Source organism: Melanostigma gelatinosum (assembly GCF_949748355.1).
Source record: "Melanostigma gelatinosum genome assembly, chromosome: 12".
Classification (NCBI taxonomy): domain Eukaryota; kingdom Metazoa; phylum Chordata; class Actinopteri; order Perciformes; family Zoarcidae; genus Melanostigma; species Melanostigma gelatinosum.
In genome coordinates, this window is record NC_136645.1 from 19,652,510 (window position 1) to 19,771,266 (window position 118,757).

Consider the following 118,757-nt stretch of genomic DNA (forward strand, 5'->3'; position numbering starts at 1 on the left):
TTGTTGTTTGCTATTATCAATTTTTCGTTATAATTGAGTCCAAAACACAATAACTCCAAGGAACTTGATAATGTAAATAAACTGACTCTCTGCTGTGACTCTGGCTTTGTCAGGTGTCCCTTCAAACACAGCTGCAAAGCAAAAATCCAAATAAAACACAATAAATAAACAACTTCTAACATGAGGTAAAACCCACTGTATGTGAATTTAAATGGTGTCGTAGAATTAACCGCTATCTTTAAGGCATACAGACATGAAGTCATTTTAAAACCACAAAAATTAAAAGAAATCCTGACTCTTACAAACAAGCTGTTGAATTAAAGGGGCACTCCACCAATTTAACATGTCAAAAATAAATGTACCAGTCAGACAGAGTAGTTTTCAGCTTGTGAAAACAGCTGTGTAATCTCATCTGTGGCTCTGTAGGAACTTTGTAAAGTCTGAGAAATTTGCTCAAGTGACTTTAAATGGGCATCTGTGTCGTTGCTTGTGGCGAGTGCAGCTTTGAATGGAAAGCCTGTGTTACGAAATGGTGAAGGTTCAAAAGACGTTGGTGTTTATCAGGCAGGGACGATAGACACTATTGAGTTGCATCGTGGGAAATGTGGGAGCCTGCGTTTCGGGGTTTTTAACCCATATTAGATAGCTGGACCTCTGCTGCATTAACTTTGATCACTCTTTTTTTTCAATCCGCCTCTAACTTTGTGCAGTTCTAGCTCGCTGGTGTGCTCTTTTAAGCTTGGTTTTCCTATAAAACACATCTCTGCCTCAGTCACACGCTCGGTGGTGAGGCCAAATAAATCTGGCCTACGTGAGGCATTTTGTTTGTGCGGCGCATAAAAAAACAAAGTCTTGCCATTGGAAAACCCATGTTTGTCACCTTGGCAGGACATCATCAGCCTGCGTCAGGCTTTTGATGTCACCAGTGACATCATCACTGCAAGACAAGACGCGGGGGAACATGGCTGACCGACGGGGTGAGTGTTGTGATTGGCATAACTGGGCAGGGAATATAATGACTCAGCTGTTTTATAGAACACACCCAGATCTGTAAAACATGCCACATTAGCCCAGTGTTAAAAACCTCACCAGTTTAGAGTGTAACTTGAAATTCTGTGTGCATAGATATACACTAGCTCTATTTCCTAGTGTGTGCAATACTTAACCTACTTAAATCTGACTAAACACTACTAAGTGGGGCACAAAATCAGTCCAAACTCCTCTCAAAGATGTTAGTTCTTGAGTTCTGGCAATTCTACCCTCTAAACAATTGAGTTTCAGCTCGTCATTTTCCACTGATTACACTCCAAGAGCTGTTACCTCAGCCCGTCAGACAGAGCAAAGTCAGCATATGAACTAACTGGAAGGGAATTACAATTGCTCAGACACAATTGCGCCATTGGCGAATGTTTGGAGGATCCCAGGGGGCAGCAAACCACACACATCGCAACAGGCCCACGCACAAACACACACTCGTCTTGTTTGTGCCTCCATGCAGAACCAGACACGGTGCCTTGCAAGCCCTTAATCAAACACAAGTAGACCCCTCCCTCTCATGAGCACTGACCTGGCGATGAACCATTCATTATCTGCTACTCAATGCAAATGGTAGGTTGAGGAGCGCTGCCTTGACAGATATACATGCTCTCACCCCATTGGTCAATGGTAAATAGTTTAGATAAATATCTGCTTCAAATGCAGGAAATAAAATAGTAAGTTCAACACAGGGAGGCAGATGTCTTCAACACATGAATTAGATTTCTGTTCCCTGTTAGGCGAAGCTGGGGTTTGGTGAGGGGAAAGCGCTCTCTGCAGGATTAAGCCGTGGGTATATCGGTCACTTGGCAGCTTTGTTCAACTTTAAGTCACCCTCTAACCCCCCCCCCCCCCCCCCCACCCTCTGACCCCTCCTCTTCTCTCTGGGTTGGTGGGGTCTTATCTCCAGTGGATGTGGGCTCCTCTGGCTTCACACAAAGCCTTGTGTTGACATTCCAGAGGACCGAGCCTTGTGCAAACACACCAGGCCCCACCAGATGGCTCGGCGAGGGAGGACAGGGCTACGACCAAGGACGCAGAGGAGGACTAGGAAGGACAGGAAGAAACAGCAGGATCAGAATGAAAATCGCTTTCACCGCCAAAAATGTCAGGCTACCCTGAGCAGTCCATAAGTCTGTCCCGCTGCCAGACGTCCCTCAATCCTCTGACAAACGTTTCTTGAGCAAAAAGGCTGATATCCGTCCGTCACATTCGGGCCTATACATACGGTCCTGAACAAATAGTGTTCCTCTGGTGTCCTCCGGCTACTGCCCCGTCTCCCTAAAGTGAGTCAAAGCTGATATTTAAGGGTCACTGGGTTAATCTTGAGGGCATTAGGGAAACCATGGAGTAGAAACCCCTCCAAATGAAAAAGTCATTTAGAGCTTAGACTGAGCGTGGTGGGTCATGTTTATAAGAGGAGGGTCACCGCTCCATGAGTCCTTGGGGCATTTGTGTGGCGGGCAAAACAACATCAGATTGCATTCACGTTGCAGTAAATGAGTGACAGCAAACCTGCGCTGCAACATTCGTTTTTATTTTGGCACATAAAGCTTATGCAAAACTACGCAAGGACATGTGTAATCATACGTTTAATGATGCGATTGTAATCGATGAGAGAGCTGTGTGGCATTTAAAGAAGATTCGCGGATTCTGCGATCTGGTGTAATCAACTTTATAGGGTCATTTAAATGTTCATGATCTAAATTCATACGATAGATATGCTGTTTTGCTGCAGCATGAACACCACAAATGAAGGCTGTTAGTTGCCTCCACATGGTGACTGACTGAGGTCACAGGTAACCCGTCTATTTATTTACCTCGACGTCATTATCAATATGTAAACAGACCTGATAATGTGTCTCTGGAAAGAGCTAGCTTTGCTCTAAGTTAGATCCCTTGCGTCACATTGCTGATGTCAGATAAAGTCTATTTGTCTCACATCAACGCAGTGGCAGCTCAGAGGGCATTTTGTCAAGATGGAACAAACTAATCCTCTATTTGGTGTCCCAGGAGTTTACCCTCCCTGCTCCCTGCCTGCCTGTGTGTGTGCCACCAGCCGACAGCACAATAGACAAGCGTTCTGATAGAAGTGTGCAAAAGCCAGTGTGGATATCCGGCTGCCTTTCTCTCCGCTCCCCCCTTTAATGAGGGTGTATGGTGCTGTGGTTTTATCCTGCCACTCTTTCTTTCCAATCCTTTAGGGCTGTAGCTGCTTTCTGCCCCCCCCCCTTACTCTATGGAAAAAACAGGAATGTTTTCTGACTGACTTTTCCCTCCAATCCCTTTTTCTAGTTCCGGAGACATGAGGGGACACGTCTGTTGGAAGAGGACTTAGTGGTGTGTGTGTGTGTGTGTTTGTTTATTCAGAACAAGTTCAAACATGGAAATAGAAGGGATCAAGATTTATGTTAAAGGTTTCTTCTTTTTTTTAACTTAATACTCACCTTGCCAAGAACTGTTGTTGCACTCATTCCTACTGGCTTTAGTGTATATTCTACCAGCATAAATGTTTGACTTCCAGATTTGTTACAATCTTTTGAACCATTATTTCACAGCATGTTGTCATCTTCAGTTTATTTATTGTCGACTGGTCTGTCGGTTTGTCCACCACTTTGGTCCAGACTTCAATATCTCAAACTATTGGATAGATTGTACAAACATTCATGGTGCCCAGAGCATGATCCCTGCTTACTATGGGGATTCCTTGACTTTTTATCCAGCGCCACCAGGATGGGAAACGTCTTACTTATCTCTCTCTCAATATCTACCCAACAGACTGCCACAACACTCATGGTTCCCAGAGGATGTATTCGAATCGTTTTGGTGATCCCTCGACTTTCTATCTCGACAGTTGTGGTTGTGACTCAGATGTCATCACATCTGCTGGACGGATTGCCAAGAAATTCCATGGCGTAGCTTGTTTATAGCCTAACGTTAACTTTTGACTCATGCTGATTGTATGATACATCAAAAATCATAAAAGTTCTGTTTGTTTGAGGAGATTATCTTGCTGAGTATTATAAACATGTTTGCCACAAAGCATATTTTCGCAGTGCAATGCTCACTACCAAATACGTCATACGTGCAGCACTCGATCGGGCGACTCCGTCTTTGTCGTATTCTGAAAACATTCTTGCTGCGTGGTTGATAAGCAACCACCCTTACGACATACGTCCACATTCACGGCTGCCACTATCAATCGCCTTTGCGCATCGATCAACTTTGATTGGCTTACATCACATCAGATAAATCAACTACCCTCTATGTTGAATTGATTCGGTTCTGATAAGAGAAAAAAGGGAAATCAATCAGCTAATCAGAGCACCTATTGGTCCAACAGAGACTCTTTGTCTGATCAGAGTCAGGCAGATCGGGACACAGAGACGCACTATCATGACAATGACGAGTTCTCTGTTCATTAACAAAATTGCTTTGGCCAGTGGCATGAATTCAGTATCTAACCTGATCGCATTTATTCTGCGTTTGTGCTGAGCTAGTTTAGCATGAAGCCTTGGCCTATCAGGAAAACTAGTATGTGAGTGTTTTATAAGTGAAAATACACATTTAATCGTAAACTAGTCTGAGATACAGAAAAAGGCTTCGTGAGCCCCTCCAGGTTTTAAGTATCAAAGCATACAAGAAAAATACTTTCTGAGAAACAGCACGTACTTGGTAATGACAGCGAAACCATCTCTGCCCATATCAGATGCAAAGAAAAATCAATTGAGCTCAGAGGAATGTGCACTTGAAGCTTCCAGCTTGGACAAATAAAACAAATGCAGCTTTATCTTTCTATTATCTCTGCCATTCACTGCAAAAATGCACAACTCTAAACAGCCAACAGAGTCAGAGATTAGGACAATATATATTTTCCATCTTTTATTTTGCAAATGTGGCATGAACACTTGCAAAATAACATCTTAAAGTTGGTCCAGTAGAAAAAGACAAAAAAACACTTGAATGATTTAATACTTTGTTTTTCAGCTTTCAATTCTGTCAAGTCATTTTGGAGTCTATGTTTTGTCTAAGCGAGGGAGCTGATTGCTAGTAGGCATTTCCAAAATCCTTTTCTGTCAATCATGTATAAATATCCAGGAATCAATCTCCTTTCCTAAAGCCAAGCTTAGAACGAGTAAAATGACTGGATAGAAATGGCATCAACATCTACATAAGAAAGGGATTAGCTGACTATAAAATGTACAGTTGTTTTAAATTTAACTTAATATTCACATTCATATATATATAAAACTTACAAAACCTGGATCTTTCAAACCCACTAAAAATAGCTTTTTTTCTGTTACTGCTGAAAGATCGTTTTAAATTACCATAAATGTAATGGATTATTCATGTATTATCAGCATCATTAATGTGTCATCATTTCTGCCATGTTGTTTTTGTTCTTGTTTTTCCTCCAGACTTTTTTTTTGATTCATATAAATCAATAAATTAACATGCTACCTCAGTCCCTGAAAGCCAATACTCAACTGTGTTACTGAGTGAGAGTAAAACCGGTGTTCGTGTACATTAAAGTGTGTTTTCATGTCTGTGTGTGTGAGTTTGTGTGTGAAGAGAAATAAAGGACCTATAACCTGTTAGAATACCTGCCTCAGACTCTAAATAAGGTGGAGAGGGTCGGGGTTATTTCGGAGTCCATACAAAAAAATAATTCATTGTAAATATATAATATATATTTATACATTTTGAATATATTTACAAATATACCCAGCACTATACATTATACTGTGTATCTTTTTCTCTCCAGAATAATTGGGAAGGTTTTATCAAGAGAACTGAAAAAGAAATGCATCAATATTACAAAATAAACAGGAGAGCAGTTTCTATATGTGCTCTCCTTCTATTCCTCTGTTTTGTTAGTTGAAGCTCAGTCCTTTTCCTATTCGTCATCCTCTTCTAGTCCCTTCCTTTTTTTTTTTTTTTTTTTGAGTTCACATCGGTCCATACATTCCTCCAGGAGCAAATAACAGTCTTGGAATGCCAGCCGCTGGAATGGGATCACCCAATGAGTACCGTCGTCGATTGTAACAACAACAAAAAAGAAATCGAACACGTGAACCAAACTCAAACGTCTGTGTGTTTTTATGAGAGTTGAAGCAGGAGGAGGGCCCTGAAAGAACGTCAATTCATTCAGTCAGTAAAAAAAAAAGAAACGGCTTCTGTAGGGTCCCTGTCCTCTCCTTTAAGACCTCGTGTGAGCACGTAGTGTGTGTATAGTGTGTGTGCATGGCAGTATGAGTGTGTGACAGCAACGCTGCCACCAGCCCAGTCCCATCTGGGTCCATTAGTCCACCGGGAGCCAGAAGGGTCATGGGGGGGGATTTGGAAAAGGGGGTCTGTGCTACGTGTGTTTTGGGACGTCGAGGGGTAAGACTCGGGTAGGTCAAGCTGGGGTAGAGAGGGGTGGGTGGGGGGCTCATGTTGTCACGTTGCCGTTGATGTGCTGGTACTTGGCGAGGCAGGGCTCTTCCGGTAAGGGGTCGTGGGAAAACACAGAGTCGTCACCGGAGGAGCAGGAGCTGCGAGTGTCAGGGAAGCTGGGGGAATACTGCTCTGCTGGGGCGCACAGGTCCAGATACTCCTGTAGACACAGACACAGGAAGAGGGGAGGGTTGGGTGAGATAATTTACACTCAGACACAAGCTCATATGTTACAAACGGGAAAGACGCTGCTGAGGCAAGAGGAGAGGCAAAAGACCTACAGCAAAAACCAGAGAACATAAATATAGTGTTGAAAGACCAGGGACTTTCCAGAGGAGAAGGGTGAGAGAGTATCACCTTCACCGTGATATTTATCTGAACCATGCCAAATCACCATGGAAGGGTTTATGAAACAGAGCAGAAAAAATGATCTTAAACTGGATACTGTATGAAAATATTTGCATGAATAACAGGCAGTAAATTGAATGCTGGAGCGTGAGGATAGCAGGGTCGGCCGAGTTGGGGTTGTGGTCCACGACAGAGTGCTTTGATGTTGAGGGGGAAAAGAGGATACGTTTAGACCGGGTAACTGGCGCTCCAGCCTTTACGGCATCAGTTCAGTCCAAACAAATCTGACATATGAAACATCCAACATAAACAGAAAAAACCAGGAAGCTGGCAGAACACAATGCCCCCCCCCCCCCCCCAAAAAAAATGAAGATAGAAAGAAGAAAACCCCAAGAAATCCTGTTATTCATTTTTGATTCGACCCAGTGTTGTGAGGTTGTTTCATGTCTTTTTTCCCTCCCGCTTGTCTTTCATGGCTGTTATTGGGGCTAGTTGTGAGGAGGAAGAGTTCTTGAGGTTTTGTAGAAAATGAGAGCTGGCTTCCATTTTCCCAGCTCAACACGAGAAGTCTCACATTACTAAAGACCGCCACATCTGCCAGCGGTTTGGGGCAGAGGGAAAGGAGGGGGGGGGGAGAAAGCGGCGCTTTATTACATTTCAAAAGTTCAAACTCAAACTTTGGCTTTTTTTTGGCATAAATTCATGAAGTTTCAGCTCCAAGAGCAGACGAGTCTTGACAGCTTTCCATCGACGAGCACTCTTCAGGTCTGCACTCGGATATCACATGAGACATGAGGGAAGGGGGATGGAAAGAAACGCAGACCATTGTAAGGAGCGAGGCATGAATGTGATGATTGGGCAACTTCACTGGGCCGTAGCGGCCATGTTGGGCCTGGATCAAATCATCCGGCCATTTTTTTCCGGTCACCATGAAGGTCAGCGTTGTGGCTGCTAATGCTCCTAAGGCTTACAGCAACATTGTGCGGAACCCTGCATGCACTGGCACGAGCATGATTTAGTTTGGACTGAGAAACGTGTTATTGTGTGTCGGAATGTATCATGTTATTCAGTTTCATTGTTATGAAAGACCACACTCTGACTTGCCAGGAAAAGATAAGGTTTGTGTAGCATGATTTCTGACCACCCTGAATCCAGGAACGTTGTGGAATAAGAACGTGTGTGTGTGTGTGTGTGTGTGTGTGTGTGTGTAGAGCAACGAGAGAGCTGCACTCACCTCGTTGGTGTTGAGGGAAAGGATGCGATCCAGATCCTCCACTAGCTGCTTGAAGGTGGGTCTGTGCGATGAGATGGCATGCCAGCAGTCTTTCATCATCATGTACCTGAGAGAGAAAAAACAAATAGAACCTGTTCACTCAACGAGCAGAGTGGGAGAACAGAGTCATTCAGGGAAGTGTTGCAGGCATCACATCGCCTGTCCAAGCTGTGCCACCTCTTATCTACCTCGTATTCAAGTTTCAACATTTGCTGGCTGAATGATTCACGCCTCTGGACTCTGGTGTCCATGTCAAAGAATAATAAAATAAATAAATCAAAACATCAAGTGTCCTCTGAAACATTGATGCCATCAATAACAGTGACTGCTGATGGCCTGCTGCTGATCACGAACATGCCTCGCAGTGTTTTGGGTTTTCTAAATACTATAATGTGTGTGTGTGTGTGTGTGTGTCTTGCACTGCCATTGTGTCTGTACTTTGTTCTCCATCAACTCTCTCAGTGTGGCACCGTGGCAGAGCTGTGCCATTGTCCACTGACCGCTGAGGCCTAATTGTGAATGAGGACACTGATAGCAGCCAGTCACAGCTGTGCAGAGGCCCGACAGAGTGGACACAGAGCCCCGGAGTCATGGATCTGATGGAGACTGGGGTGGCATTCGGGTCTGGCTGTAAGAGCTAGTGTGCGTTTGGGTGACAATGTGGTCAGCGTGGATGTACATTTGGGAGGAACGACTCTTACAGCTCGTTGGTGCAGTTGCCAGGCTTGTCCATGCGATGTCCCTCTTTCAGCAACTTGAAGAGCTCTTCAACAGGGATGCCAGGGTAGGGGGAGCCCCCGAGGGTGAAGATCTCCCACATCAGCACCCCAAATGACCAGCTGATAAGACAGCAAAACACAGATATACATTAGGAATATAATATGACAACGAAACAGTGAATGGTGTCATAGAGCTCCCTGCCACTTGAAATAACATTAGGCCGTATGAGTCACTTTCATTTGACCCACAGATCATTTACATCGAGTCACTTGGCCAAAGATTGGAAGCAAACTTCAACAGTGTGACCGCAGTGGTGTCAATGCCTTCTTTCTGCCGTCCGGTGGCTTGTGGCGCGAACCCGCTCCCAGTGCCACTCTGGCGCTGATCTCAATGATGGCTTTTGTGCCCGGCTGGCCAGTCACACAGGCTGCCATTGTCCGGTCACACCACACAAAAACAAACAGTGGACCACCCACGGCCGACAGAACAGGAGGGAGATGGCCAGTGACTCTTAACCATTAACTACTTCCTCGTCCTTGGTGTCCTGGTCGTTAAATATCGGCGAGTCTCTGTCGCGCTACATGTATATATTAGACGTGTATATTAGTGTGGATCCGCAGCGTCTCAGATGAATCATTCTTGCGCTGACAGCATGCTTGATTCATGTCCACACAAAGGCCGTATTATCATAGTTGCTTACAAATGCTAATCTGCGCGTTACGCATTCGGTTAGTGGTCCAACCAGGCCAAGCGGGCATGGACAGGCAGGCGTTTATCAGCTCCTCCATCTGTTTACACAACCAGCCCTGGGTTTGTTCTCTCCTCTATCACTGCGTTGTATCTCTCCACTTGTTGACACACTCATCCCTCCTTTCTGTGCTACTTTGTAACCGTCTGTCAAAGCTTGTCAAGCATGTTGCTCCGTGCAGTCGGCAACCAACCGACCTTGACTCGCCAAATAAACACGCAAACCAACGTGCTCCGGGTCACTTTAACTGACCCGGCATCTAGCCTTACCAGAGAGCACTTGTGTATTCCAGCCGACTAGATGCATAAACTACCTATCAGTGTAGAAGTGACTCTGTATTCCGGAGGCGGATTCAAATTTCATTACATTCACATCTCAAGCACTTAGGTTGTACGTTCTCGATATCGAAAGAAAGCAACATGAATACAAATGTCAGAAAACCTGTCGATACATGACGTAAATGCATCAGTGGATCTGATCCTAATATTAAAAGATGCAAGGCTCCGAAACGTGGCATCGGAGCTCGAGCCATTAACAAATGCATTTGCTTGTCCACGACTCTTTCCCTTTTCCTAAGCCAGCCAGAGCTGAGTCCCCTGAGCCCATTTGTCAAAACAGCAAGCGGTAGCTTTCATTGGAATTCATGTATTCATTTAATCTGATGTCATGTATGGATCGCCCGCGCTTCTGGTGACGTTTGAGTGCGTCCCCACCGCCCCTTCCACCTCCCCAACGTCTCTCGTCCTCTGCCTTCATGCGCTATGTGAAAAAGCCAATCACTAAAAGTGAGTGACGAAACGTAATTAGCAGCGAACTGACAGAAAGGACCACAGTAGGCAGTTCATGTCTGCCCACCCCCCACTCGGCCCCCTGTACTCCCCCAGGTTATTGATTGATGCTGCCATGGAACATGAAGGGCATGGTGTGTATGTGTGCACACACAAACATGGACAGTAGCAAGCTCCTCGATCCAAGTGCTAAACTGGATGAGCGCAATGTTCAGCGTGCTACTGCTGTATGACTCATAGACACACACACACACACACAACATCTTCTTTCCCAGGGGTCAGCATGCAAGGCATTTATCGAATTGCCACATACGCTTTCTGCCGCCGGTGTCTGCCGCAGAAACTTCAAACAACGCTGTCAGGACACATAAGACTCAAACACCAAAAAGAGAGGGACGCTCTCCCTTTGTACTGTTTTTAGAACGAGTGCTCTTGACTTAAAAAAAGAGAGAGAGAGACATGGACGGGTCAGCAATTCACATACCGGATGAATGAAAATAAGAACGGCAGGGCAAAAGGAGGGGGGGGGGGGGGGGTATTTTGATCATGGAACGGCTCCAAAACGATGAGCCACATGTTCAAAGTGTTGAGCAGAATGAGTAGAGGAGAGCGAAGAGGGGATGGCAGGGGGTTAAAGGAGGAGGGTGTCGGGAGGATGAGGCCCGCAGCATTGTTGCGTTTAGACATGTGCGGAGGCCCAACAGGAGGGGAGACCGCAGGAGCGAGGGGTGAGTCGGTGGGGGAGGAGGCACTGGTGGGCTCGGGGCTCCTTGCAGGGCCCTTTGAAGCCGGTCAGATTAGTAACACGGCATTGGCTACAAGTCGAGCGTGAAATCCTCACTTTTGCCACAGACCGGCCAGTGCTGGCCCCCTATAGGCAGCCCCCCCCCCCCCCCCCCCCCGCCTAACACTCACCAGTGCTGCACCAAAACACCTCACCCAACCCTCCGAGTCTGACTGCAGGCTTCAGCCAGACTCCATGAAGTCTTAAAAAACAGCAGTGAGAAGTGTGTTTCACTGTATGGGACGGTGTATTTGCATCACTGCTGTGTGTAAATGGATTCTCCATCATGTAATTGTGGCTGTGGGACACACAAACACACTGTACCTATATACTTACACGTCACTCTGGTGTGTGTAGACCCGGTCAAACAGCGCCTCTGGAGCCATCCATTTTACCGGTAGGCGACCCTGAGGAAACAAACGGATGTAAGGTCAAACTAAATCTACACACAACTCATCACACGGATTTCTTCATTTCTTGCTTGAAGTTTGACTTCATTTGCTGCTGGGAGATCTCATCGCTGCTGGAAAAGGCCGATACGTGAAAGCAGCCTTGGGAATGAGGCACTCGAGTGGCTGTCTGGGAGGAGGATTTCCCAGAGGAACGTTTACATTGTTAAAGCAATAGAGCTGATAAACAGGGTCATAGATAAAGGAGAGACTTTATCTGTGTGTGCCATTAAAACACTGGCTGGGACGCTAAGCGTTGCTGACAAGGCGACCTTGGTCAACAGCTGTTTGGTAGGCTAATGGCAAGAACAATCTCATCAGACACTCCGAATTACTAAACGGAGAGATAACACCGAAATAAGTCCTCCTATCTCCTAAAGACTAAGCTTACTACAGCAAAAATATGCAGGAAAAATGGTGAGAAACAAAAATATATATACAAAAAAAGACAAACTGAACAAATGTGTCACTACAATGACCGCTCTGTCTAGATTAGCTTCACGCAATCATCATTGTCGCTGCTGTCATTGTCCTAATCATCATTACCCTCGACATCATCGCATATTGTTGTTGTTGTTGTTGTTGTCAGCTAGTGCTCTGCATGCGATGAAAAGCCACCCATGCATACTAAATGAGGATGTGCAGGCAATGCTGCTCTGCGGTGGGAAAGAAAGACACCACTGGGCCACTATGGAAACGTCAATTATGTTTTAAGCCGCTCCCCTCTCGCTCTGTCTCTCTTTTTCTGTCTAATTGTATAAGTGTCTACGGAACTAAAGGAACTAAAGGAACAAGAGACTGAGGGATAAACAGGGCAGAGTCTCCAGAAGCACTACATTCACAGGCTTCCTGGGAACCTGCAGCTTCTGCCAAGACACCAGCCGAGGGGAAGAGTGGAATAGAAAGATGAGGGAATTCGAGAAAATAGAGAGACCAGAAGACTAATCTCACACTGCGACTCTCAAAACAACGCTGTTCTCCCTAAATGTGTGTATAGCGCAGGTCGAGGACTCACATTGGTCGTCTTTTTATAGTAGTCGATGTTATGGACGTCCCTGGCCAGGCCGAAGTCGGCGATCTTCATGAAGTTACTCTCTGTGACCAGGACGTTCCTGGCCGCCAGGTCTCTGTGTATACACTGGAATGGAGAGAGTGAGACATGAGTGGGGAGGGGGGGAAGGTCACAGAGTGGAAAAAGTGAGAGAAGAGAGGAATAAGACAGTTGGCTCATTCCATAAATGAATCAACTGTGAAACAGGTGTATACTTCATTTGGAACGGTGTTAAGATGTTTGTGGCGCATGCAATCGTCCAGAAATCTCCTGCACAGAGGGAGCACTTGACTGCAGGACGCCACAATGACTGCACCGACATGAGCCTGTCTGGATAAGTAAGGATTCCTCACATACTTGAGCGCATATATGGTCGAAGTTGTTTCTGTTCATCTGTGTGTGTGTGTGTGTGTGTGTGTGTGTGAGACAGTACGCTCTGTCACATTCCAACAGTGAGCGGGAGCGTGAGGGTGCGTTTGGCCAACATGGCCGTACCCCCATTGTGAGAAACCTCGCAGTTCTTCTACACAGAGGGGCTTTTGTGGTTGAATGAGAGACAATGCAGGGATTTGGGTAGGGGGGGTCAGAGAAGTGTTTTTAGGAGACAACATTCCCACAGTGGCAAGCAAAAACTTGCTGAATACGGCACATCAAATGCTCTGTGTGCTGGCACTGAGATCTGTCTGGGCAGCCAGCAGGGGACTGATGTGAGAACCAGATATTTTGTGTGTGTGTGTGTGTGTGTGTGTGTGTGTGTGTGTGTGTGTGTGTGTGTCCATCCTTACCTTCTGTGATGCTAGGTACTCCATGCCCCGTGCCACTTGATAAGTGCAGGAGACCAGATCTTTGAAAGTAAGCTGTTCATCGGAGACACGGGTGATGTCATAGGAGTACTCCATGCCGGGCGGCCGGCGGGCTCGGAGGTACTCCCTAAGGTTGCCTTTGGAGGCGTACTCCACTATCACATAGAGGGCACCTGCAACGGAGAAAAGACCCACATTACCTCTTGAGCATGAGTGATTCCTATAATTGAGAGACGGTGACGCTGGACCAAATTCAGAGAGAAGTTGTAATGGTTAATAGAGTACATAAAGAAGAGGCACCTCTTGTTTGAATGTTAAGACTTTAAATTTGATGCTGGATTCAAGGAAATTCTGAAAGGGAAACACCTTCCAAAGGGCCAAACGGTCCAACTCAGCATTTATATACATTTCAAAAACTCAAATTGAATCCACCGTCATTTTCTGCCGGGACTGAAAAGGCGCGCTTCGGTGTGAAAAGAGCAGGAGAGGAAGTAACAAATTCCACACGCACTCATTGTACTCACCACAAAGTTATTTGTTTTGTGAGTATTTTTGTTTTTAATCTGTAATTTTACTGATTAAAAAAGTTGTGTACCGTGTTACATTTCAAGTCGTGTCCTTTACAGAGCAAAGACAAAAGTCACATTAATAATTCCTGACAGTACACCACACGCTACATGGTGTGTAAAGAACGGTGCAGTCTCTCCTTTGCTGTGATACGCGCACACACACACTCACACACACACACCTTTAACTGACCTACTTTTTACTTTTACTGAGTACTCAAGTACTTTGAGTTCACGTTACTTTTACTTGAGTACAATATTCTACTCGTCTTTCCACCTCTGGAAAAGGGGCATTGTTGCAAGTGGATTGCATATTATTTCTCTTCATTTTTCATCGTGGCTCCACTGATCTTCATGAATAAGAAAAACAAAAGTTCTTACATTGCTCAGCATCATCCACTCTTCGCATCCAATCAACCTTCCCATGTGACATACTCAGACTTCTAGCCGCCGCTACCTTGTCCTTCACTACCTGTCTGATGTGGTCTGATCAAACATTTGTGTTTGAAGTTGTAAAAAAACTTAACAAGGCAGATGACTGAATACTATACTAACAAATGAGACAATATTCTAAGTGTACCCCCTTCTTCAGGCACTCTAAGATGTGTTATGCTGCGTCCCTACTCACCATCTTGTGTACAGGCCCCCAAAAGATTAATAATGTTCTTATGTTTGCCGATCATCTTCATCATTTCCATCTCTGACACCAGGTCAGACAGGTCTTTCTCCGTGGCGTCATCTAAGAACAGAAGAAGTAGGATGGACGGTTGTCAGGGAAAACCTCCGCAAAACAAACACAGCGTGGTCCTGTCTTCCCTTTAACCCTGGGACCCAGTATCTGGCCAGTGAGACAACACCTTGTTTTGTAGGTGCTTCTGATTAAGTGCGGCTGACAGACAATGTGGGCTTAAGTTACTGCAGCGAGGGAAGCTCCTCGCACAGACTACAGAGACATCCTTTCAGTGCCAGGAGGAGGGAGGAGGAGGAATTAAAGACGCTCAATCAGGATTCATTATCTGCTGCACAGGCTCCTTTTTCATGGGACTGACTGAGCCAGTACAGGTATCCAGACGGGCAGAATGGCATTGCCTGCATTCCTCTGGACCATTACCTTACCTGGAGTGGTCATACAGAGTACATTTCCATTGTCAAGCTAGGTCCAATAGTTCCCCCCCCTTCCCGCTGATTTCATTAATCATAGCAGTGCTGCTAGTGTGACTTGCCTCTTTGTGTGGGTGCTGACTGAGCTCCAGCCAGCTGCTGCTCTGGGGTCAGGTATGCGACCGCCCCTAACCCTCACCTACACAACCCGCCTCCCCCTAGCCGTCACTCAGCAACCACCAATAACGAATAATAATGACAGCCCCGGGCTCCGCCTCGCACCTTTGCTGAACCCTCGCTGGAGCATAAATCACCTTTAAAATGTACTCGGGTTGCCCACAAGACATAATGTGCGCAGTGTGCGTCTTATCCCTGTGGTCTGATTTGAAGCAAGACGTTTACCATGACAAGCTCACTGTGATTGTGCGGCGGCAGGAGAGCCGCTTACCTTTCAGCATCTTGACAGCGACTGTTACGGCCTCCTTGGGTTTGTCCTTGTCGATGCCCAGGGCCTCTGCCATTACAACTTGGCCGAAGCAACCTTCACCTAGGGGCTTGCCCAGGGTCAACCTGTAGCCAGCAGAAAGCAAACATGAAGGGGGGGGGGGGACAGACAGGATGCTGTTTAGCTGCTGAAACACAAACTGAAATTCATCGACTTGACCTGACTGCGGCATCGATTCCCTCCCTGTGCGGGAATAAACAGGTTAGATAGAGCTAGAGAGGTACTGAAACCAGGCACCAGGCCAGTTTCTCAACCTCACCCTGTGTTTTGTTTTTTACTAGATCGCTCTCTGTGTTTCAATCAGATTGTGCTTTATGAGTGCTTTATTGGCGTGGCGACTGCAGCCCGTGCCAGGGCAGTAGGTAGGAACTTGAAGGCAGACATGGCAATGATAATCACCTGATAAAGCAAGGGAGAGGCACTCATTTCTAAACGGCTTACCCTGCCTTGGCATGTTCCAATATACACTCTTTACAAGTCATTACACAGGGCGTAGCTTAGCGCTGACGCATTAGCCTGTGACGAATGGGATGCTGGCTTTGTGTTGCCATACTGGTGGGCCTGACTACAATACCAGATGGGAATGTACGCACTTTTTTCATTGGAATCGCTGGTGTGTTAAACTTGTGTGTCCAACTATGTGACAGTGATTAATATGGTGAGGAAATAATGCTCGCTCACACACACTCTTCCACAACTATCCATGAGAGCCTCAGCAACTATCTGAACCCAGAACTAGCAGTGTAACGTGGTGCTTTTTTCCGTTTGATTGACAGGTGTAGCCCCACCCCTAAGGCCCAGTGTCCTGGCTATGTAAACACTCACACCGCATGCCGCAAAGCCTAGAGGCTGAGGCCGGCGCCCTGCCGTAGTAACACAATCCCCTATCTGTCCACACACTCGCCACGCTCAATAGCATCCATTCTGTCCATCCAGCCACACATAATCAATGTTATTTTTTCCTCCATGAAAACCGCAAACGTTAGCATTCCCCTGCGTTCTGCAATCCCAACATGATCCCTCAGGCGCTGGGACGACAGGCGAGGAATAAAGACCCAAACAGAAAGGCACACAGAGATCTATTCAGCCTGGATGAAACATCCCGTTTGGTGGGCTCATCAATTAAAGTCAAAACTTTTCCCCAGAATGCCATTCTGCATGCACAAGAGAGTCTAGCTTTATGTCAGAATAATATTTTGCACTTATGAGTGATGGTAGAATTTAGAATCCAAGCAATTTTTTTACTGCTTTTTACAACCATTTCAACAAAAAAGCAGGCCTTCGTGTTTATGGTTTGGGATTTTCCCTTTTCTTTCAAAACCAGACGCTTCAACTGGGTATTAAACAACTCCAACCTTTGCTGTCCCGTTAAATCCACCCTCAAGCTGATCACCGGCCGCTGCAACTGTGACAAATCGAAACCTCAGTGGTGCTAATTCCTCTGGTATGAAGCCGAGCAAACGCTCGTAGCCACCAAACACGCTGATGATGCGAACCAGTAATTAGCGCCGTTCCTTTTCTTACCATCTTAGAAGCCTGTGTGCGGAGTACTATGTGCGAGTGAGAGTGTGACGCGGCGGCATTTGTAAAGATGAGGCATGGGGCACGGTGCCAAGTTCAGGTCATTTTATTACAGCACCAACAGATGAATCAGCAGCCTTTATCTGAGACACCATCATTCAGCTGCAAGTCGTTATTGCCTGCTGTCTATCGGTGTTAATGGCACTCTTCACCTAGAACAATGGTGATCTGACCATTCAGTAGCCCAGATACAATCAGACAGATGTGCTTCATGTACTGTAGTAACCGTGGTGTTATCAGCTACAGTAATGCGCCCTGTTAGCCAAAGATAGTTGAGTTGGCATTGAGGACAATGGCCAAGGGTGTAGAGCTGAACGTTGTCATGCATACTGTCAAAGAGGTACTGTATGCAGCCATGAATGCTGAGTGTGTAATTATGAATACCCCTTTTAGATAAAAGTGGTGTTGCACAGCAGATCTGCATTTTAAAGTATTTTTAATGCTTTATGCAGGAGCTGAATCAGATTTACATAATTACGTATTCAGCATTTTTGTAAAATGGGAAAACTTGCAATTAGGGCTCGGTCATAATTGCAACACATCAACCTTCATGAGCACAAAAAACATCAGAATCACAAAAGTCTGCCATACAGTTTCACTTTTTTTCTGATGCAAAATAAGTGGACAACACGGGACGAGGCAGCAAGCTATCGCGTGCGTGAGAAACGAGCGGCCCTCACCTGTCTCGGGAAAACTCCCAGCGCGGATCCTCGGGAAGGTCATACTCAGGGATCGGATCGTCGTGCGCCGAGCTCCGCCGCGTCGTGATGCGCACCAGCGGAGTACTGGAGTTCATGGAAGAGCTTGAGTCTGCCGACACCTAAAGGAGTAGAAAGATTGGCTGATCACCGGAGTCTGGGTTCATAGGTCAGATAAAGCTCCAAGGCATCACTAGAGGAGTCAGAGTTGATCTGCATGTCTGCAAGATTGACTATGGTGCTTTAATTAAAACTACAAGGTCTGTTGTTTAATAAGAATACATCTTGAATTTCCACGGTTAACGCTTTAACATTACAGTAGAATCTATCTCGAGGCCAGAGATTACATTTCAGTGATCATTAAGAAGAAGAGAGCAACAACAGTCATTTTGATGAATGTGTGTGGATCATTCATCCTCGCCGCTGTCCTCGGGGCTCGTCTCTCGTCTCTCCACCCTAAACTTACCTTGACACAGGAATCAGTCTCACCGCAGAATGTAATCCAATACTTTTTGTACCTTTTGGAACATACCTTTTGGTTTCCCTTGAGGGGAAAAGCATGGCTCACACAGAGAGAAAAACAAAAAACTCTGGCTGCAGTATCGGGCTGCAGTGCTAACTTGCTCAGAAATGCATGCCCTCTAAGTGAGGTGGATTGTTTAAAATCCCGCAGCAGTATATATTAATTGTGTACAAAAGTTTGTCGTCTGACATTGTATTTCTGCAATGTGTGTTTTTGTCCTCTAGGGGTGTTAAATGCCTTTAGAACTCTTTATCTACTTTCTGTTACCTGGCGGCGCAGAGGGATCTGCTTGCTCAGTTTGTGGACCGGTGGTTGGCCCCCAAAGTCGGGTTTCTTTGCGGTGTTCCTCATGCGGCAAATCACCACAATGCCCACCATGCAGGCGATGAGGAAGACGCCTGCGCAGTATATCGCGATCTCCACGTAGTCCGGGGAAAGGGGCCCTGGGGACTTCTCGAGTGCTGAGGGTAAAATAAAGGGTGAGCAGTGAGACGGAGGTCAGGGAAAGAAAGTTAAAGGACACACATGGGTATCAGGCAGGCAAACACAGAGACAAATGCTTTGGAGATGATTCATGCGTGAATGTAAGCACCATCGGCAGGCAAACGAATGATTTTGTTACATCCTTCTCTCGCTCTTCTTCCCACAGCAGCTCTCCTACTTTTTTGCTTTTGTTTTTAACCGAACAGACCTGTACAGGGCTGAACAGATTCTACATCATGACTCAGCCAGTACAACCAGGCCTGCATATGTCTGCATTCTGTGCTAATGTTGGAGCACACACCCACACGGACGACGGAACTATCCACGCTTTCACTTCAGATCGCAAACAAGGGACAGCGGTGTCCTACGTGTATGTGGCCTGAACTTCCTGTCAATGAAATGGGCTGAGTTTGTGTGTGTGTCATAGACATGTACTGCTCAATAATGCAAAACCCTCCCCACCACGAACAAGGCTCTTGTGCAGCTCAGCGAACCAAGCAGTCTTCAGGAGGTGACGCTACAAATATAGCAACCTTTGTATCTGCCCGACCAGAAACCCACAACGCAGATAGAAGCCACAGCCTCGAAGGCGCCATCAGTGCAGATAGAGCACATCAAGGGCAATAAAAATGACATATTGCTCCCAGAGGAAATCGCCTGAGATCATTACGCTGTATTGTTTACAGATGAAACAAAACTATTGTCTGCTTACGACATTAAGGGAGGGTTGATACCGGTTGTCTGTCGCGGGCTGCAGACAGTAAACTACTCTCATCGATCTCATTTGATGCCCGCCCGACTTTCGACTGGAACTTGAGCGGAGACATTTTGTTTCTGTTTCGTCTGGAGTGAACTTGTGCGGATGCTGACACTGAATTTCATGTATTTGATCCTTTAGTATGCATAATTACAGGCCAGACATACAGCAACGGACACAAATAGGATAAAACGAGTTGATAAATGAGAGCACACGAATGGACAAACATTCACATGCATGAGAGAGGTTCGGCCCTGATAATTGTGAAAGGCAAGCCAACTTGAAGCGAGTGTTGAGCTTTACCTTTCGATCTTTATTCCAAACAGGAATAAGGATCTTAAAAGAAGCCAATTATCAGAGCCAGGGAAGGGGTGGAGAACATTTTCAATCGTAATAAAAAATAAAAATGTTTTGTTTGACATGCATACTTGGAACAAAAATGTGGCACCGAAAGACTTTTCCCAAGGTGCAGGAGAGAGATGTAACAGAAGAAAAAAAAAAGAAGGCGGGCAACAAACCCTCCCCTCATTTTGGAGTCCGGAGACACTCGAGCTGCTCTGGGAGCTCCACTTCCGTCTCAGTTATAATAAGTCATCTGCAAACTACCCTGTTATCTGCTCTGAGCTTTCAACAGCTCCCCAATCCAGATAATATTATGGAATATATGCTCCCTGCTCTTACGTTACATTATCTCGGATGTTGACTGTGCTGGTTCACAGCAGTAATCTAATATTTGAGCCGTGTGCCTCGAGACTCCGGGGGGAGGACTTGCCTTCCACAGAGGTCATTGAAATGACATAATCCAACAGTTTCAGACAGACCCGAGAGAAAGAAAAGAGAGGACAGTAGACGAGTGTATATACCTGGAAGCACCGTCAACCAAGCAGTGTGAAAGGAGATCCCAATAGAATTACCCGCCAAGCACGTAAACTCCCCAGAATCTTCAAATGTTACATTGGGCAAGTGGAGAACTTCTATCTCCTTATCTGTGGTGTTAACACCTGCGGTCTGGTGAGGAGGAGAGGAGGAGGAAGTGGAAAGGGGGGAGGTGGAGAAGAAAAAAAATAGGGATGAAGATGAGAGCAAAGAGGGGGCGGGGGCAAGTCACAGAGAAAGAAGAAAAAAATGAGACCCAAAACACCAAGAGAGAAATAAACTGGATGGCGTCCTTCGTTGAGGTCCAATCTAGAGCAAAGGATGTTGGGAGTTTCCAAGGGTGAGAAGGAGGAGGCTTCATAAATACAGATAGAGCCCAGTATGCCACCAAAACATGAGAACCAATGAACTAATACACCAAAAAAAGAGGTTCCCGTCACCAACAGAACCTCCTAACAGAAGCCAGTCTAATCCACTCATTTGACTGGACACATGCACAAACAAACACAGAGAGCATGGAGAGCACTGCACTGCAACACCATCTTGACACAGCTTGCAAGAGAGAGAGAGAAAGAGAGAGAATGTAAGAGAAGGCAAAGTGAGATGCCAGCTGTGTCTAGGTATGCAGGTCCGACCAGTGCTTCCATGGCTAGTCTCAGCAGTGGAGGGAGCAGCTGAAACACAAGGGTCAAACATTAGGGGAGAGAAGGTCTGTGAGCCCCAGGACCACCAAGAGACCACCAGCAGGACCAGCACAGCACAGCGGGTCAGGGATGAACCCCAGGAAACCACACCGGGGACAGAGGGAGGGTAGTTTGGGGTCAGGTTTCGAGGGTTACCTGGGATGACAGTCAGCCAGCCCGACTGGCTGGCCTCGCCTATATAATTGGAGACTTTACAGATATACTCCCCAGCATCTTTCTCCGTCACGTTGGTGAGGGTGAGCATCTCCACGTCGGAGCTGTTAATGCCTGAACGCTGCAATCCACACGAACACACACACACACTTAGAGCTTGTGAAATCAGACAAATACGTAGAATGAATCAGACAGACGTGCAAACATCGTAACTATTTCAATATGCAGGAGAGAGGAGAGAGCAGGAATCACCACCAAGAGCCAGCATGGAAGAGACCTATCAGACCAGTAAGGGAGGAAATGTAATGTTCAGTTCTTTTATATTATACCTCCAACCGCGAACAGAGAACCAAGAAAAAAAAAGAAAGAAGGAAGTACTCTAATCAAGACAATGAAATCTAAAAGAGGAAGTGTAGAAAGGTACCTTTAACACTCGGACGTAAGGGTTTCCGTCGGGGGCTAAGCGACTGCCGTTCTGGCTGATGTGTTTCAGCCACTGGATGTGAGGTTGGGCGTCGCTGTAGACCTTGCAGACGAAGCGGGCGTCCTCCCCAACGTGAACAGTGACGTTGGCCGGGAGACCAGCCTGGAGAATGGGCCGGTGAGGGGACCGCTCTGTTGAGAGGGAGGGAAATATTACCGATAGGAGGCCGGTTACATTACGTAAACAGATATGCCGACCAACAGGGAGGTGTTTTAAAAAACTGTGCCGGCCTTGGAATGAGAAACACCTTCATAGCACCCCATTTCCAGCTATCTGCATTCTTTTACAAGCAAACATTTGGCCTGCGAATCCAAACAGAGCGAGACCTGTTGAACAATGCCCCCTTTCAAAACCCTACCTGGCCCTCGCAACCTAACTGAGGAGCCCCCCCCCACACACACACACACACACACACACATTGACAGCAACCACACGCACGCACATACACAGTAAATGACATCACTAAGCCTGGGGCGCTGCATTGCCTTTCCAAAACAAAGCCTCGAGGTAGGTGCAGTGAATCTTTGTGTGTGTATGAGGTCGGGGGTGGGTCAGGGGGGGTGGGGGATGGTAAGAGGGTGAGGCCGGGTTTAAGAAGGGCTAAAAAGGGAGAGTGAATTAGCGGGATGAGTGAGCGGCAGAAAAGGGATCAACAGATGGAGAGTGCAGCGACTAGGAGCCAGAGACTTCTTCCATATGTCGGCCTGTCCTCCTGCTCCATCTTCCTGAAATCTGTCAGATCAGATGATTCTCCCTCCCTCCCCATCTCCCTCCCCATCTCCCTCCCCATCTCCCTCCCCATCTCCCTCCTCCTTCCAGCACACTCCGAGGGTTCGCCTTGTTTATTGTCGCCAAATCTTTGTCAAGCCAACCAAACAGAATACTTTCAGGCATGGTATAGATTTACTAAAACAAGAGTAATGCAGGAAGATATGTGTTGAGATGAGACTTTCATTCTAACCGTCATTATAGCTGATCCACATGTTAGCTGGAGCATTTAGAGCTGCATGGCCCACACCTCAGACCAGATGGGTGTGTAGTGCGATAAAACAGGCCGCGTCATGAATATGGAGAAACCGCAAAACAATACGTTTGTGGAGGAATTCTCGGTTAAATGAGAAAAAGGGAATATTGTGTGCGTGTCGATGTGTGCGGTCAGAGAAGCTCCTTTCTGGCCCATCGACCTCACACAAAAAAACTACACTTAAGGAAGGAAAGACATGAAGGACGACGGGAACATAAATAGTAAAAGAAGGATTTGACTCGTGCAGGTTTTAGCTACTTGTATTTTACTTGCTACTTTGTACTTTAACTTTACCAGATTTCAGAGGATGTATATGCACTTTGCCGTTTTTAATGGTTTGTGGCCCCTTTAAACGTCTCAGATGGTTTCAATAACGTCAGTGCTCAAAGAGGTCAAGTCATCCAATTCTTCACCACAAAAGCAAATATTTTTATTGGAGAAAACTCCAAAAACTGAAAACAGATTCACGTGTCAGAACTTTGTTTTTTCTTCTGTCGCCCATTAATCATCTCACGACCCCTCAGATATGTTTTGTGAATCTTTGGACTGGCCGACCACGAGGTTGGGAACATTTAAACTAAAGTAGTTCACCGAATATTACGTTATTAAAACTATCTCAACCTCAAGCAGCTAGAGAATGCCCATATCCATTGATGTAATCGGTATGAACCGTAACATGATGTCATACAGAGCAATACATCAGTCACGGGATATTCTACTGCCGAATGAGTACTTTTACTTTGATGCCTGAAGCAAGTTTGTTGATTTAGAATGAGGGAATTGTAATGAACTTGAAATTGAATGAAAGAGAAGACCCTGCTGTGGAGCTTTCTCATGTTTTGCTGTGACCCATATGTAGTGACCCGTTTCAAAACTGAATCCATTTATCAATTAAATCATTAGTGGAGAAATTTGATGGCAGCGGCGGTGGGATAGAGGCCGAAAGAAGCGTAAGGAGACGAACCGGGGGCATTCCATGGTGTCCCCATGCGAGACCGCTGAACTCTGGGTAACCTGGCGGCTTGGCACACAGGGTCCTAAGGGTCAGGGAGGGGGAGAGGCACAGGAAGAGAGCGCAGCATGGCACAGGATGGCATGGGGCTACCAACAAAGTGCCGCATGGCCACTGGGTGCCACAGTTCTGATTGAAAGAGCCGACGTGTTCTTGACTCCTCGTTTGTGTCTACTCGTCATGTGTGTGTGCTCGCGGACGTCCCACTGCGGCCCTCTCTACAGAGGCCAGTTTGAACCGGTTCCTCGTGGTTTTAATAGCTGATCATGCAGGTCATTTGGGCAAAGAAAAAAGAGAGTGATAAGAACAGCCTTTTCTGTCTCTGTTTCCCCTCCAGAAATATGCGGTCTGAAGGAGAGCTTTAACAGCAGAGCAGGGGGCGCAGTTGGGGAGCATGTGTGTGCGTGTGCGGACCTTCATGTGTTTCTGTGCGTGTGCCTATAGGCCCTTTAAAACTTGACATACAACATAAACATCCTAAACGGATCCCTTTGTGTTTCCTGTTGCGATGTCTGGTAATGCAGGAGCTGAACTTGGTTCTAAGCTGTTGCCCTCGAAACCCTCAGGTAATCGATCTGCATCTGATATAATGAAAATAACACTACTTATTACCATGGAGACACTTATCAAAACAGAAGTGTGTCATTACAGTGGGTCTGCTCAAAACAGTGGTGACAGGGATATAATAATTCTACGTACATGTGGGCCCTAAATGCTCTTCTGTGAATCAAACTGCTGCAGCTCCATGTCTGTCAGAGTTATCTGTGCATTACTGAGCAGCCTGTAGAAGAACAACTGTGTCAGATAAACTTTGATTGTTTGTATTGGGATTTGAGTGAGGCCCAAGGAGAGCGGGCCCGCAACAAATTGACGGCAAAGTTGCTGTGCACTCTTACACATTGATCCATCTTTATCCCACTCCCCTTGTACCCGCTCCCTATCGATTCTGCAAACTGAGTGGAAAAACACCCTTTGATTTCTGCGCTCCAAAGGTCATAGCGAGGGGTCGACTGAGTTGGGTCTGAACTCGCTGTGACGCAGTAGTGCGGAGTCAGCACTCTGTGTCCTCACAGAGCAACGATCATCCGCAACCGGTTTAAGTCCCCATCGTACCTCAGCTGAACTGAAAGGGTCAGTTCATCCAAATCACACAAGCAGCAACGTGCCAGTTTGTTTTATTAGCCAAGACTGTGGTGCTCCAATCATGCAAAATTGCATATGAAAAACTGAACAATGTGTTTCTTTCTTCAGAGACAGTTTCCCTGTTACTCAAGATAATGCACAAGTCAGCAGTTTTTTGAAGAAAATATTTCTTTACTAAAAAGGAGTTACAGTTCATTTTTGTGTGTGTATGATTTGGGTGAACTGAACCTTTAAATCAACTGTCAGAAATAATGATTCACCCTGCCTGGAGTTAAGGTGGGTGACGGACAAAACAGCCACCACGTTGGTGCTTCAAACAGAGAACACCTCAGACATATAATATAATTGGACCATCAACACATAGTACCTTAATGAATGTCGGATTTGCCCAAATTAATTTAAGAATATATAATATGACCCAAATTATATAAATGAACGGAAACTACATGAAAACTGTTGACACATGCATCTTTAGATTCCACACACTTGGCAGCACTCCTTGACCTGCACCTGCATCAGAGTGCACCTGGGCCATCAAACAGCGCACACACTATCCTCACTGTGAGAAGTCTTTCCGCCTGCTTCCCCTTCCTCCACCCCCCCCACCCCACCCCACCCCACCCCCACCACCACCGCCTTCATTGGCCTCACAGGTCTGTGAGCCCGAGGGTGTGTTTTGCGCACGGTACTGACCCACTACATCCAGGGTGTAGGTGTGGTTGATAGCTCCGAACTCGTTCTCCACCAGACAGGTGTAGTTGCCCTTGTCCGACGGCACCACGCTCTCCATGATCAGGGTCCAGTGCTGGCTACGCACCTGGGAGTGAGAGGCAGGAGGTTTCTTGTTACACAGACACAGTCATTGATACGCACACCAATAAACACGCACATACAGAGAAATGAACAGACATAAAGAGCTGGCGCTAAATGAGAGAGATGAAATTAGAAAAAACGACAAGAGGGGATTTGGTTGGAAGAGTAAAAGACGAGAGCTGGAAAAACTATTTTGAGGTGGATGATTCCACCAGGTAAACTCCACCCTGAGCAGTTTCAAGCACAAACTGTGTTTGCAAAAAATAGTTTCACCCTAGTTTCACATAGTTTCACCATGGAATCCACAGGTCTGAGCTAACAACAGTGCTTCCGTCTGGATGCTGAAGAGAGACTGTGGCTGCTGCTTGTCCAGGCCTACATTTCGCACAATGGAGAGATTATGCCACAGGGCTGGAGCTCAGGTACAGCTCGAGAGAGCAACGAGCTGCCCGCAGTGTATCCGACAGCCTGACTGTATCATTTCCGTCACGTCGCGGCAGTTTTTTTGTCACGCTGTAATGAGTGTGCCGAGAGGGACGCGGCATTAGCAGCTACATCAACATAATCTGCTCCTAAACCTTCCTGGCAGGGAGATGTGTTTCCTCATAAGCCGTCAGTCATTAACCAGGAACCTCAGACCTGTTCAGCATCACTGGATCTCTCAGTGAGTCACTTTCATAACTCTCTAATTTAACTGTTATTCCACTCTATCGGTACGGCTCTAGCATGTGCAGTAAATGCTATTTATTTAGAGAGACAAAGGGAGGAATTTAGAAATAAAATAACTGAACTGCAATCCAAATCGACTCGGTCATCGGGGAGGAATTCTTCACCGTAAGACTAGTTGTAGCTTATTTCAGGCTCTTTTTTTTTATATGAAGAGGAAATAAAACACAACCACACTAGCTTTACTTTCCCATGACATACATTCAGCAGATATAAATCAACTCAGACTGTTTATTTGCCAAAACGAGACAAGAGCGAGAGAACATTTTACAAGGAACCACAGTAAAGAGAGTTGTATGTTTACTATACTGACATCACTCGTATAAAAGAAGCAGAGAATGCATTGAAGTTCATGTCTAGTTTTAATTTGAAGTCAGTTTGGTTTTCTTTATGTAGAATGTTTTAAACAGAGCAGCACACCAAGCTCCTTCAGTTTAAACTTCTACCAGCTCAGCAATGGTGTTTGTAAATCACATTTCACAACAAAAGCATCACATGCTCGAATCACATTCTAGTTTCCGGCCAAAGCCAGTGGGACCTGTTCTCCCTGATTGAGTTACCTCAGCATTCTCAACTCAGTTCAACCCTGACGCTGCCTACCGTCTCTATACGTTACTGTCTGGGGGCATTTAACCCTTAAGTCCCCGGCTTAAGTTTCTAATTGTTGGGGGTAAAAGAACCATTTTGAGTTACAGTGAGAGGCTCTGCAAAGTATCCTGGCGAGAGGAGGCGCACGGATGAGCAATTCCAATTTCACACCAGAAACCCTGCCCTGGTTTCCTATGTCTACTCTCCTCCCGCCTCTCCAGTGAAGGGTGGAAAAGGGGTGAAAGGACGGCCAGAGAGTGATTGGAAGAAGGAAGGCTCGACGTCCCTTGGAAATATATTCGCAAAACAGCTGGAGGTGTACTGTAGCACAGAAAGCAGTAAAAGGCCAGAGGAGGCAGCAAGTTGATGTTGGTGATAAAAAGTATGATGAATTACTGTTTATCCTACCTTATACCCGCCCATGCGGTCCTCTTGGCGGAAAGGCCTGCTGTTTTTAAGCCAGCGAAGCTTAGGCCGGGGGTTGCCTCCTGCAGCACAGCGGAACTTGACCGTGTTGGCAGCCGGCACCGCGTGCAGCTTCTTCTCCATCTTTGCTGACGAGGTCCAATACGGAGCGCCTACAACCAGAGAACAGTTGGTGTTCTGTCAGGGTGAGATCTCCTCATCATTAACAGTTTGGCTTCAGGGCCTCGGACTGGCTAAGGCAGATATACATGGAAGCGTGACTGCAGAGGAGCCAAACCTGAACTATTCCTAACACCCCCCTCCCCCGTCCCCTCCCCCCCAGCACTCCTTGGCAACACTGACTGATCCGCTGTCTGCATAACACAACCCAGAGCTCCACACTCACACTGTTACACAGAAACACACACGTTCCCTGTAGGCTCAGCGGGGTGTTGCAGAGGGGAGAATGTGCCTGGGCGTTGCCAAGAGGGCAACTAGACCATCACATTCGATTTCATCTCATTCCACTTACCCCCCCCCCCCCCCCCCCCCCACACTTCCTCCAATTACCACAGCTCCCCTGTTAATCTGCCTGTCACTTGGCTAGATATGGACGGCAGGGCCAGGCGATGCTTATCACCCTCGGAAAATCTTTACGTGCCATCAAGGGAGAAAGTGAATGTCACGTTTAACGAAGGATTTCACAGTTCTCAACGCACACTTTTGTCAAGATTTCATCAACGGCAAACTGTTGCCATTTCTCCTACTGTAAGCTGTCACCCTCCTTGTGTTTTGTCCATTCTCCGGCTCTGTCTTTCCTCCCAATTTCTGTCTCTCAGTCAGCTGGATTTTCTTCCGAGCCCCCCCCCCCCCCCCCCCCCCCGCCCTTTCCCCTCTGCACCTGGGAGTGTGATTGCCTCAGCAGATGGGGCTCAGAAGGGAAGAAAAACTCAAAGTCAAACAACAACCAAAACGGTCTTCCAATCACTTCCTCCCCGTACAGCAGGAGTACAAGCAACATCGGGAATACCCACAGATAAGACCAGTGCTGACTTGAGTATGACATCCCAGGGGAATATTCCCTCCACTCTCTTTCCCGCCTGTCCAATCTGCATACTATCAGACACCTCCCGCCGTTTTCTCTGGCACGCACAACCGGACAAGTCGCACATACTTGGATAGTAAAGTCAGTAAACAGTGCTCTTCCTTCCTGAGTGGACGCATAGTGTGAGTGCTCAAACTATAATTAGTCACCCCCCCCCTCTTCTTCCTTCTCACTCTCACTATCTGTGCTTCTCTTCCTGCATCTTCACCCCTCAGTCCCCCTTCCATTTCTCTTCATTCACTCTCCCTGTCATCACTCCGTCCGTTCAGACGGAGACAGATTAGGTGGGGACTGGCCATTCGCGAGGCTGTCTCTCCGAAACGACCTCTGACCCCAAACTGGCAGCCGGGTCGGAGGATGAGGTTGGGACATGAAAGGTGAGCGGTGCCATTTCCCATGCTCTCTTGTCCGGAGGGGCAGCGCTTCAAACGAGACGACCCCCAGACCCCTCTCCAGATGAAGCCAAACTCTCGTTGGCCCAACTGCTGTGGACTCCAGGAACCCCCGCCTCCCCCAAAGCCCCGTGCATCCGGATCCCCACTCGCGGCTGTTTATCCAAAGCCGGCCTGGGGTGAGCTGAGGTTATCGAACTCCTCGATGAGTCAAGATTTTGCTTCTCTCTAAGTTCCTCCGGAGAGCAAAACCCATCAGTGACCCAAAGTAGTATTTCAATGTTGATGTGTTCTCTCGTAAAGCGGTGGTATGCTCCTCTTTAGCGTGCAGCTATGCCAGCTGAACAAGGCAATTCAGGGCCACTGTTTGGGAAATGTTTTTTGAGAACACAGTTTCAAGAGTATTGGTCCTGTGAAAACCATGTATTTCCAAAATGGCAGCTTTTCAGGAGCAAAGAGAAACGGCCTCATTTAAAGCTTCATGTCAATGCATTTTTAACTCATCCAAATCGTTTTTAAAGAGGTTAAGAAGTTGGAGAATTTTCTACCCGGAAAAACAATAAAATCAATGAAATCAAGTATTGCTAAATCCTGATTGGTTTATAGAAATATGTGACTTTTTGTCCAATTGACTTTTGCCATGACCCATCGTCAGAAGCTGATTTGAGTAAATACAGTTTCAGGACTTTTAAAATGTTTTTGTCAAAACTTTTTTCATGCAACCGTACAACTTTTCTTTCTCGAAATTACGACTTCATCTTCATATTATATTTTCTCTTAAACATACAACCTTTTTCCGGTCGTAAAACTAAATAGTATGACTTCATTTTAGAAATCTCAAATTTGTTTTCCAACTTAAAGTCGGAGCAGCACACTGGAGGCCTCACATACTGTTTATTTATTCCTTTGAACAGACGGACTTTTTCACTTCAGTGCCCATAAACAGCATATAACAGGACATCAGTGAGGACTTCATATTCATTCATTCACAGTAAAACAACAACTCTTCTCTCTGCTCTGTGCACAAGTGCTTTGGCTTAACTTTAATCATGAGATAGATCTGTTCTTCAATGAAAGTCCTGCCGTGCAGCTTCAACTAAAGGGGAGGCCCAATGGCAAATGAGTGATGACGTGAACAACGATCAAAGTCGTCAAACGGACAGAGGCTCTGAAACAACAACAGCACTGAACGCAGAAAGCAAGGCTCCACGTGGCTTTTCAACGTCTCCGTGACATCAGTGCTACCCTGCTCCACCCCCACCCTCCCCCCTACGCACAGCTTCCCTCACAGATCCCTGTAGAGGCTCTGCCGTGTCTCCTCCAATAACACCACCCACTATCTGACCATGGACAAACACTTTTTGTGGTTCAATCTTCAATACAAAGTCAGATCAAAATGCTCTGTTTTGCAGTGGCCTGATGCCCAGCCCATTCTGAGTGCTCCGGGAAAAACAAAAAAGAAAGCCACAAATATAAAGCTCCCTCCCACGCCTACGCGCACCCTCCTCCCCCGCTCAAGTCCACGGCGCCTCGGCCAAGGTGCCACGCCGTGCTCAGAGAAGTTCTGGTACTGATCCAACAACACCCCCCCACTGCCTTGGTTTTGAGTTTTCAGAAGCACGCACGGCGAGAAAATGCAACCGTACTGCCAGAACAGCTTTCCTTTTGTTTTCAAACTGCTTATTACCACCAAAATGGCTGGAGCTTTTTTCCTCTCCCCCATTTTTTTCCCCCTCTCGCTGAGTCCCCCTCTCTCCCCCATATTTAATGGCTTTCAGGCAATTACAGTCGGCCCAAAAGTGGAGGAGGAGGTCACACGTTGAGACGCAATGCGTGTGGAGAATTTTAACAAGATGTGGAAGCCCTTGTCTTTACTTCAGTGAGTGTATGTGTATGTGAATGCATGCATGTGTGCACGTGACTGCATAACCGCATTACTACCCCCGATACTCACAAACGCATAGAACAACTTTCTCTTTCTCTCTCACACACACACACACACACACACACACACACACACACACACACACACACACACACACACACACACACACACACACACACACACACAGGCCCATCAGGTGGGTAACTGGCTCCAGATGGGTTGTCTTGTATAATGGATGAGCCCAGCTGACTGGCTCCATGAGGCCTGACTACCTGAGGGACGCTAGCTAAAGGAATGTCAGAAATCTCTGTATTCCCTGGAGACACACACACACACACTCACTCAATACGACTCCAACATCTCACACTTTAGGCTCCGAATGCTACGCTAAGATGGAGGGTTTAAGGTTTAAGGACGTGGGTTTTGCCATCGCTAACCCCTGTCTCCTCCTGATCACAAACATTTCTGTCATAATCGCAAAGTCTGACCTGTGCTAATAGACGCTGACAAAGCTAAGAAGGTTATTTCACTTTGGGATTTGGTCTTTGGAAGTGTTTGGCTCTCACAATCAGCATTCCAGACTTAAGTTTTGACGTGCTGTTAGGGACTGCTCATTATAGTTTAAGACCAGAACACGGCATCAAACACAGGAGGTGTGGAAGATTTAAGCTTTAGTTCAGGGGAAAAATGCAGAGTGTGTGTTGAGTTATTTTACCCTTTTTGTCAAGTCCAAAATGTGCATTTTTAGTGAGTCATCTCTACTGGTTTCATTGAAACCTTTTGAGGAGGGGTAGCGCATCATTAACGGATTCATCCCTCTTTTCGTTCCTCCCATACTCACTTATCTGCTCTCCGTCCGCCCCAGTGTCCTCCGATCGCTCAGTATCGTCCTCGTCATCCCCCGACGAGATGGCATCTGCACAGAGTAACCACGGTTACTGCCATCTGTTTTTCCGCATCCCGCCCGTACAGTATCGCATGCAGAAATGTTCATGCAGTCACTTTCTTGCGAATTTGTAAAAATAAATGCTAGATTCGGGCCCTTTTTTTGATACATCTCTTGTATGAGTTGGACACACACACACACACACACACACACATACACACACTGGAACCCAGAGTCGTTGAGGCAGAAGAAAATCCAGGGTATTCATGTCTGATCATATCTGCTCCATGGCCACTTCCTGGACTCAACCAAGCTCTGCAGTCCAACCCTAACTGTCCAAACTCCTTGTCCCATCCTGACCAGGCTCACCTGTGACATTCACTATGAAGCAGACCGTGTCTTTGCCCACGCTGGTGCAGGTGTACAGGCCTGAATCCTTGGCCATGGCATCACGGATCTGCAGCACCTCCTGCTCTATCACCGTGCGATTGTTGGTGCCCAGAGAGCTGCCGTCTTTGGTCCAGGTGATGGTCCCCGACGGCGGCAGAGGGCAGCTCAGCTTCAGCAACTCCCCCGGGTGCACTGAGCACACCGTGGGCTTAGAAATTTGGTATTTGTTCGAGGCTTCTGCAAAGCGAATGGGGAGGGAAGGGGGGGGAAGAAGGCAAAGAACAGATTGGAGAAGGAGAAGGGTGCACAAGAAGGTAGGAAACAGAGGTGGGAGAGGAAGAAACAAGCCATAGTGTAAGAAACAAAAACACCACATAACCCCCAATGGATGCACTGAAATCAACTTATGCAGGAGGAGCAATACAGAAAAGAGGACCAACACGTCATAACCACAAATCCCCAGTCAGTCATTTGAAATGGAGCCCTTAGAAAATACCACCATTCTGTTATCAAGTTAGCAGTGTGATTGCCGTTTATAGATTCAAAGCATGCATTTACGGCCACAGCAACATGTGTGGAGAAAAATACAATCAATGCTTTGAGAGCAGGTGAGAATTGGATATCACCACCACAGCCTTCTCTTTTAGCATAGATGCCAAGCAGCCAGTGTGTAAGTAGTAGCAGTACGGACAGATGTCTGCAGCCTAAACAAAAAGGTAATTCCAGCATGTCTGCCCATCAGAAAGGAAAGCAGCCAGAGAGATCTCTGCTGTTGTCAGGCAGGGGAAGGTAGAAGGAGGGGGTTGGGGGGGGGCTGCGTTCTCTTTTTATTTTGCGTTCCTTTGGTTTTGACTTCGCGCTTAAGCTTCGAAAATCTTGACCTGGCTGTAGCCTGACTCTTCTGTCTGACTCCTGTTTTCCATCTCCCTCTTCTTCGTTTCCTTCACAACACGGCCATGGAAGATCTACAACCGCTGCACAGGATCTGCCGGCCAAGGCAGAGAGCAAGAAACTCCTGTCGACTCCAAAGTACATAAAGCCTTCACTTCTGGGACAAAACCCAAGTCCGCCTGTGTGTGTATGTGTGTAAGCCATGTCCCCTCACTCGTACAACTACCGGTAGACGGAGAGAACGAGGTGAATGTCCAATACGTCAAAGGGACCTTCGGAGCGTCCGAAGCTGAGACTGCACTTTCACATCAGGACAGATTTTATACGTTAACGCTAAGCTGTGACTGAATGTTGAGCAGAAGGGGTGAAAACATGCCTAAAATGCAATTCCAGTCACCTTGAGGCTCTCGCAGACTTGAACACACGCACACACACACATTCATACACAAATGTGTCCAGCGAAAAAATGTCCCCAGACATAGATATCTTTGCAACCATCCTCAGTGAGAAAAAGAAGTTCTTTTTTTATTGCAGTACAAAAATGTCCCAAACTGTTGGTGTTTTTCTTCAGAGGGAACTGAAAGGGGCAAACAAGGGAGGGATTAAAAAGTGTTGTGTGGGGGGGGGGGGGAAAGCCTACGATGAAGGTATATGTAGTGTTTGACTAAAGGCTGATAGGTGTAATTAAAGAGGCGTGCCACTGCCTCTCCCAGCCTTTCCTGTACCTCAATACACCTTTTCAACAACATTCCAGCCCCTTCATGTGCCCAACGTGTGTGTTAAATGTAAAGTACACACACACACACACATACACACACTCCAGACTCGACAGGAAGGGAAAGTCATTCCGCCACAAGCCAGCGGTCGAGGCATGTGTGCAAGCCTCTAAACGTTCCCCCCTGGGCAAGTAGACACACACAGGTACAGTTCCTGTATTGTCTTCTTTTTCACCTCTTTCATCTCCTCCTCCACCCAGGCCAGTGTGTGGTCTGATAAGAGGTGGAGCTCCAGCGCTGATTGAGGGGAGCTGTCTCCGCTACCTTTTTTTTTACGACGCGGTTTTCCACACCGGGGTCCACTGCCTTCGCTGTGACATCACTACTAGCCTCAGCTTTTTACTTTGCTGTTTAATTTAGGATTTTTAGAGATTTAGATATGTCGTAACTACCAGGAAAACAAAGCATTGTGGGTATCTGCCGGGAAGATAGCAGGTATGGACAATTTCAATTGGGGCTGACGTAGCAACGCAACACACACACAGGCTGCACTGTCTGTCAGCACATTGAAGAGAAAGGGAGGGCACCGAGGTGTTTCATAGAAAGATGATACTTGTACAGACACATGGATGTGTGTGTGTGTGTGTGTAACACCACTAAGGAGAGGTCTGAGAGAGAAAGAGACAAGGAAGGAGGGCAAATAAGTAAAGAGGGTAGGAATCTCTCCAAATGGTGCTTCTGGTTAAAGAAAGCATGCACGTGTTAGTTCTGCCTTCATCATTTTCTTATCTCTGCTGTGTCCATCTGTCCCCCTCCATCAACTCCTCCTCCTCCTCCTCCTCCTGCTGCTGCTCCTTCACTTCACTCTTTCACCTTCTCTTCCGCTTTGCCCTCTCCTTCCCCTTTCCCACACGTCTCCACCACCCCCACCCCGGGCTCCCGCCCCGCTGACCCTGCTGACCTAACCCTGACCCTTCCCAAATCTGTTGACACATCCAGCATGCCCAATTGTTCATGGGAACCTGTGTCACGTAAACACACACACACACACACACACACACACACACACAGTGAATGCAGCAATAACCCAAAGGAACCTTTTCACACACTGAGAAAAAAACGATTAGCACCTTAATGAATGCATGTATCAGACACGTGCACGCCAGGAGATACAAGCCCAGATACACACACTCTCACTCACACACACACACACACACACACACACACACACACACTTTGCTCCACTTGAAGAGAGCTTACAAGGGTCCAGGGATGCATGCTGAGCTGAAGAGTTGAAACACTTCACTGCAGATTTTTCATCTCTGCAAAGTTTCATCCCCCTCTGCACCACAGGAGGGGTGTGTGTGTGTGTGTGTGTGTGTGTGTGTGTGTGTGTGTGTGTGTGTGTGTGTGTGTGTGTGTGTGTGTGCGAGTCTCTCACACACACCCACGCACTTTTGCTCGATCTCTATCAAGCAGCTTTCTCCTCTCCCCTCCCTCCATCATCACTATCATTTCGCCGCTCTTCTACTCAAGCACACCTCCATTTCAAAACCCATCTCTCTGTTTCTCTGACAGCTTACGAGGGTCGATCGGGTGCGATGGATTCAGGGTGTCCACTCCTCGCTATGTCCTCGCCCTCATTTGCACCGTCTCGGCTGACAGTAATTAGTGTCTGCGGCAAAACGCAGCAGGCAGTTCCCACCAATGTGTCCTTGATGTCTGCTCGCCCGTCTGTCAACCCGGTTGGCAGGGATGCTAGCAAGTGGCGAGGAAAGGGTTTACGACCGGTTTTTCTTTTTTACATACGTCATCTTATGAATGAATTCTGTAGAGAGGCTGCGGATCTGTTCTGCCATCTCCGCCCTGGTGTGTTCTGCACAGTGTGATGGGTGGATTTAAAGTAATGACTGCCATCTCGGAGGCACACACTCAGCATGCATGCAGACCAACAGGCACAGACTTCCAAATCACATTATCTCTGCTGCCTTTTCCTCTCCTCTTTCCTCTGTATCCTCCTCACATAGTCAAATCCCAGGACTTTTCTCCCCTTTTTTGTCTCTCCCTCTTTTCCAATGTCAGTGTCTTTTCACATTCAAATCCCTCCTCGGCTTTTTTTGATTGTGACAAAGGAGCAGCTCCGTGAACTGGCTCCTGCTGGCGTCCATGGCAACCGCCCCCTTTGCTTTCACCAACCCCTTCACCCCTCATCAAGGCATTCTCTGAACCCCACCCGACCCCTTCAACCCACTGGCTGCCCCATTATCTCCAAAGATCTTCTTAGGTTGAAGCTCTAGTGACCCTCAGATCAGAGCTTGCCTCTACTTTGCTCCGCCTTCTAGAGATTAATCTATTTTCACCATCGATGAATCTGTCAATGATTTCCCAGAGCTCAGGCTGACAGCTGTGACTGTCTTGTTTAGTTGAATCCAACAGTCCAAACCCCTGCGATATTCAGTTTGCAATGATTAAAAAGAGAAGAGAGAACGAGAGAAGCAGCAAATCCTCACATCGGAGAAGCCGGAACCAGAGGACCAGAAAAACATTTGGCATGTTTCACTATAACTTAAAACGTGACGGACATGATCGATCAATCATCAAAACAGTTGGACTAAATGAATCTCACTCATGAATCGACTAATTGTTTCAGCTCTAATACAAACATCTACATTATAAGAGGTGCTTTTCTTCAGAAAGGTGAGCATGCAGGAGGCTCAGTGCCGTGCATGAAAACAAATCAAAGGATGATTATTGTTTTGTTTTATTACCTCTGCCAAGGAGGTAATATGTTTGGTTTGTTTGTCTGTTTGTCAGCAGGACAACAGAAAACCTACTGGCCCGGTGGGTCAACGTGGGTCAAGGAAGAACCCATTTGATTTTGGAGAGGATTGGCCTTGGTACGGGTCTGCGCTCTCCTGACTTCCCTTCCAGTTATGATTGGTTTTCGTAATTGGTTTTCCTCCATCATCAGGCTGACTCAGATTCCCCTCTGCCAACCGGGGAAATACATCTCTGATCTGCTGCTACCGTATGAACTATCCCGACCCCTCAGGTCGTCTGGGACCGGTCTACTTTCTGTTCCCAGAGTCAGAACTAAACATGGAGAAGCAGCGTTCAGTTGTTCTGCTCCACATATCTGGAACAAAGTCCCAGAAAGCTGCAGGTCTGCTGAGACCCTCAGCTCATTTAAATCAAGATTGAAGACTTTTCTGTTTGCTGCTGCCTTTAATTGAACCACATTCAATTAATATATTAATCAATTTCCTGCATTTCTGCATTTTACTACTGCATTTTATTTCTTGCACTGTTTTTTTAATGTTTTAATGAATGTTCTTAATTGTTTTTAAATCTCCTTTTCTTTTGCCTTATGTTTTGATGCTTTTAATGTTTTTATGTGAAGCACTTTGAATTACCTTGTTGTTGAAATGTGCTATACAAATAAACTTGCCTTGCCTTGCCTTGCCTCCTGCTGTACTCCGGACAGTCCACTGAGACCTGAGGCCCAAGCTGGCACAGGTAGCAGCGCTTACCAGCCTCTTATCAGACAGGTGTGAGATCAGGTGAAATACAAGGTATTTTCAGGCAGATTAGCCAAGGCAAACAACACGCTCTCACAACCACCAACACACTCAAACATTCAAGATTAGCAGCGGCCAACGGCCGGCTATTAAAAGTCATTGTGTGAAGGCTGTGTTTTCAGCCCAACTGGTCACACCAGCGGCCGACACATTGTGTTTAATTAGAGTTCAGTTACATTGCCATCGCCACAGTCACACACAGACACAGACAGACACACAACCTGCCAGCTGACTCGTTGATACTTTTACCACCCCTCTCCTACTGTGTGGACAGCACAGTGTTACAGACTCAACTCATTCACATTCCCAACCTTCACATACGCCGACCAACAGTCTGGTGAAAACTATGATCTTAATTAGCCGTGTAGTATCATCATTGCTGTTATAGAAGGGCAATTGTTACTGTGTTTAACACAAGCTGACTACATATCGTATTAAATAAGGTACGGCATAGCAGTGGAAACTGGATTAAGAGTAGAAAACCATGAGGCGAATAAATACAGAAACGTGCCAAGAAAGCAATTTTGTTCCTGCTCTTCTAGAAATAAAACTTGTCGTTTGTTGACAAGCATCCCTCCTTTTCTCGCGTCCCTCTGAGCATGAAAGACTCGTCCTTGGAAACCTTTACTTCTTTAACCACGCGACTCTTTTGAAGCGCTTCCCTCCATGCCGATCAGAACACTTTCCGAGAACAGAGTTTGGCGGGGAGCGCGCGAAAGTACATCCAAGACCATGAGCTGACTTTTGTCAGCTGCACTCGCATTCAGCCTTCGTTCCGACGTATTCATTCCGCAGTTATATGCAAAATGTTGCCTGAACAGAGCAGAGAATACCGACGTTAGACGCACACACCTGCTGTGTTTGCCACCATTGTTGTTCAGCTCAGTCGGAGTCTTATAATCACAGAGAGAGCCTGGACAAGGTAAACACTATCGATACAGTAGTGGCTAAAGGGACAACAATAGGTCTGTTGTGGAGGCCTTAACCAGCGCGCTCGCTCTACTTCTAGTGTTACAGCAGCCACAGGTAAACAAACTAGCAGGGCCACCAGGGGTGCAGGCGTGGGCTCTATAGAGACACCATTGATATGCAATCTGATGAATCTACAGCAAGGGGGGGGGGGGATAAACATCAGTGAAGGAAAGGAGACCGCACACACACACACACACACACACAGCTGCGGTTAAATCTATGTTAGCTACGTGCAGCGGGGAAACTGACTCGGGATCAGATAAGCAGGCCAGGTTCTCTGTGCCCCGTTGATCCCTCATCATGTGACCCCCAGGTCTAGCCACTTAATCTCCAGTCACATGACTTCACCGCAGCTCAGTAATCGCTCCATCTAAAGGAGAAGTCAAATATGCACAAATCCTCTTCGACCTTTCCTGGAGGATTGTATAACTCTCTGGAAAACTCTCTCTGTCCTCTCTCGGTGGCCATGTAGCGTAGCGTCCAGGCCATGTGGGGCTCTGAACCCACCGGCTCGGAGCCAAACAGTCTGCGACAGAACAACAAAAGCATCAACAGGAGAGGAGAGCTCCGGCGGCCTCTCATCAAGGTAGGACAGGACGATACCGGACCTCTAGGGCAAAGGGCGAGAGGCGGTATAAGTGTATGTATGTGTGCTTAAAGAAGTGATGCTCTGTTGTTGGCCCAACTTACAATTAGCATGCTGATTAAAGCCCGGGAACAAAAGGCTTTGGAATGTGAGTTACCATCCATCACAACAACTCTAATTAGCTCTCTGACCAGACTGGAGACAAAAAATGGACAAGCCTCAAAGGAAAACCTTTTTTCTTTTTAAAGACCACATAAAAGCTCTCACGAAGGTTTCTCAAACGTTTTTGTTCTGTCCAAACAAAATATGACTTTCAAACATAAAAAACATGTACCTTTGCGGAAAATGGAGCGTACTGTGATTCAAAATAACAAAGCAAAGCCCTGAACTCTGTATCCTTATTTCTCCCTTTCCCTCCCTCTTTGTGCTTCTTTCCAGGGAAGCAGGGCATGAAAGAAATGCCAGCATAAACACCGTCCCGCCCTCCTTCACAGCTCTCCCCCGTACTCCCACGCGGGGTCACAAACCTGCCTGCAACACTCCAGTACACCCTGAACTACCACGGACATCGACTGGAGAAGTAAAACAAAAGAAGAGTGTGAATCACGCGCCTCACGGTGAGCAGAGACTCGTCATGCTGAGGTTAGTTGTATCACTTTGGTTTGTTTATTTTAATCCCCCCCACCCAAAAAAACATTTTTACATGATCTCCATTATTTCTAAGCTTAAACGGGTAAGGGCTCAGGAAAACTGTTTTCTCAGAAAGAAATTTGAAACACTGACTTGTAATTTGTTACTGTTCTATCTTTAAATGGATGAAGCATATAAAGCTAAATATCCATCATTTGGCTGAAAGCCAATCAGGGATTTTCATCCATTGACACTAAAGTGAGATAAGGAAAGGAATTATAAGGAAAGGGACGCAAAAGTTCATCAAAAGCTCTGAAGTCAGGTTTAAGGGAGGAAAACAAACTTGACAGACGTACACCTGCTCTCTACAAACAAACCAAACAAATGGCTTGCCCCCCCCCCCCCCCCCCCCCCCCCTGCTCCACCTCCCACACTCTTCGTTTCTGTCCCCTCTCGCCCCCCGCTGCTTACCTTCAGGTTCCAGAGTGGCCTCCTCCTCCTTGGTGGCGGTGAGGGGCGGCCGGGCCACGCTGACGGTCAGCAGGGACAGCAGGACAGCGGCCAGCAGCCAGGCCCACGAGGCCATCCCGTTAGTGGGGGCAAGCGCTCCCCATACTTTCCTTCTCCACCTCCCCCTGGACACTGATCCCATCTGAGGGGGTCCGCCCAACCATCAACTGCTGCCGGGTCGGCCTGTCGCTCAGTGGAATTCACCCAATCACCTGGGCTGAGAGGTGAACGAGAGAGCGAAACGGAGGGAAGGGAAGGTGGTGGCGGAACGATGATTGAAGAGGTAGACAGAAGGGTGAACAGAAGAAGGAGGGGGGGGGGAGAACATTTGTGAGAGTGGAATAATTCATTTTCAAAGAACTTGTTTCTCCACCATTTTTCCTCCTTATTTTTGACAAAGTGAGACGGACAAATGAAGCGAGAGAAAGCAAACAGACAGTGTTTCAAAATGCTGTCAAACAAGCCATTCATCAGACATACCGAAGCTGTGAGGCACCAGCCGTCAACACAACCTGCATCTGTATTTGCTTCTCATCTACAACTATATGCACTGAAATATGTATTAGAGAAACCCGTTTGACGTCTCCCTGAGACACACTGCTGCCCCACAGCTCAAAGATCAGACTTGGTCAACGTTCATTAAAATGAGATTTCACACAAATCGGATATTTCTTTCTCCTCTATTTTGATCATATTTATTTTTTCCATCAGACTAATAATGAAGTCAATTCTTAATTGATGAGGAATTATATCCTTTGGAAATAACCATGGAACAGGGGATAGCTGATCAGCCAATTTGGCATCAATTTCGGTTGGACATCGTTTATTCCCGTGCGCAACAGATGCGCCAAAACTGTTGCCCGCGCTGCTGTATCAATGTTAATTGTATTCGTAAGAGGCTCTTATTGCATTTGCGTGACTTGATTATGAAACCAGTAAGGCTTTAATTGAAATACAATAATGCAATATTGGATACACACACACCGATCTGTTGAGCCAGACATCTGCGGTACAACCGTGCTCGTGTGTCTCTGGAGGTTTGGTGAAGTCACGCTTCCCTGCGCTCCTTCTGCTCCAGCTGGACGTATCGATTGTTTGTTTTTTTACCCGCAGACACATGTAGTTTGGTTTTAAGAGGCCAACCTGAAAACGCGCAACCTGATTTCTCTTAAATTGTCCCCTTGAGGGACCACACGCGACACGGATGGTGCACGCGCACAATGATGTCGGGGTGAACCACGAATGTATCCCAACATCCTGACTTTATTAGAGACGTGCACCGGTTGCAATTTGCAATTAAGGTGAATAATTATGCATAGTTACAGCTTAGACGTATGAATTATTAATGCACTGTAAACATATCAGTGCAGCAATCGACCATTGAGCTTACAGCTGTATGAAAACTTCAGCAGGACGAATGGAAACCTCCATTCGATTTTTTGTTTTACATCATCGTGTGAGGAGCACATTAAAAAAAAATATATATATATATATATATATATATATATATATATATATATATATATATATATATATATATATATATATTATGCTGCAGCTTTCAAATATAATTAACCTTATAGACTTATAGACTAAGTGGGTAACGAGAAAAAACAGGAGGATACAAACAAATAACTAAAAAAACGTAAAACTAAAGAGAAAGGGTTTATAGAGTTAATAATGTGCTCCTCAGTGGAAGAAAAAAAACAACTTATTTTAGCATGTTGCTGACGACATGACATTTGGACACATGGGGGACTTTGCTCCATACATGGCCACAGCTTTTCATTTAAACCGGCCTTTGAATGACATTTCTTGGCACTGATTGAATTCCTATTGACATTCAAATCAGTTGGCTTTCTCTACAATGGGGGCTCATTTGGAGCTGCTCGGTGATTTAGGGCTCCGGCACCAAGCAGTGAAAAAACAACTGCGGTCACGGGATAATTGGCACCATAAATGCGATGCAGAAAATTAAGCAAAGTAATAAATAACCAGGACACTTGTTAATGGGCCCTGAAGTGATGATGCAAGGTGCTGTGTCTTTGCCGTCTCAAGTAAACAAGGGACGATTTCTCTGCATCCACTTGAATGAAGGATGGTAGACAATGACAGATAAAGAAAGCACATTATAGTGTTTTGTTGAATGTAAATTCATGGGAATCTAAAAAAAACGAACTTTATGGAGAACTTTGCACATTTTATAGAAAGGTCAACAACAACAAAAAGTATTGGTGAGAAAACTCTGTAAATTGAACTGCAAGAGGTAGAATCGTTCTTATTGTGTCATGCAGCCGTAAAGAAAGAAAATAGCTGGAAAGCGCAACGCATTTCTACAACCACGTAGCCCATTTGTCATGACAGCCGAAGCACTGACAGATGAGACTGCGAGGAAGCTTTGCGCGTAAACAGAAAACACTTACCAGGGAGGAATAAAATCGTGGAGATCTCTGTTTTGACATGCACAGATAAGGGTGGAGAGAGCATGAGCTGAATCCGGAGGGAGGAATGTCTCCAACTCCACAATGCACCAAAAAGAAAAAAAAAGAAAAATCTGCGAGGCGCTGCCTTTTTTTTAGTTTACTATTCCACAATCAACCGGCATCAACTCCGATCAGAAGACATATTCCAAACCCGACTGGCAGCGTTGTCCAATGCCATGCAAAGAAATCCGAGTTTACACGCGTTGGTTATCCTTCATAAACAGCTCGGAAAACCACACCGCTGTCCCCCCCGAAACTTTCCTCGCCGTCACCAAGTTGCTTCTAGGGCGCAAAACATTGCGAGTGTTCCCAAGCAGCGCACTTGTCAACTAAATAGAAACGTTTGCAGCTACTGCGGAGGTGTGACGGGCTTTAAAAAGGTACAGGAGGTTAGTTGTCCGGTGCAAAATGTCATAAAATCCATCAGTGTACGTTCCCCTGTTGTAAAGAGCGTCTCTCTCTCTCCGTCCGCCGACAGTCCTCGCACTGTTTCTCAGACGCTTTGTCAGGTTTACTCGGGTTTTTTCTCCTCCTTACGTCTCCACACACTGCCCTCCTCCTTTACTCCAGTGGGTGTCATCCCCCCTCCCTGAGCACCCCGTGTGTAATTCGAGCCGCTTCCTGGCCGCAGTGCCTTTGGGCCCTGCCTTCCTCCGCCCATCAAACTGCAGCGCTCAACATGCTGAAACTGGGTCCAAAGCGAGGGCCCCCGCTCCGCTCCGGAGCGTCAGACCGCAGTAACAGCGCCTCTCAGTGGCCGAGGCATGACATGTGCGGGAGGAGACGCACACAGACGCACAAAGCATCCACGCAGTAGCCTATATTTCAGTCTGTTTAGATGCTGCAGTGATGGAAGAAGTATCCAGATCCTTTCTTTTTTTTTAAGTTAAAGTAGCATTCAATGAAAAAATAACTTATTTCAAGAAAGTTTTATCAGCAAAATTAACTTTAAGATTTAGCTTAGGAGAGCATCAGCTTCTAAATTTGATTTGTAATGAAGCAAACCAGCCCAAAAAAGTAGTGAAAATAATATCAGTAATACAACAATATTAAGATATACAGAAAAGAACATTTTCAGTGTCATCACTTCACATAACAAGTACTATAATTGTTGTACTTTGTATAAACTAACATGTAATTAGTAACGATATCTGTCAGATAAATGTAGTGCAGTTAACAGTTACATTATTTCTCTCTGAAATGGAGTTCAAATGGCAATACTCAGGAAAAGTACAAATCGAGCAAAATTGATAGTACTTGAATAAAAACTATGACTGAGAAGCGGCAGGGTTGAGAGATGCCTGCCTCTCTTAGTTCAGGCCACTTCAACAAGCCCACCAATTAGTTTGCTATAGTGCCATCTACCACCCACTTCTGTTAGAAGAGCTGATGGTGAGTAAAATCTGTCTTTCTTATAGCAGCATATGCACATTGAAAAGCATCAGCAGCATATCTGTGTGAGGTGGAGGAAGGCCTTTCCATATGGGAGTATATACATTTTAATCAAGATTCATCTGCCAACAGTGGTGCAATGCAGTAATAGCCTACTGTGCTCAAGTAAAACATGTTTGAGGTCCTTTTACTTACCTTCAGTGTTTGATGCTACTTGGTCACAGGTCCTCTGCAGGTTAAGTTGACATAATACAGTATGTGATCGCAGCAAAGATGAGAGAGAGAAGAAGTAAAGTTGAAGAGAGAAGTGGAAGGATTTTTTGCGATGATATGGTGCATTGCTGCAGAATTAGGAGTAACCGAAGTCGGTAACCTCACAACAGATCTGTCCACAGCTACCCAGAGAGAGGCTGAAGGCTGGCCCCCTGCAGCTCGTCCCCCACTGCTTCAAGCTGTCTCCTGCATTGGTTCAGGCGTTCAAGTGCTCTGAAAGAGACGCAGGGGAGGATAGAAGACTAATCTCCACAGACTTTTTTTATTTATTTTTGCCTCACTGCTGAAGCCCTCTTTTTCTTTCTTTTTTCAAGCAAGGCAGGGAAAACTCTTCCATTCATTTTGAAAAGGGGCACGAACGAGGCTTTTTTCCTGAGGTAAAGGTTCGGCCTGTGAATGGAGAGTTCTTCGTCGGTTTTTCTCTCCTCTCCCATCTCTGCCTCCACCAGTAAAGCCATCAGATAACTGACAGGTTGGCCTGAAAGAAAGAGGGAGCGAGAGGTGAGGAAGGAGAGTTTGACTCATTTTTCAAGAGTGGCACAAAATACCCCCCACTGTTTCTCCCTCTCTGGGTGTCTCTTTCCTCCTATACTGCATGAGTCTATTTACAATCGCCCAATTTATTTTCCACTGCTTGGGCATCCCACGTTTGAAAGAAACCTCATCAAGCAGAGTCTCATGGGCCTTTGACTGAGAACTGGATGGACTCAATACCCTTGCGCTGTGGTATCCGTCAACCTGTCATTGTCCCCTCTTCATCGCCAATCTATTCTTCAGTCCTCTTTCTTCCTTAATCCCTCCTGCGCCAACAGCCGCACTGTTTGGAATTAGGAAGCAGAGTGGGAGAGAAAGAAAGTGACAAGGTAATAGCTCGCCATCAGCATCTGAGATGAACATATTGATTACTTGTCATTGTTGGTAGAACTCATCAGGAGAGCAGCGTATTGGAGAGGTTCTCCAATAACCGTGTGTTAATGGTGGGAATACCTCTCATTGCTGTGATGATTGGAGCTGTGAGTGATGTTTGTGGCTGAGCGAATCACCGGTCATTGAGCGTGCCTCCTGCTGCTATGTAAATCCAAGATGCTGCTGAAGAGAGCGCATCGACATCTCGCCGTCACCTCCCTTTTGTCCACGGACCGGCTAATTGGTTCACATTAAAGTCCCGCCAACATTTCAACATGTGTTTTGCTCATTGTTACTTCACTTGGATGTGTGCCGTTCACCGTGCAGAGTGATGTGTTAGCAGACTGACACTGACACACACAGAATGACACTCGTAGGACATTTTCACATCCATCTGCAGAGGAGGAAAAGTTTCTCTCAGTTCACCTTTTAAGACGCGTACGTGCAAAAGTGCTTTTGTGACGTCACGGCTAATTTGGAAGTCAGTCGTGCTCCGGTGTGCAACTTTAAACCAGTGTGATGTGGAAACACACAGACCTTCAGTGAAGTAGGAGATAACTTGCATCCAGCTGCAAAACCTTGCAAACTAAAAATATTTTCCTAATTATTGAACAGAATTTTTTGTGAACAAAAAAGACATTATTCAAAGGAGAGTATTTTCTTATGGCTGGATATTTAACCAGTCCTTACTTGTTAATCCTCATCACTTTATAGTGATCATATTTCACTTGGTGCCAGTAACTTCTACCTTTGCGGCCACACCAGCGGCATGGCTCTGTGGACGGACACTTTGGTCCAGACTGAGAGATTTTGTATCGACATTCATGGTGCCCAGAGGATGCATTTTAGTGACTTTGGTGATCCTCCTCACAGAGCCTCAAGCCTGGATGCAGAATCTTAGTCCTGTTTCTTATTCTGGTGTCATGAAGGTGTTTCAAATGGTTCTATTGCCGCTTCTTTTCTATTGAGGGACATGTCTCGGGCAAATCTATTTTAAGCAGCCGCAGTCATCCTGACACATCTTCCCAACAGTGCTCATCAGTGAACACATGCAATGGTTGGGGTGTACGCCTCTATTGGAGGCAATCAACCATTATACAGTTTTTACTGCAGTGGCACATAGACAATCCACCCCCATTACAGTGAGCTGAGCCAGAACGCAGAAGCCCCTCCCCGTGTCTTTCTGAATGCTATCGTAGGCTAACAGAGTTATTCACTGTTGAGAATCACGAGCACAAAACAGACTTGTTCTCCTCTCGAAGATCATTCATTTTCCTTCCTTGAGGGTGCTGCTGTGAATAATGAATGGCACAGTGATGTGTTATTGTAACTTCCCGATGCCAAATCCAAGTGAGACCCCTCCCTTTTCTCCCAATATATCACTGACACCATATAATTAAAACAACAAACGTGGGTGAGTCATATCCTGTGCAAAATATGAAACAAATGCGAAGAGCTGTGTGTGTGTGTTGGGGGAAGGGGGAGATTGGCGAGAGAAGACGTAAGTAGACGCACGCCTCGGGCTCTAATTTGAACCATATACTGTAGCTTCTCTGCAGCCATGTGGCGATGCAAGAGGACCCTGACAGAACGTGCGAGAGGAAAGTTTAGGTGTTCGGTTAGAGGGGGGGGGGGGGGGCAGGAATCAGCAGTAGCAGTATTAAAAATGTGTATGAAAATGTAACGTATTCTGAGGAAAACCTCTTATCCTTGTGATGTGGGCACTCTGGACATTCATTCCAACTAGGAGGCCAGCTCTTACTGCTCTGCCCCGACACGAGCCATCTCACACAACGGAGTCCCTCTGCTTTGAGCTCAAGAGGCATCACCTCATAAGTCAGCGGGTCGTTCTCCTCACCGGCATTGATATGCCGTATAATAACCTCTTCCAGAAAGCCAGGCCTCCGCCGTCCTCTCCTCCCCCCCAGCTGGTATCAGAGAGCAGGGATGGAGGGGGAGTGGAGGGTCAATCATCCAGATTCCTCACATGTTTCCACCTCAGTACTCCAGTACTAGCTAGGATGCCTGCAGATTGAGCTGGTGCAGTGGAGCTCAGCTGAAAGGGGAGCACAAAATGAAGAGGGAACGTTGATGCTTCCAGCTCTAAACTGGGAGTTTGGTACTTTCAACTCCCGCAAGCTGCAGTGGAAAACGGCAAAGAGCAGCACGAGAAGCAGAAACTTGGGGCGAGCTGCAAGTGCTGCTTTCCCACCCACCTGACTGTCACCATCACGCCTAATAAAAACAACACAGGACTTTTTCCAGGGAGAAACACAGAGAAATGCTGAGTAGAACTGACAGCGTTGTACCTCTATGTAACATGTATTACTGTCACTTCTTTACTCTCGGTCTATTATTGTCCCTCTCTTTATCTTTTCTCCATTTTTTCCACAGTTCAATCCTCACACAACAAGCATTATGCTCACACACACACACACACACATTACACGGCTCGTTTGGTTCAGAGAACAGGTCACTTCAGTCGTTCTGGGCATGACTCACAGTGTGCAAGTCAGGACTTCAGCCTGTGCTGACACTGTTGAAGTTTGGTTTGTTTTTCTCCCCGAGCTAACATTCCTTTAGGAGTTAACGACAAGAGGTCAATATTCCTCTTCAGTGAATGCACACATCGTGACTGTGAGTTGTGATTCACGTCATTGCAAAGCCAGAGATTCATTAGCTCAGTGACTCAGAGCTTAATGTTTCTGCCAGTAAAGAGCTTCGACCCGAGAAGATATTAAGTTCATCTTGTGTCCTCATGGAAAGTCTTTTGACTTAAAAATACAGATTTTTTTTTTATAATAGTGAACAAATTGGCACCTATTTTTTCCTGTCGTTAAATTGTTTTAGTGACAATAACCATGAAATGTCTTAAAATGAACCTTTTGCTGAGCAAACACTATGTCCTCACCTGAGAATAACGTAATGATGAATGCTCAAACCGAGCATAAGAGTGCCACAAAAAGAGAAAATACTCAAGTCAGTAAACTGCTTCAGTAAAATCCACTCTACAGAACATCTACTTAAAGTTCCCTAACATTAGGTTGTACTCCAAAGACAGTCACAAGAACTTGAGCTGATGTGGAATCAAACGTTTGGATCTTTAATACTCCGTGCGGGTTCCTCCTTGGATTAAAAATCACATTCTCAAAGCACTCAATTGTCTCTGCATATCCACGTCCGCACATCCAACTGTATGTTGGATGTGCACGTACATGCAAAAAAACCGTCACACTGAACTGTTACTGTAAATGTGTTTGTCCTGCTTCTCTGTTGTCCCAGGGAGTTAGACATTCGTGCTGACTGCAGTGATCCCTGCAGTTCCTCTACCCGGAGCTGCAGGAAGTCAGGTTGAACATTACATGGTGTACGGAGCCAAACTGTTTCCCAGAACAAGCAGCCGCTCTAGTGACAACTCACAGGATGTGTGCTTTGTGGTACCGATAATCTACTGCTCTTACCAGCAGCACTGTCAGCTGCTGTGAAGAGAGCTGATGCTATCTTTGAGGATGTCCTCATGGACTCTCTTTAAAGGCAGGTGGGGGTCTCTGAAGGACTTTCGCTGCATTTTGGAAGCAGGTGTTTTCGATTGAGAGTCTTTACGCCATTGGAAGATGAGCACAGCCTGTCATCTGGCGCTCGTCGTCGCAGGCGGTGATGAAGCGAGGACTAAAGAGGGCTGAGGAAAGAAACCGAAAGTATTTAGGGTCACTCTGGAGTGCCCACCTCAGAGAGAGTCATGCATTCCCAGCATACACATAGCTTTCATTGTGATTACAGATCGGGGGAGGCCCATGGAATAAATCACAAGGTCAGTGAATGGGCTGTCTGACCTTTAACCCCTGGGCAGAGAAAATACTCTGCTCTGTGTCCTGATGTCATCAGCAAGTCATTACTACCAAGGCTCTCAACACCTCTACCATCCCACCCTAAGTCACACTGCTCAGCTGCTATTGGACAAGCACCTAAATCACTCTGCAGGGCGGCAGTTATAGACTTGACCTTGGCCTGGCGCTGTTTTACATTCCCCGCTCCCACATTGAACTGTGTTTATTGTTTTTCTGTGTCTCCACTTACTGCTCTGGCCAGTGGCAAGGGCACAGGAAATAAATGATGGGTGCATCAAACTAAATTGCTCCGACATGTATTATTTGGTCATGTTAGTAATATCTAACGACTCCATTCAAGTTCCTAATTATTCTTGTGCTACTCTGTGCTATTATGGGTAACTGTTAATGCAGGAGATGTTTAGATGTGTGGCAGTGGGCATGTTTGCCCCATGTGTGGTTGACGGAGTTTGTTGAGGCATTGAGGCAAAGCATATGTTTTCTTAAGAGAAGATGAGGTGAGCTGAGGTTAACTATTTTGACCGTGAACGCCAATCTGAGGCCTAATTTGAGCTGAGCGGTCTCCTGAGGAGTCACCTCCTCACCAGGGCCCTGACCTTTGACCCCCTCAAGCTGCTCCTGCACTACATCCAGAGAGATAGACAGAGGAAGAGAGGGAAAGTGGCCGAGATATATGTCTTATTAAACATCTCTACACGCCACATCCTGACAAATAGCCCCTGTGCACACATAACAGCACCGCAACTCTCAAAAGGCAAGTTTAGAAAGTACAAACTTAGATTTCCACTCTTGTTTTTCTCTGTGTGCATTCGTGCATGCTGTTTCCCCAGGTGCTTACACAGTTTCCCGTACTCAGTAACAGGGGAGAGACTGTGAGCAAGCGGCTTCAGGTTGGAGCATGCCCTCCGCAGCACAGACTGACAGATTTACATTGTCGGCTGCCACATTGTTCTGCACTTGCAATTTCCAATGGTGTCCACGGTGTTGAATAGTGGCATCCCTTGAAAAACCCATCTCTCAGCATCTACCCATTTCTATTTCTCCAGCCCCTCTTGCCCACGGCAATGGCAGAAACCCTGAGCTGTGCAAAGCGGGGCAGATTAAAAACTCCCACCAGACCTATAAAATAACCAAGTACTTATGAAGGCACCTGGATAGACTCCTCTGCAGAACTGAATGCCCCTGAAGACAAAAGACCTATTCACTAATTCATTTATATAAAAGATTATACCGACACCAACCTTGGAGACTTGCCAGGGAAAAATCTTTAGAATCACAACCATGTAAACAGACGTGCATGCCTGAACATGTGTCGACTAATGTACACTTCTCTCGTTGGAAAACTGCACAGTACAAATAAATGAATCAGGCTGAATGCTACACTTCCTTTCAAAGCACTTAGCGGTTGGGTTGCCCCGTTAGTGCATATCCCATCAATCATGATCAGATCACTCCGGGAAAATGGGACGGGGCCAATGTACAGAACTGTTCCAACAGAGCAGGATTTCAGCAAAGAATGGTGGAATTGTAAATGTGGTTTGGATCGAAAAGTACAGAGAGCAGCAAAGAAACACATCTGTGAGTTGAGGTGTAATAAAATGTTTCTCAACATTTGATTTAGTTCAGTTTGTGCCACTTTCTAATGAGGTTTGCCTTATAAGGGGGTTTCCAAGCTGTAACTTGGCTTTATTAATGGCCAATAAATTCTTGGTTGCCAGATTGTAAAAAACAACAACAACAAAAAACTTCAAGCTCTTTGTCGTTTTATCTTTAAATAATCTGGGAGGCCGCTGTGATGGACAGGTTAACTGCAACTATAAAAGAATAAATAATGAACTCATATGTCAATCAGTTATCAGGTGTAGCTCACACAATGACGTTTTGGAAGAACCCTTGATGAATGACATTCTAACAAACTTTGAGTTCTGCAGTTGTATTGTTAATAAATTCAATTTCAGATGTTTTCCAGAAAGTAAGTGCTGAATACACCTTCACAGAGCTAGCTCTAAAAAACTAGTTGTGCCACCCACACCAGCCAAATAGATTTTACACAACTTGGAGCAACAAAAAATCCTTAATGGCTTATCATTGATCTTCAAATCATCATCACACTATTTGTGGATGTCATTATTACAACCTATATCGATTTAAAACTAAATTGAGGATTTAAAAAAAAAAACAATTTCTCTGGACATTTAAAATGCACTGGTTGGTTTTACCTGCTGCGTGTTTGAAGGTAAACCGTCATTATGAACAACCTGCAACAGAGTGGATGTATTCTTGTAACAGGATGACAGGCCTGCTGTGTGGGAAAACCTCCGCTTGTAATTACTGTAACAGTGAAAGTCAAGGAGACACACCTTGTAAACTGATCCCTGAGAATCCTGATGTTCACACTGAACGCCACTCCCCTGTCTCGTCCCCCGGCTGCTCAGCTAAGCCCGTGCTAAAGCTGCCCGAGGAAGCTCCCCCACTCCAAACACCCATCTCAACCTTGCCTGCGCTACCCAGCACGAGCTGTCACTCCTTTAGTATGTCACCGTAATTCACAGTGACAACAAACAACTGGCCATGCTGCACACAACCCATGATCCCTCACAGAAAACTAAGGGGGGGGGGGGTTGGAAGAAGAGAGAGGGGGCAGACGGGGACATTTAAGAGGGGACAAAGAGAAGAGAAAGAGGGCAAAGGGTAGAAAGATTGGAAGAAGGGGGCCAAAGGGGAGGGGGAGCTGTTGTCATGCATACAAACCATTATCTGTCATATATGTTCAAAACCATTTCAATATTTCCTTCCACATTATGACATCCTGTCACGTTGCTGCAGCTGGAAAAAAAACACAAATAATATTTTCCTGTATGGCTGTAGTTTGTCCAAAGGGCCACATGAGGCTGACAATGGATATGGTCCTGTCAGAGGGGCTGATAGGTTGAGGAATAGTACGCTGGTGACCTCTGACCATAGAGCATAGTAAAAAAGACAGAGGTGGGGTGGGGGAGGGCAGTTTAAGTTTCACACCCCTTCTCAAATGCAGCTCTTAGTTCAAGGTTTTGTACAAGTGTGAGGAGCATTTTCTTTTCCTGAGAGACCTTAAGTACTTAAAAAGTAGACAAAAAAGCCAAGGAGGGAAATAGGAGCAAAGGGAAGAATACCATTAAGTAGAGAAGTAGGAATGAAATGGAAATAGGAGGGAGGAGGGAAGGCTGGGAGCAAAGGGGGAGAGAAAGAGAAAAAGGAACATGACCCAAGGATCAGCCTGAGATGAGGCGTAAATCAAAGATGCCGTGAAAACACGGCATCTTTGGGCTCTCTGTTTTTCTCTCCAATTGTGGAGCCAAATTGTTCCCTAGCAGAGCGCAGCCGGTCCTGAGGCTTGATGTGCTAATGGTGGTCATCAGTTGTTGTTTATGCAGCATTACTCCGACGTGCCAAATCGATCACTGTGTAAACATTAGTCAAGGAAAAAAAAGAAGAAATTCACTCACACAAGGCACGAAAAACAGGACGACTTCTCAACCACGCTGGGGTAAAACAGTGGGGGGAGAGAATCTCAACCTTTGGATGAAGATTAAATGTAAGACTCTTCAGTGTTTTGCTATCACATGTTTTTGGACATTTTATGCACCATCAGTCTGTGCGGTGGTGGCATGGGTGCCATGTGTATTCCATTGAACGTCCTCTGTGTTCCACCATCACGGCCCCCGGCCAGTCTAGACGAGCAACTTGTTTACTCCACTGCAGCAGCAGATGAATTGATTTCATCTCTTCGGCCTCACGCTAGAAGATGGAGCCACCATCTGGGCGTCAGGCTGCTTGGCTGCTGAGTGAACCGCCGGCCTATGGTGTGGGGGTCTGTCGCGGGGCGTAGGGGCCATGTGTCCCCACCGAGGGGGGCACAGGGGTCCTGGTGGGCCTTGTGGCCTGTGACCATGATGCCTGTCCCCCTGACCCAGAGCACCACCCCTCACCCCAAACAAGACGCACGCATCCAAACACACACATGCACAATACCGGGTCAATGGCCACTTGCTCAATCCATTAACACTCTGTTAGCTTTTATATGAGCTTGCAATGTTATGAAAAGCACATGTCCAAAGGTTGCAATACAATGGGAAAGCTGGCGACCAGATTCACATTCGGGGTCTGGTAAAAGTTAATAATACCAAAACACTGTTCAGGACAACAGGACAAAATTAGGAAGTCTCCCTATGCTCATTGATTGACAGCCTTAGTTGGAGATTCTCAGCTTTTAGGATCCTAAAAAAATCGCTCCATATATAGGTCCCAACTTCAAACACAGAAACACATAACCACTGGTGTCTCAAGCTGGATGGGATGAAGAATTGGCCTCATTTCCTATTGCAAGCTATGAGGCTCCACCAAAGAAAGCCCCAAAACACACTACAGACCTCCCACCCCAAACACACACACACACACACACACACACATACACACACACACACACAAGGCACAATGCAGCCATTAAGACATATAGAAAAGAAGATGCAGCTACAGTTGCAATAGGACATCATACTGTAATATTTAATAACAATAATATAGCTGTGTCTTTTTGTGTTTAACTCAGACTGTGCGATGCAACGCGGCACCAATAATTTGTAAATCGAGGAAAAAAGGGAGTCCGACACGAGAAAGGGTTAAGGAGTATCTTCAGTTAACAAGGAAAGCTCAAAACCTTTCCACTTCAAATTCAGTCATCGTGCTTACAGCTTGCTGCACCGCTCCAAGACATATATGAAGCACACAACGTGCACATAACTCCAAGGCAAGGCAAGTTTATTTGTATAGCACATTTCAACAACAAGGTAATTCAAAGTGCTTCACATGAAACCATTAAAAGCATCAAAACATAAGGCAAAAGAAAAGGAGATTTAAAAACAATTAAAAAACAGTGTAAGAAATAAAATGCAGTAGTAAAATGCAGAAATGCAGGAAATTGATTAATATATTAATTGAACGTGGTTCAATTAAAGGCAGCAGCAAACAGAAAGTGAATACACATTAAGTACATGCACACAGAGTTGTAATTAGGCTTTGAGAGTACAAGAGCGGGGTGCGGGCCCATCTGCCTCTGGTATCCAGGCTCTGTGTTTGGGGGGCCACGGGCAGACTGCTGCTGGCGTGGAGTCTGAAAAGGCTGGCGGCTGAGCTAAGAGAGCCGTGTGCACATGGCCTCCATGGCTAATCTGCTAATGTATTCCAGAGGTCAGGAGGGTTTCGCACCAAATCAATGGAGGGATTTACACAGCTTTCCCCTGGAATGTGCTCCATCCGCGCTCTGCTTCGGGGGGAAAACATCCAGCACTGCTTTGCCAGGCCGTCCAATTTGCCGCGGCATTTAACCACAAAAAAGGAAAGTTGAATTCGAAAAAAAAAAACAGAGAGGTGCGGTGAAGCGCTCTCTTACCCTTCCCTCCTTTTTTCACATGTCCACCACAGAAAGACAGCCTCAGTTTTGCTGCTGAGATGTTTTGGTTCCCCTGCCTCTCTGTCTAACCACACACTGTAGAGCCCCCTGCCACAGAGATTATTGAGCAGTGATGTAAGGCAGGCAGGGCTTTACATTTAGGGGAAAGGGTAAAAAAAAAACAGCTGGAAGGGATGAAAAAAAGAATGCATATAAGAGCAGGAGAGCCTTCACCTGGATCCAGTTTTTGAGCTGTATCCTCTCTAATCCAAGCGTCTATAGTGAGGCTCCAGAACCTTAAAGGTAAGAACTAGAAGAAGGACTTTGATATATCAGCATGAAACCCAAATCCATCTGAGAATACCTGTACACACCATCAGCATCTACATTCGACAGTATATCTGCTCTCATAACATAAAGCACTGAGGTTCAAAATGTTCCATCTGAACGTCTCAAAGGTCAACTGAAACGGGGCGGAAAATGGAAGCAAGGCGGGGCGTCACAAACTAGATTCTCCCTGCAGCCAGACCTGCTGTTATTTTCTTGATAAACACTGAATTGCGGCCCAACCAGAGGGTGGAAATGCTTTCTCCCACAGTAAATATCCAAAATGTGTACAATTTAGCGTGATTTAAAGGACACTGTAGAAGGCTGTGATGTAGATATTGTGCAACGCCCGCTCTCTTTCATTCGGTGTGGCTGTAAATAAAAAAGTGTTCGCATTTGGCCCGCTTGCATAAGTGTTGAAAATAACTCAATTTGAAGGGCTGAGAGAAATGATTTCAAAAATGGCATTATTACGGGTAAATCCCGGGCCATCACACTGAAATAGATGCCTCGGGTGATTACTGGGCCAAGAAAAGCAGACAGAGCGAGAGGAAGGGGTGAGAACAAACATTAGGGAGGGAAAGTGGCCGACTCTACAGCCTAGCACTCACAGGTTCTGATATGAGATCATGGGAGATATTTCCATCGCTTATCTGTAGTGTTTCTGTGTGTGTTTTGCACAAATGTGTGTCAGTCAGGTCTCGTGTGCGGAATGCACTGGGGTTATGCAGTGCTCAATCCCTCCCCTCCTCTCCTCTCTGTCTCTGGCTGTTGGACCAGGCTTGGCCCAGGTCATAAATAAGCCAGCCTGGATAGAGGAGGACACCCGAACCCAGACACACAGACGCAGACGTACAGGGGCCCTGGCATTAAATCCAGACTGCCAGCTAGGACCAAACCAACCCAGACACAGAGAGAAAGAGAGAGAGAGAGGCGGCTCACTTTCACTGACCCGAAACTCCGTTATCGAGGTCACAGGTCAGATTCATAGCAATGAGTTCAGCTCTGAACTCTGCTCTGAAGGCTTTGAACGGGAGATTGATGTTCAGCTCAACTCACTTCTGATGTTATTCTTTCACATATCTGTCTCTGGGTGAGATATGGTCTGTGTTAAACTCCCATATGGAAGGTTGATAAAAAGCAGTTTGTGTAAGAAGTGGATTTACAGTATATAGATGGTTTTTTGGAGGGATTAACTGCAAAATCACACGCAGATTAAGATCTTTGTCCAATTTTGCAGATATTTTACTGTGACTAACATCGGCCCCACACTGGATGTTACATGTAATGTTTGTATGGCAAACTGAAACTCTTCAGAATGCTCCTAATCTCTCCCTTCCCTTGTCATGACTCCCCCTCCCTCTTGCTAACTTTTGCCATCCTTCTCTATCATCCGGCCGATGTGTCTGCGACTGCTCACTGCTTCACTGCTGCAATGCTACATGATCTGTTTACCAATAGTGTACTCATCCGCCGGGCTGAGGCAGAGAAACGACAAAAGACTGTTTTACAGGGATCAGCATCGACTCACACAGTTAGCCTCAAGCTCAGCATCTGACAGACTGCAGCATGAATAAGCCAGAGAAGGAACATTTTTTTGTGCATTTAATCTACAAGAGTAGTTTGAAAGAATAATTTGACATGTTGTGAAATATACTTATTTTCTGTCTCGCAGAGCGCTGGATGAGAAGATTATGTTACCTTTGGACAGAGGCAGGCTTGCTGTCTTCCCCTGTTTCCAGTCTTTGTGTTAAACTGCATGCTCATCTGATTATTGGCCAAAAAAACTATTCCTTTAAGCTTTTTAAGTTGTATGAATTTCTCCATTTATGATGTTAAAATGAGAGGATGAGCTAAATCCTCCTCTAAGAACCCCCCCCCCCCCCCCCCCCCCCCCAACCTACCAAGTTCACCCACAATTCCCCCTGGCTCATCTCCCCCCCCCCCTCCACATGACTCATACCCACCCAGCCCCTTGTCCCATGTCCCATCCTCCACATTGACATGATCTCTCCATTCATCTGCCAGAGCGTTTCCTGTGTACAGGGTGATGGGGGGTCAGCGGTATGATAAACCCATAAAAGGCCCCCAAGTTAGCCCATGAAGGCCTCGGATGGCCTCTGTCACCCGTTCCCACAGCTCGCCTGTCTGTCAGCCCCTCTGACTGACAAGCCCCCCCCCCCCTCCCACACACACTCACATTAAAAAATCATTCGGTCTGGGCCTGCCACTCACAACATGACAGACAAAAGCTTGAGCCTCTCACTTTTGCCCCTTGTCAGTGGGGGAGGAACAGAGGAGAGCAAGTGGGCACGGTGCCCAGTGACTCCACCTCATCCAGTCTTGAACAGGGTCTCTTTCTGTCTTTCCCTCTGGCCCTCCAGACTCTTTGAAAAGAAAGAAAGCACCATGCTAAATCTACCAACAAGGGATGGTGGGTGGTGTGAAAAGACGGACACTGATGCCACCCTCCCCATGGCACAATGACACAGATGCTCCTGGCAGGAGGCTCGGAGCACAGCCCGGCGTCTGACGACATCACAGGATATTTAGTGTTTGCTACCAATTTGGCTTTGATGTGTTTTTACACTTTTCACTTCTTATTACCAACACAAGGTGGATCTTTTTCAGTAATGACTCAAGGGAAAGATTTTATTCCTATTTATTCTCCCATTGTGCACTTCATGTCACTGGACGTTACGTTACAAACATACACATACACATACATGTATTATAGTGGAGCTTGGATTGTCTCGTTTAATTGTAAAGGAGATACATTTTGAAATGTTAAGCTCCATAAATTTTAATTTAGTGAAACAAATGTATTGATATATCTCCAAAAGCAATAGAAAGTGCTTATTTGTGCCTAGTTAGATATTAACATGGAAAAAAGCATTTTACCCATCATTCTACATATGTTGCTTTACTGCACCACCTTTAATGTTTCTTAATTAATATGATGCCTTGAAGTTTAAACTAAATCCAAGCAATACTGTTGGTGACACATGACATGAGATTAAGATCTCGTGAGTGTTTTTTGTGTGTTTATTTGGTGATTTGCTGTCAGCTGACAAGTTGTCAATTGATATACGTTAACTGTCTTGTGTAGATTTTGAAACAGTGACATCTCTGTCTAACAGACACTTCTCGACCATTCACCATTTTGCTGTAACTTGAATTAGAAATACTTGCTGTGATAGTGAAGACAAAAAAAGCCTTGTCACAATAATTGTTTCACTGTGCAATGACAAAATGACTGAGTTTTTTGATGATGTTCTGGTGAGGATACCTTCGTATAATTTCCAGGTCTAGGGAATCATGTGCCCACAGTTTATTTAGAACTGTGTGACTGCTGATATTTTAATATTTTGCTTGTTCCCAAAAGTTACTTGAAATGTTTTCTATCTCTCCATGTCACCAGGTTTGCACCCAACACCATGCAGGTACCCGACCGCAGCCCCATATCTCACCCCTTCATTGAGGGCCGTGGCTGGGTATCCCAGCCAGCAGAGGCCCGGTCCTGTCTCCCGACACACATCAGCGTGATGGAAAGTGGCCTTAGCAGGCCAGAAACTCAGCACACCCTGTCTGAAGCCAGCTGCTTCAAAGAGCCGAAGGAGAATTAAGAGGAAACCAATGGAAGGGAGAGAGATGAGTCTTTCTGTCAGAAGATGAGATAATCTGAAGGGGTAGCCTCAAACACACCCACACACACACACAAATTAAAGAAGTGGAAAAAACTACTGCAAGAACATTTTTGAAGAGCCACAGGGGATGTTATCTTAAAAGGAGAGCACGTCTTTCCCTGCGAATGAGAGCGAGTTTCAGTGGTTTGTGATGGTAATTTCCACAACGTCAACAACCTGGTTCCAGTGTGGTGAGCAGGCATAATGCAAGTCATGCATGACTGTTTCTGTCTTTGTCTCTGTGTATCTCACTCCATCTGCCTCTATATCCAATGACACCAATCACATTCATCACTATGCATTTTTGGATTGAAAAATAGGAGACACGAACTCTTAACTCCGATTTGCATACGGCTGCAATTTTTCTCTTCGGGGCACAAAAGATCTATTTTCTTTCACCCACTTCTCAATTTTTGTTCCCCACCTCGACGACCCTCTACTCCCCCCTTCAAGCTGCTTTATCCTGTGCGGTGAAGCTGGCACCAGGCTTCGAGAGCTTTCCTGCACAGACGTTTTTGATTCAAGAGCTGAAGTTTCTCGGGTTCTCTACATGTGTGGCGTAGACCATCTCCTTCCCTGCTCTGTTTACTGAACAGTAAAACCAAGAGGCCACAGACCGACGTGGGCTCACACTGAGGCTCCCCGTTCCCACCAGAAAGGAGCCCATTTCATGAAGAATAATACCAATAATGTGACCAGAGCCCAAAACACTTCCTTTCTGCAGATCAGGTTTTTGTTATATTATTCTACATATTACAGTATTGGCCGCCAGAGTGCCTCATAAACACTAACCCTAAATTATCTTGTGCTTTTTTAAAGTGGCGTACACCAACAGTAGATTCTTAAGACCCCAAACAGGCTGAAATAGTCCCTCTATGCAGCAAGTTGGGGTCTTTTAGGGGCTAGTAAGTAAATTTAAACTGTCTTGATAATGGGGAACAGACAGAGGACAGATAGTGGGAACAAACCAGATAGAGACGAGTAAGACGACAAGGGAAGGAGCAGATGAGAAACAGAAAAAGAGCAAAGAGAAGTTTAGGATGGAGAGACTGAGAGGAACTGAGAGAAAGAGAGGAAGAAAAAGAGGAAGGAAAGACCTGGTTTTCCTTTCCTTAACTCTGGATTCCTGGGTAATGACTGGGCTGTAATGGTACTGAGCCGCAATTCGCCAAATGAAACAAGAGGCCCAGCCAGCCCGATGATGTTTATTTCTCTCCATTTTTGACATAAAAATCGTACATGCAGAATCTGCATTTAATTTGTATGGCAGCCCACTGTTGTCTTCCCTTTTTCTCATCTGCTACCCCCAATATTTTCTTGCACATTCAGCAAAGTCCTCTGGCCAAAGCAGGGATTTGTGGCTTGCTAACCAGCGGAGGGGATATTTCCTGAGAAATACCCTCTGCCAACAACTTTCCTTGTTGCGGCCTCATATGCTGACCCGAGCAAGCGTCCTTTCAATCACTGCTGAAAGGGACTTTGGCCCAAACTGTCTTTCAAAAGCAGTGCCCCAAAGTCCAACATGGACGCCTAAGTTGGTAGAACAATGTCAAAGAAATGAGTCGTGAGATATTTCTCCTCAGTGTAGCTGTTTTTGACTTGGATGAGTGCTGGTATGAAGGAATAGTCAGTGCATCCGAAAAGTCTGCAATAAACCTGCAAAGATCACTTTAAGCCTGCACACTCACGCACATTCAACAACCCCAGCAGTGTGGAACACTTTGTAGTTCTTTGAGGCTCTGCGAGCCACCAGTGGGCCCCGATCCAGGGGCCACAGCGGCAGAATGAGAGCAGGTCAGGCTGCATGCCACGAGGGATTTCTAGGATCAGTGAATCTTTTCTACTATCTCCTCATTGCTCAGAGGCTCCTGCTTTTGCATGGAGCGTGATATCTGGCCACGGCCCTTATTTGGTTCGATTTAACGGGCGCCATGCAGCAAACCCATTTGTCAAACCCAGACAAGAATTCTCTCTCTGTCCAAGCAAACCACATCAACCAAAGTATTTCATACCATTGTGGTTTATATTGATGTATTGGCTGTTACCCGAACTCTCAGTACTTGACATTTTAATTAGATTTGCATAGTTTCACATTATTCTCCTGAGTGTTTTTGAGAGTACACCTACTTACTAGGCACAATGGTGGGGTCATATTGTAGTGCATTGTATTTAAATCCTAACTTTGGCAGCTATGATCACAAACTTATACTAAATAATATCATAAAGATGGTGCTTTCCTCATCCATCCACACAAGGCAGCTCCACCAGCAGCCGCACCATCTTCCACTGTCATCCCGAGCCAGGCAGTTTGGTGGCCTGTGCCCACGTTTTGCCAGAAATAAGAAATATTTGTTCAGTTAAGTGTTTCGGCAAATGGCTTAACGGTCTCATGGGCTATCTGGAGCCTAGAGTTCAGGTGGTCTGGTCCTTAATGATGGACTGATTTCAGTTCGGTCATCTTATTACTCGGAGAAAGACAGAGTCAGTTTCTCTTTCATAAAAGGATTCTTGGCAACATCTAGAGGAGCAGAAGTTAGAGTTAATAGTGGCCCCATGGCACACGGTGCCTCTCCTCTGAAACTCTTAGCTCCACGGCCCACAGTCTTTATCAGCCCTGCATGGACATCTGCCTGCTCCTGAGACAAGGCGCATGAAACATTTCTGGCATTTCTCAAATGTGTGGCGAATCAGGAATGGCTGCTCATGTGTAGAGGATTCTCTAACTGGGGGACATGGGGAGAAGAAGGGGGGCAGGTGATGCTGTACAGCTGTATATAACATGTAGTTCTGAAAACGATCTTCCAGTAAATGTATATATTTGTATCGGTTTATAGGCTGTTTACGTCAATATAACTTCATGAACATATTAATGCATGGGTCAACCATTGAATGGAAATCCATGAACTCTGTGTACTATTTGTAGTGATAAAGTGTAACAAACCCCTTTTTAGCCACTTTGACAATCAACAGCCTACCCTGTAAGTATATAGGTGAACTCTAATCATAAAAAAACAACTCATACTGGTGGAAAAATGGCGTATTAAGATATTATAGGCTATTAGGGGTAAAGATTGTTTTCTTTCTTGGTCAGATTTTAGGGGCCAACTGCATTTAGAACAAGGAACGAGGTGTCAGAGAAGGACCAGAGTGAGATGCTGTGCAGGAAATTTAGATAGTGTCGTCTCGCTTATAAGGTAATCATAGAGAATTCATAGAAACGCACAACAAATGCACGGTATACTGTCTGCTACAACACCTCCATCAAGACACACACCATAAAAGACACAGTGAAGGAAGTGTCAAAAGGAATCAGTTTCTCTGCTACGACTCCAGGCTGGAGGTATGTCGCCTTTTAGGCCATAAATATCAGCATTTTATAATCTTAATCACACAGACATTTTTCTGCTCTCCCCCACGGGCCAGCTCCCCCCTCAGACCCAGCAGGTCGCCGTGATGATGCCAAGCACTGCCCTCAACAAGCAACAACAGCATCATTCAACCAGCGAAGATTTAGAGCTCTGCAAATATTGGCTGTGCTTGCTTTCATGTGAACAGAAGACAGAGAAGTTTAGGAGGCGGTTGGTGTTGGTTGTGACTTTCACCTCTACCAAACTCCTGGAAATAACATTTCCCCATATCCAGTAGAAACTGGAGGCGACAGGCGATAGGGAGAGGGACGTTTCCGCAGCGGAGTTAAATGAGATTGAGGCATAAAAGCAGCAGGGAGAGAGAGAGCAATCAAAAGAAGATTTAGATTCCCCAGTCGAGACAGCGCACATATTGAGAGGTGGGTCGACTCCCACAACCGCCGAAAGCTCGACTCTATTCACCCTGACACATTAGTATTCTAATGCCAGTGGGAATATGTATGACTGCCTCCGAGAGAAAGAGATGCACAAGCCTGTGCCAGAGGAGCAGGGGGGACGACAATGAAGGGGTAAACAGAAGAGAGACATTAATGTGGTAAAGACCTGTAGGGAGGGAAGCATCAACACCATAGAGGGGGTTTATATGAAGACAACATTTATCTCCCTGCAGTCATTGTCTGTGTCTCCATGCCGACACAGCAGCACTTTAAGGCCAGAGAGGCTCTCTTCTCATGCCTGTGCACCCTGGTTCACCTTTAACGTCACACAGTGAATTGATAATGATGAATGAATGAATTAGCCTGCAGCTTTTGTTCTACAAAGCTTGTTTTCGGTTATAGTTTAACCTCATGTGCGGACATCCTTTACTTAAGTAAAAGTACCAATACCACAAAGTACAAATACTCTTTCACAGGCAAAGGTCCTGCATTTTAAATCCTACTTGCAAAATGTACTTTAAGTTTGAAAAATGAAAGTACTAGCTGGTCGTGGTGGAAGTAGTTTTATTTACTTTATATACAGTTAGTTTAGTCCAGTCGGTCCCAATTCGGGGATCAGGCCTTCAAATGGTGACAACATAAATTGGAGGGGTCATGAGATGATGAATGGGGTTGAAAAGAAGAAATAACAAAGTTCCTCTTACAAATATCTTTAATGTTTGCTTTATTGTTAAATAAGAAGAAGGTTGTGTTGAGCCTGAAACACCTGACCACTGAGCTTGAGTCGTTCACTCTTGACTTTCACGCCTGCATCAGACTGACTAAACATATGTACACAACAACCTGACGCTGGTGAATATGTTCAGCGATTTGGATCAACTTGAAGCCCTGTGTCAAAATGCATTCGCTATGGTCCCCTAATAACTCAGGCTAATCACTTTAGCATTGTCTCTAAGGGCACAATGTGTCCCCTCATGCCCTGTATCCTAGCAAGGGGGCTAGGGAGCGGTCTGGTGACGGTGTGTTGAATTTGGGTGACAGGGCCCCAGTGGGAGTGGGCGCCCCCCCCCCCCCCTGTCCCCTAGCTAATCCCTGGGAGAAAGGGCCTGCATTTAGGGTGCGATACGCTTAATCCGGGGGGGGGGGGGGGGGCCTAGTTCACAAAGGAGCCTGGCACTTCCTCTGGCCTGGGAGCTTCCGCTGGTCTGGGGGGCCTACCTTGGGTGCCAGTACAAACATGGGCCAATAATACACGTCCGCGTTGCAATGGCACAAACAATACACGGCATATAGACACTCGTACACAGACATGGGACAGTGGACAGAGGAGTGCGCATGGGAGGATAAAAAATACGTGTAAATTCACACTGTCCTAATGGGGAGCCAATACAAACAAGCGGCTCACGCTCAGCAAGAGCAAACACACACAAACACACACAAACACACACATAAAACACACTCACACACACTACATACTGTGGGCAGAGGCAGTGTTTACATTCTGCCCCCGGGTATGATGAAACAAAGCTTGTGTGTACTGCAAAAAGAGAGGGAACCAACCGCTCACTGCCTATCGAGAGTTTCATATCCACAAACAGGAAGACAGCGTCATGTAATAAACCCTTCAGAGTCCCGGGTTACTCACATACAGTAGATGTGATCAGGGGGTGTTTGTGGATGACCCATGAGCTTCAACTCCGTCAGCATTCTTTTTTCTGCTGGAAGGGGAAAATGATGATTTAAAAAAGATAAAAAATCTGCACAACTGTTCTTTTCCTAAATCCACTTTTCCCTCTTATATACCCCAAAAGCAAATATTAGTCACCAAGGCAGCACATATCATTTAGAGACATTCATGTCAACAGCTGAGGGATATGATTCCATATTTATCTGAAACAATTTCACACCGTTTGGAAAAAGGGAAACACGTCAGGAATGGCGTCTCTCTTCATGCATTTACGGACATGCTTTTCCTTTCCGTACTATTTCACGCTGACACATCTTCTTTCCTCTGTGGGTCCCCTCGGCATTCTCACTTGGCCACAATAAATGTGTGGAGACTGCCACAGCAGACAGTGGAGAGGAGGAGCGTTTCTGTTGTGTAACAGAATAGAGATACAAATACTTCTAACCGACAGCCAATAGCCATTCACTTGAGCTTATACTGACATCTCGACTGCCCTCATAACACTTCACCTGTTAACAAAGCACACACTTCAACTAATTCTGGCACGACAACTTCTTCAACTGAAATTTCAATTCCTTTCATCCTTCACATCTCAACTAACTTGTCAAGTTCTTTCATCTTTTACTCTTTAAAATAGTCTTTCATGGCTGACACACTGACTGACATCTCAGCAGCTTTCATCTCAGCAGACACGTCCACTACTTTCACAAGCCGACATTTCAACTGCAGATGGGACACAAACTTGAATCCACATTTTCAAATACTTTTACTGATTACAATTCAACTCATTTTCACAAAATGTTGGCTCTTAAAATTCAACAGGCATTTCCATTCCTTTCACTACTTCAACCTTAACTGACACTCAACTCCCATACAACATGTCACATGCAAATAATAAACATTAAGACAGTCAGTGTGCAATTTTCAGTGCACGCCTACATTTTCTTCAGAATAAAATAATAGCTCTTTCGGTTATCTTACTACAGGGTCATACTCTCCTTTCCCAGCTTCTTGGCAGTCTCTTTATTTTCCAGTGTGACAAACCCCAACCATTTGGCACCAACACCGCCTAAAATAAACCATAGGGATATTTAAACCACCTCTGTGACTCAGGTCTGACATGAAAATAAAGCCTTCTTTCCAAGCCCCTTGATTCTGAACGCTGACCTTTGGCTGAACGGTATTTCAGCAGCAGAGCGTGGTCAGTACAGACCTCATACCTTCATAAGAATTATGAGCAGTGACACAATTATACATCAGGGTAATGTCCAAACTCTGCCATGCTGTGTTTTGCAGCATTATGGACTCATTATAAAATAGCCGACCGGTCCAGGCCACTTGTTTTGACAGAAAGAGGTCCACCACAGCACTGGCACATGTTTTCTTATGTGTGGCGTCCACCAAGACTAACTACTTGTGACAGTGCCAGGAGTGTGAGTGTGTGAGTGTGTGTGTGCCTGTGTGAGTGCACATTAAGTCCAAGGGGAAGCATGCCTAATGTGGGAAAGAAACAGTCAATCCAAGAGGGCCACTAGCCAGCGTCAGTGTTCTCTTCTTGGAGAATTAGCCTGTCAATCCATCCTAATGCTTGAGGACACAGGCTGCTCTTAAACCCAGGTTGAGCTTAAACTTGAGATACTGACTCTCTCAACTGTATATTTTGGGATTGGGTGCAGACATGCAGACTGGCATAATGGGTGGCATGTCAGGCCACACTGGAGAGCAGAGCTGCTGCACAAATACAATTCCAGTCCAGGGCCGGGCTGATGTTTTACAGTCTGTGGTTACTCTTTTCACTCAGTGAGCTGCAGGAAGGTGTGTTTCTAGGTGCGCATCCAGAAGAACAGGATAGTCGACCCGCTAAGTTAGAGCTATCCCACACACAACTTGGCTAACCACCTCAGCAATTCATTCGTGTGTGCAGGAGGATTTAAAAAGTACATTTATTGAGCACTGTTAATGTTGAGATCATCGCGGGGAAGAGAAATATTATCATGTATGTTTAGTTTTACCTCTAATCTTAAAACCATTGTTTGTTTGTTCGTTTAGAGTCTGCTGCTGGCTTTAATCCACAACTTCACATCCTGCCTCCATTGTTCACGGGCTTAATTGCATTTTGGGGAACATAGTATGAACTTTTAAGGACCTGCACAACCAACACTCTGCACACTATCGTAATATCCATCGTCATCGCAATAACAAATGACAGATAATGTGATAGTACAGCATATACTGTGAAGTCAAATAGTTGCTATTTGCACTGTAACTATGGATGTTACAATAATACTCAGCTTTATTACTTTTTAATACAAAGAAAAGAAATCTTAATTTCATTACTATCAAGGCAATGTTTGGAGTTATAAGAGACGGTCTTTTGCATGATTTCCAAGTTGATGGATCAGCGATGGACTTCATAGATTTGAGAGAACTTTGAAAGAAAAATAAACTAGAATTACCGCGTCATGGTTTTATGCCTCCATCAACCAGTCACGTTGCAGTTTACATCCTTTGTCTGTCACTTCATCTTATCAGACATTTGTGTGAAACTCAACTCTTGAGTTATTGCTCACAGCGAACAGATTCTACACAGTGAAACCTTGAGTCCAGGTGGATGTTTGTCGCAGGTTTGAAGAAATTGCCTTTGTACTATCCTGAGGACTGAACATAATGCCTCCAACCAGGGCTGTTGCTGGCAAGGAATTGCCAAATACACACTTGTCATCAGATACCTTATGAGATTAATGTAAAGCCCAAAAAAAGATGTTGCAGAACCAACATTTATACATAGTTTTTTTTGGAGTCAACACTCTTACCAGGTGATCTGTTAATAAATCTGAAATCGGTTACATAACTAGTTAAAGTGAAACTAGCAAGCCTGCCTGCTGGCACCAGCTGAGCTGAGCTGTGCTCTGGCTGAGAGATGAGCTGCTGTTGAGGCAATGGGCGTTTTCTGTTCTGCCGGCTCATATATCTAACACCTGTCGCTTGGCCCAATTCAACAAGTCTCAAGTCAAGCATGTACAGTATCTCTGGGCATGCATGTGTTTTCGTATGTTTATATTTTTACACTTACGTATGTGAAGAAATACACAGTTTGTGGCAGCTAGAGGACTCTTAATGCATTATTGTTCCCATAGTTCCACTGCCGGTGGATTAAGGGTTGTGTTGAACAATTAGCACGCAAAGGAAAGCCACAAAATTCGAGTAAGGAATAATACAACCCATTTATTTGGCTTAACTGAAAATAACAGTGTCAATATTAAAAGAAAAGCAAATAAAGCTATAAATATTAGACAAAAGCATTAAAAACAGTGAGTTTGCTGCTGTCAATAAACCCAGTGATTGAAAAAATTAAAATTAAAAAAGTCATGTGTTGGTGTATAAATTTGGAGATTAAAAAAAAAGAAAAAATCAGGTTGTGGTGTCGTGAAGTTTCGAGATATACTGGAAGCAACGGACGACCAAAATCACTGAACATTCAAAAGGACAACATGCTTACATCTCAACATAATCTGAGAATGGACGCTGCAGGAATAATTGACAAATAAAGCGTAAATAAATGTGAATGAGACATAAGTGATGGATGAGGCCAACGGGTGAATGGATACATAGATCGATAGCGAGAGGCTCCTGCGTTTCTTCCAGCTTTTGTAGAGCCAAGCGCGGCGAGACGACTGGGAGCGGCAGCAGAAAGCACTTTCACAGACAGTGAGGAGACGCACAGACGTATGAACAGACAGACGTTGCTGTGGGGCCGTTTATTCAGCTACATATTAAAAAGGTGCAGTGGTGCGACGCTGTGTGTTTAGGCGCGGTAGAGCAGGATCTTCTCAGCGCAGTCTTGGCCAACCAAGTCGGCGTACTGCTGCACCTCCAGCTCGTCGCTGGAGCCTTTGCCCTTGCGGGAGTAGGCTGCGTAGGGCATCACGGCCCGCCTGTACAGCACCAGAGCTCTGCCCACGTCCTTCAGCACCCGGGCGTCTCCTGGACACAAACACGAGGACATAATGAGGAGCAGCGGAGACACATTAAGCACAGTTAACATTGGCCTTATTGTCCCTCCTTCTTATGAGCTAACCTCTGAGTGACTTGGCAAGGATACGCCATTGTTCCGAGAAGCTGCCCCCCCCCCCAGCTCTAATTCCCCTTTGCCCTAAACCTGGAGTCACGGTGGTGTGTGAGCAGCACAGTTAGTTGGCCTTGTTTACGGGGCCTTGCTCCCCTGCTGCCTTGCCAAACTCTGCATTTCATGAGGTCATGACTGCCAGCTCCCATCAGACCAGTGAAAACACTGCTAATCTCTACACTCTGCGTGTTCAGCAGCTACAAATGGTCCTCTGGAGAGTCAGATGGAAAACTAAAAAAAAAGAAAAAGGGGGGGGGTAAAAACCAGATGACCCTCTTCTCTGCCACTAAAACAGCTGCCTCCAGGAGTGCGAGGTTGAGCCAAGCAGCTGGTGGCAAGACGACACGCAAGGGAGCGTCACAGCAGGCGGCATCAACTGAGCCAACGTAACCCAGGTATACCGCACATAATGTGTGAATGCACGGGGGTCTTCAAATCCATCATGAGCTCTAATCATCTTCCACTCCAGTCAGAATTGAGGAGTCCTTCATTTGCATTCACCGGCAGTTCAAGTCCCTCTAATTGCCCTCTGAAAATCCCCTCATCTCTTCGCGAAGCCCCTCAGCTCGTCTTCTCCGAGCATTCTGCCGTTACAACAATTTTTAATTCATACCGTGCCTTCTGAAATGTACACCCCCCCCCCCCCCTTAGAAACTCTACAGTACTTCATTCCACCAGTCTGTCCTGTCTGGAGCAATCCTGGTCTGGCCTTGCTAAGAGGAAGCAGATGAAAATGAACTTCAGGCCACGGCGTGGAGTGGAATAGCTTGCCAGGCCCATGGCGACACATCAGTCAAACAGGAGCGAGTTAGATTTGGTATTAATAGAGCTCAGAGGCCTCCCACCCGCCACTACCACTCCCCATGACAACACCCATGTGGCTCACAGCTGAGCACCCAGGTGGTGCGAGTGAGCCGAGGCGCACATATTTCTGCCTAATTCCTAAAAAATTCGCCACAGGTCTGCTAAATCCCACCTGATCACCTCATAAACTGGGAAAACAAAACAAAGAGGAACGCTGCTAAACGGTGATGTAATGCCACAAACAAGTCTTTTCTCTCGTGCCAGATGTTAAAAGGGATCCTCCGGTGTCAGAGGCACTCCGGCTGAACCGCGAGTACTCGGAGGGCTGGGTGTGATCAGAAACTTGTTAAAAGCAACATGAGCCAACCGACTTTGTTGCAGATGAAATGCACTTTGAGATCTCACAAATGAGAGATTTCAAACAGTCACGTGTGTCGGTGGACAGACCGTGAGTGAATATCCCAACTGTTCATCTTAGCACCGACGCTAACTGACAATCGAGCCAGAGGACAGACGAGTGCTCGTTATAGACACAAAGCCCTGAGGCTCTTTTAGCTCTCCCCCCCACTCTCCATCGACATTTTCATATTTCAACTTTTACTTTCACAGTTCCCTGTGGATTCACATTTTATTTATTGGCCTCATTTCCCTGCTCAGTAATGCCCTAACCACTGTGTCTTTCCCCTTCTCCAGAAACTGCTGAGTCACATAATTGAGGAATGCTTGATATAAACTTTTAAACTAAGGAGATCAGCAGTACGTGAAGCTTCGCCATGAGGGGGAGAAATGGGTTCGAAAAAGATGTAAACATGTTGTGTAACTTCCACATGACCGTGATTTTGGTCCATGAAGAATTAATGGGTTCCTGATGGGATGAAAGTCAAAAGTATTTAAATGTTCGATGCTTCCTAAATGACTTAAGCTGCCCTTGGCATTGTCTCTGTACGCGCTATGTGCCTCCTCCTTTTCTTTATCCGTGAGACAGCCCACTTGCGCAACATTTGCTTCCTCAAATGCACCACTGTCCCCCTGTGAAGATATGAAGTAGTGAACATATCACAGAGTTAAACAGAGAGCAGCATGCAGCTTTCAGACGGTCTATTAACCTCAACAGTAACACAGAGCATCGGCCCCATCTCTCCTTCTCTCTTACTCAAGGCAAACCAAACATCCGCTCCTCACGTAAACATCTTTCATTGCTTCTTCACTCCGTCCATCCTCCACCAGTGTGCCCCCCCCCCCCCCCCCCCCTCATCTTGAGTGGCTCCAGACCCCGTTCCCGCCAGGCCTACCGGACGTTCAGTGACACGCCGATCTGAGGTCACGGCTCCTCGGAGTCGGGGGTTCAAGGGTCGGGGGGGGGAAGAGGAGTGGTGAGGGTCGGCAAGGGAGTGAGAGGGTCAGAGTCGAGGCTAAGAAGCCTCGACACCTCGGCCACGCTCCTCTCTCTCTCTTGCCATCCATCTCCAGCTTTCAGAACACTTGCTTAACACCGGACGCCGGTCAAAGGCAGGCCATCAGGTTATGACCGTCTCCTATGACCCAATGTTGCAAAATCCAAAAAAACAGAGCTTACGTTTGAAAAGAAAGAGGACTGCACTTTGACCATAAGACCCGGGTTCAAGCCCCTGTGTTGGCACACATCCGTCCAGCTGACCCTGCATCTCTGGAGCCGAACCATGAATTTTGACCTCCTCCGTAAAGAAAGCAACAAGAGAATTCCCCTGGATTTTAAAAGGACATTATCATCATTATTGTTGCTAAAATGAGGGACAGGTTCTTCTGCAGCAGAAACAAAAGCTACCTCCCGCTTTATAACAAGAAACTGGGAGAGGAGTGATATCCGTCTCCCCTCCACTCTGAACATTAGCACGAGTCGGGCTAAGTAGCAGAAAGCCTTCTGAAGAGCAGAGCAAAGTGGCTCCGACAGCGAGACAAGATATGAAAGTGTAAACGGTAAGAGCTGGAAACATGGAGGCAGACGGGGTCATGGGTGGTGGGTGCCGTCAGGCTAGCGCCTTCGTATGAAACCAATAGTCCACTTCAACAGTTCAGATACTTTTCTAAATGCATGGTGTAGTTTGTGTATCGCAGTGCGTAATTGTGTGCGTCTGGTTCAGCGCCTGCCGGACGCACTCGAGGCCCAGGGGGTGACTACTTATGTCACACATTTTTTTGTGTGTTTATCCTGCTGAGCGGGCAATGCCCCTACTTCTTTTTCCCTCAAGCAAACACTAGATTACGAGTGTGTGAGAGATAACGCATATGTGCTGTGTAGACGGTGTGTGTGTGTACTGTATGTACTTTTGCTAGAGCCCTAGGGCCCTCGATGTGTCAGCAACAGGCATGTAATCAATGTGAGCCTGCTTTGGACAGAGTAGTGTAAACGTTGGATGAGCGGTCTTTACACACCTCATTAAGACTGTAGCTCTGTAACCTGGTCACCCGGGTTCACAATCTGAACGCACACCCAGCTACCCAAATTCTTTTTCACCCCTGGGTGAGGTTTGGAGTTCGAGGCAAGCCTTAGTTGGGGACTTCGCTGACAGTTTGAAAACTGAAATTTCTTAAACAAAATTGTATTTATTTTTAGATCAAGAACCTTTGTTCTCAGGTTCTCAAGTTCAAGTATTCCAAGTTGATTCATCAGTCTGTGTGTGGACATGACTGCAGATTGTACTGAAAGTGTAATTGTTATTTTGGGCTCGACAAAAAGACAACATGCATTCAACCAACTACTACAAGACTTCAAGGAGGAGAAGATACTTCAGAGCATCTTAAAGAGTCTTTTGATCTGCTAAAAACATGCTCTGACTTGTGGTGTGAATTCTATGAAAATATGTATATTCCTACAATCCTAACCCTCATCTCTACCGAGCTTTGTAATTTACTTTGCACATTTATTTGATGCATCGCAAACTTATCTTAACTCTGTTCATAGGGTTATGGATACAAATTTCAGGAGCTGTATTTGACAACCAGCCTAAATGTGGGCGAGATAAATGACACATTGTGTTGAACGTTTGTTGTAAATCAACAGAAAGACAAAGATAAGTGTGACACTCTTATTTCATGAAAGCATTACAAAAAAGCAGTACAAAATATGAGTATCACAACACACTAAAACAGCTATAGGGCAAGGCACCGCTGTAGAATATGTAAAATAAATATAAATAAATATAATAAATAAATATATTAATCATGAGACGCTAAGAAAACATTAAAATTGCAATTAAAATACAATGAAGACAAGCAAAGCGAGAAAAATGTGCAAATAAATAGCCGTAGATTAGAGAGAAATTGGATTTTTAAAAGCAATAACAATAAGCAAAAGCAAGCAAATAAATAGTCACAGATAAAACACAAGTTATTCATCTAATTTATTGGAAAGCAGCAGTAAACATTTGTCTTTTAAGCCCTGATTTAAAAGTAGCTGGCAGACCTCAGGTACTGAGTTGGCGTGTTCCTCAGGTGGGGAGCGTAGAAACTAGAAGCTGCTGCACCTCCCTTAGTTTTGAATCAGGTAACACTCAGTAAAGCCCCCACACATCACAATCAGAGATGTGTTTAGGCCCAGAGACCATTTGGTGACAGGATTCTGCATCTCAGGAAGTCAACGCAGTGATTCAAGGACCGGTGTAGTGTGCTGCCCTCGCTTTGTGTTCGTGAGGTCTCATCTGCACAAGCTGCAGCTGATTTTATTTTTTTACTAAGACCTGTAAAGACACATTACAATAGTCTAGCCTGCTGAAGACAACAAAATGTACACGTTTTTCTCCTTTAATCCTTTAATTTAAAGCGATGTGGTCTTTATTAAGGCCACAAAGAAGCCACTCATTGATATATTGTCAATTAGGAGTGGGCCACAGGCCTACACAGCGTACCATGCTGCTAGCCTGACGATGACACTGCAGACTGACCACTGGGTGTATTTATGGAGACGACAGAACCCGTCACACAAGCACGGCAGTCTGGCACCACGCAGCTTGGCAACAGACCTGAGAGCGAACCATCAAGACAGCTAGCACTGAAGTTTAACGAGACTGCTTTTCGGACAGCCAGGGCCTTCAATAACAAAAATGTCGGGACTCGTCCAAGATCATCAGTCCACGATGGAGGCACCGCAAGAGCCACTGACACACAAACACTCTGGCCACAGTGAAAACGGCGAACTCTCAAACTGCCACCTGGTCCTCAGTCATTTGTGCCCACTCTGGGATTAGCGGTATGACTGAGAAGAAAATGTCAGATCTATTTCTGAAAGTGGCATCAATGCCACAGACTGTATAACAGGAAACATCAGCCATTGGTTTGAGTTCTTAATTGTGGCTGTGCCGTCTTGTTTTGATACCAGAGGATGCATCCAAGTACAACCGAATGCCAAATAAGACCTTTTTAAAACGACCAAAACCGTTACAATTAACTTTCAAGAACTGAAAACAAACTGTGAAAGGGTTAGAGTTGCAAGACGACAACACGGACAACTCCAAGGCCGGACAACGCCATGGCAGCCCATCCTAAAGCATAGGGGGGGTTCATCATCGAGTTTACCATGAATGGGACCCTATGGATCATGCTGTTTTGAAGAAGACTTGAAACGAGCGATTGAGACCATAAACTCACGTTTAACAATGTCTACTGAGGTAATGAATCAAGTGAGAAGTAGTCATTTTCTCATAGACTTCTATACAATCAGAGTTGCCCCCTGTTGGCCAGTAGAGAGAATGCAAGTTCAAGGCACCTCAGCATTGGCGTCACTCTTCAGATCCAGAGGTTGCCTCCTGATCAGTGCCAGAGAGCTTCTTTGAAGTTCATCATTTGTGTTGGTCTCTGCATGGCACGAGTCCAGGTATGACCTCACCACAGCAAACTCTTGAGCCGCCTTTCTCCAGAATCACATATCCTTCTTCCTCCTCCACCTCCCTGTCAATCTGTCTCTCATTGTTTTGTACTTCTCTCTCTTCTAGTGCCAGCACACAACCGCCAGCCTGCCTCCCTTTCACTTCAAATCTCTATAAAATCATTTCCATCACGTCTCCCCAGTTTCTCTTTCCATCTGTTCTTCTATTACTCCACCTCTTACTCTTCATATATCAATCCTAGTCTACTTGACATCTCCCATTACGGTCTATCAGTGGCTCTTTCCTGTTTGGTGATGCAGATTAATGAGAAAGAGTAAGCAGGAGATGGCACAATCAACCGCTCGGGTTGAAACACTTGCAATAACCATATTATGTATGTGCTTACGTTACCAACAACCTCCAGTCATCTCCTGTTATACAGTATCTGTACAGTAAAATGTATTTAACTTCTTCATTCCGAGGCTGAGCAGTGCCCTACACTGGACCATGTCGGTCTACATGAGGTGGGAGTCTTTCTGCTCCGCATGCAGAGCCATAACATGCAAACAATTTCAGTTACATGTGCAAGAGCACAGAAATGCAAAGTCCATACAGCAGAGTTAGCAGAGACTGATTAAAGGAGTAATAAAGGAGATACAAAAAATGTATAAGTCTCTCTATCCATGCATCTCTGCAAAAACAAATCATCATTCAAACCTTTCCTCTCAGACTCTGTTAAAAACTCTCCCTGGTCCCCATATCACAGCTCGCCAGTCCAGGCGATGGGCGTCTGCCAGTCTACCTTCTGCATGTGGTTTGTTAGAGCAAAGATCACTATTCATCTAATGGCAACATGGTCCTTCCATAATGACTCCGCTGGCTCTGCTCTGGCCATGCTGAAGGATCATGGTGGAGCGAGGACTGTGGGAGCCGTGTTCAATGGTGCCTCGGAGCAAGCCCACAGATTTCAATACAGCACCACCGTGAAACTGGATCAGATGTCAACACAAGGTTCATGGGTTCATTCAGGAAGAACTGGAGGATTCTAAGACGGAGCTCAAAGTGGCAGGTCAGTGATTTTCAGACGTTAAATGAATAACGGTAACGGTAGAGTGTTACATAGTTGTACCTGCATCGGGATCCTGGTTGAATCGAGCATAGCGGGTGTTCTCCAACTGGAGTACGCATTGCTCTATTGGTACCCAGGCAAAGGTTTCTGGGCACAGGAGGTCTGAAGGCCGGTACTGCCCCTGGGGATACAAAAGGGACAGAGTGAGGGAGAAAGAGGGTTAGGCCTCCTGCTTGAAAATCGATTAGTTATGAACTGTTTTGTCCGGGGAAAATGCCAAACTCTTGCTTTTAACTAATTTCCTTCATTATTTTATATTGCCATAAATTCCTTAATATCGTTTGTTGGACACAACAAACTAATTAAATCCATAATTTTCATTTTGTTGACGATATTCTAACATTTCATAGACTAATTAATACACAAAATGGATAAATCAATATTAAAACAATCATTTACACTAATTGACACTACTAGGGCTGTTCCTCCTGAGAAGATTTATCGGCCATTTTGGCCTTACAGTCGACTAAGATACATTTTGTCAATTAGTTTTTCTTTATGCTTTAATCACGCTGAATCTCGTGCCAAGCATATCTCTGGTAAACACAATATGTAAAGTGGTGCTTTTGTGTGGAAAATAGATTTAATCAACAACAATCGTATGAGGGTTAGTCGGCTAAGAATCTCTTTGGTCGAGGACAGCCCTACACACTATACGCTTGTGACCTTTCAGGGTTAAAGGTTTGACAAGTTGTAAACTGACCTCAGGGTCAGGATCAGGGGTGAGACCTGGATCAAGCTCTGCTCTGTTTAAGTTCTTTGTTTGAGTCTCCGTGTCAGGAGTGTTATGTTGTCTGCAAGGCTGAGCAGGAAATGTAAACACACCAGCATATTGTAATGTGTGCTTGTGAAATGGGCACAAGTCCGTATTTGACCTAACATTTTGGATGGAAAGTAAACCAAGCTGAACAAAAACAGCTGCAGGGCACAGAGGAAAAAAAAAAAAAAAAAAGTGAAGCGGTTGAATGAACAGAAGAGAGGAGACTCCATTATCAGAGACCTGTGTTCCATCACACGCCACCAAACAAACACAAACGGCTGAGATAGCTCTGTATACATGCAGGCGCCTGCAACAAGCCCAACGATAGTATTTGTTTTTTTAGAGACAATAAACTGGAGGGCGAAGACTCCAACATTTCACGAACACACGGTTTCATACACAGCTGAGGTCAAAAAGTGCAGGACGAGAGAGAGAGAGAAAAAAAATGCAGATGTCATTACGAACTCAAAATAAGCAAGACAAAGGAAATACCATCCGTGGCGCTCTGACCACGACCCATCCGTCACGGGGCCTTTATGGAAAATATGCTGCTTGTTTTCACATGAGACATGAGACGCCATGAGAGTGAACTACGCTGCTTTACAGCACTGAGAAATGGAAAACAGTAGAGACACAGTCAAGCTCATCTTCAGCAACCTTTCTGCTGCGCGCCATAACTAAGCGAAGGGGTGCAGGGAGAAACGCCAAAATGTATTACTAAATTCATACAATCATGCAGGACAAAACTGATGTACAGGCTGTGCTGTGGGGTGGGGGGGGGGGCATGTCAGACGGAAGCAGAAGACACCAACGCGCTTTAAGTGCCTCCGCCAACAGATGGATGGCGGTGGAATGCTATGTATCTGTAGCAGCGATGGACACACATTGAACGAATGCTCTCCGTGTCCCGACAACCTACAGCCTTCTACAACTGTCAGCGCAGTCAGCTCGACACTTGCACACTCTGCCACACCTCTATAGGCTCCTTCAACACAGAAAGCACACACACACCTGCTCAGCAGTAGAGACACAGTGAGGCACGCATACTTTACCGCGATAGGACTCGGCACACCCGACATCGCGCTTCAACCCGACCCGGGTGCGTATAGGGACGGTGGAAGGGAGACAGCAGAAACAAGAGGTGCGAACGGAGTAGCTAGTCTTTAGACAGAAAGCGTAAGCGAGATAGGAGAAGAATGAAAACAAGCTAGGACAGACCTTTGGGAATGCCACTAGTCCATGAAGAAAAGCAGTCTTTGTGTTTTTGTGTTGCACTTTATTTCTTTTGTAAATGCACACCGATACAAAGTGGATTCCTGATTTCTGAAGGCCTCTGTTCTGTGTTTACAGTCCAAAATAATATTTCCAGTCCTTTGTTGTGACGCGTCAACAGAAAGAGAGGTCTACCTGACCACAGAGAGAGCGAGAGAGCGAGAGAGTAAAGTCATGGCACACGTGCAATTCCTCAATTCTCCCCCTGAACAGAGGAAAGGTTGAAGAGAAGGCCAGAGGAGTGTGAGCGGACACATCTATGGTCTGGACAGAGGAGAGAGGAAATAAGAGAGTACCGAAAAGCTTCTGTCAGCTTCTTCTCTTTATTGGACTGAACCTGAAGACTGAGCTTACCACAGACTTTCTTTATGTTCTTCCTTCCCCAGGTTGCCTTGAAGGCCCTGTAATTCACAGCTACCCCTGCAGCTTCCCCTGGCTCTCTTCAGCCCAGTGTTTTCTGCTTCAGCGTCAGCTTGCTCACAACATCCATCGCGTTGTCCAACGGTGACTTAGAACAGAGGACGCAGTAATGGTTTCCTGAAACTTAGATCCTTGAGAGAGAAGACTGATGTGAAGAGTCTAAGAGCCAATCTAATAGCTGGGAGTTAAAACGGCCAATTCCTACAAATCTATGTCTCTGAGTGGGCGTTAGCTTAGCGAGTGTTGTGAAAAAGGACACAGGAAGTGACGGTTTGTGTGCGTGTGCACATGTGTTTTTGAATGTGTCCACAAAATTGAGTTAGCCACACGGCCGATCAACAGGTTGAGGGTTTCCCCAGACGAATATCTTTTTGGCTTGGTCCTCTCTTCAGTGGCTCCGTTCCTCCCTTTCTAAACGCTCAAACCCTCCCCCACGAGCCAATCCGTCACCATCCCTCCAACCTTCCCTCCTTTCTGTGCTCGTATGTTCAGACGGATATGGAGGTGATGCCGATGACCGACAAGCCCTGAAAGGCTCGTTTAGAGAGATGGAAAAGGAGCTGGGGGATGAAAAAAAACAAGTGGAGAAAGAGGGAAACATGTACAAACTTTAGCGGGACAGACTTGGCTGCTGCCGGAGGTGTGAGAAAAGAGAGGAAGATTAGACGGAGACGGGGAGGGACGGGAGTGAAATTCGGTGCAGATGGCTAACGGGATGGTATTTAACGTCACTGAGACGAGGACTGAGGCGAACAGATAGGAGCAGTCTGGGTGCCCAGGACTGAGAGAGGATGTTGGAAGAGGGGGGGCTTGGAAAGAGCCCGACGTGGGGGTAGAGCTAAGCAGACAGAGGGTGGGATGGAGACGAGAGGGAAAACAGACGGATTAGAAAAATAAAGAGCTGCATTCAATCGCCGCCACATAAAACAAAATGGAGACTGTGCGCTTACAAGTCGGAGAATGCACTCAGTCAGTCAGATCTATTGTTGTGCAGTGCGTTTGTCACCGTTCATAGGGAGGCGATCTTCTTCCCGATGAACTGAACTTTAACAAGACAGAGGGGGAAATTACTTAACCTCATTTGAATAGCAAGCTGCCGCCGAGTAAACAATTGCACAACCTCATTCATCAAAAGTAAATAAACACATATCTCCACCAGTTACACAATACTTTGCAGATCTATTATCACTCCGAGCTCCCTCGGTGACACAGCATCACTCATTCTTTTCAGGCCCACACACACACACACACACACACACACACACACACACACACACACACACAGCAGAGGCCCTGCTGTCAGAGGGAACTTTATTACCAACTCAAACGCATAACGGTCACCTTGTTCCTCTTCTTCATTGTGCACCCTCCCCTAATTCTTGCCTTGTTTTCTCACACACCTCAAGATAGGGAGCGATACCTCAGGCCCGTACCTATGATGATTTATATGAAAAGCAATTAATCAGACGCATAAACGGAGTGCCTCGCTGCAGCCAAGGAATCCTCGTGAAAACCTACAGTGCTTTTGCCTCCTTGCTTCCTCCTTGCCTGACTAGGAGTTTGGTGTGTGTAGAGTTGAGACAATTTAATTGATTAATCAGAAAATTAATCAGTTATTTTTGATGAACCATTAATTATTCAATGCCAAATATTTCTCTGGTTTCCGCTTCTCAAATGTGAGGATTTGATGCTTTTCTGTCTTAAATCATTGTAAATTGAATATCTTTGGGTTGTGGTCAGACAATAAAAAAAGCGATTTCAAAAAATCCACTTGGGCTTTGGGAAATATTCTGACATGATGTCATAGACCAAGCAATTAATCATTAAATTGAGAAAATCAATGAGGAGCTAAGGCCAGCAGAATTAATATCACCTTAAAGCGAAATATGGATGTTCAATCAGTGCTGATGGTAAATGTAGTCCACTGACAAGAAATCTATTTCCCAGTGGATGCTGTATTGACCAAGAAAGGTGATAGCTCCTGTTCCAGGATGCATTGTTGTGCTACATTACCCAAGCTCTCTTAGTTTCCTTGGCAGGCCATTAAATGAGCAAATTTGATTGACAAATCTCGCCCCAAAATCGCCCTGCTGGTCTTGGTTGTCCAAGTTTATCTTGGGGATCCTTGAGAGGGTCTCCAGCACAGCTCTGTCCCCGTGAGGAGGAACACTTTCATGGACAGTAACGCACACACGCGGCTCTTTCTCTCGAGGTTGTCGGCGGCGACAGCGTCCAACATAACTCTCGCCGGCTGAAGACGGCTCAATATGCGAGTCAGCCAAAACACTGTATAATGTACACTGTAAATAATCCTCCATACCGATCTCTGCACTGTTGGAAACATAACTAATTTGCAATACAAGCGAATAAAACAAAGACGTTTGACAGCTACCAAAGCTAAAGTAGCACTCTGTAGTTCTTTATCACCTCCAAATACGTCGAATTATGTCACTGGATGAAGGAAGAACAATGGTTTTGCTGATCCGCACCTGCAGGCATTTTGCACACTCCATCCCTAACTCAAGGAAGATAGAGATACGGTTGAACATCTGCGCATTTCCCTTTAAATCACTAAAGTGAAGCTTTATAAATCATTATTCCTACCCTCTGTTCTTGTGATCCTCTTGCGTCTCCCTTTGCTTTCTACTACTTTTATGACATTGTCTTTTTATTATTAGTCCCGATACGAGGGAGATCTCAGACACGATCGCATCCTGCATTGGAAGGAGACTTTTGAGGATGAGATCATTCGTTGCTTCGCAGTTGCACAGCAGTGTCATGGCTCAAAGTGATCCTCTTTCAGCCTCGGTGGAAGAAAGACCAGAAGACAGGAGGTGGACTTGGTGTCCTAGTAAGAGGGTTTCCCTGCCTCCATCTGCGTTACTTTACACCCACATCTGCTGCTGATTTCCTGCTCATATCTCCAGTTGGGTTTCCACCCACCCTACCCCGAGCTGAGGTGTCCCTTTTAATGCGTGTGCACACAAGTCACTGTGCAGAATGTCTAAATGCAGTCTCAATGAGCCTATTTTAGTTAACAGTCTCAGAAAAGCTCAAATCTCTAAGGAAAGAGCATTAAGTTAAACAGTAATCTCCTGGTCAGCTGAACACCCACTTCAGTGTGAGACAGAGCGGCTCCGAGAGTGTGATGCCAGGCTGGTCGCAAAATAGATGAGCTCACGAATGTTAGACCTTGCTCTGTTTGCTCCGGGCAAAAGATATCCAAAAATAACATGCAATACAAGAAACAGCCTGATTTAGATTATAGGCGGTTGAACGCAATGGCGAATGGGATATTAGGTCAGGATTAAACATTTGTCAAGCACTCTCAGCAGAAACATGGACATTTGACCCAAACAGACAAATACGGTCACCGTGTCACATTTGTGGTCTCCTTGCAGTCCGTCATTCAGCTGGTTGTCACTCAGGGCACAGCCTGAACCCGGTGGGTATACAAAGGGGCCTAATGTGACCCGCTGCCGACCAGACCTAACCTATGTTGGCCCGGGCCAGCACTCTGACCCAGGGTCACATTCAACCAATCTTAGTCCAAAAAACAACAATAAACAGAGGCCCTGACCCCTACATCTGTACACTCTCTCAAACATACAGCTGCCACAATACACCCCTTCTATCGCATTAAGACTGTTGAAACGCATACGTTCTGCCCAGACAAGGGGGGGGGGGGGCACGGAAGGGGGGGGGGGGGGCTCTTGCCGCTGATGGACACACGTAAACAGCGCCGCTCACACAAACACACATGCAGCTAGACAAATAACACCAAAAAACGAAGCAGGCTGGACAGACGGACAGCGCCAATGAAAGACATGTCCAAACAAGCCGTGTCTCAGAATAGACCACAGAGACCTACTTTCACCACAGTCTGTGCCTAAATGTACACATACCTTTGTGTGTGGGTGTGTGTGTGTGTGTGTGTGTGTGCATCTACGTTTGGGGAGATTTACGTTAACTGCTGCTGTTTAAACACTCCGGGGCCCACCAAAGGCCTTTTCACCCTGCTCGACACATTACCACCTTCAAATAAAGCATCGAGGCTGGTAAGTCTCCCCCCTCGGGCCCCTAGACAACCCGCACAATCCCCTCTCCACCCACCCCACTCTGTCCCAGCACTCCCTGGCCCGGCTATGCGTCATGGCTTCACGGATGACAGGTTAATGAGAAGAAAATATTTTTACAGGATCACATTTCTACGGAGCCCCCGAGAACCAATGGCAGCGCTTTTATGGGCATCGGCTCACCGACTGGGGCACTTTTATCTCTTTATCTCCTCTGGTCTTTATGGGCAGGCGAGCTGTTACGCCTGTCTGACACAGACCACAGCTTACTGACTTGCAGTCGGAGACGCAGCCCCTAATCTCGGTCTTAAAACCCCACCTTCAAAACTGCTAACTGCCCTCCACCCACACTCTGAAGAAGTGTCCGACTGCATTTATGAGACCGGCTCATTCTGTCCAGTAGTGCTTATCAAAGCTCTGCCTGCATTCCCTTGCCAAAAACGACACCGAGGCATTTCAGACAAAGCGCCGCAGCTGCAGCGGGTTTGAAAATAAATAGTGGTGAAGTTAATGGCAAGGCAAACACCTCAGGCTGGCAGCTGGTGGGCTCTGGATCTCCTCAGCATGACACAGTCTCCAAACTCTCATTTTCGCCCTTGTGACCTTCACACCTTCCCCTCGCTCCTCCCCTTCCTGCCACCAGTACACCCCCCCCCCCGCAACCCAACTTTGTCCTTCCACTCACAGTAAGACTGAATCGTCTGACCTGACCTCTTGAGCTCTACCCCCCTCAGACCCCGTCAGCGCTCCTCCTAGGGAGGCCAAGCAGTGGCTCTGCTGTAGCCTGTTAATGATTTGTTAAAAACACACCCGTGGCAGGACACATGGTTAAAAAAGAGATGAGGCATAAACGAGAAGAGAAATTATCAAAAACTTTAAGAAATGTTTCTGCTGAGAAGTTTCACTGTTGGTGGTCTCCTGTCGAGCTAAATCAAACAGAACCATTTCTGTCAAAAAGGCTCCAATTTAAGGGGGGTGAGGGGGGCTGGACCGCTGTAAAAGAGGTATGCTTTAGCTTATAAATTCCACAGAGAGGGTGAGAATGGGCCGAGTTGGGTTTGATCTTATATCGATGGGCACAGGTTCTCTAAGTCGAGGATTGTTGGAAGGTATTGCTGCTGGCAAAAAGAAAACGTATAAAAACCAACTGAATATCGTTTCATCCGAGGAAAAGAAAGCAGAAAATAAAAGAAAAGACAGAAAAAAATGATTACAGTAAACACACGAGCCCATCAGATTCAACATGGAACGCTGCACTCAGCACAGTAACTTCATACCACCGCAACTTCATACCACCGCTGTGCGAGCTGTCGTGATTTAGTGCATTGTATCATGCAGGTATGAGAAAACGTGATGCCATGTTTTATCTTTGAATGAAATCAGTTGAGAGTTTGTTCACGCTCATCCCTTCTCTCTCCATCAATCTTTCATCCTGACCAGCATGGTGGCTGCTTTCATAAACAGTTGCTGAAAGACGAACGGAAACAAAAAAAGAGGGACAGAAAGAGAAAGGGGGGGGGTAGGTTGGCTGCACTGTGCCTGGACCTGCAGGGCCTGCGAAGCGTAAAACCCACAGGTCCACACCAACACTCATCAAAATCTATCAAAAAAGGGTTAGAAAGTTTACACCGAGAGAAGAAAGGAGAATGGAGGAAAGGAACGCCCTCATAAACAAACCCGACATGTTAAAAAGAGAAGTTGTGTACTGTGCAGAATGGTACGCGGGGGGGGGGGGCCTCCATGTCAAACACCCACCTCTGGATGCCTCAAACTCGATCACTGTCTCCCTTAATCTGCCCAGATGTACAACAAGTGACAAGCAGAATGTGAGGCACACATAACATACTGTCTGAAGCCCCTCGAGTGTAAGTAACACACATGCAGGGTCCTGAGAGGTGCGGCTCGGAGCCTTTCGGCAAGTCACAACCTGCGACTGCGTACCTGGAGAGGAGGCGGGACCGTTTGAAGGAGAGATTCATTACATTAATGTCTACGCTGCAGGTTATCAATGGCACTGCTAATGATTCACTAAGATGAGAATTGTTTTTCCTTTTGGACCAGCTATTCCGGATTTGATTGATTTGAAATTAAATCAGTGAGAAAAAGGAAAGAGTCCTTTTGTATTCATCACTATTCAGCTTCTGTGTGCAGCTCATGTGCATCCTGAGAAAATGAGGTCCTGTGCCTGAGCTGGAGGGAGGCAATTTGTCATGTCTAATTGATGAGAACTAAACTCATGCAGCAGGTGACAGAAAAGCCTGCAGCCACACACTGATGAAGGAAAACATTAGCAGAGCAGCAACTGACTGAAACCGACGTCGAACTCTTTTCATCGGTCGTGTTCCCAGCATACTCTTCCACACAGTGGCCCGACACCTGGATGGATTCATTTCGGGTCCACTGAATTCAAAAGCCAATGTGGTAAACTGCTGGCTGTTGCTAGAGAACTGACCGCCCCTCCGACGGTGTTTGTTGTTTGTGAGCGAGGAGGAGTTGGTTCTGAAAGGGAACGGAGGTGCAGCTGCCGCAAAAAGGACTCTTTTAAAAGTCAGTGAAGTACCGCCGGGAAACGAGTAATCCTTTTCATCTCGCCTCCTTTTCTCGTTTGGCACACATTTTGTCACTCCTTTTTTTTCTCTCTCCATCTGTCCTCTTCCTCCTCCTTTCACTGATTTTGATCTCACTCCTTCTTTCTTCCCCTCTGTGGAAAATGTAATGGTTTCCTGGGCTCAGAACGAGACATTCTTTCACTGTGAACAATAACAACAAGAGTAAGCGCCACTTCATATAACTCCCTCACTAACTGGGTATTCTGTGTGTGTGTGTGTGTGTGTGCGCGCCACACTTGAAAAGTGCTTGATCTGTTAAAACCAGGTACTGCAGATTGGTAAAGCCAAGTGGGTGAGCGCCTCGTTTGTTATCATCAAAATCTGCTTATTCAGTACTTAAAAACAACAGACGTGAACAAGATCTCACACATACACACACACACACCTCTGCAAAGAAATGGCAAATCACTACGACGTGGCACGGATCTTTAACTCCTCGCTCTGTCCAAAATGGATCAAATGAAAGCTAATGAAACTCAGTATGTTTTGTGAGCTGCTGAAGCTGGATGGCGGAGTTATTGGAGGACGAGGGAATACAACATGGTGAGAAAAACCAATGCGAGTTGAAGCGATGGGTCAGGCAGAGCACGTCAAGAACATGAAGCCCAGGCAATGAAAGGAAATACACTGTAGCTGCATCTAGACAGGGTTTTTTTGGCAAAATGTCTTGATGGTGCCAGATTTTTAACGAGCATGCAGTGACAATTTATTTTTCGTTATGGAAGCCCCAAGAAATGTGCATGCACTCAACACAGAGAAATAATCACTCTAAGAGCGGTTCATTCAGATGACTTTTAGCTTCACACAAGAGCAAAGTAAAGAAGAAGAAAAAAAGAGTGGCAGAAGGGCCAAGACCTTTGGTCTCATTTAGCCTCCAACTGCTTCACCTTCTGCTCTCTACAGCTCAACATCAGAGGGCCAAGGAAGGGCCAAGGGACCAGGGACAGGAGCCAGGGGCAGGATGTCACGTCCAACCCTGAACCCAGCAGCCAAAACAGCAAGGCTCTGTGGGACGCTCCGTCCTAGCTTTGAGAACAAAGGTGAGGGACTGACACTGGCCAGGCAGCCCCCTGCTCCTGGCTGGACTCCAAGTCTTCTAGGACCCTTCAAGGCTGCGCTACAGGACCATGTCCAGGCTTTGGCACTGCCGAGACCTTTTAAACCCATCACACATGGAGCTGTTCCCCCGGGCATGCAGAGATGCGACTTGGCAGAAAATGCTTTTTTTCCCCACCAACTCAAAACTCAAGAACACAGATACGAGTCAGTCCACTCTCAAGACTGCAGCCTTACATAGCCCATAGGTCCACAACACACATAAAGCAGGAACAATAACAACAATAACAAAAAACAGCTCAGGTAGAGGTTCCCTTTACTGAACACTTTCACCATGAAAAAGTCTTTCATTATGCTGCTGGTGTCAGTTACAGAAACAATGCACTTCTATTACTCCTCAGGGAATGAGAGCACTGTATGAGAAAACAGATTTTAGACCTTTTTTTTTGTATTCCCAAAAGCTCAGAATTTGGGTGTGAAAAGCACCACCAGTGTGCACTGAAGGCTAAACCGGCAGCCGTGTATTCTACATGTCTCCACATTAGTGTGGACGGATGGGTAGAGGGAGTTCAGCGGTTGAAAGGAGGGTGTGCGTGGGTAAAAAGGAGAGAGGGAGTGGTGTTTGAGGGGTTTGAGTGGTGTCCAGTCAGGTTCAAGTGCTGGTGTTTGGGTCTTTAGAGAGGCAAGCAGCAGGACGGAGGATCCAGAAACCAGAGAACCTCAAACACAATAACAGTGGAGTTTAGGGGCTCCCCCATCTTAGCGGCTTGAACAATTCCACAGTATGCCTGTGCATTAATGAACTACTTGGGCTCATATGCAAATCCGACAATAGAGCGAGACACTGTGCATGTGGTGAGGGTGTGTTGGAGCGCGGCTGTGTTTCTGTGGGAGTGTGGGAGCCCAGAAGGTGGGAACTGGGCAACCTTCTCACCCTTCTCCTGTGTTCCTCCACACGGGTGAAATAGGAAGAAGTGGGGAGGTTTGTGAACGAGGCGCTGCAATGGCAAACACACAAGAACAGATATGGGGGGTTGGGGGAGTAAATACCAGCGCAGGGGGGGGGGGGGGGGGCTAGGTACTGTGGTAACAGCGTGATCAAGATTCAACACACACAGACACGTAAACAGAGCAAACGCACTCACATGCATTCCATACACAGAAAATGGGCAAAGCACTGCGCAAAACCCCAAAACAAGCTGTAAATGGACAAAAAGATGTGGCGCTTTGCCATAATCCCCAACAAGACATCAGTCTCCCATGAACAAGAACAATCTCTGGGAACATCTGAATGAAACGACAGAGAAATGGAGGAATTAGTAGACGGATGAGAGAAATAAGGGATGAATGGTAAATCTTGGCCAAAAGCACTGGACTTGGAAAGGCTGCTTCCTTTCACCGTACTTCTGAGGCTATAGATCTTGAAGAGGCGTTCGGTGTGAATGTGAGCACGTTTGTGACTAGTGGCTCCTGCGTGCATGTGCATGTCCATTATGCGATTCTGTGTAGAAGTACATCGACTACACTTGTGTAAAAACTGTGCATGGATGTGCGCACGTGAGCAACACACTCCTTGCTACTGAGTTACAGTCGCCGCCAGCAGTGTGACCTTCCTCTCAACCTCTAATGTCTTCAGCAGCCTCTCTTCCTTGCTCGTACCTCCCCTCGATCGGTTTTTTATTTCTCTCTCACACTCTCACTTGAATTTGTCCTTGTTTTTATCCCTCCTATGTTTGAGGTTTACAGCACATGAATATGCTGTTTGGATTGAATAATGCTTCCATGTGCATTTGAGTAAAACGCATTTGCATGTACACGTCATCGTGATAGCTACAGTGGATCTCTGACAAAGCATTCCTGATCTACCTTTGTTACAAACACATTGTTGAATGTTTATCTTTTAGGTAAAGCCTAATCTACTATTTCATCCGAAGAAAATATACTTGATATGTGATTAGAATTAGAGCAGGTGTGCAAATGAGAGAGCAGCACAGAGGTAGGCTCCTGTAGAGGCCTCGGCAGCTACAACAACAGAAGCAGAAGAGGAAAAAGAGATGGGCTGGAAACCTACATTATGCAAAAGTAATCGGCAGTACAAACTACTTCGTCACTGGCCTGACGGACAGGAAGCGGTGTAGGTACACAGGCATTAACATTGGAGACTGACACAGACTCATCGTCCTGATGTGCCCATAAAACAGCTCTACGTTACAGCTTTATTGTCTGTCCTCCACACAGGATAACGGTACAGTAAAAGGACAGACAGCCAGACAGACAGTCATATAGCATCATGGCATTTTGGGGAGCATGGGCAAAGACAACTAGTTATGATGAACTGATAAAAGAAAGGAACAGTGTTGCCGTCATGTTTTAGGAGCAGAAGTATGTGATATAAAATATAAAGTTTGCATGATGTATGTAATATTGCACATACACTGCCAGGAGTTTACCTCACTAGGACCGTCTAGTGTTGCAGCAATCCTCTCGGTGTTGCAAACAGACTGAAATATTAAATGTAATACCAGTTAGGACTGAACGACTCATCAAATAAAAAAAATTTGCGATGTAACAAATGCAATAAATGTTTTGTTTCATTAATGCTACACAATCTAACCAATCAGAGGGTCGGAAACAGCCATGTGGCTTCACGTGCAAAGGCGCTACCCTGAGCATCATGTGACTCGTGCAAGAGGGAGTAGTTGAGGAAATGTAAAATGCCCCGCCACGCTTTCATGCTAGCAGTAGGACTGTGTGGCAATGATCTCAGTAGAACTGAACATTGAAGAGCAAGAGATGACTTACATGTCAGAGGGGGAACAGTACATCAGTTATCTGGACGTATTTGGGTTCAGACATGAGGAAGCTCGACAGAGTCAGGGTATTGTGCAGAGCGCGACCAGCTCAGTAAGACGCAGTCTTAATCTCAGTAAGATTCATATTTATTTTCATATGTTAATGTCCATACATATTAATGTGTTCAGCCCTAATACTAGTATAATAGCCTGTAATGATGTGAAGTGGAAATGTTTCAACAACTATGTTTTGATCAAAGTATCAAACCTCTTTTCAGCACATGGAGATGCTGTTTAAATGAAGGTGAAAAAAAACATGAGAAGCTTGTTGTACGTGTCAGTGTGAGACGATGCGTACCTTATACCGCATCTTGGGACAGGAGTGGATGTAAAAGCCCAGGTAGTAGTAGGACAGCTTGGGGGACTGTTTCTGCAGCTGCCTGGTGAAAGCGATCTCCCTGTGGCAGGAAACACACAAGACACACCTTTTCAGAGCGGCGCCGGAAGAAAAGGCTCAGGCTTTCAGAAACAGCACACATGCATGCAGCTCGGTGCCTCTTACAACGGTGGCTCACTCCGGCACCACTTTCCCCCTCTTTAGCTCATCCTGGCCGGAGCTGCTGCATTGCAGTGCGCCGAGTTTTAAATTTCACAGTTTTTAAATGTAAGGTTTATGTCGGCTGATGCAAAGTAGCTCGCACTGTGTTTTAGAAACAAACCTAAAGACACACCAGAGATGATCAGCAGAACAAGAAGGCAGACAAAGCAGAGTCATTTAGAATATAATTCATACTGCAATACCTAAGAAGTATTTCTTCTTACAGGTTAGTTATATTATATCAACAGCATACAAATAAGGGCGTAAAGAAATCAAATTGGTGCTAGCAGCTCTGACTAGAGCAGTGCCTATGAAGGAGGTAAAGACCCACACTCAATAAGGCAGCTTTTCTTAGTCTCATTTCATGACACACAAAAAACTGCCTTCTCTTTATTGCCATTGAGCCCTCCAACAGAAAAGAAGGTGGTGAAAAAGGAGGGAGAGCGTGTAAAATAAAGATTTAGAACTTGGAAGATTTATCTGGCTTCTTCAAATACAGTAAATGTCTTGCTCGCTTTATTTTTTCCTCAATAGTTTCTTCCTTAATTGCATCCTTTCTCAAAAAGCCCATTTTCTCCCTTCCCTCCGCTGTTTCCTTCAGTATTCCATAACTAAATTCCAGCTCCGCTTTCTTCTCTCTTTTTGTTTCACTCTTCCTTCCACCCTCTGTGTTTCACCCGCTTAAATGAAGGGGGAGAACTCCCTTTCTTACAATAGCGAACAGAGAGAGAGAAAGAGGCCTTAAAATAAAATAGATGCACTGAAAAATAAGACATGCGACAAAGCAGGCCGAGCCGGGGAGGGGGGGGAGACAGGGAGAGAGAGGGAGCAGGAGGAGAATATAAGAGGGGGGTCAAGAAAGAGAAAGGGAGGGAGAGGAGAGGCAGCTAGAGCGAGGTGCTAGAAGGTCACCCGCTTGCTGCCAGGTTCCTGGGTTCCCAGCTCCTTTCCACAAAAGCGCCCGGCAGGCCTGAATTGGGGGAGGGGGGGTCAAGAGAGGCCCATTCACAAAAAAGCCCTGCGCCCACCCCCCCCCTTCACACCCCCACCCCCATGGCAGCAGCTTGAGTCCGCCATTATCCCCTCTTCAGCCATCTGACACTCCAGCACAAGCCAATTATCAAGCCCTATGCTCCTGCACAGCTTCCCCCCCACACACACACACACACACACACACACACACACACACACACACACACACACACACACACACACACACACACACACACACACACACACACACACACACACACACACACACACACACACACACACACACACACACAGAGCTACAAGTGATGGGAAGCACACAGAGGTTCATTTAACTGGGGAAATGAACCTGAAATCTTATGGTGTACGTACGCATGTACATATAAAAAACACTAGCGATGTCCCGAGCCGGTCTGCAAATCCATGCCTTTATTGTTTATGTAAAAGTCTGATCTATTTCCAATCCCTTGTTTAAGTGGCTTTAATAAATGCTCCAATGGGATCCCTGAAAAATTAAAACTGTGCAAAGTTGTGAGTCAGTTAAAGGGCATGTGACAAGGCTTCGAGCAAGCCATGTGTGCAGAGCCCCTTTGTGTTGAAACTAAATGTTGCTTTGCCTCGGCTATATATTGCAGGTGGAATACACTTCTAACATGTTGCTGTGGACATTGAACTTAAAATGCTCAAAAACTATTCAACATATTACTTAAATATCATTAAAAAAAATCATTAATGGAAAGCTGCAATGCAGATTTTTTCAGCTATGTAAAATCTAAACAGTTATACTTATTCTAAAGTAGGCCTACTGCTCAGATTTTATTTTTATTTTTGTTAATGAGTGCAGTATCAGCAATTGCTGAATATTTAAGAACTTGGATGAGGATCACGGGCAACACAACATAATCGAGACATCCCCATAAGAAAGTGATCGAGGTTGGACACCAGCTGTGTTTCCTACACACAGCGCCTCAGGCACCTCATTATGTGCCTCTTTACTTCTCCTCCTCCTTCTGTCCTCTGGGCCCGTGGCAGAGGGAGCTACAAGAAAGTTCTCAACACCCCCCTCTCCTGTTTCTACTGCCGAATCACACGTACACACACACACACACACACCGATGGACAGAGGACCGAAATACACACAGTGCTGTACTTGTTTTTGTACTTTTGAAACATCTTTCACCACAACTGTAATATAGTTTGTTACAGATGATTGTTTTCTCAGATGATGACAAGGCAAATATGCCCAACAAAACAGGGTTCCCCCCCCAAAAAAAAGGCTACGTTCTGCTACACTGTTAACATGTCCATGGTTATTTTAAAATGGTACATAGTTGAACAGCCCAAGTTCCAATGCAGTGTGGAGAAGAGACAGCATCTAATGTTCTGACTGTTTGCACACGTTGTGTGGGGGTGTGCGCACATGCGTTCTGAACAGTAAGTTTTGGACAGAGTCAGCCAGGCCCAGCAGGCTAGGGAGTGTCCAGACCCGATCAAAGGCCCGGGCTATGGTGTCTGTAAACAAACGGGAGGATTTTAGTCCCGCTGGCTCCCTCCTCCGAGGCCTCCTCCACACACCGAGCACTCTGTGTTACTCTTGGAGTCGGACTCTTAAAATAATAAGTGATGACCAGGGTGTTCCCTCGATACGAGCAGAGCCCGTCCGAACCGCTAGGGCTGACTCAGTGCGCGCAACACGTGCGTGCACACGAACGAACGCTCGCACCTGCACACGGCAACTTTGAAGACGAGGTCCCGCAGTTCCCCCACATCTGGGCAGAAATATTTGAAAAGGCCATTCTCACATTATTGGGTTACATTTTACAGGAAACGCCAGATATGTGCGCCTGTAGCGTATGTGTGTGTGTTCTCTTATTTCATCTTGGCGGAGAGCGCGGTCGTCAGCTGAACCACAAACGGAGCACTGCCTCGGCCAATCAAGTGTGAAGAAAGAGGTACTTTTCCACGACCTACAGTATTATGGCACTTACAGTATACAGTTCTAAGGGAAGATAAAAAATTTGGGAGGAGACGAAAAGATCAAGAGTCAGGCAGAGAGCAGGTCGAGAGGAGGGCAAGTGTGAGGGATGAAAAGGGAGGAAGAATAAACGCGAGAACAAAGAAGGGAATAGTCACCAGCGAGAGGCAAAGCAACTCCTCTCATGAAAAGAGCCACATTGAATGGTTCGTTTTAAGACACAGTATAGTCACTGTAAATAATCTGGATAATCCTAAAGCGTTTATGCTACTTCATAATTTGCATTGAGCACCACTGGGTTACATTTGACAAGAAAACTGCTGAAAATTCTTGTTTGATATCCGTCAGAACAAACTGCAGCATCCTGTTTGTGACATGAAGCAACAAAAATATGGCCGTTATCAAGCATGAGCACGGACACCATTCCAGACATGCCATCGGCGCTACCATCTAATATGTTTTGCGACACGTTTGGTGGGATGGTCTAAGTCCTGGCAACCAACCTGAGGGCAGAGTAGGAGCCCAGAGACAGCGAGGCAAAGTCTGGGTGGTAGTAAAGGTAGACGGAGGACACGCATGCAGGCAGGATATCGATCACCCCCACCGCCACGATGCGCCCGTCCAGCCAGTACTGCTGGTGGAAGGAGCCGTAGCCCACCTCGGGCCCGTCGGGGGAATGTTCCGCCTGGAGAGAGGCACAGAGAGGGAAAAGGGTAAGAAAAAGGCGGTCACTGGTCAGAACTCTACGCTTGTGTGCCTTAGAGTTTGTAAGTAAAACATATAAATCACAGTGGACTGAGAATGTGGTATTTAATAGGTCTGTTTTTGTACCGTCTTATACACACACACACACACACCTGTATGATGGTGTATCATAATCCAGGCTTTTCCCCGCCAGGCCTCACACATAATGTGTGGGGGTGTACAGTAGCCTCACATTCAGCCTGCTAATGGCTCCCAAATGTGGAGCGAGAGCTGGCGGGAGTTGGGGGTGGGGGCTGGCCACAGAAACACTCCAGGAGAGGACTTTTTAATAAAAGACCCTGCATGAGCAAAATCCATTTCACCAGGCGGTGGTGGAGTGTTGCCAAGCTTTCTCCTCTACGTCTGGGTCTGCTCTCTCCATGTGGCATGAAAGAATGTGGGTGTAGGCGGCCACCCGTGCGCTCGAGTCCACCCAATTAATAAATCAGTTAAGTGATTGACACACGTTGCGTTTCTCATAGGGATCCACACGCTGGGTTTTTCAATCAAGTCACTTTACTGCTTTTATCACGGAGGCTTAAGACTAGAGGCTTGGGGTTCAGGTTAAAAGTCATAGTAAGCTGGGGTATTGGTGTGTGTGTGTGTGTGTGTGTGTCTCTTTCTTCAGCGCACTAGTAACAGGATCCTTCTCCTTCACCGGCATTCATCTGGACTCAGTTAAGTAGCGCAGACGCTGCTAGTTATCACAACACTGAGAGAGCTAGCTCGCTAATCCATCGCGCCACTGGACCCACACTCTGATCAAATTAAACCTGGCCATAAAAAAACAAGGCACACACACACACACTCTCCATGCAGCTCTGTGAACATCACCAATGGTGTGCCACATTCCTCCTTACCGCCATGCAAGGTTTTCTTAAGTAGAGCTAGTAGTTAAAAAGAATGATATCCCACTCGCTCAGGCCTCTTGAAAACTCAGGTCTGATTACCTGTCTGACACAATATACGCCAGAGTCCATTTACGTGTGTGTGTGTGGGAGTAGTTGGGTGGGAAGGGATGATTAAATTGTCCAAATGCTGCCCCACATCAGAGGCCATATGATACGAGATAAAAATGTTGTGGGTTTAGGCAAAAATAATCAAAAAAAAAAAAAGAAGTTACTTGGGGGGCAGGTGGGAGTGTTGAAGGGTGACAGGCACCACATCTGGAGCAAGCCCTCTGTGTGTGTGTGTGTGTGTGTGTGCATGCGCGCGTGGATGGTTGGGGGAACTGTCTGTCTGTGAAAGCAGGCAGCCTGTTATTTCTTGGCACCAGTTCCCCCAGAAACACTGGAGGCTTTGTCAGAGGCCCCTCTGTGTCAGTTAAGAAGTTATAAGTAAAAGGGAAAGAGCGAGAGGTGATCAGTGTGTGTAAGAAAGAGCGATTTATTATTATTTTTTCTTCCCCCACCTCGAGTATAAATGCTTGAGCACAATTATAGAGCTGTGAATGCCTGTGCAAAAGAAGCAATGTCCGTCTGAGTTTGCATGTTTGTTTGGGAGTTCGTACCATGTTCAAGGCCGATCTTGTCCGTCTGACCTGCGCGTCACCTCAGACGACAGCTTAATGGTTGTGTCCTTGCCACTGTGACAACAATCTAAACAGTCTCTGGAACACTTCAAACCACCCAGAGTTTCCCCTGCAGCCCCCAAATCGCTCTCATATGGGCCTGAACACAGGGCCCTGTGAGCAGCGCACCGCATGATGGTTTCAACCACGTAAAAATGTCAGAAACGGGAACCTAGTGTATGATAGCGACTTTCAGACCCTTTCTGTGTAGCATGTGTCGAGTTGCTTTTTCTAGAAAATCCCACCCATAAGCCTGATCTGGATCTAACGATGGTCCGACCGGGATTTGAAGGAGAATGTGCACTGGAGACACTATATAAAGAATAATTGACTGACTGTACTGACAAGAAGAAATGACAACGGCAGTTCTAATTGTCTCGTGTGAGAAATGAAAATGTCCTTTCTTGCTACTGAGGATGTTTTTCCCTGTAAGATTTTTCAAACACTTCAAAGGACATTATTGCATGTGGTTGAAAGTCAGTGGACCAATGTGTGGCCTTGCTAGATTCTGCAGTGCACCGATGCCTTTTAAACAGTCGTTGATGTGTTTTTATGAGGAACACGTTGATGGAAAAGCCCAATTTGGACAGAGAGGGTGGCGTTCCAGCCAATGGGATGAAACGCCGCAAAGCATCTGATCAAAACAGTTTTCTGGATAATTGTTTTCCCAAAAACAGAATGGACAAAGACGTGGCTTCTGCTAAGAGAATGTGACAGATTTTCGTTTAAACTGATTTTGGAATTAGCGTTGAGTTTACTCAATAGTTAATCACACAATATATTTGGGATGAGCATGGTTGTGTCTAGTTTCTTGCTTGTTTTTCAGATTTATTTTCCCCCCGGGAATGATTTTCCCATGTTTCCATTCATTATATTCATTTGTAGTTTTCTTTATTTTCTTGTTTTATGTTATTTAGTGTGGCTCGGGTCATTGCTGTGGATAAATAGCACATTCTGTCTATTCATTGCTTTTAGGTGGAAATCTAATCAGTGGGGGATGAGGGTTAACTATTCTTTTTCATGCTTAACATCAACTCATCAACCGTGGAAATCTACAACATCGAGTTGTCAGACCTACTGCAGCAATGATGCCGCTGTGATTCTGGCTCTGATCACCAACAGATGTTGAACTCACACATTTCAAAGTCTCTCTCTCTCTCCTTCTTTCCCTGACAAATGTGCATCCACTCACAAACGCACAGAGCAAGTCCTGCGAGCAGGCTGCAGGTGTAGCACAGCTCACATCATCAGCACCATTATCACGTACAGGTCAGTATGCAAACATAAACATGCCGCGTTGTAAAGGACAAAGGGAAAGTCATTTACAGAACGGTTCTAATGTTTTACAGTACATGCAGCTGGTCGACTTTTCTGTTTTTGGCTTACTGTACAGCCGAGGCATGCACAGTGGGGTCTGTGTCTTCACTACTATGGTATGTCAGCTGGTGCATTCCCTGCTGATGTGTATCTCCGTGTATTTACATAACGGAAATGGTCTTTCTCGCATCTCTCAGGGAAAGAAAAAGAGGCCGAAACACAAGAGAGACAGACTGAGAGAACGGTTGAGAGCTGTGGCCATAAAAAAAGAAAAAAAACTCAGTGACTAATTGGCCAACACCCCTTTTAATGAGTGTTTGCCCCTTGGTTAGACACATTAGGAGGCTGTTAAGAAAAATAAATACAAACAGAATGATTGCACGAACCCCACACAGCCCGTAAAACAGAGTTCCTCCAGCACATGCCACTCAGACCTCACTGAGGTCAAGTGCAGTGACAAACACCTGCATGCCTGCTGCTCGCCAGGTCTGCAGGTACTGATGTGCCACTGTTTATCAGGCTGTTTGTGGGCGTAAATTGTTTTTGTTTTTTTTAAACAGCAGAATCAGGGACAGCTGATGTTAATCACCTCAGCGTTTCAGCCCGAATCCTCTGCAATTTTGGTGAAGCGAAACAACAGCACACAAATAAGACAGTCAGTCAGACGACCTGGATCCTACTTAGCTGCAGTTGGATTTGTAAGTATGCCGTTTGCATACATTTGTATAAATACCGGCTCACATGAGAGCTGATGAACCACACAGTATGCAGGTCCATGTGGTGAGTGTCTGTGTGTGTTTTAATAGCGCTCTGATTGGAGACAGATGTAGGCCGACACGCAGAGGTAGCGCATAATTACTCTGAAATGGAGAGCATTTGGAGAGAGACAGGAGAGGAGGGGGGGGGGGGGGGGGTCAGAGAAAGAAATAAAAACACGTTGGGCGAGAGGAGGCCAAAGGACCGGAGACGTCATCCTGAACCCGTCTGAGAGGACGGGACAGTGGAGGCAGGAAGATATGTGAGGCAGTATGCCACGGTACGTGTGTGTGTGTGTGTGTGTGTGTGTGTGTGTGTGTGTGTGTGTGTGTGTGTGTGTGCGTGTGTGTGTGTGTGTGTGATTCAGTGTGCCTGGCCGACAGCCTTGACGAGGTAATAAAAGCTTGTTTCCTATAAACACTAATGATGTTCATTAGTGAAGACCTGAGGGGGCCCACGGGGCAACACAAAGTGACTGTGTTTGTGCGTCCCTGTGTCAGTCGGGTTGTGTGTGCTCCTGGACCTCAATCCTGTTAAAGTGGCCGTTACAAGTATCCATCCTGGGTCTAATTGCTGGTGTAATTGTTCTGACCCAACAGGTCCACTGGTGTTTCTGAAGGTTGCAGCTCACCGAGCCTGCTAAGTGCTCAGTGCTGCCTGGCTGCATATCTCACTCAGTGACCACAGACAATAACGCAGCTTAACAGTGAATCCTCTTCCAGATGCCATCAATATCCTTCATATTATAAGCATCTAAAAATCTAATCAGTCAATGGATTTGAAGCAATATTGTATGAATTTAAAGCTGGGATAGGCAGTATAGTTTTGGCATCATTAGGCAAAAAGCTAACCCTTCAGCATATGTTAATTAAAGTGGTCTGAGAGAAGACAAGGCTTCTGCACCTTCTCTTGGCTCCGTTTTCAGGCTTTAGTAAATCCTATCGGTGGCTTTACAAATGCAGACGTGCCCTTGCACATTACTTCAGTGAAACCCTGATTCAATGGTGTAATATCCTGCAGGAAACGCTGCTATTCCAGCATTTGCAACAACTGCCTGCACCGTCAAGCAAGCCCCCCCAAAAAAATGTAAAAAAGGCTTATCGAAAAGAGAGTCTGACGATATCAACGAAGCGTTTCAGAGACGGAGAGAAAATGGTGCTATTAGTTTAAAAGTTTACATGGTTTTCATTTTTCGACAGGGTTGCACAATAAAAATTGTAGCGCTAAATAGTTGCTACATAGGAAAGAAAACAACTTAGCCATCTGCAGACCGTTACCGTGAGCTAGCCGCAGTCAGCTAAACTACAAGCAACATTTTCTCTTCATCTTACTGTGGAAATTTGACTCATGACAGCAAAAACATACTATCAGCTTCTGGTGCTTTAATGCGTACCACACCACATAAAGTGAAGAGCAGAGGTGAGTCCCGTCCTGTGAAGGCCACAGGAAAGGACTGCTCTGAAGACCTTGTGGAAAACCATTGCAACACTCTGGACACCAGATTTCACTGTTTTCCTCCCTCAGCACCCCCTTTCACTTAGACAGGGCTGAATTAAAACCCCTCCGATATGGAACAAAAAACCCTTCCTGATCCCTTAAACCCCCCCCCCGCTCAATCCAGCTGGAGAGCTCTTGAAGAGAGAGCGAGAGAGAGCAAAGGTGGCTGGGTAGGTATGTGCCGGATGAGGGGAACTAGTGTGCATTTAGCCCCCTTTCCAGAGTGTTTGATGAAGAGCTAAACTGAAATGCTGGACTTGTTTTTCCAAACCATTATCATCATCTCCATGACAGTAATTTCACCAGGAGGACATTTTCTTTGTTGATAAATCATTACAGGTAACACATATGGATGAATAGAGACATTTAAAAAAGGGGGTTTATTAAACGGTCAACGGGCCAAAAGAAATACATACCTCTAGTGGTGAATCACAGAGAAATCTCCGGAACTGTGGAGGGAGGCAGGGGGGGGGGGGGGGGGGGGGGCAGAGAGAAAAACAGTTAGTTCTGTGGGTCACCAACTCTTTTTGAAAAGGCTTAAATGAAAACCATACATCACTCCTTTGCTTCCCTGTATAGTTTATCCCTCCCCTCACTCGGGTGTCACATATAAAATGCAGCCCCCCCCCCCCATTCACAAAGGGGCGTAAAAGCAAAAACTGTATTTCCACAAATGAAAACATTTAGCCTATCAACTGAGGCTCACAATCCAGGGAGGACATATAGTGACGGCTTAAATAATCAGCGTTGTCGTCAAAACAGCCTACCTCGAAACACGCTGCAAAATGCACATGAGATACCAATTACTGGGGGACTTTATGTCTCTGGAACCATTAAATCTTTCTTCCATTCTCTACACTTTTTCTTTAGCGCCGGGGGTTGAGAGCAGTGTGTTTACAGACGAGCTGACCTGCAGGACTGGAAGACAAAACGCAGCGCGCTGCCAATGTTTCAGGCCGAAACCCGATCTATAATGAGAACCAGCGCGGCCACAGCGGAGCAGTGATGGACAGCTTTTGGTTTGCCCCGTCTATCTCACCCTCACGCGCCACACCGCAGTTTTCAAGTTCATATTTCACGAGGAAACGCTACAATTCCAGCTCTGTCTTTCATTTGCAGAAATGTTCCGCTGTCTGGTGGTCCAGACAGGAGGCTAGAGTAGCAACAAAGTATCATAAACACAAGATACAGAGATGATACGGATAGGATGAAATAAACAAGGAGGGCATATGAATTATGTTATTACATTATCACACTCTTGTGCTGTAAACACTGGGGGGTTTGTCTTGTTTTTCCTCTTTCAAACCAAAGCTCTACTAGCTTCTCTGCGTGACTACTCGTGATTTCTGTCAGCACGGCTGGTGCTGGAATAAAACTAAACTCTCACAGAGTTCTCAATAAATGGATGAATCCAAGTTCACCCTGCAGCTCTGTAAAGCCCCATACTGGGACGGGTATCGGCCTTTCCCTTTCATTAAAACAAACATGCTCTACAAGTTGAAGAACTTCCTACAAGCACACCAAAATCCTCCGTCTGCGTGCACAGCAGTACGGCTAGTAATAGCATCGACTGCCGACGCCATGGTTCGATGGGTGGGACAGTCCTGGCCTCGGTGCAACTCAAAATCCTGACAGTTTCCCGAAATCATCCAAAAGAGTGTGTGTGTGTGTGTGTTTCTCCGTTTGTCTGCCACAGCTGATGTGTGTGTGTGTGTGTGTTGATGACACTTACGCAGTGCTCTCCAACACGGGGGATGTTTTGGCAGCGAGGGGCGACACAGTGATGCACCGTCGTCTGTCATTTCTATTTTACCTTGGCCTTGGAGCAAACACTTTTCACTACCCATCGAAGTCACCCACTTGAGTTGGATTCCAGTCATAAAAATGACTCAAATCCACCAAAATTATTAGTGAAGTTCCAGTCAGGAAAATATGTGACTCTATAAAGTATCAGCATCACGCAAGATTCTGCAAGAAGACAACCAGTGTGCAGAACTTAAAAACAACAGAACAAAAACAACAACAATGCATGCACTTTTTGCGGCGAGGTAATGCCGTGAGCTGTAAAAGACTCACAAGCCGTGCACCCTCATGCAACACACCCGTCTTCACCCTCGACTCGACCGCTTACCAGGACGGAGAGAAGTCGAGGGGATGTTGCTCCGACACAAAACAACACGTCGCAAACTGTCATTTTAACCTCACATGCTGCTGCTCAACGCCATAAGGGCCAAGTGTCCTTGCAAAATATTTACATGCAGTTACTGCAACAGTCCTTGAGCTAAATCTACCCCAGGAACAACTTGTCTTTGAACTTTTAGCAGTAGCGAAATATTGGCAACTCACTGAATGCAGTTACACTTATACATATTCTTGCATTTAAATGTATTCAATGTATCAAGTTCCCCACCTGTGTAACCATGCCAGTAAAGACTACTTGTGACTACTGCACGCTGCCAGTTAACAAATTACCAACAGCAACGCCTCCCAATGTGCAATATTGCCAGAGGGCACAAATGAAACTTTTGTTCAAACCTCACAAAAAAACTAAATGGTTTACCAACAGAACAACAGCTGCAGTTATTAGATGACATCATTTATGAAGGCCATGAAAGGCCCTGGCTGCTGTGCGTGTGTGGAACTGTGAATCTCCAATCGACTTTGTAGTGAAATGCCGTATTTTTTCATTAGACGAGTAAGTGTGTGCGAGTGTTTTACACATTAGAGCCTGTTCATGTATGCAAATGCATACTTGGATGTGTGCTTCATGTTAAGTTCCGACAGCTTGTAGCAGTTTACCAGGCACTCATCGTGGGGGCTGATGGGTAATCATACCAAGAGGAAAGAGAGGCGCAACTTTCTACTGCTGTGTCAACCCTGCTTTGGCTGGGTGAGGCCGCTCTCTCCTGGAGCCTGGCAGGGCTGACCCCTCTCTGGCCACTGACAATCAACAGACCACGCGGCCCAGCCAGGCTGACACACACTCAACCAAACAAGCTCCTTAACACACACACACACACACACACACACAGACTCTGCAGGAGACAGACAGCTAATGTGTAGGTGCCGTCACTCAGTCTTGGAGATGGCAAGGGAACTGACATGTGAATAAATTCTCTCTCTCTCTCATATACAACAACACATAGTGAACGGAGCCGTGTCCACAGTGCCCTCTGGAACGTTCTCATCTACAACACATGGAGTCCATCACTTCCTCCCGAACTCTCCCTTTCCTATAGTAAACACTCATCTGTGTACGATTAGAAGGGCAAGCAGCCGTCTCAAACACGCACAAGCTGTCGTGTCTTCACTCACACGGTACACACAAACACATGCATCTGCTAAAACCCAATTGCTACTTAGACCTCTCGTCGTCGTGCTCTTTCGCTCAAATGGCTGTACTTATTTTAGCGACAATGTGTCTGATTTGCCTCGATCACATAAATAAAACAATAAGAAAACAACCCCTTTCTTCCTCTCGTCACTCGATCTTTGTTCGTTTCAGTGTGCAGCAGAGGAGCTGCAGGATCCTCGCCGCAATACACAGATAAATGAGGTAAAAACTAAATACTTAAACTGCCATAAAAATGTATTTTCCTCCTTCATTTCTTCCATCTTTAATGACACATTTTATTGCCATTTCGCAGCTTTTTCCATATACTTCTTTTTTTCCCCCATGCGTCTTGGTTAAGGTCCCGGCCATCAAGAAGAGTAAATACAGATTTAACAGGATTTGTTTTCCTCAAAATGAATGCCACATGTGCAGGAACTCAGAGTCACGGCTCAGCAAAACAGTTAAGACCACTAAGTGTGAGTAAGAGTGTGTGCGTGTGTGTCTGTGTGTATGCATACGTGCGTCTAAATAGTTGCTAGTTTGTGCTTCAACTCTGTCAGGAAACCATGATTGGTTGTGGAAGGAATACCGTCTGGCTCCCTTCCAGTCCTGGTATGACGGGAAATGCATAGATCCTTAAACAAACAAAGTCAGTCCCCTTTAGGACATCCTACTGTCTAATGGTAGTATAATTTTGGCAGGGTAATTGAACTACAATCGCTCCTATCGCCTGGCTCTGAGCCAGGCTGACGGCATTCCACATTCTATCCCAAGGTAGTACTTTAATGGATTAATAAATACCTCAACAAATACTAAATGACCCAACTTCCGCGGTAGCAGCAGCAGCAGGCATAGAATGGCATGGCACCAAAATGTGCCATCACCACATCGACAATGTGTTTTCCATTTCTGAGCTTCTGGGAAGACAACGGAGCTTGACGGGCAAGAAAATAAAATCAGTAGTGTTTCCTACTGTGGGCTCAGGAGTGGCTGCCACAGTAGTGAAACGAAGGGGGATATAATAAAGACGAACCAAGGAGAGAGGACGGCATGGCAACTCCAGTTCTAGTGTTAAGGATAGGACAGAAGAGGCACTTTACAGAGGCCGAATATATCTCAATATACAGTTTCATCACGATATGATTCCATTGAACAATAAATTACCATATTGAATTATCGCTCAGCCCTAGCTGCACTGTAGAGTCCTGCATATACCATTTCCTCTGGTAGCGATGTCAAGGTGAATTACAATGGATGTCCGACAGGAGTAATTAACCCACTCTGTGCTTTGACACGATACTACATTCAGTCAGTATACAACTTGGAAAGTCCATCAATACAAAAAAATAACTATCTTCTGGCACCCAAACAGACAGCGGAGTTGTTTGCGCAGCCCCACACCTTTCCTTTTTTTTTTTTTTAAAGCTATTCCTCTAGTTCTTGAACCCATCTGATCCCAGTAGTTATAAACCTGAGGCACACACACACACACGCACAAACACATGCTCCCTTTAATGGAGCTGGTGTTATGGCACTAGGAAAGAATCTGCCACAGTCTGCCCAATCCAACAGCTTTTATTATTTATTAATTACCTTACTTTTACAAGCTGGAGAATTCAAGTAATTGACTGAGGGCTGCTGGCAGGAGGGTGGAGGAGGTTGTTTTTCCAGCCCTGAGGGACAAAAGGCCCTCTCAGGTTGGTGAGCATGTCCAGCAGTTATACATCCTGACTAGACTTTACTTTCGCCCGTTTTATTCATATGTAAAGTGGAGAAATGCAGGTCTGTGTATATATTTTATAGTCCAATTTACTGAGACTTATAAAATAATTTTCAAACTTTATGAATCTCTAATTGGTGATGCCCATTCTTATTCATTCCTAGACAATACTTCTCATTCACTGCATGAACTGGTGAACTTCTTCTCTCTGTCTTTTATAGAGTTTAAAGTTCAAAGCATTGCGTGCAGAAAAAAGTTTTTATAATTATAATAATTTATCGAGGTCCAATGAACGCTGCAATTCTCCGAATAGCATGCACGCTGCTCATGTAATGGACAGTGGGATAAACTGTGGTTGATCCAGGTGCAAAGACTGAGACGACAACAAATAAACAAAGAGATTAGTATCAAACTGGATTTCCCACAACTGGGGATTACTTTCATTACAAATTAACCCGTCAATAATTACAACGACCACTCACGTAGAGGATTATTTAGTCTACAAAATCCCAGAAAAGTCCAAGTAGACATCTGAAGAGTGCTCGTTTCACCAAACAGTCCGACATACTAAGAACTAAAAGGTGCAGTGTGTCAGATTTAACTGGAGTATAATATTCATCACTATGTTTCTATCAGCGTATACACTCCTGCAACTGAAAATAAAATTGGTTGTGTTTTGGTTCGCTTAGAATGAGCAGTTTATATATCTACATAAGCAGGTCCTCTTCACGAAGTCTGCCATGTTGCACCGCCATGTTTCTACGTTACATGAAGGCCACGGAAGCTTCCCCGACACGCTTGGAAAGTGAGCGGTGAGTGGAGGGGTATGCCACTAAATCCTACACATTACTACTTGAGATTTTTAAAAAAAAACGACTTTAAATTTGAAAAAGCAGCAAGGTGCTGGAACAAGCGTGCGCAGTAGTGCCCTACAGTAGGTGCAGAATAATAACCATGCAGTACCTCGCTCTCACTACAATCGCCGGGGTCATCACCGTGAATGGCCATCTGGTAGCGGGCGTACAGCGCCACCGACTGCTGATAGGACGCTGTGAATTGAGGGTCCTCAAAGTTGACCGGCACTAGCCTCACCTTCAAGCACAGGGTGTGGAGGGAAAGGAGCAATAAAGGTGGAGGGAGGTTTTATAAGGGGTGACAATCAATAAAAGGATGGCGAGTTGTTAGAAAATTAAATCTTTTTTTTTTTTTTTTAAAGAACAAGAAGAAAAATCATAGGTGCTTTGGAGGACTTGACAGTGCAGGATTCAGCAGAGGTTTTAAACAGTCTTATACACGTGTTCTGGAATCTTAGGGTTCACATCAGTCTCCTCGTCCTCAAGGCAAACTTGTCTGTTTTTGAGTTTGAGACTTGATTCAGACTGCTGTGCACAAAAGGACACATGAATGAGTGAAAACAACAGGATTCTAGGAGACTGAAAGTGCGTGAAAGTGACTTGAAGATGAGGCTAGTGCACCGCCCAGCTTTTACCGCAGATTTGAAGACAGTTCAAGACTCAAGACAGCGTCAGCAGGTCCGGAGCAGCAGAACATCCAAAATCATGTCACCATGAATCATCTCAGACAGACACATAGAGACTCTTCCATCACTACAGTCTCCTCTCAAGAAAACAGGCCGCACGCACAAAGACAAGTTGACGAACTGCACCCCCCCCAAAAAAAAACTGAAACAGCTCAAGACTGACTAACAGCTCAGACACCTGGAGAAACGCTGCTCTCAACCCCAACGTATGGAAACATTTTACCCTCGTATACACGTACGCTCTCTTTAATATGAACATATTAACTTATTCTTCATTCACTCATACAGGCATTTTGTTTATTTCCCCTCGATTTTTAAACTGTTAGATGCAGCAAAGTTTAAGCGCAAATAAATTTTCCGTCTCATACAGTTTGATAACAGTCCATTACCTACTGTTCATTGAGATTCAACCCTTATGCATCAGCTTTTTTGATCATTTTGGCTGTGTCGATGCATATGGCAAGGGTGTAAATGTTGTTTTCCTTGTTTAATTAACCTCGTCTCCTATAATAGGTCTATCGTAAACACTGTAACCAAAATACAGAAAGATCTTGATGTTGGTTAAAAGATTTAACGACGTTAAAGCTTTAAAAACAATGACATCACTAGAGCAACTTGTTTAAAGGGTTAAATAAATCAACAAAATGTTATTAAATTGTTAAATATTTGTTCAACAAAAACGACTACCTGTGTTGTATTTGTTGAAAAAGTAATCACAGCCTGCACTTACAATGAATGAATTGTTGAGGCAATGATACATTTTAGTCCATACGATGATATAAAATAACAAATATAACTTATTCATATGAAATTAGAGCGAGATAAAATGCTTTTGATGCCTTTGTAGGTCACCCAAACTTGTCGACCCTCTCCCTCCCGCCATGGGCACCCCTTGAGCAGGTCGACCTATGCCCCCCACCCTCTGACCTGGCTCTCGGAGGGTTTGTCAGGAGGGTCCTTGTGAATGGCCATCTGGTAGAGTTTGTACACCTGGTAGGAGGCGTCGAAAGAGGCTTTGAACTGCGGGCTAGGGGGACTGGAGCGCACTAGCCTCACCTTCAAAAAGAATACGGGCAGACAAAGGTGAACATCAAAAAATGGAGAAAGTACAGAGAATAACATCAGTGGAATATATGGTCACAAACCAAAGAGAAGTAGTGTGAGGAGAGTGTGGAGGGAGCAAGAGACCGACACAAACACACCCTGTCCGGGCCGCGTGACACGCCCTGAAGATTTTACAGATAAAATGGGGACTTTGACAGTTGCGTTACTCTTCTTTAGTAAATATCCGTGTGTTCACTAATAACAGCCGTTGGTAAGCATAGCTGTAGCTTGATGGGAAAACAAGAACGACACAAAGAGGGTGCGTTGTGTCCGTCTCCACACAAAAACAGCAGGTGTAACTCAAAAGAACAAGATCGCAACTAGCATTTACTGTTATGGAAAACTCAAGTGCTCGTGGAGGACCTCAAAAAGAAGAAATAATCATAAGCCTTTTGACTTTCTATCTTCCCTTCATATTGTGCTTATGAACCCATTTCCAGTGCTTCACCATGTCTTCTGAGACTTTATTCGTGATCCTGATCAAACCCGAATAGAAATGACAGTGTGCAGAGAACTTTCAGATTAAGGAAAATGTTCCTTTGATGACTTGTCGGGAGACTATATAAATAGATAATATAGAGATACAGACAATATACATGGACGATATGTTATTGCAGACGTACCGTATCGATGTATATTTGGGCCGATAAGGAACAAAAAGTGCAGCATAGAAATACCGAACTCTGTTTCAGGCCATTTAGACAGTTTCACCAAGTCTGTCCACCAGAGAGCATGGACAAGTAAACCCGAAAATATCCAAGTTGCTGTATATCTTGGTCACAATGTCTGTCGTGATTATGTTAAAAAAAGAAAAGAATCCTATTGGCTGATATCCTCAACACACATTAGAAAGTGAGTATTGGTCAGGCTATAGTGTCTACGGATTCGCCTTGAAATACTTGTGATGAGCAGGACACACATTGACATGAATCCAAGTTCAGCTAACCCTAGTAAGTAAAACGCAAAAGTTAGCAAATACATTAATAAGTCCATAGACGTGAAAGCTGCATACAAAATAAGTAAATGTTTGCAATGCTATAAATCAATGTTAACTGGGAGAATAAGGAGAAGCCTGTGATACAAAGACGTGTGGAAAGGAAAACTGTTATGTGCCGCTACATCCTCCGGCCCCATTTAATGAACCGTCTCTCGGTTTGGAAGCTTTTGTTGGCCACGGAGGCTGCGCCATAAGAATCCCCTGGACGGACAGACTGGAGGAATTGAACCTGGGGGTTTGTTTGAGTTGGACCCGAGTGGGTTTCTCTCATATGTCCACTTGGCATCCACATCTTTAGTCAGACAGACACGTTGGGCCTCTTACATAAAAAGGACAATGCTGAAGTTCTGTCCTTCTTTCATTTCGTTCTAAATCTAGAGATATATTTTGACAGGCTGAAATCATTTGTGGTGAAACAACACTGTGGCAGATAGTGGACAGCATGGAAATTTAATTTTTAGAAATTCTCATAGCGGTCTTGAAATGTAACACTAGCAGTCTGACACCGCTTTATGAACGTTCAACTAAAGCAACAGAATACCAGTGGCTTTTCTTTCACTTTAATTGAACTGAAAGATCATGGTTTATCAAAGCTTTAATGAAAGATGTGTTGCTCTGAATACGGATATTCAACACCTTGAAGAACACCATTATAAAGTACTACAGTAGAGGAGCCGATTGATTGTAGAACCGATGCCAGTTATCAATAGATTTAGAAGAAAACATTTTGAAAGCATGAGCAGAGTGTGGAGACAGTAGAGGAGACTCGAGAGGGGAATGGTGGCTCGACGGTTCCACACTTTCCTGAGGTGCCCGAGAGGCTCTAAACCACGTCGGCACACTGACCCCTGGTGGTGGTCACTGGAACCACAGCTGTATTTAAAGGGGCGCTACGCCCATTTTCTAAATTCTATCGTCCAAGACAGTCCAAAAACATTACTAAACATGATCAACTCTCTCCCAAATCCAAAGACCAGAAACTCATATTGGTGATGTCATTACATATTAAGTGTGGCGCTGCTCCATAGACAATGAATTGGTAAAGATATTATAGATGACACAGAGAGCAACCAGGATAATGTTCTGAGTTTTGGGTACATTTCCTGTTTTTTGAACTTACAACACAACAATAGAGTGAAGCTCATTTGGATTTGTTTAAAATAAAATAAACATCCTGTGGGTCTACAAAATCAGTTTCTCATTGATTGTTTACGGAGCAGCTCGACACTTTACACTTTAAATGTGAGACGAACTTCTCTGGTTTCAGTTTGTGAGAGTGTAGCTCATGTTCACAAATATGGATTGAACTTTCCAAGGCCATGGAAATAACATATTTGGACTATAAGTTTAGGTGGTGTTCCCCTTTAAGGCCAGGACTGAGGTAACTACCGGACTGCGCACACAGTTAATCGAAACTCATCTGGCCTGTTGCTGTGACTTATCTCTTTGCTGTTACTTCAGTAGTAATATGCTCCTCCAAGGTGCCAGACTCTACACCAATAACGGTAAGAGAGATACGGCAACTGAGCAGTAAGAAACGGTGAGCCACATTTCTTCTTTTCCATTTCCTGTCTAACTGTACTTTCGAAAATGTCCTATGTATCATGTAAAGAGCATTCTCATCAGTCAAGACATCTTTAACAGATGTGTGTATGATGAAATTGAGCTGCTACTACATTTAAATGCTCCTGGTACTGGTGTGACAACCTCTCAAAGCCTGCAGCTCCGTCAACAGTAAGTCAACAGAGGCCCACTGCTCTGCAGCAGATTCACTCAACTGCTTATCATCCAAATTGTCCTTCAGCCACAAATCTGATGCACAGAGCCACATGTAATAAACAGCATCTCTCAATTATTTCACTTGTAAGACGTGTCATTAACCTCCCTTTGCACAGGACGACCTTCTGTTCATGCTCACTTAGTGAAAATGGAACCATAACTGCAGGCAAACAAATGAATCCAATTGGAAAGAGCTGACTGGGAGAAGGTCTTGCCGGTCTAGTCTCAGGGGCTACAAAGACAAGAGACAGACACCGCCTGGTTCCTCACTGCATCTGGCTCAAATCTTGGTCAAGACCAAGAATGACGTTACTCTACCAACCTTAGCTGGAGGCCTTCGCCAGAGATCTTTCTACATCGTTCTGCCCCCAGCCAAAAGTTCATTTCCAGGTCCTCTCATATCGGCTGAGCTGGGGTCTTAATGTCGTCCGCAGGGTAACGCGACCCAGTTTGTGTGGTGTGTGCCTGTCATTTGGGTGAATTTTAAACTGGGAAGTGGTTTTTCCACTCCGCTCTGGGCAGCTATCCTCTCTGCCCACATAAACACATGGTGAAGTCACTGGAGCTGGGGGAAGAGGGCTCTATGAAACCATATTTTCAGGCTAAGTGAATCCAAACATAATGGAGACAGAGAGCTCAAACAAAAACACGATTTCCTAATGATAGCTGGAATCATCCCAACTGGCTAATGTTTATTCAAAGTCCCATACAAAAGAAGAAAAAGAAAGTACCGACTCCATATTTCTGCTTACCTCAAGGCAATGAGAAGAGTTGTCAGGCATTGACCCACTGATGAAATCTTCCAGGGGTTTGGGCTGCTTGGTCAGTGCCGGAGTGGGGGGAGTAGGACAGACAATGGAAGAGTCCCCATCAGCGTGTTGTCTAATCTGCTCCTTCTGAAGACGTCGCTCCTTTCTTAAGTCTCTGGCCTTCCGACACGCCGGCCGACCGGGATCAGCACCCATCCCTGCAGCCCAGACAGAAGAGCGGGGGGGGCTTGTATAAATGCCTTTATACAAGCCCTGTAAAGGCAGGAGTCAGGTATTAAATGCACTATAAAGAAACAATATCCTGGTTGACAACTTGATTTGGCTGGCTAAGAATTTACTCAAATGAAGATTGTTTTTAAGACCTCCGGTTTTGAAAGCATTTAAAAGCGAATTAGCCGTCTCTGCGAAATCCTCAGGAATGTTAACAGTGCTCTTATCAGTGAACATTTGCGACAGTCACATCTGGAAAGCACCACGTGTGCAAAGTTACAAAATCCAAGAGGTGCGAGAGCAAGTGGCTTGCGCGTAGGCCGTAATAACGTCAGTTTGTAGCGTGCACACCTCGCTACGGCGAGTATGAACTAAGCTTTAGGAATAAGACTAAACACAGAAGGAAGAGAGGTTGTAGCTTCAAGCCGCTGGTGTTGAGTCTCAAAAGAGGGCAGATTTCTGCCTGCCTCTCTGGGCAGATTGGCTGCCATGTACACTTTCTCCCTTTTTCTCTCTCAACAAGAGTAACATTAACATTCTCTGAAGCAACTGAATCTCCCCTAGTTTCCCTCTCTCTGTCCCCCTCCTCCTCGATCCCCCCCACCACCTTCTGGGCTCTTTCCAAGCCCCCGCAGCTCTCCGGGCATCCCATGTCAACAGTTTACACGCCTACATCCTGTTTGGAGCAATAAGGAAACGAGAGCCATTTCCTGCTTGTCCTATTGCCAGCCGCCGCCATCAGCTTACCAACTTTCCCCTGTGTCGACGTAACGGGGGAGAGAGGGACGCCTGGTCCTGACGAGGGGAGAGGGAAACTCTGGCACTGGCCACGCGCCACTGGAAGCGTTCCGCTTCAGCGGACAACAAACTACTTCTTCTCCTGTTAAGGTGCAGCGTCTTGTGAATAGTAAAAAACAGACAGGAAGTATTTGCAGATTCTGGCTGATTTCATGATTTATCTTCAAATCCTGATTTTGAATGTATAGGGTGAACTCAAAACTTGAGGACTACAGCAACAACCTGTGATGCTATTGCTGTTATGTATGTTTTGTGCCTTGCTGTTATGTCATCTCTTTTGTTTGTGTTGTAATTGCTTTTATTGTTTCTGTTTTTACCATGCAACGTGCCTTTGAGTACTTTTTAAAGAGCGATACAAATAAAATGGAAAATGACCTGGTTCTTGTATCATCTCAACATCCCTGTTTGCTGTATTGGTGTTTAATGGTAAATGACTAGAGGCACTACAGGAGGTAAGTATTTCCGAGGAAGCCCTGTGATATAAACATACAACCCTGGGAGTTATGGTGAGGTCGGACGGGTTTCCTCTCTCAGAATAGACGCGACAAAGTCAAGCCAGACCGGTCGCACTGAGAGTCTGGACTGTGTTCGTCTCAACAACAAACACATCAGCCCTGATCCACGATTACTCTGTCCACGTGCCTCTCCTCCCTCCTATTACACTCTCACTACACACACACACACACACACACACACACACTCTTTCTCGGTCTTGCACAAACAGACACAGGTACTCCTGAGGACAGCGTATGTGAAGATAAAGTCTGACAGATCAGTTCCTGTGGAGGACACATACTCCCGCTCCAGCAGTTAGCACTTCATAAAAGCTGTGACACTCTCCCTCTCCCCCGAAGTCTGTCTAGAATTGTGACATACTTGCTTTCTTGCATGTAAACACATGGTGACATCACATGAATTTACTGTGGGAGGACGATGCAGTTGTCCGAGAGCAGCCACTAAAATATTAACATGGTGCTACGCAAGGTCATATTATAGAGACAACTCTGGGAAACTGTACTCTGAACAAATAATCCCTCTCAATCACCACGTATGACCTCCTATAAGTGTGTGGCACCGTCTGTATCTACAGACCCTGCCCTTTGCCTGCATTTTCGTATTTCTCATATTTTATTCTCTTTTATTATTTCTTCTGCGTTGTGGACGTTCCTGGGCATCAGCAAAGAGCCTTTGGGCCCCACGTGGGCGTGTAACCCCGACACAATATCCGCACACAGGGTGTGCAGCCTGTTCTCGATCTCAGGTCCTTAACCCCCCCCCCCCTCGTCGTCTGATACCGAGGCCCAGGGAACCCTGAGCACGGTGTTTGACGAACGGGTTGCTGTGTGTCTTTGTGTGTCTCTGCTGTGTGCTGCTATAGTTGCCTAAGGCCCTTACCCTAAGAATCACTTTGTAATAAAATCATTTTAAATGATAAGATTTTGATCATCAATTATCACAGACTAGCTCCCTGGGGTTTACTCCAACACAACACACACACATTGATAAAATACTGAATTTCAAGAACACAAATGCATGTATGAAAGTCTCACTACTTGTGGATCCATACAAAGCAGATCGTGGGACAGCTTTGCAAAGCATTCCACATGTACCTTTGTATCCGTTTACCTCTGGCTTTGCGCACGCTATATGGAAATGGAGAGCCATGTTTTCTCAAGCTAGAACTGGAACCTGCCCAAAGCTATAAAGCGCTCCGGTCATAAAACTGGAGGAAAGATATGTCCAGGTGTTTTCTGTCGGAGGTGAATAAGGGGGAGCGGAGGACCACTGATCAAACGTCGTAAATCCTACCTGCTTCCTCTTTGCTAGCCTTCTGACTAGGCGTGTTATTTCTGACAGTCTGACGAAGAGGACTGTGGTGCTGACACAGGTGTGAGAACAGGAGGACACTGGCACCGCTGAAAGTTCTCTCTGCGTGTTTATGTCTGCCTCTGGGTCGACCGGTGCCAACGCTGAGCTTTCCTGCCTTCTGATTAACGAGCTCGTTCTCATTGGATGTTTGAGAGGGAACAAGCGGTTGAGGCGTGAAACATGAGCAGTTGTTAGAAGTTGTGCTTCCTGTGTCTAAAAGGAGTTTATTATCTCCTCACTGCGAGCGTTATTAATTCATTACTTAGGATATTATTATTAGGATATTCTTATCGTTTCAATCAACTGTTTTGTAAGAAAATGGTGAAATAAAGTATGTTCAAATGTGTTAAATAGTTTCCACTTACTCTCAAATTTCAGTAACAAAAGCTTAAAAATTCCGACATTTCAGAAGTGTTGATAAGTGATTATGAAAATAGTTGCCGATTATTTTTTTGCGATCAATGACATCAAGGTTTAGGTTCTTTGTGGAAAAAAACGTTTGATGAATAAGCAAAAATACCTGAAGAGCCATCCTGATGAAGGAAGATCCCAGCAGCTGTGACTCAGTTACCATCAGGTAACAAGTGTTGTATCCTTATTTCCGGTCACACCAAGAACAACACTGATAGTTGATGAGTGTTACCAGTGAACCAGATTTCTCACCTGGTTTAGGACCCGCGGCTGTCGTTCTCTCATCCGCGACGGACTCCGGAGCCTTTCTTGACGTCTTCGAGTCGGCAGGAGCGACGTCCGCTACCTCCTTCTGAACTTCCGTGATGGCGGGACACTCCGGTAGCTCCTTCTGAATGTCTGTGATTGCGGCACGCTTCACTTCGGAGGGGCAGACGCTACTCGGCTCGCGTGGACGTGCTTCGTCACACACGGAGTCCATTGGCTGACCTGCCAGGCACAAAGATTTGCTCACACCAGAAAATGCGTACTACTTATCCACAGGGCCAAAACAGTTTGGTGCCGAGTTCCAACCGTGCGCTCTGATGCACGTGCAGTCCAATAGTGTCTTTTTTCATGCATGTTTTGTATACAAGTACAGAGAAATGTATCAGACAATACACATGCAAACCGTACAAAAATGAATACACTCTCACCGCCATCCTGTTCTTTCGGTAGTTCCCCGTTGGAAATGAATTTGCTCATCTTTTTCAGGACTTTCTTGTGGGACTTGGAAGGCTGGAATTTCGGTGCATGACATCTATACAAGGAGCATAAAAGGTCTATGAAGAACACATATTTGTATACATTCCTGTTGTTATATACAAGTATCTAATAGATCATTTAATACATCTATCAAACTATTATGGGTCATCCTCATGTGTTCCATGGTCTTCTTGTCTTGTCCGCTATGAATACTATGAGAACATGATGGGCGGCATTACCTGATGGTATACTGTGGACAGCATGTCTTGTTCAGTTTGGGCTTATAGACGTATTTCCCACTTCTGAAAGAGGAAAGAACAGATTGCCCTCACGAAATACAGATTTAGCGAGCAGGATTCCATGAAGGCAGAGACAACTACTCACCTTCTCCACCCTCTGTCTATGAGGTCTTGGTAGTCTTGTACAGTCATGGTGTGAGACCACATCCCTGTTGAAAACAAAAAGGAACTTCGAAACATTGAATTGATTTTACACTATACACTTCAAACATCCATGAAAGCATGTCATCTCTGAAAGGAAGCTTGATTAACGGATAAAAGAGCCTGAAATAAGAGGCGTGTATACAAGTAAGGAGTGGTTTGTCAATAAACTGATTACTGGAGCTGGTTCTAAGGCCGGCAGATACAGCAAGACTGCAGATTTCCTTTTACGAGATTACACCAGTTTTTACTTCAATCAGACATACTCACCATATAAAACTCACCATAATAGTTAACATATCTGATACGCAGTGTGTCAAAATATTTGGTCTTCCATACGGTGTGTTTTTCCAAATCATTGTCAGTGGTGAAGCTACTCACATGACATTTATATTATTTGCGTCCAGAACTTGTATTTCCAAAAAACCTGTCCACGAAAAGGCGTGATAACTAGTCAGGCAGGAAGTCGGACCTTAATAAAAGGTTCCAGAGTACGAATGAATCATGCCATCTGAGCTTCATGCACGTGCAACAGCTGCTATCATCACGGCACAGGCGCGCCTTTCCATTGTTCACACCTGATCCATGTTTCAGCCTCCCCTGAGGCGTGACAGACAGTAACGCAGAGGGGGCGCAGATGTTGTGCTCTTTAGTGTGCGGTCGCATTTGCTTCGGACCCTAACAACACTGTTGATAACATCACTGCACCGATCACGCAGAGGAAAACACTATCGCACCCAACACCTGCTTGGAAAAAACACTGATCATGTAGCTGATAATCTTTCTGATGGTCAGATTGTGCACATCTTCCCGGGAAAATATAAGCACTACAGTAAGAATTTAGTGGACCTTAGTGAAAGGAACCTACAGTACAGTCTTATTGACAACTGCTAAGAAACACACATGAAGTAGTCTCACTTCCTCCCGAGATCTCCCCATTCCCACATGATGCAACATATCCAGATTACCACTCTTATCTTAGACAAGTCTCGTCTGCTGGCTCTGAGCCAAATCGCTCATTGACTGCATTAGGAGCTATCTGAACCCTAATTATAGTCAACCTGTCTCGCACCTGTTCACCTACTCTGAGTGGTACCATTCAGTCCCACAAGGAAAATCCCTTCCCGTCTTTTCACACAGATGTTTTGCAGTTTTGTCCCACTGATAAACAGAGCTTTGTATGTTCAACGTGTTGTGGCTGTGAAAGTCGGACATTTATTTGAATGACAAGCAGATGCATAAAGAAATATTTTAGTTGTCTGTCACTTATTTGTGACCAGGCTTTTGAAATGGCATGCGAAGTAAAAAGTGGTGGCACAGCATATGAAGACAAGACATGGTGAGAATTAGGAGGAAATATAAATGCAAACTGGCGTAGTTAAATGCTCAATCCACTGACTGTTTATGTGACATTATGTCCTTTCATTATCCCTTGAAACAAACAATGGATTCACTTGGAAGTGAGCCCAGGCCACTGTTCACAACTGGATCAGGGAGAAAGGGTCTTCAGCAGCTGGATGAAGATGTTTTGCATAGAATAAAAACACTCCAGCACTCAACCTACAAACTAGGGTTCAAATAACTGATCGAGTCATTGATTGTGTCACTATGCTTTTATCTCTGATGATGCTGCCACAGTAACAAAGCAGCCTGTTGAGATGACATGCAGCACATTCAGTAAACACGCTGCAATCTGTTTACTATCGATCTCATGTTTACTGTCTGTGTAAAGTTAAATATAACCCCTGTCCTCTTACTGACCATCACATCTGAGCTCTACACACCAAAATGTGTACGTTGAATGCAAGATAGCCTTTCAGCAGGTCACATAAATATCTCTAGTCCCAGTGTCTCGGATCAAACGAAAGCGAAAGAGCTGCACTTTTGCAGCAACATAAGTTCTCTGTCCAGCTAGCTTGATGCTAGTATAGATGTTAGCAAGCTAAGCTACTAATATTACCGCGTTAGACTTGAATAAACATTGTTGTCCAACTGTAGTAATTCAACAAACACCAGCCACAACTTACTTAATTATCTGACCTCAGTTTACTCAACGAGAGTATAGTTTTTGTTCCCCATGATGAGAGTTGGGCTGTAAAATGCTAAAAGCTAAATCCTAAGTTAATAATAACATGACACTGTCCAAGTACCGTGAGGTGAACGCTAACATGCACTCAATTAAATGTAATGTACTGGCCTTGCAGTGTACGTTAAGTACAGCAGATATAACATAATTTACTAAAATGTACTGACATTAGGATTACAGTTCAACCCCTCTCAAAACCAGAGCAAGTAGACGGGGCTAGGTCGTTAGCACCATCCAGTTCAGCAACAACTACCAGCTGTGTTTCTTCGCTAACGTTACCGGATAGGAGTCTTACCGTGAGAAAAGTTGCCTTCATCATTTTTACAGTAACCACACCGGTAACCGCTATCCCCACCAAAATATTCAACTATAGTATAAGACTTGTTTCCTGCCATCTTTAACATCGACTCAGATGACAGCCAAATTTGGCAGCAGTAGCAGGTAAGGGTGGTGCTGTGACTGTCAAACCACGCCCCTATAAAAAACGTCACCAGTGCTGCGTTGAGGAAAAGTGGGAGCTTTGAAAACGTTTAACAATCAGACATGTAGAGTCTACATGGCTCTGGTCTAGGTCTACATTGTAGACCTAGACCAGAGCTATTTCTCCCTACATGACTGCAATGGTTCCCCTAACCAACCGGAGGTCCTCGTGCACTGGTGTTTTTTTCAAGCTCTTTAATGTTAGAAGTGCCTTTGAGCAGAGGTTGTCCAAAAGTGTTGAGCTGTTATTTCCAGATGTGGAAGACAGTAGGAGGTCGATATGGTTGCATGCTGTTCGCCATGGCTTAGAATGTGACTGTCCAGAACAGGGCTCGGCAAAACGGGTTGTTAATGAATTGTGATTGTATTAAACATTCTTCTAGCTGTAACGTGAATATGTTTCTTTGTAGATGACATGAATTGGAATGCTTTGGAGTGGGACAGAGCGGTGGAGGAGCTCACCTGGGAAAGGGTATCTCTGCATGACATTACAGACCCACCCCCCATCCCTCGTACACGTTTGAGGAGATGATCCACCAGGTTAGTGCTGCAGGAAGGTACTAAAACTGAATTCTTCACATCTGCAGATGTGCTCGAAATGTGAACTTGTGTTTCTCTTTTCGGTCAAAAGCAATGGTGCAACCTTGGCCATTTGCCAGTGGGGCTTTGACGATGAAGCCAACCACCTTCTGCTGCAGAACGACCTGCCAGCCATGCGCTGGGTCGGCGGGCCTGAGATCGAGGTGAGCGATGTTTCTCACATGATAGAAATACCGCCACAGCCCTCACCACTTTGATCAATCATACGAGTACTTTGTCTGTGCTTAACTGTACATTGTCTATTGTTTTCTCTGCAGTTGATCGCCATCGCCACAGGAGGCCGCATCGTGCCGCGGTTCTCCGAGTTGACACCAGAGAAGCTCGGCATAGCTGCTGTGGTGAAGGAGATCTCCTTTGGCACCACAAAGGATCACATGTTGGTTATCCAGGAGTGCAAAAACACCAGGGCTGTAACCATTTTCATCCGTGGAGGCAACAAAATGGTAAGCACAAATGGGACTCTTACGCCCCTCAACATACCAATTTATGTTAATCTATCCTTCTTGGTTCACCTTTTTATTGTATCTCTCATCAGATCATTGAGGAGGCCAAGCGCGCTCTCCATGATGCCCTGTGTATAACCCGCAATCTGATCAGAGACAACCGTATCGTGTATGGAGGAGGAGCTTCAGAGATCTCATGTGCTCTGGCTGTCAACCAGGCTGCAGATAAGGTGAGACGCACTAAAACCCACAGATGCTTTTCACAATTCATCGAAATTAAATATAGTTTTCCTTTATTAGAATCGAAGGTAAATATCCCAAGCACCTTTTCTGTTTCTCTGGCTGATCTGGTCTTTATTTCTGCTCCTAGTGCCCATCCTTGGAGCAGGATGCCATGAGGGCGTTTGCTGATGCTATGGAAGTCATCCCGATGGCGCTGGCTGAGAACAGTGGCTTTAACCCAATCCACACCATGGCGGTGGTCAGAGCCAGACAGGTCAAAGAGAAAAACCCCTACCTCGGCATCGACTGTCTGCATCACAACACCAATGGTAAAGAAGCAATGGTCAGACACACCGCGTTGTAGTGTCAAAGCAAGACGGCATGATATTAAACATTTTTTGTTTTCCTCCTACACAGACATGAAGCAGCAGCATGTGGTCGAGACCCTGATTGGAAAGAAGCAGCAGATCTCTCTGGCTACTCAGGTGGTCAGGATGATCCTCAAGATCGACGACATCCGAGGCTCGGGGGGAGAGCGAGGACTGAATGCCTGAAACACTTTAAGATTTCTGGGCTGTTTTAGTGAACAGTGTAAGAAATAAAATATATGAATTGAACGTGGTTCAATTAAAGGCAGCAGCAAACAGAAAAGTCTTCAATCTTGATTTAAATTAGCTGAGGGTCTCAAGGCAAGGCAAGGCAAGTTTATTTGTATAGCACATTTCAACAACAAGGTAATTCAAAGTGCTTCACATAAAACCATTAAAAGCATCAAAACATAAGGCAAAAGAAAAGGAGATATAAAAACAATTAAAGAAACAGTGTAAGAAATAAAATTCAGTAGTAAAAAGTAAAGGAGATTTAAAACATACATTGAAACAATAATTGATGTCTCCCTGAGACATTACGCTGCACGCAATCAACCATACACTGCCGCAATTCTGCAATTACTCGCACACAAACCACGTCTGGAAAATACAGTAGTAAAATGCAGAAATGCAGGAAATTGATTAATATATTAATTGAATGTGGTTCAATTAAAGGCAGCAGCAAACGGAAAAGTCTTCAATCTTGATTTAAATGAGCTGAGGGTCTCAGCAGACCTGCAGCTTTCTGGGACTTTGTTCCAGATATGTGGAGCAGAAAAACTGAACGCTGCTTCTCCATGTTTAGTTCTGACTCTGGGAACAGAAAGTAGACCGGTCCCAGACGACCTGAGGGGTCGGGATGGTTCATAAGGTAGCAGCAGATCAGAGATGTATTTTGGCCCGAAACCATTCAGTGCTTTGTAAACCAACAGCAGGATTTTAAAGTCAATTCTTTGTTGGACAGGAAGCCAGTGCAAAGACCTCAGAACTGGAGTGATGTGATCCACCCTCCTGGTCTTAGTGAGGACTCGAGCTGCAGCGTTCTGAATCAGCTGCAGCTTTCTGACGGACTTTTTACAGAGACCTGTAAACACACCGTTACAGTAGTCCAGTCTGCTGAAGATAAATGTGTGGACAAGTTTTTCCAAATCCTGTTGAGACATAAGTCCTCTAATCCTTGATATATTCTTCAGGTGATAGTAGGCTGATTTTGTAATTGTCTTAATATGGCTGTTCAGGTTGAGGTCTGAATCCATAACTACACCGAGATTTATAATAATGCAGCATAATTCTTGCCAATTTAAACTAAATCATAAATAATTGAAATCTTTACTGATTGTTAACTAGTAGAGAACTGATGACACATACATGTAGGCAAGGGAACAAGATGTGACGTTAATGAGTAAGGGGGAAACAATGTGGGAACTTAATTAATTCCCATCACTATTATAATATATATATACATTTATGAATATAGAAACACCTTTGGAAATGCACATGATCTGAACGTTTTAATAGAAATGTATGGAGAGGAAGTCTAAGTAATTGTTTTTTAAT

At 45.5% G+C, this 118,757-nt stretch overlaps 3 protein-coding genes across 7 annotated transcripts; 1 reads left to right on the plus strand and 2 right to left on the minus strand.

Moving 5' to 3' along the window:
- Window positions 1-4,766: 4,766 nt before the first annotated feature.
- On the minus strand, window positions 4,767-43,109 carry fgfr2 (fibroblast growth factor receptor 2). Of its 2 annotated transcripts, none has more exons than XM_079280562.1 (18): window positions 42,545-43,109; window positions 40,083-40,338; window positions 32,218-32,475; window positions 31,804-31,878; window positions 27,584-27,753; window positions 25,742-25,865; window positions 21,810-22,000; window positions 21,368-21,506; window positions 18,680-18,873; window positions 17,872-18,011; window positions 15,554-15,675; window positions 14,633-14,743; window positions 13,421-13,611; window positions 12,600-12,722; window positions 11,472-11,542; window positions 8,797-8,934; window positions 8,057-8,162; window positions 4,767-6,634 (listed from the first exon to the last, which is right to left on the minus strand). In XM_079280562.1, exons 2-18 carry the CDS (start codon window positions 40,261-40,263, stop codon window positions 6,470-6,472), a joined length of 2,499 nt encoding a protein of 832 aa, XP_079136688.1. In that variant the 5' UTR covers window positions 40,264-40,338; window positions 42,545-43,109; the 3' UTR covers window positions 4,767-6,469. The 2 variants fall into 2 exon arrangements, with proteins under 2 accessions (XP_079136688.1, XP_079136687.1); XM_079280561.1 differs by lacking the exon at window positions 21,368-21,506 and adding an exon at window positions 20,516-20,660 and having other exon boundaries at window positions 4,768-6,634.
- A 24,061-nt stretch (window positions 43,110-67,170) lies between these two features.
- ate1 (arginyltransferase 1) lies at window positions 67,171-115,507 on the minus strand. 4 transcript variants are annotated; one of them, XM_079279669.1, is made up of 12 exons: window positions 115,383-115,507; window positions 112,946-113,009; window positions 112,801-112,863; window positions 112,513-112,616; window positions 112,164-112,306; window positions 108,512-108,649; window positions 104,807-104,935; window positions 97,702-97,734; window positions 91,905-92,086; window positions 88,197-88,296; window positions 74,854-74,974; window positions 67,171-67,937 (listed from the first exon to the last, which is right to left on the minus strand). In XM_079279669.1, exons 1-12 carry the CDS (start codon window positions 115,489-115,491, stop codon window positions 67,759-67,761), a joined length of 1,365 nt encoding a protein of 454 aa, XP_079135795.1. In that variant the 5' UTR covers window positions 115,492-115,507; the 3' UTR covers window positions 67,171-67,758. The 4 variants fall into 4 exon arrangements, with proteins under 4 accessions (XP_079135795.1, XP_079135793.1, XP_079135792.1 ...); XM_079279667.1 differs by lacking the exon at window positions 104,807-104,935 and adding an exon at window positions 103,303-103,431 and having other exon boundaries at window positions 108,512-108,726; window positions 112,070-112,306; XM_079279666.1 differs by having other exon boundaries at window positions 108,512-108,726; window positions 112,070-112,306.
- LOC306786019 (T-complex protein 1 subunit epsilon-like) lies at window positions 115,500-117,386 on the plus strand (the record flags this gene model as incomplete). The annotated part of the gene is made up of 6 exons (XM_079280645.1): window positions 115,500-115,528; window positions 116,199-116,310; window positions 116,425-116,610; window positions 116,703-116,840; window positions 116,981-117,161; window positions 117,250-117,386. 6 exons carry the CDS (start codon window positions 115,500-115,502, stop codon window positions 117,384-117,386), a joined length of 783 nt encoding a protein of 260 aa, XP_079136771.1.
- Window positions 117,387-118,757: the final 1,371 nt, after the last annotated feature.

Excerpts from the sequence above, each read along its gene's own strand:
- ate1 (XM_079279667.1), bottom strand. The coding sequence starts at position 115,491 with ATGTTAAAGATGGCAGGAAACAAGTCTTATACTATAGTTGAATATTTT. Across the intron at positions 92,087-97,701 it reads TCTGTGATTCACCACTAGAG|GCGGAACATTCCCCCGACGG; the intron begins GTATGTATTTCT and ends GCCTCTCTCCAG. Across the intron at positions 67,938-74,853 it reads CAACCAGGATCCCGATGCAG|GAGACGCCCGGGTGCTGAAG; the intron begins GTACAACTATGT and ends GTTTGTGTCCAG.
- fgfr2 (XM_079280561.1), bottom strand. The coding sequence starts at position 40,263 with ATGGGATCAGTGTCCAGGGGGAGGTGGAGAAGGAAAGTATGGGGAGCG. Across the intron at positions 31,879-32,217 it reads CTTCATAGTGAATGTCACAG|ATGCCATCTCGTCGGGGGAT; the intron begins GTGAGCCTGGTC and ends TACTCTGTGCAG. Across the intron at positions 15,676-17,871 it reads TGGGAGTTTTCCCGAGACAG|GTTGACCCTGGGCAAGCCCC; the intron begins GTGAGGGCCGCT and ends TGCTGGCTACAG.